Source organism: Puma concolor, chromosome D1 (assembly GCF_028749965.1).
Source record: "Puma concolor isolate L17-30 chromosome D1, mPumCon1.1.hap2, whole genome shotgun sequence".
Classification (NCBI taxonomy): domain Eukaryota; kingdom Metazoa; phylum Chordata; class Mammalia; order Carnivora; family Felidae; genus Puma; species Puma concolor.
Window position 1 is genome coordinate 77166991 of NC_141676.1, and position 103126 is coordinate 77270116.

General features: G+C 42.4%; 2 protein-coding genes across 2 annotated transcripts; both read left to right on the plus strand.

Moving 5' to 3' along the window:
- Positions 1–14673: 14673 nt before the first annotated feature.
- FUT4 (fucosyltransferase 4) lies at positions 14674–20703 on the plus strand. Its single transcript, XM_086678591.1, has one exon. The coding sequence runs from the start codon at positions 15014–15016 to the stop codon at positions 16217–16219; it is 1206 nt and encodes a 401-aa protein (XP_086534717.1). The 5' UTR covers positions 14674–15013; the 3' UTR covers positions 16220–20703.
- A 28967-nt stretch (positions 20704–49670) lies between these two features.
- PIWIL4 (piwi like RNA-mediated gene silencing 4) lies at positions 49671–95396 on the plus strand. The gene is made up of 20 exons (XM_086678592.1): positions 49671–49810; positions 51001–51079; positions 53841–53966; positions 55884–56098; positions 61154–61275; positions 62692–62772; positions 64283–64480; positions 66230–66341; positions 70718–70841; positions 73239–73356; positions 75907–76018; positions 78736–78920; positions 81093–81165; positions 85295–85495; positions 86670–86773; positions 90113–90183; positions 91591–91744; positions 93519–93644; positions 93756–93903; positions 94848–95396. Exons 1-20 carry the CDS (start codon positions 49742–49744, stop codon positions 94962–94964), a joined length of 2535 nt encoding a protein of 844 aa, XP_086534718.1. The 5' UTR covers positions 49671–49741; the 3' UTR covers positions 94965–95396.
- Positions 95397–103126: the final 7730 nt, after the last annotated feature.

A 103126-nucleotide genomic window follows, 5' to 3' on the forward strand; every position in this document is an offset into this window, starting at 1 on the left:
TTCCTACGCGTATGTTCCTTTTACATGTTTGAAATCGCTCTGTATACTACATACATTCATTATCCCTTTTAACATAACATCATACAATTTCCCATTCATTAAAATATATCTTTTTTTTTTTAGTTAAGTAGCCACACAATGTCGCATGAGTTTCAGGTGTATAACATAGTGATTCAACAGTTCCATACATTACGCTAACTTTCCACAAGTCTAGCTACCATATGTCACTGGGCAACAGTGTTGCAATATCATTGACTTGTGTGTTTCCCTAGTGTAGTGATTATCACGTTAGCCTAACAGTACCATTGGCTGTATTTTCTATGCTGTTGCTTTCGTCTCCGATCTTATTCAATCCAAAATTGGAAGCCTGGGTCTCCCACTCCCCCTTCCCGTTTTGCCCATCCCCGCACTCTCCTCCCCTCTGGCAACCACCAGTTTGTTCTCTGTATTTACGGGTTCGTTTTTGCTTTGTTTTTTAGATCCCACATACAGGTAAAATCGTACCGTATCTGTCTTTCTTTGACTTATTTTACTGAGCATAATACCCTCTAGGTTCATTCATGTTGTCGCAATGACAAGATCTCATTCTTTTTTATGGCTGAATCATATTTCACTGTGTATGTGTACCACAACTTCTTTATCCATTCGTCTGCTTTTTTTAAATTATTTTTACTTATTATTTTTGAGGGAGAGAGAGAGGGAGAGAAAGGGGGACAGAGGATCTGAAGCTGGCTCCACACTGACAGCAGAGAAGACCAATGTGGGGCTCGAACTCGCAAACTATAAGATCATGACCTGAATCGAAGTCAGACACTTAACTGACAGAGCGACCCAGGCACCCCACCATTCATCTACTTTTTAAAGTTTATTTATTTATTTTGAGAGGTGGGGAGGGGCAGAGACGGAGAGAGAAAAAAAGAGAAAATCCCAAGCAGGCTTCCCATTCAACAGGGAGCCTGAAGTGTGGCTCCATTTCATGACCTGAGCCGAAACCAAGAGTTGGATACTTAACAGACTAAGCCACCCAGGCACCCCTATTTTATTTTTATTTTACAGAGACAGCAAACACTAGTGGGGGAGAGGGACAGAGGGAAAGAGAGAATCCCAAGCAGACTCTATGCTCAGAGTTGATTCTGTGAGCCTGGAACCACAACCCAAGCTGAAATCGAGAGTCAGATGCTCAACCAACTGAGCCCCTGAGGTGTTCCTATCCATCATGTAACTTTAAATGATAATTATATTTAAAAATTATATGTAGTAAAAATTTGTATTTATCACTATTTTTTGGACATTTGGGTTTTTCAGTCTTTCATTTTATACATAACTGTCATAATACTCATTCCTGTCCCCTTAAAAAATTCTTTTTCATAGGGGCGCCTAGGTGGCTCAGTCAGGTAAGCGTCCGACTTTGGCTCAGGTCATGATCCTGGGCTTCATGGGTTCGAGCCCCGTGTCGGGCTCTGTGCTGACAGCTCGTAGCCTGGGACCTGCTTCAGATTCTGTGTCTTCCTCTCTGTCTGCCCCTCCCCTGTTGGTGCTCTGTCTTTCTGTCTCCCAAAAATAAATAAACATTAAAAAAATTTTTTTAAATTCTTTTTCATAGTATTCTGGTTACATATCTCTCGTTCTCTTTCCTTTCTAGGCTAAGCTCGTCTTAAAACTTCTTCCAGTTCTCAGTTCTCCAGTTCATTTCTCAGTTTTAATGTAATAAGTCAAGTCAACAAAGATGTGTTGACTGGGTGTGTCCCTTCCCTATTTAAAAATATTTACACAGTGAAACAGTCAATAGTCTCTTAAGATCCAAGCTTTTCCAGATTTAATATAAAAAATTCCATTTAGTAAACACACACCAGAAGAGATCCTACATGTAAGCCAATTCCAGCCACCACCATGTTTATGGAATTCTCCATTGCTGGCTGCTTCAAAAATGGTGCTGTGGGCCAGTGGCTACAATTGGAGAGATTACATTTTATTTTATTTTATTATTTTTTTTAAAATTTTTTTTCAACGTTTATTTATTTTTGGGACAGAGAGAGACAGAGCATGAACGGGGGAGGGGCAGAGAGAGAGGGAGACACAGAATTGGAAACAGGCTCCAGGCTCTGAGCCATCAGCCCAGAGCCCGACGCGGGGCTCGAACTCACGGACCGCGAGATCGTGACCTGGCTGAAGTCGGACGCTTAACCGACTGCGCCACCCAGGCGCCCCGGAGAGATTACATTTTAAATCAGTCAAGAAATATAGCCCCCAAACTACCAGGAGTTGGGTAAAGCGTTCATTATTCTTACCAATCGAAAATCTTAACCTTCTAAAAATTCTTCCCATCACCTTTTTGCACCTATGTTAGGATACCCCACAAAAAGTGCAGTGAGTGGGGGAGTGCTGACTTATTCATCCATTAGAAATGATGTCCTGTTTGCACTTGAACTCCAGGTGTGGCTTTACAAACTCACTCTCAGGGATTTCCTTCCTCACTTCCACTCTATTCCTGCCCAATAAACAAGCCCCGCTTTGTTCATTCTCAACCTCACTGCCTAGGCTGGGTCCTTGGCATCAGTCTCCCACTTCCTGATCAGCCGCTAGCTACCAGCACCAAGGACTGGTCTCAAGGCTCTGCTTCCCAGCTAAGGTTTCTGTCCTTATTCTGGTTTGAGGTCCTGGCTCCTTTTGTGGCTAAATTCTGTTCTTCATTGCCCCATAGTACACCTTCCTAACTGGATTCCTGGACAGGATTGTTCATGCAAGCATTATGTATAATAGTGAATAACTGAAACCATCGAAATGCCAAAGATAGGGGATGGTTTTAACAATTACAATATGATACATTCGGTTTTTAATTCAATAAGCATTTTCAATAAAAACTTTTTGAAAACCAGAATTACAAGGATACTCCTTTAAAGTGATAGAAATCTATAGCCATCTTAAATCAATAGCCATTTTAATACTCGATGAAATATGCAGGAAGCATTCCTTCTAAGGTCAGAAATGAAACAAAAAAAAATTTTTTTCCTAGAGCTGTTTGAAGCTTGCTCACTTTTAGTTTTCATTTTATATGCTCCCAGCCCAAGAGTCCTTGAATTTTTACAGTTCAGGCTGAAGTTGCTCTGGGGTAACTTGGTGTCATAGGGCTTGCACCACACTTCCTAATTTGGCTAAATAGTCATGGCAAGAGTATCTGTGAGCCACGCAGATGATAAGATTAGAAGTGGATTCACAGAGCTAGACCAAAGAATCCTCAAACTTCTATGGAACCACAAAAGACCCGGAATAGCCAAAGCAATTCTGAAAACGAAAAACAAAACTGGAGGCATCACAATTCCGGACTTCAAGCTGTATTACAAAGCTATAGTCATCAAGATAGTATGGTACTGGCACAAAAACAGACACATAGGTCAATGGAACAGAATAGAAAGCCCAGAAATGGAAGTACAACAATATGGGCAACTAGCCTTTGATGAAGCAGAAAAGAATATCCAATGGAAAAAAAAGACGGTCTCTTCAACAAATGGTGTGGGGAAAACTGGACAGCGACGTGCAGAAGAATGAAACTGGACCTTTTCTTACACCAAACGCAAAAATAAATTCAAAATGTTTCTCCTAAAGGAGAACATAGGCAGCAACTTCTCTGACCTTGGCTGCAGCAACTTCTTACGAGACATGACTCAGGCAAGGGAAACAAAAGCAAAAATGAACTATCGGGACCTCACCAAGATAAAAAAACTTCTGCACAGGGAAGGAAACAATCAACAAAGTTAAACACGGCCTACGGAATGGGAGAAGATATTTGCAAATGACATTTCTGATAAAGAGTTAGTATCCAAAATCTATAAAGAACTTCTCAAATTCAACACCCAAAAAACAAATAGCCCAGTTAAGAAATGGGCAGAAGACTTTTCCAAAGAAGACATCCAGTTGGCTACAGACACATGAAAAGATGCTCAACATCCCTCATCATGAGAGAAATACAAATCAAAACCATGATGAGATACCACCCCACACCTGTCAGAATGGCTAAAATTAACAACACAAAAACCAGCAGGTGTTGACAAGAATGCAGAGAAAGTGGAACCCTCTTGCACTGTTGGTGGGAATGCAAACTGGTCCAGACACTCTGGAGAACACTATGGAGGTTCCTCAAGAAACTAAAAATAGAACTATCCAGCAAGGACACTATAAGGTATTTGCCCAAAGGATACAAAAGTACAAATTTGAAGGGGTACATGCACCCCAATGTTTACAGCAGCATTATCAAAAATAACCAAACCATGGAGACAGTGCAAGTGTCCATTGACTGAAGAATGGATAAAGAACATGTGGTGTGTGTGTGTGTGCGTGTGTGTGTGTGTGTGTGTGTATGTGTGTATCACTCAGTCATCAAAAAGGATGAAATCTTGGGGCGCCTGGGTGGCGCAGTCGGTTAAGCGTCCGACTTCAGCCAGGTCACGATCTCGCGGTCCGGGAGTTCGAGCCCCGCGTCAGGCTCTGGGCTGATGGCTCAGAGCCTGGAGCCTGTTTCCGATTCTGTGTCTCCCTCTCTCTCTGCCCCCCCCCCCCCCGTTCATGCTCTGTCTCTCTCTGTCCCAAAAATAAATAAACGTTGAAAAAAAAATTAAAAAAAAAAAAGGATGAAATCTTGCCATTTGCAATTATGTGGAGGGAGCTAGAATGTATTATGCTAAGTGAAATAAGTCAATCAGAAAAAGACAGATACCATATGATTTCACTCATGTGGAATTTAACAAAACAGATGAACATATAGGGAGAGGGGAGAAGACAGGGAAACAAGCCACAAGAGACTCTTAATGGTAGAGAATAAACTATGGGTTGGCGGAGGGAGATGGGTGGGAAATGAGCTAGATGGGTAATGGGAACTAAGGAGGGCCCTTGTTACGATGAGCACCTGGTGTTGTAGGCAAGCGATGAATCACTGAATTCTACTCCTGAAACCAATATTTCATTGTATGTTAACTAAAAAAAAAAAAAAAAAAAAAAAAAAAAGAAAGAAAGAAAGAAAGAAAAAATAAAGAAAGAAAAAAAATTAGAAGTAGAAAATAAGGGGCACCTGGGTGGCTCAGTTGATTGAACACCCCACTCTTGATTTTGGCTCAGGTCATGATCACATAGTTGGTGAGATCCAGCCCCATGTCTGGCTCTGTGCTGACAGTGTGGAGTCTGCTTGGGATGCTCTCTCTGTGTCCCTCCTCTGCTTGCACACATGTGCGTGCACTCTCTCTCAAAATAAATAAATAAACTTTAAAAATACATCAGAAATAAAAAAAAAAGGGCGTTAAAAGAAGCATATGTGGGTAGTCTTTTTTTTTTAATGTTTATTTTTGAGAGAGACAGAGACAGAGACAGAGCACAAGCAGGGGAGGGGCAGAGAGAAAGGGAGACAGAATCCAAAGCAGTCCAGGCTCTGAGCTGTCAGCACAGAGCCCGATGGGGGGCTCGAACCCACAAACTGTGAGATCGTGACCTGAGCCAAAGCCAGACGCTCAATCGACTGAGCCACCCAGGTGCGCCTATGTGAGTAATCTTAGCAATTGTTGAGTCTTAAGGGGAATTTGGGACTCATCACCCTATTTTTTCTACGTGTAAAGTATTTCATAACATGTTGTTTTCAAGGATTTACTTTAGATATAAGGAAGCATTTATTCATGGAAATAATTGAAAGGCTGAGGAAGACCTCCCTTGGTCATCTTTATTTATTAAAAAACAAAACAAACACAGGAGTTAGTCACCTCTCCAGAACGGTTCAGCTCACAAAGGTGTTCCTTCCTCTGAGAATAGCTCACCACCACCGTATCCCTGACTCCCTGCCCCCACTAATCCACTGACCACACTGCCCTGGACTCTGTTCTCGGCCATGGCTAAGTTCACCAGGTAGACAAAGCCCAGGGTGGCCCAGTTGGATTCTTGCTGCCAAAGACTGAAAATTGAGAGTTAGGGCACCGGGGTGGCTCAGTTGGTTAAATGTCCGACTCTAGATTTTGGCTCAGGTCATGATCTCAGGGTTCTTGGGCTTGAGCCCCGAGTCAGGCTCTGCATTGACAGCACAAGCCTGCTTGGGATTCTCTGCCTTTCTCTCTCTTTGACCCTCACCTGCTCTCTCTCTCAGAAATAAACAAACATTTTAAAAATAGTGTTAATAAAAATTTTTAGAAGTGGGTTTCTGTGAGACTCACTTCTCACCTGTTAATACGTTTTGCCCCCCATCCTGTCTTTTTTTTCCCCCCGATCCGGAGCTGCCTCCAGTAAGTCACTATAACTGCAACTAAAAGAATCCTTACTAATAAAACTGGCTGTAGTTTTGTCTGGCTTAATTATAGCGCTTGCTTGAAGCACATGTATGTGGGCTAAACCGCTTGACTCTGGTTTATAATTCCACATATCTGTCACTAAGAGAGAGAGAGTAGAATCTACTGGGTGGAGAGACTCAGGTCTACCCTCTTTCCCCAGCAGAAACTTGCTTCCCTTTCACATGAAAAACTTCCTTGGTTGGGGCGCCTGGGTGGCTCAGTCGGTTAAGCGGCCGACTTCGGCTCAGGTCATGATCTCACGGTCCATGAGTTCGAGCCCCGCGTCGGGCTCTGTGCTGACAGCTCAGAGCCTGGAGCCTGTTTCAGATTCTGTGTCTCCCTCTCTCTGACCCTCCCCCGTTCATGCTCTGTCTCTCTCTGTCTCAAAAATAAATAAACGTTAAAAAAAAAAATTAAAAAAAAAAAAAGAAAAACTTCCTTGGCAAACTGACGAATCTTGCCTAACTAGTTGTAAGTGGAGATGAGAAAGGTGCAAAGATAGGTGGCCTAAAACAACCTTCTACTCTGAGAGTGACACTTGATCAATGCAGAGGTGACAAGGGACAAAGTGATAAGGCAATCGAGGAAGTCTTGCTTCTAGAGGCACGCTCAGCAGTTACTGAAGATCTTACACATCCCAGGTTCTGATGTCAGCCTTCGGACTCTTTAGGTCTGGAATTGCTCTAAAACTATAGTTCAACAGAGTGGATTGAGTGTAATGAATAGCTAGCATCTCCTGCCAGGGCAGAAATGTTTGTCTGTTCAGATATACCTCAAGGACTTTCACATAATTGGCCTTCAGTAAATGTTATCGCATGAAGTTACAGCTTTTGCAGTGTTCTAAGCCCAAACGAGGTCTGCCCCTAATGTAGCCCGGCAGGTGTCAATGTCAGACAATTCTCAGTACTGTGTTGTTTGGAAAACCCTTTAGAAAACAAACAAACAAAACAATAGCTCTGCAAGCTGATCATGACAAAGGTGCCGTGCCAAAATGTACCAAAGAAAAACTGAAGTATTTCACCTTTCAAAGGCACACAGCAAATCCTGTCACATCAAAATCGTCTATCAACAATCCCCATCAATCTTGCTCAAACCGTGGACTGGGAAAGGGGCCAGGAGAGCTTCAAGGGCGCTGGGAGGCAAAACAGCTGGTCAGTGGTGGGAGTGAGGAGCGGTGGGCTCCGTGAACGGGCGATCAGACAGCATCTACCACTTTCGTTCACATCTGATTTCTCTTCTCTGACTTTAACAGTTGCCGCTGTTTCCCTGCTGCCTTGGATGATCCAGGAAATGAAGTCTTTGCACAGTGAGCTCACTCGAGAAAGAAGTTGCTTTTTATGCAGAGCCCCGTGGTGCTGCCAGCACAGAAGAAGCTCTTGCCATGCAGTTAGATAGTTAGGGCAGTATTTATTCACCTGTCCTCTTTTCCCCAAGACCAAATGTTCATTGAATTGCACTAAATGTTTCTGAGGGTGAGTACAGACCGAATGTTCCTTTCGGAGCGGTTGAAAATAATCCTATTATAACCAGCCTTATTAATGTGATTTCAACTTTATGCAGCATGTAAGGTTTCTGGGCTGTGGTTTCTTTGGCCACAGTAAGCTTGGCCTGGAATCATAAATACGTGGCTGTCTTACTTCTTCAGGAATGTTTCTTCCCTTGCCATATGAGCAATCTAGACTTACCCTTTCATTTTCCATGCCTTTCCAAAATCATTTGTGTGCCACTAATTTGTTCATTGTCACCCAACAAGTATTTCTTAATATTGCAAGTGCCTCAACCCCTTTTTAGAAGTAGAGTCACAGGAACGAGAGTGATGGAGCCTGGTCTGAGCACCGTTCTATTCTGATTGGCTACTTGAGGGAAATTTACTGGTCAAGGCAGAATTACCTGACTTCCAGGGGAAAAAAAAAATGTATCTTCTCTCCATTTTCTTTCATGAAGTGTGCCCTGGGACTGTGTGAGAAGTGGGGTCAGGACAAGGGGTGGGGGACAGGTAGTCAAGATCCTTTCCTCCATCTGCAGAGGGTGGGGGGTGCCTCCCAGAGTTAAGGTCTGGTCCTGAGTTAGGATCTGGTTGCCTTGAGTGTAGCCACACACATAAGTACTAATGTGGGGCAGGTACCATAGAAAAGCCTAGTGTTGATATGTTTGAATTTCTGTGATTGTGTAGGATTTGTCCTAACTTGCTTTAGTCAAGTGAGACTTGGGACTGGGGTAGAAGGACAGTGCTGGTGAACCTGGAGGGGATTTGGGGAGGCCAGTGTGATACTTAACAAGATGTACCCTACACTTCTGTTGTATTATTTTCTTAGTAATTATTTTAGAGTTCGATCTTTTTTTTTTTTTTTTAAGATTTTTATTCTTAAGTAATCTCTATACCTAATGTGGGGCTCGAACTCACAACCATGAGATCAAGAGTCACTTGCTCCACCAACTGAACCAGCCAGGCACCCTTAGAGTCCAAAGTCTTTTGCATAACCTTTATGAATGCAGAAATGAAATTGTTTTGTAAGTGTCTCCTAAAATGTAGAATTAAGAGTGGTGTTCATTCATTCATCTATTCATGTATTTAATAAATATTTATGAAACACCTCATGTTGCCAGGCATTGCACTGTGTGATGTTAACATATTTCGATGTCAAAATAACTTTCTTTTTTTTTTTTATTCCATTAATTTATTTTTTGAGGGTGGTGTAGGGGCAGAGAGAGGGACAGAGAGAATCCCAAGCAGGCTCCTTCCTGTCAGTGCAGAGCCTGATGCAGGGCTTGATCTCACGAAGGTGAGAGCATGACCTGAGCTGAAATCAAGAGTCGGACGCTTAACCCACTGAGCCACCCTTGCGCCCCTTACTTTCTTTTGCGTAAGTCTTGTATTCCATAACTTTCACGTGTGACTACAAATAATGTCTATTCTAGGAGGAAGTAGTTTAACAAGAAAAATGCAAAGGTAAATCCTGCCAATATTTAAACAATTATATAAATATTTCTAACAGTAATTGAAATTTCACTATGTACATTTTTCGGAACACCCAACATTCTTGTATCACTCTTCAGTCAAGGAAGTGTGCAAGAGGAACTCGAGTACATAAAGAGTAACACCCTAAAGTAAATACAGTACGTTCTCATATTGTCTCTTCGCGACAACGCCTTTCAGGGGCAGTAACGTTTTGCACTTGGGTAAAAAGAGAAGACCTTATAAATTGGTATTAGGCTTGTTTTTCTACCAGTGATTTCACAGGGCAATGAATAATAAATTGGGGACTGTCGTTGAATTTAAACAATTCTTAACAATCTTTAACTAACAATCATCTCCACACTCAACTGCCCAATAACGCACAGTTAAAGAATTATGCCTGACAAAGGAAACAATCTCCACCTACTTGCATCCGGGTTAGCCTTTCCAGGCACACCTTCTCACAGACTGCTCCCCACTTCCTTGTAAGTACAGAATATGGGGAGGGGCTCTGGATTGCCCTTTTCGCTCTTCAAGGAAAAAACTGGAAAGTATACTGAGCAGGTCAATGTTGAGTCACAGGAATCTCAAATCCATCCAGAGAGAAGAACCCATCTGAGGGTGGCCTCGTGGAGCCCAGCTGACAGCTTGGTGCCGGTGGAAAGGCCTGAGGCAGTCAGAATGTGTTCTGGGGATTCCTAGGAAATATCAAATGTCTTTGGTGAGGAGTCCCAGGACGGGCTGCAAATGTACCATTTCCCGGAGGAAGAGCCAAGAGTGAGTTAGACTTGTAGCAACCAGAGTTGTCCTTGCCCTTGGTCTCAAAGAATTCTGTCCTATATCAAATTTTGGAACTGAATAGATCATCCTCGGACACGCTTGTGTGCTGATTACTCACTTGGCTTGATAAAATAGGCCTTAATTTACGGACTTCTCTTCTACACCGCGTTAGCAATCCTCAGAGTCCAGAAGCCCTTCTTTATACCTGACCTTGTTGTCTTCATACTTGCAACGGAAAGCCAGTTCTTCCTGTGTAATATTCCTTGGAAACTGAGAGGCCTTTAACTACACAAGAAATACTTTGGTTTATCGTTACCAAATTAAAGAGGATCATAGAAATCTTAAAATTCTAAAATCTTAGAATAACAATTTTAGCATTTAGAATAACAATTGCTTACTGACGGCGGGTAGCCAGGGTTGTTTTGGCCCGCCCACTACCCCGTCCTCTTCAGATAACAGCATTTCCCTTCGGGGAACTCCCTCCGCTGTTGGTCCACGAAGTTTAGGTAAACCTACCCTGTAGCTCCACAAGAGTATCTAAAGAGAGTCCACATCTCCTGATCACAGTGATTGTTTCAAGAATGACACTTGGTGCAGGTTGGGCCAATGAGAGTCAGCCTTATTTGATGGAGCTTCTGATGCTGGTCATCACGGCTCTAATTCATGGGTAGCATTTACACTTGAAAGCTTCAGGGGCTTCTTCACGTCACAGCCAATCATTCACATAGCCAATTTTTCCTGATACTTACACACTGTATAGTGGGGAACACATTTACCAACAGGTTATTTCAGCAATACATTAAGAGCCTTCATTCATTCAACAAGTGTTCAGTGAAATGATGAAGACTACTAGCTGCCTGGTTCAGTGCTAGGGATGGAGTTGTGAATGAAATATGATCCCGGCCCCATGATATTCTGAACGATGCCTATATGGGAGCACACAGGAGAGTCATGTAACCTACCCTACATTCGTGCACATGGGGGTCCAGGAAGGCTTCCTGGAGGAAGGGCCTCCTAACTATCTCTGAATTGATTCTCCTTTAATTTTAATTTAATCTCATTCTCACATCTATCCCAGTTCAGGCATTTTGTTTCATATCTGAATTATACCAACGGTTTTCCAACTGGATTCGATACTTGTGTTCTTATCCTGGTCCTTACTCCCAATTCATCTTTTACTAATGAAAGAATGATTTTTTTTTTCTTAGAAACATTTTACTGAAGTATAATATACACACATAAAAGCACATATATAAGTCTGAAGCTTAATGAATTTACTCAACAAAACATACCCAATTAACCAGTGCCTATATCAATGAACATGGCCAGCACACCAGGAGTCTATCTCATGTCAACTTCCATATACTCACCTCCCCTCGCAAATGAGTTTCTTTTTGTTTTGTTTTTTAAGTAGGCTTCTAGCCCAATGTGGGGCTTGAACTCACAACCTTGAGATCAAGACCTGAGATCAAGGGTTGAATGCTTAACCAACTGAGCCACCCAGATACCTGGCAAAAGATCTTTTAAAAATACTCATTATATTGATCCTTTGCTTTCTAAAACCTTTCGAGGACTCTCAACAGCCCTCAGGATAAACCCCCATCTCCTTAGTCAAACTAAAACCCTAGTGATTTCTTAATTTTATAACTTTTTAAATTTATTTTTGAGACAGAGAGAGACAGAGCATGAACGGGGGAGGGGCAGAGAGAGAGAGGGAGACACAGAACCGGAAGCAGGCTCCAAGCTCTGAGCCATCAGCCCAGAGCCCGACGCCGGGCTCGAACTCACGGACCGCGAGATCGTGACCTGAGCTGAAGTCGGACGCTTAACCGACTGCGCCACCCAGGCGCCCCAAACCCTAGTGATTTCTAACCTACCATCTTCACCCCGTTTGGCTGTTGCTATGCTGCTCCTTCTGTTTAGACGAACATCTCAGCCCTGTTCCCAATTTGAATCGTTCCTAATTACTCCAGGAACCACCTTCTCAAAGCCTTCTATAATTCTTTCTCTCTGCACTGTTTCAGATTCTTGAAGGTAGAAATGGTATTTTTCAGTCCAGGTTCCTAACTGGTTAAATGAATAAATGAGAACACCTGGCTTTGTTACTTTCCCTTAACACCTTTCTTCCTTTCCATCCCTCTAAAATAAGAACAAACCGTTGCTCAGGGAATAAATCAATGAGTATGATCTTCAATCAGTTGTTTGTAGAGGAGTCATGGTTGGTTTCCGTTGATCCAACTACACCCTCCTGCCAGGTATCCCTTTCCCCAACATCAAGATAAGACTAAAGTAGGAGTTGGTGATCCCTCACTCTACCAAGGTAAGAAGATACTATGGAAATTGATATTCATGAGATAGGAGCCATTCTGCCCATAAAAAGTTGGTTTAATTGGAATATCTGAAGGACTTAAGGAAAATTGGGATTGGGGGAAGGAAACAAGGAAGCAGGTTAACATTTACCAAATGCTTACCTACCATGTGCTGGATACAACGTTAGCCTCTATCTGTGATGTCTTATTTACTTCAAGTGGGGGAGGAATGTGCATAAATATACAGGTTTTTGAATTGCATAACAAGAAAAGCCAATATATCCTTCCCTTCTTTTGGTTGAAGAAGGAAACACTTGGGCATTTATAGCTTTTTTTTAGAATTAAAAATAACAGAGTGGGGCACCTGAGTGGTTCAGTCCGTTAAGCGTCTGGTCACGAGTGTCGGCTCAGGTCATGATCTCACGGTTCTTGAGTTCGAGCCCCACATCGGGCTCTGGGCTGACAGCTCAGAGCCTGGAGCCGGCTTCAGATTCTGTGTCTCCCTCTCTCTACCCCTCTGCTGCTTGCACTCTGTCTCTCGCATTGTCTCAAAAATAAATAAACATTAAAAAAAATAACAGAGTGGAACTGAAATTCATAACTCCAATGACAATTTGGTTAAGTAGCTTAAAAATTATACCATGAAATTAAAAAATAAAAAATTAAAAAAAAAACCAACAACTCCACAACATTATAACAAGTTTTAGTGTGTAGGAGAAAGTAGGTATAGCCAGAACATCTAATGCTATCCGGCTCCCAAATTGTCCCTGTGGGCCAGAAGGCAGTGCCACATGAAACCATCTTTACAGAAGCTTTCGAAATCTATACTTGATTTTTTTAAATATTTATTTTGAGAGAGAGCATGTGTACACAAACGGCCAGAGAGAGAGACAGGAAGAGGCAGAATCCCAAGCAGGCTCCACCCTGTCAGCACAGAGCCCAAGAGGGTGGGGGGCTCAATCCCATGAACTGTGAGATCATGACCTGAGCAGAAATCAAGAGTGTGATGCTCAACTGACTGAGCCACCCTGGTACCCCGTGTGTACTTGATTTTTAATGAAAAAGTTCTTCCTGGTAAATCCTAATGGCAAATCCAAGTTTGTTTGTTTGTTTGTTTGTTTTTTCTGTATGCATAATATCAAACACACCCGACAGGTTGGCCCCATTCCCAGCAAATCCATTTCTCCTCTAACATCCTGTAACTCAATATGGCACTGGGCTGGGGTGCCGGCAATGCACAGCTGTCGAATACTAAAAATTCTCCCCAAACTGCCTCATCTCCTTAGGTCAGCAGCCCACCTATGGCCTATTTGGAATTTTGCTGAAAAACAGTTAAATGACATAAATGAAGGCTTAAACCTAGAAATTCAAATACAACTTGTAGGAAAAAAAAATTTGCTCAACTGGCTGTAGAAATGGATGCCTGGATTGTTGACTCACTGATAACAGTGGAAGCAGCTGTGAGCTACTCACCTTTTATAGCCTAAACTTGGGTGCTCTAATATTTATCTTAGCCATCATTTTATTATAGTCCAGAGTGCGTAATCTTCACGAGTACATTGTTTCTTCAGTGCTTAATAAAACTTAATAGTGCCGTTCATTCATTCAACTCCCGGACCAAGCAGTAATTTCCTGGAGGACAAAGGCCCAAAGGGCCATATGTTTATCTTTGGTTTCAGAGTCCTCCTCGCCCTTGTACCAAGAACGTTCTGGGCCGGCAGTGAGGAGTATTTAGAGGTGGAGTGAGGGAAAAGAATGTTTCAGATTGCTCAGAAAACGTTTATTCTTCTGATCCTCTGCTGGGGAGGAAGGCGGAGGGGAGGGAAGGTTCTTATGGCAGTGGGATTAAACCATCCACCCTGAAAACTTGCTTTCACAAACGCACAACCCCTGTGGGTCGCGCCACTGGCCTGTCTCGGAGGGTCACGAGGTCACGGTCACCGCCGCCGTGGCCGCGCCGCAGCCCTCACGTTTCCGCGGCCTCTCGCGCTCCCTCCCTCCGGCAGGCGTCGCTGGCCACCGCAGGGCGGCGAGGAAGGAAGCGGACTCGATCTTCCGTCCCGACGCCCGGGGACTCGGCACCCCCGGCCCGCCTTCTCCACGAGTCCGCTCTAGCGCCCTCTGCACGCGCCCAGCGACGAGCCGGGTCCTCCCTCTGGAAGGCGAAGGTGCAGGCCACCGCGACTGAACACCGGGGCGCCGCTGGGAGGGAGCCGCGGGCAGGCCCGGGCTCAAGGCCAGGGAGCTGGGCGCGCGGAAAGGCCCGGGACCCCCCGAGGTGGGGTCCGGAGAGCGGGTGAGGGGCCCGGGCGGCGCGGCCGAAGGTCCGGGAGTCCTGGACGGGGCGGGGACGGGCGGAGGCGCGGCAGGAAACGCCCGGGGCCGGCAGTGCCGGTCGGGCCGGGGGCGCGGTGGAGGGGAGGGACGGGGCGGCGCCCGGCGGGGCTGCCCGGGCCGCGCACTCAGCCCTGGCGGCGCGCCCCGCGGGGACTCTTCGGGAGGAGTGCCAGGCCCGCGAGCCTTGGGATTCCGGGACCGCCCTCTCCCGCTCCAGGGCCGGCGGCGAGCGGCAACGACGGCCAGAGCCGCAGCGGCAGCATGAGAGCGGGCGCCGCGGCCCCACGCCTGCGGACGCGCGGCGAGCGGCGGCGGCCGTGCCTGCGCGCGCCATGGGGGCGCCGTGGGGCCGGGAGGCCGGCCGGCGCTTCGGGCGGCGCCGGGGCCGGGGGCTTCTGCCGAGCGCCTCCGCGCTGGCGGCGGCCGGCCTGCTGTGCACCGCTCTGGCCGCCTTCTGCTGCTGGAGGCAGCTGCCGCCGCTGCCCTGGGCATCCTCCGCCCCGCCGCGGCCGGTGGCCGTGCTGCTGTGGTGGGAACCCTTCGCGGGGCGCGACAGCGGCGCGAGGCCGCCCCCGGACTGCTGGCTGCGCTTCAACATCAGCGGCTGCCGCCTGCTCACCGACCGTGCGGCCTATGGGGAGGCCCAGGCGGTGCTTTTCCACCACCGTGACCTCGTGAAGGAACCCCGTGACTGGCCCCCGCCCTGGGGCGCCCCGGTGCGCGGGGCAGATGAGCTGGAGTTGCGGGTGTTGGACGACGAGGAGGCGGTGGCCGCCGAAGCCCTGGCCACCTCGGGCCTCAGGCCCCCGGGCCAGCGCTGGGTGTGGATGAACTTCGAGTCGCCCTCCCACTCCCCGGGCTTGCGGAACCTGGCGGGGAACCTCTTCAACTGGACCCTCTCCTACAGGGCCGACTCGGACGTCTTCGTGCCTTACGGGTACCTCTACCCCAGGACCCATCCTAGCGACCAGCCGCTAGGCCTGGCCCCGCCGCTGGCCCGGAAACGGGGGCTGGTGGCCTGGGTGGTGAGCAACTGGGATGAGCGCCAGGCCCGGGTCCGGTACTACCACCAGCTGAGCCAGCATGTGTCGGTGGACGTGTTCGGCAGGAGCGGGCCTGGCCGGCCGGTGCCCAGCATTGGCCTTCTGCACACAGTGGCCCGCTACAAGTTCTACCTGGCCTTTGAGAACTCGCAGCACCTGGATTACATCACCGAGAAGCTCTGGCGCAACGCGTTGCTGGCCGGGGCCGTGCCCGTGGTGCTGGGCCCCGACCGTGCCAATTATGAACGCTTCATGCCCCGCGGTGCCTTCATCCACGTAGACGACTTCCCTAGTGCCTCCTCCCTGGCTGCCTACCTGCTCTTCCTCGACCGAAACCCAGCAGTCTACCGTCGCTACTTCAGCTGGCGCAGGAGCTACGCCGTGCACATCACCTCCTTCTGGGACGAGCCTTGGTGCCGGGCCTGCCAGGCTGTGCAGAGCGCTGGGGACCGGCCCAAGAGCATACGCAATTTGGCTCGCTGGTTTGAGCGGTGAAACCCTGGTGTGACCCAGGGAGGTCAGATCGTCAACTTTTGACCCTCAGCTGCGCATCTCCTTGGCTGGTCGAGTTTTCCAAACACCCATTTTTACTCTACGGGGGAAAGGTGATTTACCAATTAATATGATTCAGCATAAAGACTGGGTAGGAAGGATCCCTGGTTCTCATGGTTTTGTTTTTTTTGTTTGTTTGGTTTTTTGGTTTTTTTTTTTTTTGCACAGCTAGCAGTTGGGCTCTGTCTGCTGTAGGTGGGCATCAGTGTTCACCGGTGAAGAAGGGAGCCCTCCCTCACCTTGTAACCAGGACGAGGTGAAACAGTAGCTTAACTACCAGAAGCCTTTGAGTCAGTTGCTCTTTTTTTCCTCATCGGTCACGGGCTATATAGGTGGCCTGTGCTGAATCCAAATCCATACACACTGCTCCTTGGCTCACATTGCACTGGGCAAATGTGTAGCAAGCCCCCCGTTCCAGAAGGAGCCTTGTTGCAGAATAGTGAAAGGACTGTGGCCGCAAGTGGGTCTCATGACTTCCTCAAAGTCTCATCTCCTAAAAAACGGTGAGGAGGGTGGTCCAATGATCCGTGGACTGTTCCTTAACAAGTACTGTTTGTTCCCCTGCCGTATGAGTACAAAGACGATGCTAGATTGCCCTTGGGGAAGAGTTAGGATGAATATACAGGTGTACCTCACTTTACACACACGTATTTTTGAAACACTGCTTTTAAATCAAATCCCCAATTCACTGCTTTAGGAGAGGTCAGTGTTTAATGCAATCCTCTGGAGAATCCCTTTACAATGTGAATAAGCATCTCCTAACTTATTTCCTCTGTGTCTGTTTTAATATAACCAAAATTTTTAAAAAGTGTATTAAAATTAGAGATGTGAAAAAAGCAGAAGCGACCTTCTTCTCCCCTCTGTCCAGAAAACCAGCCCGTGTTTACCAACAGAAGAGAAGGAAGCCGCAGTGCCACTTTCCACACAGTTATTTGTTTGTATCGTTTTACTGGACAGGAGAATTAAGCAGGAACGTACTGCCCGACGTACCTGTCTGCCGGACAGAGAAAGAGATCGTACCTCAATATGGAATCATGGCAAAAGGAAAAAAGTTTCATGGTGTCTATTAATGGCAGTTTTTGTTTCCGTCAGTTTTCAGTTAAATGTTTAATTGCTAGGGAATAGAACTAAATTAGTGCCTGCAATGAGCCGTGGTTTTTTGTTAAAATATAAATCTGCCATCCTCCCCGGGGCCGGCTGGTTCCCCTCCTAGTCCGCATAGTAGTACTTACGGTATGGCCTCCCATTTCTAGTGCCCTTGAGCCTGTGCCGTGGACCAACTTTGAAAATGGTATGCATTGACTTGAAAAGGTCAACGAGCAGCATATTTACTAGGAGTGACCGCGTGCCTCCTCTGTGCCAAACGCTGGGCTTGGGGTGCCAGGAGAGACACACAAATGTGTAAGGCGAGGTCCTTTTCTTGAAGGCTATTAGAATCTGCCCTTGCCAACAGGTAAAATAGAACTTTGATCAGTCAATCGGCAGAACCTACTTGTTTAAAGTGACATTCTTTAATATAGGCCATAGGTCAGTTATTAGAAAACCAGTTGATTTATAGCCTCAAATAATGGTTTATTTTTCTCTTTGACTTATTACAATGAGGACCTTCAGTGACTGATTATTGTGAGTATGGTCTAAGATTAACTAGGTTTATATAAAGTTGTGCTGTAAACTGTAATTTTGCTTTTGATTAGGGCAGTTAGCTGAATCATTAAGTTTTATCTCTACAAGTATTCATTGCAGACTCACTTAAAAAGTTCACTGAAATCCAGGTGCTTCAATTTTTTTTCCTTAAAAGGAGAAATTAAAGCCCATAGATAACATTTCCTTATTAAAATATTATAGTGTGGGCGGAATTACAAAGTATCAGTCAACCAATAAAGAAAAAGAAAAATTCTCTTCTTATAATGAGTATTTATGAAAGATTGGCAAGTGATCTTGGGGTTCCTGGGAATCTAGATGGGCAGTGGGAGAGTGGATTTTGAAGGTACTCTGGCTTGAATTCCAGCTGTGTGACCTCTGCAAGTTAGTAATCACCTTGAAGGGCACCTGGGTGGCTCAGTCAGTCAAGCCTCTGACTCTTGATTTCGGCTCAGGTCATGATCTCTTGGTAGTGAGATCAAGCCCTGTGTCTGGCCCTTACTGGGCATGGAACCGGCTTAAGATTCTCTCTCCCTGTCTCTCTGACCCTCCCCTGCTTGCCCTTGCTTTCTCTCTCTAAAATAATAATAACAACAACAACCTCGAGCCTCAGATTCCTTATCTGTAAGATGGGGAGGGAAAATACTTCATAGCTCACTGTGAGCTTTGTGGAAACTAAAATAAGTAAAGGGGCCTAACACATAGCAATCACTCAATTGGTAAGAGAGAGATTTTTTTTTCCTTTTTTGTTGTAGTGACTTCAAGGTGCCTTCATATCGATTTGTATGTCTAAATTTAAATCTCAACATGTGTTTCATGATATATCTCAAATAAAAAGGAAGGGGCCTCATATTGTATATTTCAAGTGTATTCCTAAAGCTAAACCCTATTATTTCAAGAATCATCATTGCTATTCAGATTGAGCTTGAATTTGCAGGCTAGGAGGGAACACCTATTCTTTCTTTGAAAGACAAATTGTTAAGTTATATTGTTACATGAGTATTATTTTGCTGATGTTCTTAGTTACAGTAAATCTTGTTAAAACTAACCACTATTTATTGAATATTTAGCGTAAGGAAGGTATAATTGCATTTTTATTTGTGTGCAAATTTTGGGTCTAGAACAGCCAGAATAGTTTTTGAGGCTGATTTCATCAAAGAGTAAGAGGAATATGTCCATTGCTCATTTTATGTTATTTTTCACATCATTCTAAACTGAGTAGGTTAAAATTTCATATCTGATAATATAAAAATGCATCATATATATTTAAAAATGTCTTTTCTATGATCATCATGCCCCACCCCCCCTTGAAGGCATAAACTGTACTTTCAAGTTTATTACAAATTGAATATTTTTAGCACTTGATGACTCTAATGATATGATTGTGCCTGGAATGATACTGGGATCGGGAAGACAGTGTGACTGGCTTTCAGCGTCCACACTCGTTTCCGGTGTCCAAGCCCTTCCCTGGCGGTAAGTTAGAAGAGACAGGGTGGCTTCATGGAAAGAGTTTGCAACTGGGAGTCAGAACCTGGGTGTGTTTCTGCCACTTTCTGCCCCTGCCGTCCTGATTAGGCGAGTTACTTAAACTCTCTGGGTTTTAGCTTCCTCCTTTATAATGCACAAATGCCCCTAGAGAATGAGGGTTACGTGGGACGACGTGTCCCACAGTGCTTTGTACATTGTGAAGTGCTGTACGGTTACAGTGTGCTCTAAGTTTTCAAAGTTCTAGAGCAGGATGAAAACACTTCTCTCTGTAAAGGGCCGGGGTAAATATTTCAGGCTTTGCAGGCCATACAGTTTCTGCTGCTGCTAAACTCTGCCGATGCAGCACAAAAACAGCCTTTGGCAATATGTAAACAGATGGGGTACCTGGATTTGGCCGTAGTCAGTCAACTCTGTGCTAGACATTTAGACATCTGGGGAATTTGAGAACCTACCTGATGGGTGTTTCTTAAAAGGGATTTGAGAATTGGAATTTAAGAATTTTGGAGATAGACCCTCCTCGGTTCCTAGATCAGCTTGGCAACTTTCGCTAATTGTCTCACCTTGGGTACGTTATTTAAACTTTCTGTGCTTTGGCATCGCTAATGAAAGGTAATCATCTATGGTTGACAGAGGTGTTGGGGGAATTAGATGAGACAGAAAGTACTCAATACGGTGTCTGGCACATAGGAAGCACCTGGAAGATGTTAGCTATGATTATCACCATTCCATTTTATAGAGGAAGTCGAGGTCCAGACCTCTGAAGGACCTGCTTGAGGTTACGGTAGTAGAGGCAGGACCAGCCGTGCTTGAGCAAGTCACAACCCCTTGGAGCCTCTGTCACTTGAACTGCAGAATGGGGGAGGGGGGGTTGGACATCTTCTCTTGGGACCTTCTAGTTTCACTTGCCATCGTTCTACCAACTGGCACCCCACAGTTTAAAGAACTAATTCACCTCCCCAGGTACCTTCCTTGTAGTCTGGAAATGACTTCCTACCCAGCAGCAATAAACTGGAAGAAAACCAGGCACCAGAGAGGGAGACTCTGATTTAGCATTATATATATGTGTGTGTGTGTGTGTATGTGTGTGTGTGTTTTAAAGTGTCACATGCCTTAGATAGGAGGGAAGGGAGCCAAGTTCTTGGTAATTAGTATGGTGAATAATCGCATTACGTTTCAAGTCCTTATTGGATGTATCTCAGGGACTTTTATGCTACCCATTCTTGAAGCAAATCAAGTATTTATGTACGCGTGTTCAGATTGTTTTGACAAAGTGATTAAAGTGTTACCATGGAAAATGACTCCTTGTTTATGATGTGTCTCCTCCAGGCACTAATGTGTCCCACCATGACACGTGGGAGTGTTTCTTGGTTGAGGGGTTCCTGTTAAGTTCGTCAGTCCTAGATTGGTAACTAAAATGTGATGCGTTTGTCTCTTCCGAGTGGCGCGAGGTCTGATTCCAGCTCATCCTCTTACCTTTCTTGCCTGGCTTCTTTACTTGAACCCGGTGACTTGTCTCCAAGGGCAGAAGTAGTGTATTCCTTGCTCTCCTTCCAATTTATTTTATTAACTGCTCCAACACACTCTCTGTACCGTCTTTACTTCCTGTCCAGTAGACCAAATAATGCCATTTTATTTTATTTTTTATTTATTTTTATTTTTTTTAATTTTTTTTTTCAACGTTTATTTACTTTTGGGACAGAGAGAGACAGAGCATGAACGGGGGAGGGGCAGAGAGAGAGGGAGACACAGAATCGGAAACAGGCTCCAGGCTCTGAGCCATCAGCCCAGAGCCCGACGCGGGGCTTGAACTCACGGACCGCGAGATTGTGACCTGAGCCGAAGTCGGACGCTCAACCGACTGAGCCACCCAGGCGCCCCAATAATGCCATTTTAAAAGAGGCAGAACAAAGACTGGGAACATGATGGTGGGCAGACGCATCCTTCTTCAACTAACATTCAAATTATTGAAAAGGGGAAAAACAGTGAGTATTTTCTCTCCTTCCCTTTCCCCAGCACACACACACACACACACACACACACACACACACACACACTGACATGCTCATTTCAGTACAGATTGTTGAAACCGATGATGGCCAGCTGAGGGTAGGAGCAGACGGGACGAGAAAAGAAGATTCCATAGTGAGTACTCCATCACGAATCGTGAATGAGTGAAAGGCGTGCACTATAGGACAGCTGGTGAATATGTGTGGGGAGGGAAGAGGAAACAGAGAAGCAAAGACGTTGGGGTAAACAGGTAGGACGTGTTTGAAGAGAAAGTGAGAAGAGCAGATAGGAAGGAGAGGGAAGATCAGGGTTAAATGACCTGGAAAGAGGCAGGATCAGGGAGGAGCATGTGCACAGAGGATGAGGGAGTAGTGAAGAACCTGCCATTTTGTGGACTGTTCTGAAAAGGAACCTTTGTTCCAACTTGAAATGCAGCATCTGTTGGCGCTGATGGGAAGTGAAATCAAGAAGTCTGAACTCACGGACAGGGAAAGTCAGGACCTTAACAAGGAATACACTAACATTTCAGCAGATCTATAAAACTGTCCCCTGATGACAAGAGATTCTTGAACTCTTATGAATGCTTCTTTTTTATCTTGGAGAACTTAGTCATTGCTGTTTTTTTTTTTTGTTTGTTTTTTTGTTTTCTTAATTCCCAGTTGGCGTACTTCAACTGTACTCAGCATCGACTTTTAGAGAAATTTATAATTTTTTTTTATGGAGCCACAATAACCAATAGACTCCTTTGAAGAAGAGTCAGAGGAAAATAAAAGACTTAATACATTTGATAGACTTACTAGTTTCATACAGAATAATTTTAAATATAAAACTATTTAACTTGTGAAGGATTGGATTTTGGAGATCTTCAAATTCACGTTTTCAAAAATTACTGAATTTTGGGATACCTGGATGGCTCGGTCGGTTGAGTGTCTAACTTCAGCTCAGATCATGATCTCACAGTTCAGTTCATGGGTTTGAGCCCTGTGCAGACAGCGAGGAGCCTGCTTGGGATTTTCTGTCTCGCTTTCTCTCTGTCCCTCTCCCAGCCCCCAATCTCTCCCTCAAAGATAAATAAACATTAAAAATTTTTTTCTGTGTGTGTCTCTCTCTGTCCCTTCCCCACTCATGCTCTCTCTCTCAAAAATAAATAAACGTTAAAAAATGAAAAAGGGGGCACCTGGGTGGCTCAGTCGGTTGAGCATCCAACTTCGGCTCAGGTTGTGATCTCACAGTTCGTGGGTTCGAGCCCCGCATCGGGCTCTGCTGACAGCTCAGAGCCTGTAGCCTGCTTCGGATTCTGTGTGTCTCTCTCTGCCCCCTTCCTGCTCGTGCTCTCTGTCTCTCAAAAATAAATAAACGTTAAAAAAAATTTTTTAATTTTTTAATTACTGAATTTTATCTAAATATACTAAAAAACATTGCCCTGTTAGATCATGAGTGTTAACAATTTTAATCTGAATTATTTTAAGAGGGGGGAGAAATGGACTATTCAACAACAATTAACGAACATTTCTTTTTTTAAAAAAATGTTTATTTTTGAGAAACAGCACAAGCAGGGGAGGGGCAGAGAGAGAGGGAGACAGAGGATTGGAAGCAGGGTCAGCACTGATAGCACAGAGCCCGATGTGGGGCTCGAACTCCCAAACCTCGAGATCATGACCTAAGCTGAAGTCGGACGCTTAACTGACTAAGCCACCCAGGTGCCCCCAAATTCAGAACTTTTAGAAATCTCTGTTCCACTATCTGAAACTTACTCTGAGATGCAATTAAGTACAATTATCTTAGTGATCAAGTCTTTAGATAAAAACGAGTCAAGGCTCCTTCTTCGGGAGGCACAAATTTGTGGCGTTTAAAAACCAGAATTGTTTGCCAGAAGTTCACTAATATTTATAGGCTCCTAAATACAGGGTGCTTTCCATGTATATATATATATATATATATATATATATATATATATATATATATATATATATATGTATGGAAATATATATATATATATATATTTTTTTTTTTTTCCCCTTTACATTAAAGGCATTGTGGTAGGCAGTTTCTAAGATGATTACCATTGGTCTCTGCCCCCTGGTATCCATGCCATTGTGTAACTTTCTCCCTTTGAGCGTGGTCTGGATTTAGGGATTCTTTCCTAAAGAATATGGCGAAGAGAGGGGCTGAAACCTTGAGATTAGGCTATTAAAAGTTTGGTTTTCTGTCTAGCTTGCTAGCTCTGACAGAAGTCAACGGACATGATGGGAGCTGCTGTGTGGCAAGACACTGAGGAAGGCCTTCCGGGCAACTCCAGTGAGTGACCTTCAGTCCAACAGCTCAAGAGGAACTGAGTCCTGCCAACCACACGAGTGAGATTGGGACCAATTCTCCCCAAGATAAGACGCCAGGCCTGGCAACCATCTTCACTGCAACCTCATGAGAGACCTTAAATCAGAGGCCCCCAGGTGAACCACGCCTGCATTCCTGACCCACAAAATCTGAGATAATACATGTTTGTCGTCTTAGGGTTTGGAGGTATTCGTTATGCAACAAAAGATAACGTATACAGTCATTATCTCTACTTTAGAGATAAGAAATCTGGGTATCAAACAGGTTAATCATGCACAATTATGCAGATAATACCTGAGCCAGGATTCTACTACATGTCCATTTGGTTCCAAATCTTTGTTCCATTATAGTATTGTGCTTTTCATTAAGTCTGAGTTTTGCAGTAACTGTGATGAATGTCCCTGTGTCCTAGTTTACCTAAGTTTCACTAGTCTTCGGCTACCGATATGGGCAATCTTCTTAACTACTCTCCGTTTGCGTTTGCTCATTTGTAAAATATGGGGACACATATTTAGCACTGGCTTACCAAGAATCTTGCTGGGACTTGAATGCCTGGACATCAGAAAGAAGTAGCAGCCACGACTGGGAAGGGGTTAGGTGAGGTCAGCCAACTCACTGGAGGCAATGCCTTTGGATGGTTGCCAGCACCCCTTGCCATGGATTCTACAAGAGCCTGAAGACCTCATGGTAAGGGCTGGTGTCACGCTGACAGCAGCTGTGATCTTCTGGACCAAGCACAAGAGTCTCTAGGTGGACGTGACTAGGGGCCAAACGGGTAGCAGCAACCTTGCCATTTCAGATGGTCAGTCCATGTGGTTTAAAGCAGGATCACCTGGTAGGAGGACAGGAAATGGGGTCCAGTCCCTAGAGGGATGAGGTTGGTAAGAGGTAGAGAAGATTCCACGTCTTCTGAGCAGGGCTGGGGCAGGAGAGGCTGGAAAACACAACTGCTCTTCTCGTGGTCCCTCTGGTGCCACGTTCCTCATCATGACCCTAGGTTTCTAAGTTCTCTGCATTCTCAACGATGGAATGACAGCAAATACTGGCCACAGGAAGAAATAATGCTGACTCATGAGCAGTGTGTAGCTGAATGTAGCTTGATTTCAGCTCCTGACTTATCGTAGCCATGGCTCCGGATTTTCTCAGGCCCCCCAATTTACAATATTTTGTAATGCATGACTATTTATCCCTGTTTCCTAATTTTGGATTTTAAAAATGTGGTACCGTAACTTTGGAGGACAGCCTCCCTGCTCATGTGTTGTTGACTGAAGGTTTATGCCATCTGTGGTGGATTCCCCAATTCAAGCTAGGACAAAATCCTTTTGGCTGTAATTGAATGGAAAGAAGAGGGGTGTGTGTGTTGGGGGGCCAGGGAGATGTTGCTGAGCTGCCCACTGGAGGCTTTGACTATTTCTTTGATTTTAGAGAACAAGAAGTTTAGGGATTGAGAGTTCACCATATTCTGGAGATGCTCTCTTGGATTGACTCTGGAAAATTGAATAAAGCTAAAAAAAAAAAAAAAAAAAAAGCTTTGCAAAAGGATTTGGCAACTACCTACAGCATTTTGATCTCAAGTGTCATTGATGTAGTATGGATTTATGGATTTCTTTCATGGCTTCTCTACACCGGAGCACTAGAATGTTATCTATCTTCTCTTAAATATCAGCTGTTTGTTATAGTGCCACAACTCTGGAATTATGTTCATATCTAAGGGCATCTTTCTTCCAGAATTACATTTCTATTATTAATGGGTTCACATTATTTAAACTATAGATAAAATGCAATAACTGGAAGCTATGATCAAATTTGGACAATAGCTGTTCCAATTAACAGACCTCAAAGTTATGACACTGACCTTCAATGCTATTTTAATACCAACAGTCTGACAGTCAGTTGCTTTTCTTTTGTTACCTTATTATATGTATGTTTGTAGTTACCATTTATATTATTTGAATTGTATATTGTACCAACTTACTAAGTTCAAGAGATATCTGGAAGAAAGCATTGTTATGCCAAAAGTGCATTTTTTTTTTAATTTTTTTTCAACGTTTTTTATTTATTTTTGGGACAGAGAGAGACAGAGCATGAACGGGGGAGGGGCAGAGAGAGAGGGAGACACAGAATCGGAAACAGGCTCCAGGCTCTGGGCCATCAGCCCAGAGCCCGACGCGGGGCTCGAACTCACGGAGCGCGAGATCGTGACCTGGCTGAAGTCGGACGCTTAACCGACTGCGCCACCCAGGCGCCCCCAAAAGTGCATTTTTAAAGTACTTTTTAATTTTTAGGTTGCTCCCTCATGCATAGTTAATTATTTAATTTATTCATTTTGTTTCATTCATCTTAAACCTAGTGCTCTGTCCCCAGTAATTATCTAAGTAAAGCATAGCGTCCTCATCTGCCCATTCCTGCCACTTCTCCATTTCCTCAATGCAGAGGAGGAAGATTTACAATTCCATTTCAGTTACTTGATGTTATATTTGAGATTTATCTGGGCCTGTAGAACCATGATCAAATTAGAGCAGTACATAGTAACTTTGATTTGCCTGGTCATGTTGATAGACTAGTATTTCCTGAGTGGTGCTGCCATGTAGATGACCACAGCCAAGCGAAGCTAAAATATGCGAGTCCCCTCCAACCTGGGATGTATTATTTCCTACAGCTATTATACTCTGACTTAATTTGCATGCATCTCATATCTGAAAACCGGGAGTGGTGGTGAGATAACTAGAAATCCAAAATCAGTGAATCAGATTTATTGATGAACAAGAAATACAGAAACGTATGTTTACAGTTCCCAGAATGATTTTTACATATTTATTTTATAGCCTTTATCTATGTATCCAGTCATTATTCATCCATCCAGGAATCCACTCAGCCATTCATTTAATCGATACGTTGATTCACATAATAGCTATCATGCCAGACTCTAGACACAGAAGTGAAAAATGTGGTCCCTGTCCTCAAGGAGATCACAGTCTAGAAACAGACACAGACAAATGAAGCAACAATTTTCCAGTGGCTTGATTAGAGTCAGGGCACAGGAATGTATGGAGCAAAATGGGAGTACAGATGAGACATGTCTCATTCAGTTTGGGTGTCGAGAGGATGAGCGGAGAACAGGGAAAGTGTCCCTGAATTTGGAGATGTCTGAGGGAGTCTTTAAGTTTGAAGAAGTTAGCAGTATGCATTTAGGAGAAATTAGCATAGGCAAAAGCCCATAAGTATGGGAGAATATGGTAGGTTAAAGAAACTGCATGTAATTCTGGACAGAAGACGGGGTGTGCTGGGGCAGGAGTGAGGTGAGTGGGGCAAGAGATCATTCTGGAGAGCAAATCAGGATCTGATCGTGAAAAGCCTTGTCAATGAAGCTAAAAATTTTGGATTGTTTCCAAAAAGTGAGGGGAACCATCAAAGACTTTGGTTTAGTTTGCCCAGAATAAATCCCGAAGAGGAGATATGGCCTTGGCAATTGCTTGCTCATTTTATATATTTCTGAGCAGAGAGCAGTCTTAGGTGTTCATTTCCCCATATTCATTTGCATGTTTGAAGCCTAAATGAAATGTAGTGAGTTTAAGTAATTCACTCCAGTGATTCTGATGGTGCAGCACTGCTGATGCCCGTCCAGCATCTAGGAACCAACTCTTGTGGTCAATTTCCATCGTTCCCCAAATTTGCCTCAAGGGCTCTTTGGATACAGTTTCTCCCACCACCCCCAGGCCTCGACAACCACTGGTCTGTTTTCTATTGCTGTCTTTTGCTTTTTCTAAAATGTTATAAATGAAACTGAGCACTATGTAGCCTTTCAATCTGGCTTCTTTTGCTTAACATAATGCATTTGAGACACTTCAATATTATTGCATGTGTCAGTACTTCCTTTTTATTGCTGAAATGCATTCCATTAAATCTTTGTATATTCTCTATACAAGTTCTGTGTGTGTGTGTGTGTGTGTGTGTGTGTGTGTGTTGAAGAAACTTTATATTTTAGAGCAGTTTTAGAGTCACAGCAAAATTGAGAAGAAGGCACAGAGATTTCCCATATGTCCCCTACCCTACACATGCATGGCCTCCCTCATTATCAACATCCCCTACCAGAGTGATACGTTTGCTACAACTGATGAACCTACACTGATACATCATAATCACCCAAAGTCTGTAGTTTACATTGGGGTTCACTTTTGGTGTACATTTTATGGGTTTGGACAAACGTATAATGACATGGATCCACCATCATAAGTTTCATAGAGTAATTTCACTGTCTTAGAAATCCTCTGTGTTTCCCCTATTCATCCCTCCCACCCCTCTGACCCCTAGCCACCATTGATCTTTTTACTGTCTCCATAGTTTTGCCTTCTACGATATCATATGGTCAGAATCATACATATTAGCCTTTTGAGATTGGCTTTTTTCACTTTATAATGTGCATTTAAGATTCTTCCATGTCTTTTCATGGCTTGATAGCCCATTTCTTTTTCAAACTGAATAATATTCCATTGCCTACATACACCATGGTTTCTCTATCCGTTCACCTACCAAAGGACGTCTTGGTTGCTTCCAAGTTTTGGCAGTTATGAATATGAGTAAAGATAAGATAAATCTGCGTGCAGGTTTCTGTGTGGATATGTTTTCAACTTCTGTGGGTAAATACTAAGGAGCTCAATTTCTGGATCATATGGTAAGAGGCTGGTTATTTAAGTTTGTCCCTTGAAATGTGCCACTTAACCATCATCTCTCAGGTTTTTATGTCCTAAAGAATAAGAAGAAATTATTTTGTTGTTGACTTAGTTACTACCACTACATTCTTCTTCTTCTTCTTGTTTAAATGTCTGATGATACTGTTCTTTTACTTAAGGTACTGGAAAGAAAATGATTCTGATGATACTGTTCTTTTACTTAAGGTACTGGAAAGAAAATGATTCAAGATATTCTTACACAGGAGACTAACATGGCTGATGTGCCAACTTTGATTGGCACCATTCTTGGCTTTAAATCAATACTGTTTGGGGCAGGACACTTAGTAGACAATCGCACACAAATAATCAGGCAAATCTTGTTATTCATTTACTGAGAAGGACATATTGATATGATATTAAGGTCATGAATTCCTAGCAGTACAGGCAGCTTTGCTCTCTAATTCTCAATCTGTAAAGCAAATCAGTGAGACTGACTACAGAGTTCCACCTTATTTCTACTTAGCCACGTATCTATTTGAGTTTTCAGGGCATAAACATTTTGCCTGCACTATTTTCTGAGTTCCACTTTTAAATGAGCCTCTATTTATCATGCTCCATATAGAATTGAACAAAGCATCCTTAACAATTCAGATACGATTTAAAAAAAAAGGTTTATTTATTTTGAGAGAGAGAGAGACAGCGTGTGTGCGTGAGTATGGGAGGAGCAGAGAGAGAGAGAGAGAGAGAGAGAGAGAGAATCTCAAGCAGACTCCACACTCATTGCAGAGCTCGATCTGGGGCTCAATCCCATGACCCTAGGATCATGACCTGAGCCAAAATCAAGAGTTGGATGCTTAACTGCCTGAGCTACCCAGGAACCCCTTAGATGCCATTTTAAAAATTTTCAATAAAAAATCCATTTGCTTCTTTCTTTTTATACTTTTCCGTATTACATTTATTCTTTCCACCAGTCTTAACAGATAAGCTCGCCTTAAAAAATGAAATGAATGTCTTTACTTATGACGTCAGCCTCATTCAATTTGAAAGCACTTTATTTACTAACAGTTCTTTAGGATGACTAATAATGTTCAACCTTTTTTTCCTTATTTCACAGTAAAATAATTGAAACTATTATATATCACGTTTGGAAATTAGTCATCCTCTATTTCTTCTTTAAAGATTTAAGGGGCGCCTGGGTGGCGCAGTCAGTTAAGCCTCCGACTTCAGCCAGGTCACGATCTCGCGGTCTGTGGGTTCGAGCCCCGCGTCAGGCTCTGGGCGGATGGCTCAGAGCCTGGAGCCTGTTTCTGATTCTGTGTCTCCCTCCCTCTCTGCCCCTCCCCCGTTCATGCTCTGTCTCTCTGTCCCACAAATAAATAAACATTGAAAAAAAAAATTAAAAAAAAAAAAAAGATTTACCAAGGTCGTTTATGGCCTAGTAATTATAGAAGCATGTAGCACATACAATAAACCACAATTATTTAGACATCAGCTTTGGCAACCCTGCCATTCCTTTTGAAATTCCACTTTCATTCTCTTGGGATCGTGGATATAAAATCTTGCTTTATTTATGAAGTATACTAGGACAGGATGTAGACGCTAGGCGGTGAGCAAGGTGAACTAAGTAAGCAAGATGCAAGTTTCTGTGTGTCATAATGTATGAGAGTTAAATGATTTTCTTACTTTAGTATTCTGCTATCATAATTGCCAGAACTGCTGAACCATTTGGGAAACATGATTAAAGAGTTGGAATAAAAGTTCTTTATGGAAACATGTGAAGCAATGGGACAATATTAACCAGAGAACAAAAAGTTAAGGGGCATGTTCTCATGGTCTTCAAGCATCTCCAATCATCCAACAAATAATTTTCCCAAACACTGGGACCAGATTAGTTCCTGGGGATAAAGTATCAAGCATACAAAGTTTAAGTTCTCCTGGTGGAACCACATGGAGGGAACAGAAAGTATACAAGTAAGGAGATAAATAAAATGGTTTACTGTAACACATGAGGGCTCATTGTTCAGAATGATATCCAGCATCTTTTATCTTTGCTGGGGCCCAAAGAGAAAACAGGTTTTGCACCATAGAATAGGAAAGAAGTTCCTTTCACAAGGAGAGTACGTAGGGTTGCCCTGAGGAGGAAAAGAAGCAAAGAGAAGGTGAACTTTCCTGAACCTGCTATGTGGCCATCTAAGCTGGATGCTTTCTCACATATGTTACCCCATTTTAGAAATCACAACACTCCCTGTGAGTTAACTTTTAGGATCCCCATTTTATAGATAGCCAGGAGCTGACTTAGTTGCTTAAGGGCACAGATCTCATCATACAGAGCCTGGGTTGATTCTCTGGGACTCCAAGGTCACTTATTTTCACCGTGCACTGCAGGGAGATGGAATATTGCCATTCTAAATCTTTAAGCTTCTTTATAGGATTCTTTAGGTAGTTTCTTGCCCAAATTAAGGGAAAAGACTATCTGAAAGGCTTTCACACCTGTTTTTCTAAGGAGGAGAATCTAGTTTTTAAAGCTTTATGTGGGACCCCAATATGTGAAACAGATTAGAGCAGAGCAGCCCTGTTGGAACTGGGGTGCATTGTCAGAGGCTCAGCCACCCTTCTGCTGAGTCCCCTTCAATGACTAAGCTCCACTGTGACCCAGGCACTCTCTCCTTGCCTAGTGGGTGGACATTTTAAAAAAGCTATTAAGAAATAAGGTGACTGGGGAGCCTGGGTGACTCAGTCAGTTATACGTCCGACTCTTGTTTTTGGCTCAGGTCATGATCCCAGGGTTGTGGGATCCGTCCCTGAGGCGGGCTCCATGCTAACAATGAGGGACCTGCTTGGGATTCCCGCTCTCTCTTCTCTCTCTGATGCTCCCCCACCCTCTCTTTCTCTCTCAAAATAATAAGTAAACTTGAAAAAAAAAAAGAAAGAAAGGTGAATAAAGTGAGTATTGATAGTAGTGAAACAAAGAGGAAACTGAAAGGGGTAGATCATGAGATTCATCTCCTCTCCCCAGGGTGAAAATCTTAGATGTTTATTTAAAAATGGGATGAGCGGGGCGCCTGGGTGGCGCAGTCGGTTAAGCGTCTGACTTCAGCCAGGTCACGATCTCGCGGTCCGTGAGTTCGAGCCCCGCGTCGGGCTCTGGGCTGATGGCTCGGAGCCTGGAGCCTGTTTCCGATGCTGTGTCTCCCTCTCTCTCTGCCCCTCCCCCGTTCATGCTCTGTCTCTGTCTGTCCCAAAAATAAATAAACGTTGAAAAAAAAAATTTAAAAAAAAAAAAAAAAAAAATAAATAAATAAAAATGGGATGAGGGGCACCTGGGTGGCGCAGTCGGTTAAGCGTCCGACTTCAGCCAGGTCACGATCTCGCGGTCCGTGAGTTCGAGCCCCGCGTCGGGCTCTGGGCTGATGGCTCGGAGCCTGGAGCCTGTTTCCGATGCTGTGTCTCCCTCTCTCTCTGCCCCTCCCCCGTTCATGCTCTGTCTCTGTCTGTCCCAAAAATAAATAAACGTTGAAAAAAAAAATTTAAAAAAAAAAAAAAATAAATAAATAAATAAAAATGGGATGAGGGGCACCTGGGTGGCGCAGTCGGTTAAGCGTCCGACTTCAGCCAGGTCACGATCTCGCGGTCCGTGAGTTCGAGCCCCGCGTCGGGCTCTGTGCTGATGGCTCGGAGCCTGGAGCCTGTTTCCGATGCTGTGTCTCCCTCTCTCTCTGCCCCTCCCCCGTTCATGCTCTGTCTCTCTCTCTGTCCCAAAAATAAATAAAAATGTTGAAAAAAAAATTAAAAAAAAAAATGGGATGAATAAAATGGATGTTGATGGGGTTAAAATAGTTTAATACAGCACTACCTAATGTTGGGTGAGCCATCGGGACTCCCTACTGCTCTCCCAACATTAAAGGACCCCAGATAAGTCCACTCTATTCACCCTTTGGGGAAACTCAGGAAGTTAGAAGGCAGGGATTACAATGAGAAACCTGACCAGCAATCCCCCCACGGGCAATAGTTAGGTGTGTTAATCAAGTTAAAGAGTCACCAAAGGGCCTGCCTTGGCTCAACTCCTTCCTGGGAGACCCACAGCCTTTTGCACAAGAGTGGATAAAATGGCGGGGGTGGCGCCTGGGTGGCCCAGTCAGTTAAGCTTCTGATTCTTGGTTTCAGCTCAGGTCATGATCTCACGGTTCATTGAGCCCCACGTCAGGCTCTGCACTGACAGAATGGAGCCTGCTTGGGATTCTCTCTCTCCCTCTCTCTCTCTGCCCCTCCCCTGCATGTGCACTCCCTCTCTCAAAATAAATTAAAAAAAAAAAAGATTAAAAGAAAAAAAGTAGGTAAAATGGTAGGAGTCTCAGGACTCTTTCATTCAGAAGTCCCATAGACGGTGGTACCAAAACCCGCTGGTGAGGCCGTGACTCTGGCTACGATTAGTTTGAGAGAATATAAAAATGTAAGGACCAATAAGATTATGAAAATTAGAATGTTTAACCAGGCTTTATATGAAGTGACTATGTCTTATTGCTGATCTTAGGAATAATTCTTTTTATATGTTGCTGGATTGAATTTGCTATTTTTTGTTGAGAATTTCTGTATCCTTATTCATAAGAGATATTGACTTGCAGTCTTATAATTGTGATATCTTTGTCTGGTTTTGGTGTCTGAATAACACTGACCTTCTAGAATGAGTTGAGTAGCATACCCTCCTCTCCTTTTCAGAATAATTTGTAAATAATCATTATTAATTCTTCTTTAACAATTTGGTAGAGTCCATCAGTGAAGCGTTTTGCTCCTAGGACTTTTTTTTGGGTGGGGGTAGGTTGATTACTGATTGATTGTATCTTTAAACTTGTTATAGACATATTCATATTGTCTATGTCTTCTTGAGTCAGCTTTAGTAGTTTGTCTTTCTATGAACTTGTCTATTTTATCTAAGTGATCTAATTTCTTGGCATATAATTGTTCATAGTATTCTTTTATAAATCTCTTTATTTCTATGTGGTCAGTCATAATATCCCTTCTTTCATTGCTGATCCTGGTAATTTAAGTTCTTTTATTTTCTTTCTTTCTTTCTTTCTCTTTCTTTCTTTCTTTCTTTCTTTCTTTCTTTCTTTCTTTCTCTTTCTTTTTTTCTTTCTTTCCTTCTTTCTTTTCTTTCCCTTCCCTCCTTCCTTCCTTCCTTCCTTCCTTCCTTCCTTCCTTCCTTCCTTCCCTCCTCTCACCACCCCCCTCTTTATTTTTGTGAGTCTAGGTGAAGATCTGTCAGGTGTATTGATCTTTCAGAGGACCAAATTTGATTTAGTTGACTTTACATATTGTTTCTCTATTCTCTTCCCTTTATTTCATTAATTTCCCTTCTATTCTTTGCTTTTTCCTTCATTCTGCTTACTTTTGGTTTAGTTTGATTCTCTTTTTCCTTTGATGTAAGGTAGAAGTTTAGGTCATTGTTTTGAGATTTTTTTTAATGCATGCATTTACAGCTATAAATTTCCTTCTAAGCACTGCTTTAGCAGCATCTCATAAATTTTGATATATTGTGTTTTCATTTTCATGTATCTCAAAGTATCTTCTAATTTTCTTTTGGTATCTGCTTTGATCCTGGTTACGTAGAAGTGCATTGTTTAATTTCCACATATTTGTGATTTTTCTCAAATTTCTCTCAGTTACTGATAAATTTCTTTTTTTTAATTAAAAAAATTTCTCTTAATGTTTATTTATTTTTGAGAGAGAGAGACAGAGTGTGCGTTGGGGGAGGAGCAGAGAGAGAGAGGGAGACATAGAATCCAAAGCAGGGTCCAGGCTCTGAGCTGTCAGCACAGAGCCTGATGCGGGGCTCAAACCCACGAACCATGAGATCATGACCTGAACCAAAGTCAGACGCTTAACCAACTGAGCCACCCAGGTGCCCCAGTTACTGATAAATTTCTAATTCTATGCCACTGTGATAAGAGAACATATTTTGTATTATTTGCACACTTTTAAATGTATAGAGGTTTGTGGCCTGACAATGGTTTATCCTGAAGATCGTTCCATGGGCATTTGAGAAGGATGTATATGTTGCTATTATTGGGAGAAGTGTTCCATAAATGTCTGTTGGTTTGTCCTGTTGGTTCACAATATTGTTCCAGTCTTCTCTTTTTGTTGTTGTTCTTGGGCATAGTTGTCTTATCCGTTATTGAAAATGGTATGTTGCAGTCTCCAACTATTATTGTTGTACTGTCAATTTCTCTCTTAGGTTCTGTCAGTTTGCTTGGTTATTAGGTGCATACATGTTTATAACTGTTTTATTTTTCTGAGGGATTAACCCTTTTATCATTGTAAAACGTCCCTGTTATCTCTACTCGTATTTTTTTTTAAGTCTCCTTTGTTCAATGTTAGCATAGCCTCTCCAGCTTTCTTTACAGTTGCTGTTTGCCTGGGATATCTTTTCCCATCCCTTTAAATTTTTTAATGTCTATTCATTTTTGAGAGACAGAGAGAGACAGAGTGCAAGTAGGGGCGGTGCAGAGAGAGAGAGGGAGACACAGAACTGAAACAGGCTCCAGGCTCTGAGCTGTCAGCACAGAGCCCAATGTGGGGCTCGAACCCACAGATCGCGAGATCACGACCTGAGCTGAAGTCGGCTGCTTAACTGACTGAGCCACCCAGGAGCCCCTCCCATCCCTTTAATGTTAATCTATTTGTAATTAAATCTCAAGTGTGCTCTGCTATAGACACATAGTTGGTTCCTTTTTGGCTTTCATCCGAACAATCTGCACTTTGATTGACTTGTTTAATCCATTTACATTTAATGTGAATACTGAGATGTCGGATTTATGAGGCATTTTACTTTTTGTGTTCTATGTCTCTCAGGTCTCTCATGTACTTTTCTTCCTCTTTTACTGATTCCTTTTTATTAAGTGGATGTTTTCTACTATAATTTTTTAATTACTTAGTGATTTTTCACTAGGTTTTTGAGTTCTTTTGTCATTTTTTTCTACAGGCATTTTTAATTTTTAATTTTTTTCTTTTTATCATATATCATGTATGTTTATATTATATATTTATATAAAAGTTTGGTTATGTTCTATGCCTCATCATTTCAATGTGGAATTTTTAAGAGCTTCTTTTTACTATGTATTCTTTCTACTGATTTTCAATCATATTTTGTTTTCAATTGTACTTATTCATTTCTTGCTGTAAGCTGCTCTTTTTCATTGTGCAATTATTTGTGTAAATTCTCTGACACCTAGGTTAAATATAGATTTCTTTGGAGATTTTTGTTTTGCTTTTTCAATGTTTGGGTCATCACAAATTCAGGGCCACTGTAAAGAGAAATCATGGCTTGAGGTTATTTTGGCCCCAAATGGTAAAGCAAATTTAGACTGCAAATGACAGAAGGGTTAGCTCACGATTGCAAATTCCCCAAAACAGCTGTTTGATCCTTTTTTTGCTGTGTCCAATGCAAATTTCCTCAGAATACTCTTGTATTAAAGGATAGAGCAGATTTTGTTTTGTTTCACCCTGACTCTGAGGATATGAATCTTGGTTTCCCAGATTTTCAGGGAGGGGATATCTCATATGCTCCCCACATGAATAAGCTCTTGGCATCATTTCCTATTATTACAACTCATGAGGCTGAGAAAGCCAAAACTAAGATTTTTCCAGATTTGGCAAATGCCCTAAGGATAACACCAACTTTTTTCTCTGGATTATTTCCTACATTTATATTGTTGGGGTAAATGATTATTCTCTTGATTATTCTACTATACTTTTAGATTTTTTAAATATTTTATCAATTATTTTTAGTGGAAGAGGGAACTTCTGCTTCTAAAGAGATGTCGCACCAGGTCTGTCTTCTGTTCAAAACCATCTTGTAACTCCACGTCTCACAGAAAAGCCAAAGCCTTTGCAATATCGCTGAGACCTACGTGAGCTAGCCAGACACGTGACCTCATTTCAATTACACTCTGCTCCAGCCACACCGGCCTCCTCGCTCTTCCTTGAACACAGACACGCTCCTGCCCATGCATTTGCACCGGAGGCTCTCCCTGCCTGGAAAGAACTTGCCTAGATCTCCTCTTGGACAATTCACGGCTTTTAAATCTTTACTCAAAGTCACCTTCTCAATGAAGCCCGTACTGAAGATCCTAGTAAAACAGCCGTCTTCCTCCCCAGCCCACCCTCATTTCTACTCTGGATCACCTTCCTCAAAGCAATGACCAACTGCTAACGTATACCCTTTCCTTACTTACTATGCTTATAGTATATAGTTTGCCCCTCAGTGATAGAACATCTGCTCCACAAGGCTGGTGATGTCTACCTGGTTTTTTTCACTGGGATTTCCTAGATGCAAAAATAGTGTATCATATATCTGCCATGCAACAAAAATACCGGTTGAATGAATAGTGTAGAGCACCTCCCTATTCTAGAGATGGTATCTTTATTAATGCGACCTTAGGCCAAATGCTGCTTTGTGGCAGCTACAGTTCACATCTGCTCACCTTGCCATCAATGCCACCTGTGCTTTTCTCACAGTGCTGCTCCCCCTCCGTCTGTTCAACTCCTCCCTCCACACCAACTTCCTGCCCCGCACACAATTATATCTCTCTCTTCAGATAAGATGATCCTCGTCTTATGAGTCCTGTTTTTTACCCAACTGTGGATCTAAAGTAGACTCTATTTTATGAATCCATGAGTTTCCATCAGAGCCACCACTTGGATTCCTGGAGCTAAGGTGCAGAGGAAGGGGGCAAGCTGAAGAGAAGGCGGAAAGCCAACAGGAATTTAATTAAGAGGAACAACTATCGGATCCCTCCTCTCTACTAATTCCAGAATCGGGCTCTTTCAAAAAGATTGGCAAAGATGGAAAGAATAATCCAGGAAACAGGCCTAGAAAGGAAGGGCAAGAGCTGGATGAGTTTGAAAATTAATCTCTCAATGCTATAGGTGCCTGTGACTGGGACTGGTAGGGACAATGACAGGCAGAATTGACTCCTTCTGCTGTCACAGATCGGGGAAGCCCGGAGGAAAATGAGACCAGAGAAGAACAGGCATCATCTAGAAGAACCCACAGAAGCAAAATATAAACATGCAAAAGATGGGGGTTGAGGGCTGCACCCAGGTCCGAACCTAGGCTGATCCAGCTACACGAAGCCCTTGCTGCTGATGGTCCTGGAAACAGGACAAGGTCCCCATGATATCCAAGTCTCTGTGATCAAAGGTCCTAGTGAGACAATGTTCTACTAAAGGGACAAAGACAAAGGAGCAGAGAAGATGACCCCGCTGAGGAGTGACCATGTGAAAGCCCACACTGCACTGAGCACTGCCCAGGCACAGGCCTCATCCATACTAGGCTCCTCACAGCCCTCTCCTCTACTCCCCTGCACCCCACCGCCCCGCAACAGACTCAGCACAGCAAACCTACAGATTCTGGAAGGTTCTCAGTGCCTCTACCTATTTCCTGTCTCAAACTTTAGGAATCTTCTCCTTTATTAACCCATCAACCCCACATGACAAGAAGTAGAAAAAAGAAATTCATATCCAGATTTTTATTTTTAATAGGGAAGAAAGATGTTACTACTCAGAGCAACATGAAGTACAGACAGGGATAGAGACAGCTCAGCCCCGCCTCTGCTGGAACCGGAAACTTGATCAGGGAAGAAACACGGAGATCGTGGTGGGGAGGGAGTCCTAGCGGGCAGAGGTGGGCCAGTCTCCCCACCTCCTCACATCATGCTAATAGGAACATAGGCATGTTCAGATGCCAGTTGCAGAAAGAGAAGTCAGGGGATCTCGAAGTCACATAGTGGGAGTATGAACAAATTTTTTTTGTCACCAGTCCAACGCAAGGCAGCTGTCTCACATTGTAGAAAATAATCATGAACAAATTCAGGTCAGTCAAATAAGCGCTGACCTTCTCAACAGTCCATTACGTGCTTAAAATGTCCTACTGAAAGAATCTCCATAACCCCTTTGTGTCCCCCCGACCCACCCCGTCCCAACCACTCCCCCACTCCAGGCCCTCCAAGCCGTAGGCGCTGTCACCGCCCGCCCGGAACAGAACAACATCAAGGTGTGGCCAAAGCCCAGAGCTGTAACTAAAGGAGGAATCATGGGGTGGGCCAGCTGCCCCCATGGGACCAGGGGTCTCAGGGATCAACCTCCCGTAACTCACTTGTAGCCCAAGAACAGCTCCCGTCTTTTTCTCCTGTAGGAAGAAAACATCCTGTGGGAGGGCAGGGAGGAGACTGGGCAATGAGAGCCTAGACATCCCCCAGCCCAGGACCAGAGGCTCTTGGCTACACACTTGGGACCTTAGTTTTGCACTTTTAGTAGCCCATCTTTTTCCATGAAGGGTAGCCTGTGTTAGCAGGTGCAGAACTTTCTTTTCAAAGGTCTACAGTGGTTATCCTACGTCCATCCCATAACCGTATTCACGTTCCCTACCCTGCCCTGAGTCTCCAGTCACAAAAGAACTTTAGGGGCACCTGGGGGGGGGGGGGCTCAGTCAGTTAAGCCTCTGACTCTTGATTTTGGCTCAGGTCATGATCTCACAGTCATGGGATCGAGCCCCACATCAGACTCTGCACTGAGAGTAAAGCCTTCTTGAGATTTTCTCTCTCCCCCTGTCTCTGCCCCCACCTCAAAATAAATAAATAAAATAAATTAAAAAAAAAAAAAAGAATTTTAGGACTCTATAGACTCCTTTCATTCAAAATTATTTTATTTTATTTTTTTAATGTTTATTTTTGAGAGAGAAAGAGTGTAAGCAATGGAGGGGCAGAGAGAGAGGGAGACACAGAATTTGAAGCAGACTCCAGGCTCTGAGCTGTCAGCACAGAGCCTGATGTGGGGCTCGAAGCCACAAACTGTGAGATCATGACCTGAGCTGAAGTCAGGCGCTCAACCGACTGAGCCACCCAGGCGCCCCTCAGACTCCTTTCATTTTATACTGTCTTTGCACCTTTTATGAAAATTTGGAATATTTACGTAAATCTATGCTTTTAAAAACTCATTTCAAAGTCCAGCTTCTACCCACCGCCTGACTCCAAAACTAACACCTCATTTAAGATTTTTGTTATGATAGCACCCTATTTCCAGATACCAGATCCTGTAATCGTTATTATTGCTGTGTAACAGCATTATTTTTAAAAATGCAGCTTAAAACAGCAAACATTTATTATCTCAATACTTTTCTGAGAGTCCAAATTGTCAGAGCAGGCTAGCTGGGCAGTTCTGGCTAAAGGTTTCTCATTAGGTTACTATTAATATGTTGGCTGGACCGGTAATAATGTGAAGGCTTGACTGGGATTGGAGGATGTACGTTCAAGTTCATGCAAGGGACCTTTGGCCAAAGGATTTGGTTTGTTGTTGGCCCTGATTGGAAGCCCCTGCCATCTACTATATGGGCATCAACACATGTGAGCATCTTTAGGATGTGGCACCTGCTTCTTCCAAAACAAATAATCAAAGAGAAGGAGAGGACAAGAAAGGAAGAGACAGCAAAAGACCACAGACCCCTTTATGGCCTAATCTCTAAAGTCACACAACAACACATCCACTTTATTCTCTTCGTTAGAAGTGAGTCACTGGGGCACCTGGGTGGATCAGTCGGTTGAGCATCTGACTTCAGCTCAGGTCATGATCTCGCAGTTCGTGAGTTCGAACCCCACATCGGGCTCTGTTCTGACAGCTCAGAGCCTGGAGCCTGATTCAGATTCTGGGTCTCCCTCTCTCTATGCTCCTCCCCTGCTCACATCCTGTCTCTCTCTCTCTTTCAAGAATAAAGAAAAAAAATTAAAAAAAAAAAAAGTGAGTCACTGAGTCCAGTCCACTCTCAAGAGAAGAGGAATTAGTTTTATCCCTCAAGAGGAGGAGAATTAAAGAGTTTGTGAACCACCACACCCTATATGTGAGCCGTCATTATCTCCTGCTGCTTTCCAGATTTTTTTCCCTATCTTTGGCGTCCACCAGTTTATACATTGATGAGCCTGGGGCAACCTTCTTTGGTTGTCTTTTTTGCTATATTGAGCATCTTGGATCTATATGCTAAGTTGGGGGCCTTTCAGACATGATTTCTTCAAATCTTTTTTCCTGCTCTTTTTCCTCCTTCTCATTTTTGAGCTCCAATCATCTGTTGCCTCTTAGGTATTCTTCCATGGGTTTCCAAGGTCTTGTTAATTTTTCATTCCTTTTTGTCTGTGTGTTTTTGGATTGGGTAATTTCTATGGACTTTTATTCAACTTCACTGCCTTCCCAGGACCTTCTTTTGAGCACATCCCCTGAATTTTATTTCAGTTCGAGAATTTTGTTTGGTCCTTTTTATACTTTTCATTTCTTCGTTCAGATTTCCTGCCTATTCACTCTTGAATACCAAGATTTCCTTTAATTCCTTCAACATATTTTCATTCAATTCTTTGAATTTCTTAGAGCTGTGTGGGAGTCTTTGAATACTGAATCCAATATTGGGACATTCTGGGAATACATTTCTGTTGACTTTCTCATTATAGGCACATGCTTCTGTTTCTTTGCATGTGGTAATATTTAATTTAAAAGTGGCTATCGGATATGTGTTTTAGGAAATCTGGAACCATTTTATTTTTCTAAGGATTGATTGCCTTTTTTCCACCCTAGAAGGTGGTTAACATGCCTGGACCACACTGTGAAATGTGAACCCCTGCAGTGTGCAACAACTGGTACGTTGGCTCCATTTACCAGCATCTACTTGTTGCATTTTTTTAAAATTTTTTTTAACATTTATTTATTTTTGAGACAGAGAGAGACAGAGCATGAACGGGGGAGGGTCAGAGAGAGGGAGACACAGAATCTGAAACAGGCTCCAGGCTCTGAGCTGTCAGCACAGAGCCCGACGCGGGGCTCGAACTCACGGACCGCGGGATCATGACCTGAGCCGAAGTCGGACGCTTAACCGACCGAGCCACCCAGGCGCCCCTCCTTGTTGCATTTTTATCCCGAATGTTGAGTGATCTCTCTGGCATCTGTATAATTTACTGATGAGCCAAGGATTTGGGCGGTTTCTACTCACATGTTGGCATTCACTGTCTCTGTGGTTGCCTTGTTCTTGGTATTTCCCCTAAATTTCCAAATGCACTGCCGGCCACAAATTCTGACCTTCGATACCGCAAACCAGTAAGGTTTTTGCTTTCTGCTGCCTAAGCTTTGTGCTAACTGAAGAATTCATCAAAGTATAGACGCAGAATTCACCAGGATCAGTCTGGTTCTTGCTGCTTTTTCAAGCAGTGTCTCTTGAGTGTCCCACCACCATGCACACTTTAGTGGCCAAGCAGGGATTTTGTTGCAGCTTGCATTCAGATTTGGGATCTCAACACTCCTGCTGCTCTCTTACTTTCGTAGTTTTCACTCTACACTTCCAACTACTCTGCACCATGGACCCTATCACCCACCTTCTTGAGCCACTGGGGCGTCGTTATCTTCTTGGGTTAGGAGAACCCGTAGGTAAGAAGGCTACAGCCTGCAGTTCCTACCCATTTTGTTCAGGATCCAAGTAATTCAAGAGCAAAGTTCTTCTCGTGTTTTTCCCTGCCTGTATTTATTTTTCAGTGCCTTCAAATGTTTGGTTTTCATACTTTTGTCAAGTTTTCGTAACTGCCTTCTGGGGAAGACTTGCTCTGCCATGGTAATTGCCATTACCAGGAGTTCTACCCTGTGAAGATGGCCATAGGCCATCTTTTGATCTCGTGAGACTAATATGGGTCTAGGCACCAGAGATTGGCCATTTTCAGCTTTCTCAAACAGAAATAAGATTAGGCCTGGGGTCTGGGTGCACAAACTCCTCAGGGGTATCACTGACTTTACACAACCCACAATGACAAAGGATGCCCCCATCTGATTGCTTTTTTAGACTTGGAGACAACAAATTATATACCTGAGAATTTTCACACATTTTCTTCTCTTCTCTTTTCCTTTCTTTCTTTCTTTTCTTTCTTTCTTTCTTTCTTTCTTTCTTTCTTTCTTTCTTTCTTTCTTTCTTTCTTTCTTTCTTTCTTTCTCTTTCTTTCTTTCTTTCTTTCTTTCTTTCTTTCTTTCTTTCTTTCTTTCTTTCTTTCTTTCTTTCTTTCTTTTTGTGTGTGTGGGGGACCAAAGTGCAGGACTTTACATTTATTCTTTTTTTGTAAATTTATATTTATTTATTTATTTATTTATTTATTTATTTATTTATTTATTTTAAATTTACATCCAAATTAGTTAGCATATAGTGAAACAATGATTTCAGGAGTAGATTCCTTACTGCCCCTTACCCATTTAGCCCATCCCCCCACCACAACCCCTCCAGTAACCCTCTGTTTGTTCTCCATATTTATGAGTCTCTTCTGTTTTGTCCCCCTCCCTGTTTTCATATTAGTTTTGTTTCCCTTCCCTTATGTTCATCTGTTTTGTCTCTTAAAGTCCTCATATGAGTGAAGTCATATGATTTTTGTCTTTCTCTGACTAATTTCACTTAGCATAATACCCTCCAGTTCCATCCATGTAGTTGCAAATGGCAAGAGTTCATTTTCTTTGCCGAGTAATATTCCATTGTATGTATATATATACCACATCTTCTTTATCCATTCATCCATCAATGGACATTTGGGCTCTTTCCATACTTTGGCTATTGTTGATAATGCTACTATAAACATGGAGATGCATGTGTCCCTTCGAAAAGACATACCTGTATCCCATGGATAAATGCCTAGAAGTGCAATTGTTGGGTCATAGGGTAGTTCTATTTTGAGTTTTTTGAGGAACCTCCACCCTGTTCTCCAGAGTGGCTGCACCAGCTTGCGTTTCCATTTCACACGTTTTCTGAATGAAGTCACCAGAAATGCAGCTACATTTGAATGGTGGCCTTGGAAGTGGTTCAGTTAAATCTGAAACAAGCTTGTTTTTGTCCTCCATCCTCCTCAGGCCATGAAATTACAGTCATCTCTCATCAATCCTACAGCTGTTTGTAGCCTTTGTCAGTTAAGAGTTCCCTTTAGCGGACTCTGCACTTTCTAACTTAACGTTTTTCTCCACCTATGAGGACTGTAAGTGACATGTTACTGCGTTGGTGTGATCAAATCCTAGTGAATAACAATTATCAATGCCCGAGGAAAAGTTATGCCTTCTCATCCCCTTTGGGGCCTTCCCTGAATCAAAATCCTAATAGGTACAAAAAGCTCCCACATAAAATGCAAATGGCACCTCTACTTGAAGGCTAAGCCTGGACCCAGAGGCCTGAGCAAACTGCACACATTGATGGTCGGTAGCACATGTATGTTTCTGCTGCTTTCCCGAACCACCGACCACCAAGGGACCTGACAACAGAAGGGCCACCTGACATTGAAGCATGGTTCACTGGTGGAACAGCTCACCTGTTCCACTGTGGCACCCCCAGAGGAGTGCTGTGGCCATCCGCTGTTTGGAGGTAAACTGCCAATGGCCCAAAGCATTGGAGACTCTTTGCAGTTAAGCTAAACATCAGTTGGCCAGAGAGCACACAATCTGACATTGACTGAAGTCCATGGACTCTTGGGCCTTCATTAGCAGACCTGCTGAACAGTCAGGTCATTGGGCTTCTGAATACTTAATTTTGAAGGGCACATCATAAGGCAAACCCTTTTATAGATGCAGGTTAGACCCCAGACACAAATTAGAACTTTATATTATATCTTTCATGCCCATGAGAATGGATTTCTCTGTTTATATAGTTAGAGGCTAAATTATTGGGGGAATATAAAATGGTCACACCTTCCTCTTGAACTGACATTATCCTTATTATGAAAATCAATCATGTATTATGATATGCCATAATTCTTTTTTCCTTAAGTCTACCTTCTCAGACACTAATACAGCTACTCCAGCTCTTTTCTGGTTAGCTTTTTATTATATCCTTTTTTTTAAAAAAATTTTTTTAATGTTTATTTATTTTTGAGACAGAGAGAGACAGAGCATGAATGGGGGAGGGGCAGAGAGAGAGGGAGACACAGAATCGGAAGCAGGCTCCAGGCTCTGAGCGATCAGCCCAGAGCCTGAAGCGGGGCTTGAACTCACGAACTGTGAGATCGTGACTTGAGCTGAAGTCGGACGCTCAACTGACTGAGCCAGCCAGGCGCCCCTATTATATCCTTTTTAACACCTTCCTTCTTAACCCATTGCTTCCCAGTATTTAAAGTGAATCACTTAAACAGCTTGCATTGGGAGGGGGTTTCTTTATCTAGTCAGGCAATATTTGTCATTACACTGGTAGTGTTAGCCTACTTACTTTCTTTGTTGTTTACATAGAGAAAAAATTAATCTTCATGGGTCCATGGGTTTTCATAAAAGCCTAGAGTGTATGTCCATCACCATAGTCATGATATGGAAGACTTTCATCTTCCATAAAATTTCACCATGTTATACCCAACCTTGGCAGTAATCTGTCCTATAACCTTACAGTTTGCCTTGTCTAAAATGTCACGGAAGTAGAATTCTACAAAGTGTCACCTTTTGTGTTTGACTACTTCTACTTAGCAAAATGCATTTGAGATTCATTCATGTTGTTGTGACATTCAGTATTTCATTCCTTCTATCACTAAGTAGTATTCAGTGGTAGCAATGTAACAGAGTTTGTTTATCCATTCATCTGTTGAAAGACATCTGGACTATTCTGTTTTGGACGATTGTTAATGCAGCTGCAAAAACAGCCAACTATACAGGTTTCTGTGTGAACGTAAGTGTTCATTTCTCTTAGATCAGTAAGAGTGGGATTGCTAGATTGTATTGTAAGTTTATATATGTTTAACTTTAGGTGACATTGCCAAACTGTTTTCTAAGGTGGCTTTACATTTTTACACGCACACCAACATGTATGAGAGTTCCAGTTGCTCCACGCTATTGCTAGCATTGGGCACTGTCACACTTCGGGGTGTTTTTTTTTTGTTTTAGATACTGTACTAGGTGTGTAAAAGGGTCATACCATGGTTTTAATTTGCACTTCCCTTATGGCTAGTAATGTTGAGTATCTTTTCATATGTTTAGTTGCCGCCCACATATTTTTTTGGTGCTGTTGGTTTTTAAAAGTTTATTTTGGGTGGGGGAGAGTGTGCACACATGTGTGAGTGAGAGAGAAGCAGAGAGAGAGAGAGAGAGAGAGGGAGAGAGAGAGAGAGAGAGAGAGAGAGAGAGAGAGAGAGAATTCCAAGCAGGCTCCACACTATTAGTGCATATCCTGATGTGGGGCTTGATCCCACAAACCGCAAGGTCATGATTGTAAGGTCATGACCAAGAGTTGGACACTTAACTCACCGAGCCACCCACGTGCTGTTTTTTTTGGTGCTGCTTTTACTGCTTTGGTGAAGTGTCTGTTCAAGTCTTTCGCCCATTTTTAAAATTGTGTTTTTCTTAATTTTCAATTTTGAGAATTTTATATATATCCTGGGGAAAAGTCCTTATAAGAATGTGCTTGGCAAATATTTCCTCCCATTTTCTTTGTGGCCTTTTCATCGTCCTTACAGCATCTTACACAGAACAAGGGTACACTTTTGGTAAAGCCCAATTTATCATTTTGTTCTTAGATAGACTGTGCTTTCTATGGTGTATATAAGAACTCTGCCTAATCAAAGGTCATAAATATTTTCTTCTATATCTAATTTCTAGAACATTCCTAGTTTTGCATTTTACATTTAAATCTATATGCATTTTGAATGAATTTTGTATAAAGTGTGAGGGATAGGTAAATTTTCCTTTTCTTGCAGATGGCGAATTGTTTCAGCACTGTTTGGTGAAAAAAATTATCCTTTCTCCACTGACTTGCGTTTAAAATTTGACAAATATCCATTTCTTGTTTTCGTGTTGTGTCTATTTCTGCTTTCGTCCTCATTATTTCCTTTCTTCTTGCATTCAGTGTACTTTGCTCTTTTTCTAGATTCTTAAGATGGAAGTTGTTAGATTACTGTTAAAAAAAAAGTGTTTAATGCTACAAATTTTTGTTGAAGCACTCCTTTAGCTGCATCCCCAAATTTTTCATATGTTTTAATTGGTCCTAATTAAAAAAAAATTTCTTTGAAACTTCCTTCTTGACCCATAGATTATTTACCAGTATGTTATAAAGTTTCTAAATATTTGGATGTCTTCTGGAAGTAACTCCATTTGTTTTCTAGTTGAATCTTACACTGGTCACAGAATATACTTTGTATGATCTCTATTTTTAACAATCCTTTAAAGTTTGTTTTCTAGCCCAGCATCCAGTTTCTCTTGGTTAATATTCCAGATGCACTTGAAAAGAACATATATTCTGCTGCTGTTGAGTGTCCTATAATGTCATTTTAAGTTTTCCCTTTTTTATCCCTGATAATATTTCTTGTTTTGAAGTCTACTCCGTCTGATGGTATAAGTTTGCTAAGTTTGCCAAGGCTGTGCCACAGCTCTAGAGGATAGAAGTCCAAAGTCAAGGTGTGAGTTCCTTCTGAAGGCCACGAGGAAAGGATCTGCTCCAGGATCTCTCGTTGGCTTGTAGACCCAGGTATTCCCTGTGTTTCTCCACATCATCTTTCTCTTTATGTATCTCTGTGTACATTTTCCCTTTTTACAAGGACACCAGTCATACTGTAGTCGGGCCTACGGTAATGACTTTAACATGATTACCTCCGTAAAGACCTGCTCCTTGGGGCGCCTGGGTGGCACAGTCGGTTAAGCGTCCGGCTTCAGCCAGGTCACGATCTCGCGGTCCGTGAGTTCGAGCCCCACGTCAGGCTCTGGGCTGATGGCTCAGAGCCTGGAGCCTGTTTCTGATTCTGTGTCTCCCTCTCTCTCTGCCCCTCCCCCGTTCATGCTCTGTCTCTCTCTGTCCCAAAAATAAATAAACATTGAAAAAAAAAAAAAAAAAAGACCTGCTCCTTAAATCAGATCACATTCTAAGGTACTTAGGGCTAGGATTTCAATGTACAAATGTGGGGGCTCGATTCACCCCAACAGATCGTAGTACAGTTACTCCATTTTTCTTTCAGTTAGGGTTTACATGGTATACCATTTTCCATTTTTTTTAGCCTATCTATATGCAATATTTAAATCAGGTTCTTTTTATAGACATTTTAATTGTCACATTTAGGCCATTTATATTTAGTATGATTATTGATATGTTTGGATCAAAATCTACCCTCTGGCTAGGTGTTTTCTATTTGTTCCATCTTTTTTTTTGTTTTTTGTTTTTTTTGCTTTCTCGAGTTAATGGAGCATTTTTTATGATTCTATTTTATCTCCATAATTGACTTATTATTTATTTATAACTGTTCTTATAATTTTTTATTGATTGCCATAAGGCTTACTAATATATCAATAACTAGATTCCACCATTAAATCCCGTTATAGTGGTTCCTGCTGCATAGTGTTACCTTACCTTATAATAGTGTATTCCCAATTCCTCCCATTTCTTGGCTATTGTTGGCATGCATTTTATTTTATGTATGCTATATAAAACAATACATATATGCAACAACACATTGCTACTATTTTTGCTTAGGATTGCTATCTTAGAAAATAAAAATGCAAAAATACGCACTTTATTTTACATTTATTTATTGCTAGACTCTTCATTTCTCTATATAGAGTCAATTTTCTGTACAGTCTCATATTTCTTTTACTTAAAGACTTCCTTTTTATATTTCTTAGAGTACAGATTTGCTGGCTTTGAATTCTCCGTTTTTGTTTCTCTGAGAAAGCGTTAATTTCACCCTCCTTTTGAAGATATATTTTCTGGCTTTAGAATTCTAGGTTTACTCTTTTTTTTTTTTTTTTCCTTTGGACACTTTAGAAATGGGACTCCTTTGTCTTCTAGCTTGCTTGGTTTCTGATGAGAAGTTTGATAAGACTCTTACCTTCTGGCAAGTCGTGGCTGGTTGGAGGCCTCAGTCTCTCACCACATAAATCTTGTTTTGAGGTTGCTTGAATGTCCTTTTGATATGGCCGCTGATATTCCCCAGAACAAGTGATTTAAGAGAGACATTAAGGAGGAAGCTATAGTGTCTTCTGTGACCTACTCACAGAAGTCACATAGCATCACCTCTGCCACGTTCTCACATAGAAGAGAGTCACTAAGAGAAGCCCGTGCTTCAAGGGAGGGAATTGTACTCAGCCTTCGGAGAGGAAGAGAATCAGAGAATTTGTAGATGTACTGAAAAACCACCACACAGTTTAAAGAGTCTCACTCTATAGGGGCTTGTGAAGTCAATTTCCTGCCCTTTCCCTTACCTGTGAAGGTGCTAATTTGATTTGAATGGCTCAGTCATCACTGTTCTTCTGTTCACTGTTCTTACCAGTGGCCCTTTCCATGTGTTAACAGTTACCAGAGTTCCTAACTATCCTTTCCTGAGAGGGTAAAGTATTATATATATATATATATATATATACACATATATATATATATGTATGTATATATATATATATATGTATGTATATATATATGAACATATACGTATGTACATATATACGTATGTATGTATATATGTATGTATGTATATATATATGAACATATATGAACATATATATGAACATATATATGAATATATATGAACATATATATATGAATATATATGAACATATATATGTATATGTATATATGAACTATACAATGATACACGATTTTTAATGTGAACAGTACACTCTATAAAGTCAAGAAAAGAAAATATCATATAATGTCCTCGCAAACTTAGGGCAGGGAAACTTTTCCTTTGGAAAGACTCCCAAAGCACAAACCGTGGAGCTTTGACTCCATCAAAATCAAGGATCTGGGTTAGATGAAGGGCTTCCTAGTTCAAATTAACACGGAATAGATCGGGGGTAGTTATTTGCAATGTTAAAAAAATAAATAAATAAATAAAATTTCTTCCGGATCGCAAAGAAAAACACGAGAAACCCGATTTTCAAAAAAGGGCAACAGATGAAACAAAAAATGGCAGCAGAGGTAAACAGACAACTCACGGAATGGAAAACGCTGTGGCTGTCACACCTAGGTGTTAACACACACTAGTGAGCAGAGAGGACGAAAGGAGACCAGAAGTTCGATGCAACCTTACACACGCAAGACGGGCAAAACCCAGACGGGTGGACGATGCCAAATTTGAGGGGGGTGGTGGAGAGCAAACGGAAGTCCGGGCCTCCCCCTCCCCCCACCCCAGCCACGGGCCACGGGCCACGGGATCCCGGTGGGCGGTGCACGCCCCTCCACCCACGCGCGCCTGCGTTGCGTCTCTCACCACGGTGGCCCCCCCCCCCCCCTCCGGCGTCACAGCCTCGCCCTCTGGCCGCCGTGGGACGAATCTCCTGAGACCTCGCTGCCTTTGAAGTCGCTGTGCTCTTGGTGGCGAACATGAGTGGTCGCGCCCGCGTGAAGGCACGAGGCAGGGCCCGCAGCCCCAGCCCCGCGGACGCGCCGTCGGTGTGTAGAACGCGTGGCCGACGCGGTCTCGCTCTCGCCTCTTCTGCCTTCTTCGTGGACAACGCGTCCTTCTGCGCTGACCTCTCCCTGTCTGCTGGGAAGGCGTGGCGTATCTTCCCTTTCCGCTTTGAGCCTTCCCGGGCTTTCTCGCATTTTTCCCTTCTGCGGGGGTGGGGGGGGGTCTCATCCGAGGAAGATATTCATGGAGATATTTTGCTTAGCGAAGGGTACTGGGAGCTGGAGGCTGGTGTGTCAGTCTTTCCTACTTTCTGAGTGTTGCTTAATTACTTGACTCGGTTCTAAGTCTCCTGGTAAAAAATTCCTGCACCTTCGATAGTACTCTTATAGGGCATATAGCCTGATATGATTCGTCTCCCCAATTCATGCATAAAAATGAGTAATTTCAAGCACAGATGTGGTTTAGGTTCGATTGCTATTTCTCGACACACAAGGCAGCGAGGTTAAATTGGCTGGCAAATCAGCAACTTTTGAGCGATGTGACTTACTCCTTGTCAGTCCTTCGAGCAGTCTCGTGTACCAAAAGTACTCAAAAGTGGGTAGTCTGTGGTCATTGTGCCTTTACTTTCATGGCATTGCTTTCTCTTGACTTCATGCATTTTTTTTTTTTTTTTTGGCAGTCCAAGATACTTTTCGTCTTGAACAACAAGAAATAGTTACTGCGAGAAGAGAAAATATTAAGGGTTCTCTCCGTCTGTTTTATGAACTAATTTGGGACCCATTTATTCAGGAGAGCCCTCACCCGAGCTAGTGAGCCAGGTCGCCTGGGCCCAGTTTATTTTCTTGCTACTAACGTGTTCATACTGGAGGCCCCGCGTGTGGAGGCTGTGAAGGCAGCAGCTGTGTGTGTTCGTGGGTACCACCTTCCGTGTGATGAATTTCCCCGGGCAGGAGAGTCACAGCTGCCTCTCTACACCTCCAGGGTGTGACAGCAGCGTCTGGCTCACAGTCAAGATTAAGGTCTGATAAATGGGGAAAACTATAGCTTGTCCTTGTCCTTTTTTTCTAGAATGGGCAGTCTCTTAGCATCTCTCAAGCGTTTTCCCTGTTAGCATTGGCTCATGGTAATCTGATGACTTAAAACATGATACAGTTCTTATTTTGTGTTAACCTTTGGGTTTATGATTTAACATCTTAAATGTAACCAAGGTGTTTTTTTCCTCCTATTTTAGCCTACATCTGTTGATATTAGTGCCAGTGAAGCATCCTCTACTGGTGACTTTGCGGGAACAAGCAGGATTTCCCAGACACGTAAGTGCAACCCCGTCTGTCCCATCCGGCTCCTCTCCATCTGAAGGGAACAGGAGTGACCACTCAGCGTTACAGCAGCAGGCTCACTTCTCAAACATTCCATTTACCTTTTCTTGGAGGATCCCGTGTTTGTGTGTTAGGTTTCTTTGGGACTCCCCAAACACAGTCTGCTGCTGAATTTCCTGAGACTGCTTGGTAGTTGGGCGTCCACAGGCACCAGGAATCCAGTTTTCTGATCTTTTCCGTTCACTGAATAATTAAAAAACATTTTTTAAAAATTCTTTATGAGGGGCACCTGGGTGGCTCAGTTGGTTGAGCGTCCAACTTCGGCTCAGGTCATGGTCTCGCAGTTTGTGAGTTTGAGCCCCGTGTCGGGCTCTGTGCTGATGGCTCAGAGCCTGGAACCTGCTTCGGATTCTGTGTGTGTGTGTCTCTCTCTCTGTCCCTCCCCCACTCACGCTCTGTCTGTCTGTCTCTCTCTCTCTCTGCCCCTCCTCCACTCACGCTGTCTCTCTCTCCTTCGGGAATAAATACACATTAAAAAAAATTAAAAAAAAATTCTTTATGATATATGGATGCCCCTGCCACCACCCTGCGGGGATGGAAGAAACCTGGCTTACCTACGGCCACGGCTTTCTTCTTTTTTCCCCACCCACGGTAGACATCACCATTTGATGGCAGCTCTCTTCACTGCAAACCCAGATTTGGCCTCAGGGTCTTGTCAACATGCTACTGCAAGTGGCCGCTATCACAGTGTGGGGTGGCGTGCCCCTACGCTGGTTTGCGAGGGCCGCCGTGACAAAGTACCACAGACTGGGTAGTTTGAACAATAGAAGAGTGTCATCTCATAATTCTGAATGCTGGAAGTCCAAACCCACGGCGTCCACGGAATTGGTTTCTTCTGAGGCCTCTCTCCTTGGCTTGTAGATGGCTGTCTTCTCCCTGTGTCTTCACATGGTCTTCCCTCTGTATTTGTCTGTGTCTTGATCTCTTCTTATGAGGACACCAGTCATATTGGATTAGGGCTCATGCTAATGACATCATTTTAGCTTAATTACCTCATCAAAGACTCCGTCTCCAAATACAGTCACATTCTGAGATATTAGGGGTTAGATCTTCAACATATGAATTTTGGGCCACCCAATTCACCCCATTCGACCACTGCCAAAACCTGTTAGCCTTCTCCCTTGTTCTGACTATGAAGTGATTGATTGATTGCTAACAACCATGTAAGCTCGAAGCACTGAGGTGCTCCCAGACTCTGTGAATCAGCAGTCTGTCCACCATCATGTGCCTGGCTCTCTTGTTCACCAGGGTTTTTCCAACTCTACTGAAGGACCCTCTGTGATCTGAGCTCACAGAAGTGAACTGGTCCCTCAGAAGACCTGTTCTGAGAGGCTGCACCTCAGGTCCAGCACTCCTGCCACCATTCAGAGGCTAGTCCAGCTTCTCTTGGGAATTTCTTTCCACGCCTGCTGCCCATCACTTGCGACTAGCAAGTGCTGGAGAGGGATATTTATTTATTTATTTATTTATTTATTTATTTATTTATCTATTTATTTATTTATTTTTAAAAATTGTGGCAAAATATACACAATGTAAAATGTACCATTTTAACCATTTTTAATTGTATGACTCCATTGGCATTAAGGACATTCACATTGCTGTGAATCACATCACCAGCACCAACTCTGAGTGACTTTTTATTTTTTAACCTTACAAAACTGAAACCCGACACTCATAAGGAATAACTCCCCATTTCCCCCTCCCTCTAGCCCCTGGAACCTACCACCTTATGGTAGATTGATTTTTTAGAAACTACCCAACACCTTTTGAAACCAAGAGCAGTGAAAGATATGGATAATATAGCAAGAATAATTTTTATAAACACCTTTTTAAATTAAATAAGTTTTGTGATTTTCCTGGGAGACTCAGACTCCACTGAGAAGGGGATGAACAGCGGTCTTGAGCAAGTGATGGTGTCATTGGGGGCAGTTGCAGTGACTTTGTCAAAAGACAGTAGTCAACTCAGAGCCCTGGAGATTGGTGATACTATTACTTCCTAGTAATACTACTACACTTAACTTTGTGACGATATTCTATATTTTTCTATTTTCATATTGTCTTTGAAGTACCAATGTTGTATCCAAAAAACCAGCATCTCTTCGTACCTGTTTAAACAGAAAATGTTCATTTGGAAACAGATTTGACTTTCATACTTTCCAGAACCTACGAGTAAATAACATGCCCCAAGTGGAAATGCTGGCTTTCATTTCCAAGGGAATGATCTAGAATAAAAACTGATGGCAGTGTTCTGGGCATTTCAAAATAAGAGATTCAGCTCCAGTCTGGGAAGAGGTTGGTGTAGACAGTCTTAGTCTGTGACTCTTAAGGGTGTTTGTTACACAGGAGTTGAGGGAGGGAGAGCTACCCTCCATAAGTGAGTGTGGAGAGGGGCCTAGGGGATGGAGCTTTTTCTCCATAGCCAAGAGGAGGAGCAGACTAGACCAAAATGTTGTAAGGTAGAATTAACTCATCACTTTGTTATTTCTAGCAAAACGTACCATGCTTCCTTTACAATTGTCAGTTTTTAGGCTGATGACTCCTGTATAGTCATGATTGTTTTCAGCAGTGTGGGCCAGTTTTAATTAAAGCCACAAAAATCTGAGCTTTGGTTATCAACGCACTTTTGATACAGTAGTTGTAAACAATATCACTGGAAAGAAATAGGAGACATTATGGCATTCTCTTCATATTTTAGATGGTGTATCTCCTGGTGATGCAAGATGTCCTTTCATCCAAAGAAGCGGGAAAAGCAGACGGGACTTCACGGATCTGGATGTCTGTACCAGAGAGAAATTGGCCCATGTGAGAGATTGCAAAACAGGTACCCTCTCTACACGGTACTTACTTTGTTACCAAAGCTTGCTTAAGGAATTTGAATTTCTAGATCTAAAGTAAACAAGTTTATGTAGTGACTTAAAAGATACTTATTGAACATCTGTTATGTTCAAGGCATTATCGAGACACTAATTGTTTTAGCCTCAATTCTCTCCTTTGTTAGTAGAAATAGTAATATTTCCCCGAAACATTTCACTTGTTCAAAAGATTTTCTACTTCCACCTGGGATAGGGGTTAAAAGAGATGCACTGTCTCTTTTCCAGCACTTTTCCTAGATGGGAAATAATAACCTCCCTGGACTTAAGCCGTGAAAAGAAAGATCTAGCCTATTTTTGGAATTCCTAACCCAGTTTCCAGACTCACCCTTGAAATTGCACCCAGAGTTGTGCGCACATGCATTTTGAGGAAAGTAGGTCTGTTGTCTTCATTAGATTGTTGAGAGGCTTTGTGATACTGTCCCAAAAGGTAAGAGAGACTCCCTGAGGCAGATCAGTTTTCTTCAAACTCCTTAAAACCATGCAAAAAAAATTAAGGGATAGATATATTGTTATCTATATTATATTGTATGTCTAACATACACACGCTAACACAAAAAAATTGAAACTAAGTCTCATGAGACAATGCTTGCCCTTACTCCGGTCCACTCTGTTGCATTCCTGTCATTTCATAAAACATAATTGGTCATCTCATATATTTCCATAACTTCAGCACTAATGGGTCATGATTACAGTTTGCAAACACTGGTATAGATGATTTCCAAGCGTCTTGCCAGCTCTGATATTCTAGGATGACTCCTCTTTGTCCACGAATATGAGCAGCTAAACTATGTTGCCATTTACCAGGATACAGGAAAAGAAAAGAAAGCTTTTCTTTAATTAAAAGAGCACAATTAGTTAATTCCTTGCTCCTAACAGATATCTACCGTATGTAGAAGCTGAGGAAATAGACATACATGATGTTTTTTCTTTCTTACCACCTTGGGGGCTCATGTTTCCACTTCCTCCATGAAAGAAAGCAAAATAGTGCCCATTTGGTATAATTTTTTTTTTTTTTTTTTTTTTTTTTGTAACATGAACACTGGATGATTCCCTATAAGGAGAAGTTGGAAGTAACTCCGCATTTGTGCCCTCCTAGATTCTGTCCTAGAGGGAATTCATGCCATCTTGAGCACAGAACAGCTATATTGAAGCCAGCTCTGAATTTGTCCTCTAGGTTTTGAAGAAGTGAATAAAAACTTCTGTAAGGGATGTAGTTTCTGGAAGCACACGTGGCCTCCCTGTGTGCAGAAAACAGAAACCCAGAGGCCTTGTCTGTTTTTACACATAAAAGATGTGTGATTTCTTTTTCTCTCCCCTGTCCTGCCCCTCAGTCTCTTCCCTGGGACTTGTAGAGTGGTGTAACCACTGATTGAACTGTTCCAGAATTTTCACAAGCATGGGGGTTAACTTTTGATTATCTGGATTTCCGAGGGGCTGGGAGCTGTGTTCACGGAAGAACCGGACATTTCTTTATAATCCAAGAGCAGCATAATTTCAGAGCAGCATCTGAAAATATTACCTGAGCCAGTTTGAATTTCAGACGCAGAGCTGGAAGGCAAGTTTTGGAAGGAGTCCTGGGGTAGTTGAATTCTGACGCTTCTCTTTTCCCAAGGAGAAGAATGTCCGTGTCTTCTCTTATGTACTTATGAGGTCTGCTTTACACATGATCCCTTTTAAATTCCTAAATGTGTGTTTGTAGGACTCTATAAGGTTACCAGGCTATAGGTTGTTAGAGCTTGTCTTGTGTCACTGACACGAGCAACAACTATGCAGGAGCAAATAAAATTGTTAAATGATGCGATCATTATTAGCATGGTGTGATTTTATTTTGGTTTAAAAAAATGTTTTTTATTTGTCTTCTTCAGGTTCCAGTGGAGTGCCTGTGAAGCTGGTCACAAACCTCTTCAATTTAGATTTGCCCCAGGACTGGCAACTATACCAGTATCATGTGACATATGTTCCGGATTTAGAGTCTAGAAGGCTGAGAATTGCTTTGCTTTATAATCATAGGGAACTTTCTAACAAAGCAAAAGCATTTGATGGTGTCATCCTTTTTCTGACACAGAAACTGGAAGAAAAGGTACGGTGTGGTTAATGTTTATACTTGCACACACATGCGTATACTTACACTCATCCATGTATATTTTTTTTTTTAATTTTTTTTTTTAACGTTTATTTTTTATTTTTGGGACAGAGAGAGACAGAGCATGAACGGGGGAGGGGCAGAGAGAGAGGGAGACACAGAATCAGAAACAGGCTCCAGGCTCTGAGCCATCAGCCCAGAGCCTGACGCGGGGCTCGAACTCACGGACCGCGAGATCGTGACCTGGCTGAAGTCGGATGCTTAACCGACTGCGCCACCCAGGCGCCCCTCATCCATGTATATTTAAGAGGTTAGCTGATTGTCTTAACAGTTGGAATGAGTGTTTCACTCTCTCCTTTCCTCTTTCCTGTTCCCATGCCTGAGAGCAAAAAGATTTCCTAATTAAGACCTCATCAGTAATTGATTTCTTAATTAAGAAGCTGATGATCTGGCATTTAAAAAAATAAGAGCTGTAATACAAACACTGATTTTTTAACTACTACTTTTTTTTTTTTAAGGCAAAGTGTCCTTGAAATAGGCATCCTTTTTAAACTTTTCCCCAAATAGATAAGACTTTAAGAAACACCGTATAGCCTATGGATGGCTTCAGAGCTTTAAATCTACTCTACATTTTTTTGCTCCTACACACTTGTATCTGTGAGTCCAAATAACTTTATATCTGTTTCTGATTCAAAAACTGTCATTTCTTTTATCATATGAAATGAGTTATTGGTACCAGTTTTAAGGATTTGTTTTAATGGTGTGATCATTGAAAATGGCAATTGCATGATTCATATTCCTTTATCCATGTTTTTATACCTTCAACATTTTCACTCCTAAAATATATTGTTATTGACGTTTTTATCATATGCTTTGTTCGGAGGCAGTATTAAAATCACTACAACGAAAACAAACCTCATCAGTAATTGATTTCTTAATTAAGAAGCTGACGACCTGGCATTTAAAAAAAATAAGAGCTGTAATACAAACACTGACTTTTGAACTACTACTTTTTTTTTAAAGGCAACGTGTCCTTGAAATAGGCATCCTTTTTAAACTTTTCCCCAAGTAGACAAGATACAAACCAAAAAGAACCAGTTTTTTTATAAAAAATTAAAATGGAGCATTGGATTAAAACTTTATGCTTCTATTCCTGAGAAAGCTTAGTCTTTTAGTTCAACATTTTGGACAGGATAATACCAAGGCATAAATTTAAATTTCTGGACTCCACATAAATCTCTGTGCATGTCCTCAAGAAATGCATTCTTTTCGGGACGCCTGGGTGGCGCAGTCGGTTAAGCGTCTGACTTCAGCCAGGTCACGATCTCGCGGTCCGTGAGTTCAAACCCCACGTCAGGCTCTGGGCTGATGGCTCAGATCCTGGAGCCTGTTTCCGATTCTGTGTCTCCCTCTCTCTCTGCCCCTCCCCCGTTCATGCTCTGTCTCTCTCTGTCCCAAAAATAAATAAAAAACGTTGAAAAAAAAAAAAAGAAATGCATTCTTTTCATTTTTAAGAGAGTGAGAGCGCATGCACACAGTAGGGGAGAGGTAAAGAGGGAGAGAGAGAGAGACTCTTAAGCAGGCTCCATGCTAAGTGTGGAGCCTGACACAGGGCTTGATCCTACAATTCTGGGATTGTGACTTGTGCCAAAATCAAGAGTCGGTCGCGTAACTGATGGAGCCCCCCAGGTACCTGAACAAATGCAATTAATGAGCACTTTGGGGGCCTATATGTTTTTACAAGAGCCTAACATTTATAGGAGCTACTTGAGTGATTATTTTCTCTGGATATGGAATTTGAAAGTTGTACCATAGGTTTAAATTTGGTGGCTTGGAAAATCCAGATGTGTAAATTTAGAAACACTTGAATTCATCCTAAGTCCTTACTGATTTAATATTTTGTTCTATGACCAGATGTTGATAGCACGCTAATATGCGGCGCCTCTCATACTTGAACGATATATATTTCAGGTGTATTGTTATAATTAAAAATCATCTTGTTCTTGTACATACATCTGTAGTAACAGTAAATTAGATTTGTTAGTATTATATACCCACCTCGAGTAGTCCAGCTTACTTCAATTGTAACCAAAATGGAGAAATTTTACTCTACAGATGCTTGGAATAAGTTAATATTACTTGTTTCCCATTCAAAATGAGCATGTGGTTTGTACCTTATTGTTGGGGGTGGAATCTAATGAAGAGGCAGCTGAGTAAACACCTAGTGAGACAAGCCAGGCCTATCGATTTTATTTCCCAGACACAGGTGATACGGGATTTAGACAAAAGAGTGTTGTCTTGTACCTTATCGACATATGACCTGCTACCCAGTGACAGTGAACTAGAAGTAGTAAAAAGAAATAGTGTCCCAACAAACATGTTACTATGTTCACCTTTGTATTCTGGTCTTCATTTGTCTCAGGCTTGTCCGGCACTCCCATCCATCCTCTACACACTTTGCAGGGTGCTCATTTTTGTTCAAGGAGCCCCTTCCACTAATCATTCATTGTACTCCCACACAGTGCAGTTCTAGAAGTCCTGTTCTGCTGCTCCCTGGCCTTCCGCTGTCTTGCAGACCCCATTTGTGTATCTGTGGCCATGACCTGGATGGCTGTCACTAGTCACATCTATTTGCCATTCTTATGCATTCATTCCGCACTTCGAAGGGGCCTGGTGTGTGACTGCCATCATAGAGGAAACCAGGAAACCGGGACAGATAGAACAAGGTGCTTGTCAAAACACTTCAACTTAGCGCTAAGGTCATTTCCAACTAAATACAGCACAAGGTTATTTATAAATGAATACAGGACAAGGTGACATTATTGAGTGCATGCTCTGCCAGGCTCTTTATATGTGTGATCTCGTTTAATCCTCTCATCACTCCTGGAGTCTCAGAAAGTTTAAGTATCTTGTCCAAGGTCTTTATAGAGAGGTCGATGAAAGATCGTTCCCAGCAGGATACTTGAAGGGAAGCAATACTGGCTCCTAGGATTTGGATCAATGCAGGGGATGAAGGCGGTTAGAGGGAATTCCGAGACAGAAGGACAGGAAGGAGCAAAGGCACAATGATAGAAGGGGAGGGGCATGTTTTAGAAACTTCTGATCATTCAGGTTTAGCCAGGAAGGAATGGAAGTTGTGCCTCTAACGTAGGGAGAATCTTAAATGTCCTGGTGAGGGATAGGGACTGCCCTCCATGGACCACTGAAGCCTTTGAGAGAGGGTTTCCATGAGAGCTGTGTTACATTGCAGTTGCTCTCATCATATCCCATTGAATGGTTGGCAGGAGAAAGGGGGAAGATTGATAAAGTGCCCCTGGAAAACTCTGGGCAGGGTGTCAGAGGGGCTTGAAGAAAAGTACAAAGTGCTGCCATCTATTTAACCTTCCTGAGTGCATGGATAAGGATAAGGATAAGATCAGTGAATTATCTCATGTGATTTTCACAACCTGTGACTTCGGTGAGACTTCCTCCCATTTTAGAGATGGGAAAAGGTCTTAAGGAACTATAGTAGCTTGCTGTATATCACAGGCTGTAAGAGGCCGAGGACCAAGGTTTGTTCAATTCCCAGTCATGTGCTCTTAAGCCCTGTGGTAAATAACTGGAACAGCTAAACTAGATAAAGGTATTGTCAGTGTAGAAGTGCTAAGACTTGCAAGCCGATTAGCTGGTGGATTGACAAATGAAAGCCCACTCTGGCACCAGCAGCCCCGGCACTGGATGTGTGGGGATGGACGTTAACAGACACAGGAGCCAAGGAGTTGGCATTTGGTAGGGAGGGTATAGGCAGCATTGATGAGTTTGCTTGGAGGGCTGTTAGGAATGCAGATCCCAGATGGAAGTCTGAGTGGGGACCACTGCTGTCACCCCCACACCAGCCCCTCAGCCAATATCCTTGGTTGTCTGAAGCCTTTGTCCTGAAGTCCCTACGGCAGTTTGAGAGCATCATGCCTGCTAGACTTCTCTCGGATGTTGATGAGCTCTTCCTGCATCCACCCACTTCTGATTTCTCTCAATTTTATTTGAGGAAGAAATCATTTCATGCCCTGTGAAGGGACCTGTTTCTCTTTGTTTCCATACAGTAAACCATTCCTGCCCTATATTTCTGGTTGGACCTGAAAGTGATTGAAATTACACTTTAACTATAGGAAGTAGGGATAAAATACATAAATACCTGTTAATGAGCTGACCTCTTCTGATTCCTTACCCTTCTGAAAGATCCTTGGTCATTGATTTTTATTGACTGATTTGATCATTCTTTTATTCCAAAACCCTGTACCAAGTCCTATCTGGTCTAAAAAGTTTTACATTTCTTGGGGAGCTGGTATAGAAATTTTCATGCATTCATTCTTTTGTTAGAAGATTGTTCCAAATAATGAGAAGCATACGAATTTCTCTAGATGTTTCAAAAAGTAATAAAATCAGATTCTCTATCTGTTTTCATGTCTACTGATTACTCCCCTTTCTCCTCACATTTACTTCCACTCTTGCAAATCTCCTCTCCTTATGTTTCTTCCTCTATTCTTCTCTGTTCTTCTGTTTTATGAAAAACAGTTGAGAGACTGTCTTTTGGAATCCACAAACCCAGAATGGGCAGGACGGTCCACATATAGACTTCTGGGTGTCTGTGAACACCCTGAAAATAGGTGTATCATTGTGGCATACAGGTATGTAAAGTTTTCTTGGGACAATGCCTGCAACTTTAATCAGACTCTGGAAGTGATTTGTGACCGGCCCCCCCAAGTTGCCTCTGCTCCCCCCACCAAATAAGATGAAGAAACCTTGCTCTGGATTTCTCTTTGGATCAAGTCTCTGTACCCTAAGCCTGATTTTGATTCTCCATTAAGATCTTCCATTAAGAGGAGAGAAACGTGTTGCTTTTCTAGGATTGGCAAGATAGAAAAATCCTCCAAGTGTAATGTGATTAGATTATTACATTACTAACACCTGCAGTTTTGTTTTGTTAATGCATATTAAATTGTGATGGCTGTATCATATCTAATTTTTCACACCCGGGAACAATCTGGAGTGCCTATTAAGTGCGTCTTTTCCCAGGTCACGGAGTTGTCAAGTGAAACTCACAGAGGCGGGACTGTGAAGATGACTATCACTCTGACAAGGGAGCTGCCGGCAAGTTCCTCCGTGTGCATCCAGGTCTTCAATATCATCTTCAAAAAGTGAGGCACCCCACGTGTTCATTTAATTGAGGCTAGAGACACCTTTCATCACGGAGCCAGGGTGTGACGGCTGTCAGCCATCTCGCGGGCCACCTGTGAGCAGCGGTGTCGTCCGCGGGGCACTTCCCCATGGACTTTCACGTACGCGTGCAGTACTATGCCCGCAGTCCCTCACAGCCTCTCACTGGCTCCCATCTTGTCATCCAGTGCTCCTTGAGTGGGGACAAAGAGCTTAAGGGTTGTGATGTCTCAGAGATAGCAGCTGTGGGTGGGGGAGGGTTGCCTTTTCCTTACCCTCTCTCACCCTCCACCCCAGGCTTAAATATTCTCTGTTACTTGTTACCAGCTGCTTTCTGCTCTCGCCCCACCCTCAGCCCCCTGCCCTTCCCCCCATGAACCCCTGCGGCAGAAGGAAGGGTGTGATTACACCACTCAGTGTCCTTGAAATTGATGCAAGGGTTACTTGCTTCAGTGTTATCTGGGATGGGGGGTGAAACTCCATAAAATGCAGATTTCCTCGACCCTCCCTGGACCTAGTAAACAGAACATTAAGAATGGGGCCTGAAAAATCCGTATTTTGAGTACACTTTCTAGATGACACACGGCAACACAAAGGCTTGTGAACCACAATTTTCCACACTGCTGGTGTGGACCAGCAAGATGATATGTCCAGAAACCTTTGACACCAGCCCTTTGCTCAATAATGGCCTCTGGACAGGAGGAGGACGGAGGAGTTTGGTTGTTGGGTTGGGCACGTAAAGGAATCCACCCCACCCCCAGATGTATTATTTCCTAATTCTAGTCAGACATCTTGCTGAGCAGCCTTAGGTCATGTGTTCAGTATGGTCAGATATGCAGGCTGAGGCTCAGTGTCATATGGCAGCCAAAATCATGGAGTTATAACCCATGTTTTCTGACCTGAAATGTGTATACTTCCCTCATGCGGTGGGCAGCCTCAGATCAGTGATGTGTCCAGTTCCACAGGTGACCAGGATGTTAGTTGCTGAAGAGGCAGCCATGCCATGTGGGGAGCTTGAGTAGCCTCACGAGAAGCCGCTTCCCCACCTCAAACAGAGAAGACATCAGAAGAGCCTTCAAACATGGCTTGCCTCGCTCCATCCATGCTAACCAGTATGTGACAACCACAGTCCTATTGGTGACCACGTATTTATCATTGCAGTTAAGCGCGGAGGACAAAAGCAATTTCAGTGATACCATTCTCAAATATGAGGAAGTGATAGTTCTCATATACACATGCGTGCTTATATTTAGCATCCAAACCTTCCAGCGCTAGAAGAATGAGAGTTCTATACTTTCTACATACTTTTATCGGGATGTTCAGCATGGGTACAAACTTAGAATTATACTGCTATTAACTGATGTTTACCAAATATTTAAAAATATATATACTTGCAGGATCTTTAAAAAGTTGGCCATGTACCAAATAGGACGGAACTTCTATAAGCCTTCTGAACCAGTGGAAATTCCCCAACACAAGTAGGTTTATTTATATTTTCTGTTACTCTGAAATTGTGGTAACGTGAAGAACATAATTTACGATGCAATATTATGCGACGTTATGCCATTATGCCTTCTCTGAGAGACTGTGTATTATGAAAAGTAATGGATTTTTTTAATTTTCAAGGTTTTTTTTATAGAATGGTGAATGTCAGTGTGAAGCTAGCAGCCTGTTTTCTTATATTAGTGTGCTAGATCATTATCATAAGTCGTGGAAGGAATTCAGAAACTGAGTTTTTTGTGCATGACAAGTAGTAATGAAAGCAGAATAAGCTATATTATGTAATACCACATATTGATACTCTGCTTTCTTGCTGACAGGAAGTTTGGTTGATGTTGGGTCAGCAGAGGTCAGACGAACCAGTCGACTAAACGGGGAAGACTTTTCACTCTGAACTGGGGAGTGGTTGCTTTCGGGAAGGTGGTCGGCTATGTCTGCAACGGGTTGTCAGCTCTCCCAAATATGTGGTCAAGCTAAAGACAGAGAGGCAGTGGGTAACCCAAAGACAGATGGGTAAACAAAGGAAGGAGTGCATAAAAGAAAACGAGGGGCACAGTGTTTAGCCTGCTGGCAGGTAGGGAGAACATGGCGGGGTTTCCATATGTTAGTTCACTGTGACAGAGTAGTCCATGGCAAGCACCCTGTTGGTGCTCTCACTTATCTCCCAACCTGGATTAGAAATTCTTGTAGGTCCAGTGTTGTGCTGGGCTGGAGTGGGTGCCCAGCGCACATGCTTGTCCTAAAGGCTGGCTGTGAATCGAGTCCGCAAAGGAAACTGAAACAATTAAAAAAAACATATTTGCCTGTTCTTTCATGTCTTTTCCATAAATTTTTCTTTTCCAAGACTTCAATCCATGATATCCATGAATGTAGAAAGGAGTTGTAGCCTCTGCTGTGGTGTCCCTTTGTGTGTTTGCATGTGATGTCGTTTAGATTATTTCTTGCTCTCGTGAAATCTGTACACTGTCTTCACCGTTGAGTCTGCGTGCTTTTCTGAACCTTGAAGTTTTTGCGCTGGGACGCACAACTCCATAAATGTAGTAATCCTACAGCTGTGGCTCCCAACCAAGGGCAGGTTTGTCCCCCAGGGGTCATTTGGCAACGTCCGGAAGTATTTTCGGTTGTCACGGTGTGGAGGCTATGCCTGCCTTCTGGTGGGTAGAGGTCAGGGGATATTGCCAAACATCCTGCGGGGCTCCGGACGGCTCCTGACACAGAATGATCCAGTCCCAAATGTCGGTAGTGCCAAGGAGGGGGGATGCTGTTCTCTGGGATGCATTTATCATAAATATATGCTTAAAGACACTCCCCAGCTAGAAATAACTAAAGATTCTAGTCAGCAACTGGAAGAAATCAGACTGAAGAAAGAGTGTTCTATAAAATTAGGAAAATTGGAATGTAAAATCAAATCATCACTAAACATGTTTATTGTTTTATGATAGGACATTTCAAATTTATCTATCTATCTATCTATCTATCTATTTGAAGGTTGTCCCTTTGGCCTGGGTTTGCTATTTCTGTGTCACAGTTTGAGAGCAGGCTCCTATTTACTGCTGATGTGAGTTATAAAATACTCCGGAATGAGACTGTTCTGGAATTCATGACTGATCTCCGCCAGGAAACTACTATGTCCTGCTTTACCCAGACGTGTGAAAAACGGCTGCTGGGTCTCATTGTCCTTACAAGGTAAGAGCCTGCATTTAAGAAAACTTCCTGAGGGAATGAATTCTTTTTTTTTTTTTTTTTAATTTTTTTAATGTTTATTTTTTGAGAGAGAGAGAGAGAGAGAGAGACAAAGTGTGAGCAGTGGGGAGGGGCAGAGAGAGAGGGAGACACAGAATCCAAAGCAGGCTCCGGGGTCTGAGCTGTCAGCACAAGAGCCCATCACGAGGCTTGGCTTGAACCCACGAACTATGGATAATTAACCGAACACTGTACCCAACTGTGAGATCTTGACCTCAGCCGAAGTCGGACACTTAACTGACTGAGCCAACCAGGCGCCCCGAGGGAATGAATTCTTTATGCTGTTTGGGAACAGGAATAGCCACAGGGCATTGTCCTGAGCACAGATCTGATCAGTTTACTGGCCTGTTTAGACCTGGCCATTCTCAGTTGACTAGAGTTCAGACTTCCTGGAGTGGCCTTCAGGGACCGTCCACTCCTCACACGGCCCTACAGCATCTCTTGCTGCACCCCTCTCCCCACTCCCGAGAGTCTGCACTTTGCTGCTTCAGTGCCCTTGCCTGGATTTTCCACCCTTAATTCTGCCTTTTTAAAGTTCTATTTCCACAAAGTCCTGCTCATACCTCACTGCTTTTCTGAAGCCATCACCTGTCCACTCAGCTGGAAGTACTCAGTTACCTCCCCTGTGCTGTTCCCGTAGCACATTGCTCATAACCCTTTTATTTCATTTTATTCCGTCACAGGAGAGAACATCAGGTCCATGTCTCTTCTTCTCTGTAAGATTAGAGGGGCTTTAAGACCAAGATCTTTCAAATCCCGAGGTTTATCTGCATATAATTTTCCCTGCATGCACATTGAACTGAGTTAAACACGGATAGATTAGGTTGCTTCCTGAGTACCAACCACAAAGCTTACCATGTCCTTCTTCAGTCCACAGACAGTTCTTCTAGAGGACGTGTTAATCCTCTTTCTAATCTGGCTTGGAATTTACACTTCAAGTTGTTTTTTCTGGGTTATATAGCAGGGCCATAGGCCTGGTTGTCTTCCATACCACCTAAGGAGAGAAGGCCACCCCTTGATCCTCTTGTCATGATTGCCAAGAATTAGCTTATCACACTATTCCAGAGTAACCTTGCAAAGAACCAAGAGCCTAGGAGACAGCGCTGACAAGGAGGTTCCTGTCTTGAGGCTGGGGCAGCATGCAAGAATATTCCAGGCCACACAGTGCTACAGGGGGAAATAGACTTTAGAATGATCTTAGCCGGCCTGCTTTGCAGTTTGGCTGAGGGCCAGCCCTCGATGGGAGATCACATGGGATACCCAGCTGGCATGGTTGATCAACCTTCTTCAGGTGCTTTTTAGCAGAAGAACTATCTGGGAGCTCAAAAACTCTGAGTGATACCAGAAGCTGATGGGAAAGCTTTGAAAATGGGAAAGCTTTGAGCAATGCTTCACCCTTTGAACATACAGGAATAATTTATCTGAAGTTAGAGTGTCTCTCATTGACAAAGATTATGGTCTAATGACTTTCTTACCAGTTTTGTTGGAGAATGGAGGTCTTCCTGTATCCTGAAGAGTTAATTCTCAGATAAGAGCCAATCCTTAAAAAAAAAAAAAAAAAAAAAAAGACTATTCTTGTATTACTATTGTAATTTCTGAAATTCTGGAGTCTAATACTTTGAATTAAAGCTGTAGTGAAATAGCCGCTTGTATGATTTGGAAACATTTGTGAAGATTTCTTGCATTTCCCAGATACAATAACAAAACCTACCGCATCGATGACATTGACTGGTCGGTGAAGCCCACGCACACCTTTCAGAAGCAGGATGGCACTGAGATCACCTATGTGGATTACTATAAGCAGGTTGGACTTTTGTACTTTATTCTCGTCTCTCTTCCTCTTAGTTTAGAGAAGTCTCTCTGTTCCTTTCCAGAGCTAACAAGTCCCCCAAATTGTCAGGCTGAGACAGCTTCTGACATAATTCTTCGACTTGTCTCTTCCCCTCCAAGCCTTCCTTCCCTGGCTTGCCTCAGACCTGATCCTGTCTCCTGTTGTCCTTCTTCCTGTAGTCTGAGTAATTTCCCTTAAAAGCGTATCTGATAACGTCATTTCCTTGCTTAAAGTATTTCCATGACTTTGTAGTACCTTAGAAGCCAGTCCTAAGCTCCTGGGCAAAGCCCCTTTATGATCTGGCCACTTCCTGCCACTGGAGCCTCATCTGTTACCACTTTCGTTTCCTTTGTTCTGCTGTGCTTATGTTTGTGGTTCCTTTAGTCAGTTACTCCTACCCACCCCCACCCCCTTGCATCCTCATGCATGTTACTTCCTCTTCCTGGACTCCCCTTCACAGCCAGCCAGTCAGTCATCGACACCCTTCAATACTCAGCTCAGCCGTCAACTCTCAGGCAAGCCCCATGGCACTCTCCCCAGGGGCCCCTTCCTGCATTTAGCCCCATCACATTATCATGGGCAGGATGTGAAGGGTCTGACTTCCCTCCTGAACTTTGGGCTCTTTATTTCTGGATACCCAGGGGAACACGGTGCCTTGCCTTGCACGTAGCAGATACTCAGACATTTGTTGATGGAATCTCCCGCTGCCTCCAGGAGCGTGATTCACAATTATCACCATCACTGTTACCTCTACCCCCACCTTCCCCTCTGAGTTCCTTACAGAGGCTCCTTCTCTTTCATGTACAATCGTATTTCAGTCTCCAGAATCTCAACAGATATTTCAGAAAATGAACACATAGCAAAAACTCTTCCTTTCTATACTTTCAAGAATATATATGTATAATTTTTTTTTTCCTTAGCTGATTTCTTTGGAAGGTCATCTTCACTGGCTCCAAGCACCTCTTCTGTTCTTCCTCCCTGAAACCTCCGTAGTCTGGCATCCAGTCTGCTGCTATGGAAATAGCTCCCTTTAAAGTCAAATGCAGCTACTGAACTTATCGTAAGGGGCTTTTTGTGGCACGTGACACCAGTGACCACTCCCACCCGACTGAGTGGCTCTCCTCTTTGACTCCTGGGCACAGCCCTGATGGCTCCCCCCCAGATTTTGTTGTTGAGTTTCAGCCTCCTTTGATGCTTTCCCCTTCCTTTCCCTTCAGGTCTTAAATGCGATTATTCACCGTGGTTCCCTCATATAGGATCTCCTCTTCATATCTCCAGACCTCTCAAATACAGTATTTTTGCCCTTATTCGTGAATTATACTCATTTCCATTTTCGGACCATATTTTCATGAATGTCCTGCAGGCATTTCAGACTAACATCATTCATTCTGAATTCGTTGTCTTTCACACTCCCGTTTCTCCTTGGAAATTCAACCTCTTGCTTCCGTCCTCTTCTTTACCCTCACCTGCTCATTCAGTTGTCACCAACATCGGTCCTGCCTTCTTTACCTGTGGATTCTCCCAGGACCCCATCTCCCTTCCCCAGCCCTATAACCGCTGCATGAATGCAAGACGACTCACGGATCCCCACCTGGAAGATTTGGGTCACCCCCTTATGGCGCCCTTGCCCCAGCTTTGTCTTCGCTGTGCCCTGTTATCCTCACTGCCACCAAACACATCTTCCTGAAATGCTACCCAGAAAGGTGGTTAAGAGCATAGGCTATAGAATAAGGTACTCCTGGCACTGGCTGTGTGACCTTGAGCAAATCACTAAACCTGGAGGGTCATCTGTGAAGGGGAATCATTGATCTGCCTTCATGGGGCCTGTAGCGCAAGCATAGAATGCGGTAGCCATGCCTACAGAGCCTTTAGCCCAGTACCTGCGCATGGTGAACGCTGGATAAATTCTGGAGACCTGGCCCCTCTTTTCCCAGCCTCCCCTTTCTTCATCTCTGGCATCACACACTTTGGTCCCATCTCACCTTTCAGCCTCATCTGTCACCGCATTGCCACCAGGCACCCCATGCTGCTGTCACCCCATCCACTCGCTGTCACTAAATGTTTCTCAGCCTTTGCTCGTGTCCACTAGACACATAAATCCACACCACACCTTTCCCCTTCACCACCAGCTAAACCCTTAACTTGCAAGTCACATGTCACCGCATTTGCAAAGTCCTCTCTGACCTTGCTTCCTGTCACATTCACAGAAGAGCTAGTGATTCTCTTCTCTGAGCACTTGTATCACGCATCATGTTGCTTCTAGAATGTCTTCCTTGTAGAACAGGGATGGCATTTGGCTAACCCGTGATGAATAGTGCCTAGCAGAGCATCTTGTGCATGATGCGCTCCATAAGTGTTTGTTTATTAACCACCAAGTTTGTTGAACATTTGGGTTTCTTTCCTGCATGATTAAATTTGTTCTTCCTTGAACAGAGGTATTTTTAGGACCTGTGACATTCTGAAAAGAGAATCATGGTAAAATCCCACTCACTTTCTTTGTAATGAGTTGCGGTTCACTGCATGTATGTTGTAATTAGGGAGAAAAAGAAGGAAATTGTGCCAATTCTAGAATGTCTTCCTCTCTGTCCCAGGAAAAGGAACACTAAATTACAATGTAGTCAACTCTCAAAGTGGACATCTTGATTCTGACTTTTATATTTCTCCATTTTATTTTATCATGAAAAATATTTTCAAATGCTAAGAAAACTGGGCAAGGGAGAAAGTAAAGATTACCTTATGACACAGTTTAGGGGAGACAATTCTTGGCCACGTGCCAGGTAAATGCAATACCCTCTTCCTGGAACATGCCCCGGCGAATCTTTATACTCCCGTATTCTCTTCAAGGTGCTCTTTTGGGCTCTGCTTCCTTCGTGAAGCCCTCCCTGATTTACCATCCACGTATTGTTTTCCTCCCACCACCTTTCTCCCCAGGGACCCAGTACTGAATGGTGTAATAAGCAGAAGTTCCCAAGTCTTACAGGATAAATCCTGGCTGTGCTGATTCCCAGTTCTGGGACCTTGGGAGGGTTGTTTCACTTCTCATGATATTTCCTCGTCTGTGGAGGGGATGAACTAGTATCTGTCTCATAGGTTTGTTGTTAAGATTAAGTGAGGAAAAGTAGAGGTGCTTAGTATGTCATCCTTGTACTTCTCATACCTTGTTTGTAGAGGGTGTAGTTGTATCAGGGATTGTGCCTCTTCCATCTCTGTGTCCACTGTGGTCCCTGGAACGTAGTAAGCGTGAGATGTTTACTTACGAAGTCACGTACCAAACTCTCCTTCTACGAAGACTTCGCCAAGCTTTTTAGCTATAGCATTCATTGCAATCAGCGCTTCAAACTGCAATTTCCTGAATTGTTTTATTTTAATGACTAGGAGTCCTTACTGAATAGAGAAACTCTCACTTCTTGCCTCCTTAATTATGATTATTGATGTCGGCATCACATAGTGCCCAGGCATTTTGTAGATTATAATTCCAGTTGTTCTGTCATTAGTGTTGAGCAAATTACACCGGAAATGAGTGGTAATTGGAACCTCTGCTGTTGGAAGGTAAATGAACTTTTGGCAAGGTGAGAATGTTGAAACTCAAGGTTAGGAAGGGAAAGGGGGTGGGATAGGAGTGAACAGTTGCCAAGGACTCATTAGAAACCAGACACCATGCCAGTGGTTTATGTCAGATGCCTCTGAGCTACTGTTCACCTCATTTCATAGATGAGGAAAGGTAAGTAACTTCCCCAGTGTCACAGTCCAATTAAACAGAAGAGCCAAGGATCAGGTTCACATTTGCCAGACTTCAAAGCTGCTTCCCTATAACATCAGGCTGTCCTGGAAATTAAGGAGACAGTCATGCTTTTTTGGGAAATCTGAGGTTCATTCAATATAACCCACACCCCCAATTTGTGTTTGGATATTTTCAGAATGACTATAGATGCTCAGAGCCAGTTAGTTACACATGGAGTTGCAGGCCTCAGTCATCAATAGTGGAAAGGCTGGCACTGAGTCCCCTCCACTGGGGCCACTGAACTGTGTACACAGCCAGCTAGAGGCTGTTCTGACTCTGGATGAGGCAAGGAAATAACTTCTTTTCTGTTTTAATCTACAAAATGCCTGGGCATCGCGTTGTAAAAGATAATCATTAAAATCATAACACTGACTCTGAGAAGTAAAAGATGAGTCCTAGGAGGGAAGTAGAAATGAGTGGGTAATCATAGGGATTCCTAGGGATTTTTTTTCTTTATTGGAAAGATTTATCTATTCACTTTAGGATTATCTTGTGGCTTATAAGCAACGATGCTTATTTTACAGTGTTTCCATATTAATTTTTCCCTCATTAATCTTGCATTCTATAGCAATATGATATTACTTTATCTGACCTAAACCAGCCAGTGCTTGTTAGTCTGCTGAAAACCAAGAGAAATGACAACACTGAGCCTCGGGTGGCCCACCTGATACCCGAGCTCTGCTTTCTAACAGGTAACGTTTATGCTTTATACTCTATCAGTCAGGCTCTTGATCCCAGGCTCAAGGCATACGCTCAAAGCATATCAAGGCTCAAGGATCCAGGCAGTGGGCAGCTAGTGGAGTGCCAGGGCATTCATTTAACCCATGGACGGTGGGCCTGCTAAGTGATGTGTTTTATAGAGGAAAGTGGGAGGGTAGAGTGCCCTTTGGAAATTGCTTGGCACAGTAAGAGTTATATAGCTTTTTTAATCTCATGCGTTCTGTTTGTTACTTTGACATAAAAGAGGCCACCAGATATTTTCTGAAAACCAAGCTTCTCTTTTTTTTACGTGCATTATTCAGTCTTTTATGTATGTATCTTGAACCACTTCATTGAGGTCGTGATTGACATGTCAAAAGCTCTGCATATTTAACTAATACCATTGAATGAGTTTGGGGTAAGTGTACACTTAGAAAGCCGTCAGCACCCTGAAGGTCGTAGGCCTGTCCTTCACCTACCAAAGTTTCTTGCTGCTCCAATTATTATTATTATTATTACTGTTATTATTATTTTGACGCACACTGTTCTATTTGACTTCTGTGTGATTGAAGTATAATTATAATTATTTCCATTGTATAAGTGAGGGAACCAAACCTTGCAGATTGCTTTAAGTCCCATGCCTTTTAATAGGCAGGATTAGGATTTAAACTTTTACCTGTCTGATTTCAGATCTTAATTTCTTTCTTATGGTACCTCTCACCCCAGAATAAGAAAGGGGATTCTAGGGAGTCAGTTAAGCTTAGAAGTAGAAACCTTTACTATGATGTTATCCAGTTAGAGAGCTAAAAGGGAGTAGCCAAAAAACCAGTGTGAGTTAACTTTATTTGTGAGAGACTCTAGAGGTGCTAGTAATTAATAAGAAATAAGCTCTCAAGGTTAAACTCTTCTAATACAGGAATAGTTTACAAATGGTAACACCATGTATACTGTTACCTCAGGGCCTTTGCATTAACTGTTACCTGTGCCTGAGTATTTAAAAAAAATTTTGTATTTATCTTTTTAATTCTAGTGTAATTAACATACAGTGTTACATTAGTTTCAGGTGTACAATATAGCGATTCAACAATTCTGTACATCACCCGGTGCTCATTTGGATAAGTGTACCCTTCCTCCCCTTCATCTCTTTCACTTATCCCCTCACCCACCTCCCCTCTTGCAACCGCCAGTTTGTTCTTTATATTTAGGTGTCTTTCCTTTTGTTTGTTTCTTTTTTTTTCTTTGTTTGTTTTTTGTTTCTTTCTTAAATTCTATGTATGAGTGAAGTCATATGGTATTTGTCTTTCCCAGTCTGACTTATTTGACTTAGCATTCTATCCTCTAGATCCATCTATGTTGTTGCAAATGGCAATGTTTCATTCTTTTTTATGGCTGAAAAATACTCCGTTGTGTATGTATGTGTATGTGTGTGTATGTCTGTGTATACACACATACACACACACCAGATCTTCTTTATCCATTCTTCTATTGATGGACACTGGGTTGCTTCCATATCTTGGTTATTACAAAGAATGCTTCAATAAACGTAGGATGTATATATATTTTCAAATTAGCATTTTCATTTTCTTTGGGTAAATACCTAGTAGTGGAATTGCTGGATCATATAAAACCAAGCTTGTTTTTAACATTTTTGAGCTTCCCTAGCATAGGAAGCAATATGACTTTGATTTTCTTCAGGTACATTGTTTGCATGGTACCAAAGTGATCCTTGTTTCCCTTTTGCATGAGTTCTAGAAAGTAATCCTCACTCTACAGTAGAATCTGAGTAACTGTCCCGAGTACTTTTGATCATGTTCATTTGATTAATAGGGCAGGACTAAGCAAGGAGGACTTTCTGCCTTTTGCATTTTGGGAATCAGTTACGATCTGTATATATTTATTTCACAATTAGAAAAATTAATAAGGATATAATATTTGAAGGAAGGGATTATCCTTCTTCGTGGTATTCTAGATCTGCACAGTCCCATATGGTGGCCACTGGCCACATGTGTTTAGTGAGCCCTGGAAATGTGACTGAAGGGCCAGCTGGAGACATGCTGTGAGTGTAGAATACAGACTGGATTTCTAAGACTTAGTATGAAAAAGAGAAAAGAGCTCCTTAGTTTTTATGTAGTGATTGCATGTTGAAATGATAACATTTTGGATATATTGAGTTGAGTAACATATACTATTCAAGTAACTTCATCTGTTCTTTTTGGCTTTTTTCCAGTATGGCTGCTAGAAGATTTAAAATGACATGTGTGGCTTGCGTTTCTTTTGCATCCAGATGCTAGGTCTGAGTCCATTTAAGTGGAAAGCTTACAGTCTGCCTGAGCTGGGCTGGGTTACATTGCGTGTTCATTTTTCCACTTTGTTTTCATTTACATTCATAGGGCTGACCTGCCAGGCAACCTCTGACTTCCGGCTGATGAAGGCTGTGGCTGAAGAAACACGCCTCAGTCCTTTGGGAAGGCAGCAGCGCCTGGCCAGGCTTGCTGACGACATCCAGAGGTACTGGGCCGCTTTGTGGGGTCAGAGGATGTCCTTCCTAAGGCCTAGTTTATGGAACTGGATGGTCTACGAAACGTTTCATTCCTTGATGAACATGTCTCTTTCCTACTGACTCAGAGCAAGGCACTTTTGAATTGCGTTTGCCGGAACCAGAGGTTCACCCCAGATGCTCAGGACTACAGCCTGCGGGAGGGTGGCGGGGAGGTGGTTGGGGTCCGTGCTGACAGAACTACCACCCGGCTTCAACTAGATGACTCTTGCTTTCTTCTTTGTAAAACATGCAGGTTTGGGTAAAAAATTGAATGAAGAAAAATGTTGTAATTAAAAAAACAAAAAACCACAGCCACCTCAGCCCCCCAGTATTCAGGGTCAAAAATGTTCCGTCTCAATATAGTGGCCTCAGCACAGTGACCATTAGAAGATTTCTACTGTGTGTTCTTTAAGCTTAGGAATGCTGTGTGCCCTTTGGGTTAGCCCATCTGGCCCTCAGACTGCACTCCTGTCCTCTTTCTGACAGTTGGCTGTCTCTTGGGATCCCAGCTGCTCCTGTTTTCCCTTCTGACCTAGTAGAACTTCACTGCCCCCTGCTATAGCCTCATGTAACGGTAGGACATATGTGGCTAGTGCCCACATCTTGAAATGATCACATTTTCAACTTACTGAGTTAACGGCGTATATTTTAAAAATAATTTTATTTGACAGTTTTTACTTTTGTAATGCAGCTATTTAGAAAATTTAAAAGTACATATGTGGGTTGCTTTATATTTCTACTGGACAACATTGTAGAATGGCCTTTTTTTTCTTTAAAGATACATAACTTGGAGGACAAATTTGGAAATTTATGTAGACCGAAAACGTGTGTGTGTGTACTCAGTGAATGTTTGTTTAATGCGTGAACGAATCCTGATTGGTGTATATCATTTCAAATATTTTTAAATGCATGTGATAACGTTCATTTTAGGAAAATGGCATAGCACTGTGCATTGTGTTTTTTAAAAATTTTTTTTAATGTTTATTTATTTCTGAGACAGAGAGAGAGAGAGAGAGAGAGTGGGGGAGGGGCAGAGAGAGAGGGGGACACAGAATTCAAAGCAGGCTGCAGGCTCTGAGCTGTCAGCACAGAGCCCCACGCGGGGCTCGAACTCACAGACTGCGAGATCATGACCTGAGCCGGAGCCGGACGCTCAACCAACTGAGCCACCCAGGCGCCCCTGTGCATTGTTTTTGTAACTTTTTCTTGAACATTTCCATAGGATAAATGTGAATCTCTAATATCATGCTCGTGATTTCATAGTTTTCCATTTTGTGGCTATGCTTTATGTCGTTCATCCTGGGTACCCCCCAGGCTTATGCCTACTTGAGAAGTTTCCTGGTTCTCTCCCCTTATTCTGGGCTCTGGATTACTCTTCCTGCCACCTCTCCCTGCCACCTTTCAGGAATCCCATTGACTTCAACCCAGTTTCCTGACTGGAGATCACCCTACCCATCTCATCTTGGGCAGATAGCATCTGCCGGAAAATAATTAATTCCAAGTATTCAATGTGACCGGACCGCACATAGCATTAACAGATGGAAATAATGAACTGTTGCACAGAGTCACTGTAAAGGGGTTTGAGCTCCTTTAAGGAGAGAGGGGAGGCTTTACTAGGCAATGCATGGGTCTCATCAGTGTCTTCGGTGAGTGCCCGGCTTATCATGTGCCGGCTACCGTGGAGGCCAGGAGGTGAAGTCGGTACGGTACCTCTCCTGAAGGAATTTACAGCTTAATAGAGATGACCGTGTATCATAATCCGATGAGGTTATACATCAGCTGTGGTTAAGGTTTACTAAGTTATAACCTTGAAGTACTATACAAATATAAAGCGGTTAATATTGCTAATACTAATATTCTCCCCATGATCTTCCTGCTGCCGTGTCTATCCAATGAGTCTTCTGAAGCCTAAGTCCATATGCTCCCTCCTTTGTCATCATTCATCCACTCCTAAGCCAACTAATTCACATATTCCCAGAAGACATCTCCACCGGCAGAAGCTCCATAATATCTCTTTGTTAGCAAGTTTATTATCAGGAAAAATAGCTCACATTTATTGAGCACATTAGCATGTGCCCGGTCCTGTGGTAGCAGTTTCCAAGTGTTGTCAGTTTAATCATTACATCACCCGTTTGAAGGAGTTAACTTTATTATGCCTACATTTTGGCAATAAGGAAACCATAACTTTAGAAGATTTGAGTCTTACTCGAGGTCACATATTAGGAAGTGTCAGCACTAGGAGTTAAACCCTGGTCCGTCTGGCTCAAAGGCCCGTTTTCCCAGCCAGTGTGCCACATTGCAAGCCTTCTCCATCCCTGCGTGTCCCAAATGGGTTCAAGTTGTCCCATAATTCTTTTGAGCAGGGGAAAACAATGGTGAGTAGAAATGAAAGTCAGGAATCCTAAAAAATAAAAAAAAAAAATTAGTCTTTGACTAATTCAGTAAGTTATAATTCTATCTCTAATAATTAAAATTCCTTAGAAGATAAGCGCTTTAATGATTTAAAACTCTATCAACAGAAACAAGGATGCTCGTTTTGAGCTGGAGACCTGGGGGCTGCATTTTGGATGCCAGGTGTCTCTGACCGGGCGGGTTTTGCCTTCGGAAAAAATACTAATGCAAGACCACGTAGTAAGTGCTGTGATTTTATTTTCATTTAAAAGTATTTGCTTGAGTATGTGTAAGTTTGATCATATGCCAGAGTGACTAGTGGGCTTGTAATAATCATTTAGTTTCTCTAGGGACATGTCCATGCCTTCCCTTTGTCCTAAACCTTGACGTCCCCTGTTTTCAATCTGAGTGTACTTCTGAGGCTTAGCACCCACCGGACACGATTTAGGTCAGTGTGGTGTGGTTTCACACTTAAAAACACATTAGAAAATGGTATTTCAAGCTGTGGCAATTAAAATGTTCCCACCTATTATTAATTGTTGCAGTACTTTTGTGTCACTACATAAAAGAAAAAAAAAAAATCTATAGTACCCGAAAACTTTTTCGGAGCTGGCGAAGGTTAATTCCAATAGACTATGTTTCTTGATGCCAGGTTTCTTCGCCCCCCAGTCCCCATGTGAAATGCTGCTTGGTTGCTATCAATGTGAAGAAACGCAGGGAGTCCGTCCCCAGCCGTAGCATTTAGGGAGAGAGGCACTCTGAAACCCAAGGAAACACATCTCAGTTGAAAAAATGAACCCATTTTATGCAAAAATGGTAAATTATCTTTGCACTTTCCCCTCTGTTTTTGCCCATTTTAAAAGCTAATTACAGGTGCACCTGGGTGGCTCAGTGGGTTAAACGTCTGACTTCGGCTCAGGTCATGATCCCGTGGCTCGTGGGTTCAAGCCCTGCATCCGGTTCTCTGCTGAGCCTGGAGCCTGCTTCAGATTCTGTGCCTCCCTCTCTGTCTGCCCCTCCCCTGCTCATGCTCTGTCTCTTTCTCACTCAAAAAAAAAAAAAGACACAAAAAACAAAAAACAAAAAAACCCAAACATTAAGAAAATTTTTTAAAAACTTAAAAAAAGAAGGATTTTGGCTAGAAGTCAGTAAAAAGAAGCTCAGTTTCAGTTCCACACATGAAACAGGATTTAAATATTTAATGATCCATCTCATCATCTCTGTAAGTAAAATCATATTTCTCGGAGCTTTTTTGTTGCATTTTTTTTTTTTTTTTTAGCATGGAAACAGGTCTCCATAGGAGAAGAGGCATTAAAATAGGAGACCTGCCCGCTGGTGGTGGTGGTGACTGGGCTAGAGTTGACTGTGTCATGGGCTTCCAGACCATTTCTGCTTTTCTGAAATTGGGTTCTAGGAACTGAGTAGAAGAGAGGCTCCCAGGCCTCAGAGTGAGCCTTGGACATTTGTCCTCGGTCTCTGCCAGCCCATAGCAGGTAGGGGTGTAGGTGAGAGTGCTGTGGCTCTCCTCATACTGGTGGCAATGGAAAGAATGAACGATGACTCCAGATGAAACTGCTGATGGAGAGCTAACCTTTCCCCTTCATTCTTTAAGGTCGCCTCCTGGACCTGGCTGAGTCTCTTCCTGGCCACCTAATGCCACCTAATGGCAAGGCATTATGAGGGTGCCTGTGGTTGGATTTCAGACTGCTTGGTGGAAGGTGCCCTGATTGCAACATCAAGAAGACTGATCTAAGTCTGTCACTAACACCAGCTGGCTCCATAATCTCTCTCAGCCATAGCTTTGAAGTCTGTAAAATAAGGAGATTATAATGCTTCTTAAACATTCATATGCTGATGAATGAGTGCAGATTCTGGTGCAGTGGGTCCAGAATGGGACCCAGGACTCTGCATTTCTTTCTTTCCTTTTTTTTTATATTATACCATTCTTTAAAAAAAATTTTTTTTTAACATTTATCTATTATTGAGAGAGAGAGAGAGAGAGACAGAGCGTGAGCATGGGAGGGGCAGAGAGACGGGGAGACACAGAATCCGAAGCAGGCTCCAGGCTCTGAGCTGTCAGCGCAGAGCCTGACATGGGGCTTGAACCCATGAACTGTGAGATCATGACCTGAGCCTAAGTCAGATGCTTAACTGATTGAGCCACCCAGGTCTCCCAAGAGCTCTGCATTTCTAACAAGCTCTCAGGAAATAGCCATGTTGTTACAAGGCAATACTGAATAGCAAGGGATTTGATTCAGGGTGGTCCTTTTAAATTCTGGCTCTTCCTAGCTCACTATACCAAAGACATTTCCATTCATTTCCGGTCTACGGATATAAGCAGAAGGCTAGTGACCAGTCCAAAGTCTCCCCTCTTCAGTGCCGGGAGCTGAGTTTTCCAGTCACCTGGGGAACCATCCAAGAGTGAGAAAGGAGCCTGTGCCCTGGCCTCATCTTTCCTCCTAGACATAGTTACTTCTAGCATAAAATACACTCTTAGCTACCCTGTAGCATGTGTGAGTTATAGTGTAGTGACCCGGAGTAGCATTTGTCAGCGTTTCTATTTGAGGTAGCATTATGCCTAAAGAGACTGAATCAGACAGCCCGTTTGCTTAGGGATTCCCATTAAAGGGCACCCATCCTAGAGCTGGAAGGGAGCCCAGAGATCCTTGAACCACACACCTTTCTTTGCACACAGCGGAAGTCCGTGAGGTAAAGGGCCTTGCCTTCTGATCTGCAGCCGGGGAGTGGCCGACCCGGTGGGGGGTATGAGGGGATGATCAGATGCCTCCACTTCCAGGAAGTCTGTGTAATCTGTCCAGATGTGCAGTCTGTGAATAGCAAGTGGTACTAAATAGGTCTCCTAGGACAAACTTGGAACAACCATCTTCGTGCTGTCTTTATTCAATCGCTTTCCGAATAAATGAGTTCAACCCTCTCATGATTATTATTTTTCTCAGTGTCAACCTGCGTCTGCAGCTGATTGGTCCAAGGATATGCGAAATTGCAAGATTTTAAGTGCACAGTCTTTGAATAAATGGTTGATTCTGTGTAGCAACAGAGCTGAATATGTGACTGAGAACTTTCTGCACTGCTTGAGAAGAGTTGGAAGTTCCATGGGATTTAATGTGGACTACCCCAAAATGTGAGAATACACAGAAAATCATGCCAACTTTTTTTGGTATATTAATTGGCTTTGGTTAGAAGATCAGAAATAATGGCTCATGTAGCTACAAAAGCTTTATCTCAGTAATGTTTCCTAATACAAATTACCAGAAAAAATAGTTCTAAGTAGATAGATTTTGCAGTGATTAAGTTTTTATAGTTAAAATATATTTTATATTGGTCTTTGTAAAACTGTTTTCATAGTTCTTAGGCAATAGTCTCATTATCTCCAAATCTTTTCAGTACTGGTTGGGGCATAAATCCGTTAACTTTTTCTCCCTAATTCTTTCATATCAGTTATTTATAAACCTTAACGGCAAACAGGGTATTGAAAAATGAAAGTTGCATTTCCTGACTTATGTGATAGACTTTATGCTTTAAAATTTAATGTAAAAATAGATCTAAAACAACCTTTCCTGATTCTGTTAACCGTAGTATAAGATTATTTAGATAGTGTTCTGATAAAACCAAGGGCAGTTAGCCTTTGAACATTTATTGAGTATCTGCTATTAGATACTATGCCAGTTGCTGGGGATGACAAAGATAAATAAATTGCTTCCAGTTTAGTAAGGGATCCCCATATACACAATCACACTCAAAATTGGATACTCTTTGCTTTAGAAAAGCAATTAAATTGCTCCTGCCTCATTTTATTGAGCTTGATATGCTTCAGAAGGAGGAATGCATACTTCATTTTGTTGTTGTTATAGTGGAGGCGCAGTGTCCTAATTGGCAAGGTGGGAAGTTATTCTTTAAACACATGGTTACTAGTTAATTACATCAACTGTACAAGCATTGTTGAAAGCCATGCTCATTTTACGACCAAGTCTCACTTTACACTGTAGTTTAGAATTCTCGTCTTATCACATCTGTTAACAAATCGCCTGGTTTGAGTTTCACCTGCTCTAATTTCTCTTAACCCATGAGCTAATGAAGCAGGAAAAGATTAATGAAAGAAGCCACAGTCACAGACCCGGGGATGACATCACAGTCTTCTTTCTTACCTGAATTCCACGAACAAGCCCTTGCCACGTTCTGTTCTTAGCCTGTTTTATCTGAAAGCCCGTATTTTATTCCATCCTTCTTCTTTCCCATGAAGTATCCATTTACCTGTTAGATTTTTTATATGCATGCTTTCTCCCATCTGAAACATTTGCCTGATGAGTTTAGAAAGAATGGACAGTAGGGTAGTCGCAGAGTCTGCATGCAAGAGATCGAACTGGAAAAGTCAGAAACATTTAGTTGTTTTTACAGAGCTGCAGGCCATTCCTGTAGCTCAGTTAGAATCAGTGATCAGGAAACAGCCGTCCCGCCACCTGCTGGGCAAGTCTGAAAAGGCCACTGGGCATTAGGACACTCCAATTGTTTATACGTATCAGAAGCGGATTCTACATAAAGAAACCAAAGCTGTGAAGTCGTCTGTGTGGGAATTATTTCTGTAGCGTCTGGCCCCTAAGGTAAACACAGAACAGTTAAGTACTTGCTGACTAATTGGTTGAGGCAGGCTAAATATTCCAGGCTCCAAGCAAGCTGTCACTGAAAGAAAAATATTTCAATCTGAATCATTTTGATTAGCTGAATATCTTGGTCTCATTAATCTGATGATTTTTGAGACTTTTATTTTAAAGTTCTCATGGGGATTTTGTATTAGAGAATTTTTTTTTTTAAGTTTATTTATTTAGAGGGGGTGGCAGAGAGAGAGGGAGAGAGAATCCCAAGCAGGTTCTGCACTGTCAGCGCGTAGCCCAACTCGGGGCTTGAACTCAGGAACCTTGCGATCATGACCTGAGCCTAAACCAAGAGTCAGACACTTAACTGACTGAGCTACCCACGCACCCCAGTGTTAGAGAAATCTTAATCCCAATTCAACTCAAACCAGCTTCAGATGCTTGGTATTGAGACTTGTGATGTCAAAAGCTCACTTTCAACCTCATTTTGGAAAAACAGAATTCTTAATTGTAGGGGTTACATATAATTGAGGAAATTGCATTTTCCACCAAACTATTTTTAGGCTAATAAAAATGATTATCACATATTTCTGGTGTATCTTGTAGTGGGATTATAAAATTCTGTTTGGAGTAGTTTTGACTGTGCATGTTATGTGCTTCTGAAAAGGGAATTACGTATTCTCAAAATGAATCTTTTCATGTAGCATAAAAGCACAAGAAGATCCAGCTGCATTCTTTAGTGCTGTACAGAAACATGTTAATCCTGATGTTCAGTTGGTAAGTATAGGATAATTTTGGTTTTGATGTATAATTTTTATTTTTTCCTTATATCTAACAGTCTTCTTTCCTTGAAAGAATGAATGTGAGCATATTCTCCCATGGTATGTTTGCAAATTGCTGTGCATTTCCCCAAGAACCCAAGAAAGGATTAATCTTAGCATTTTAATCAATATTTTATTTCCTTTTCACATTTCTAATATTAATTTTTAAATACTCGTTTTTACCCCTATCTCAGTCTCTTGGACGTCTACATATTTTTAACTTGTTGGGGGCCATCTTTTATTTAAGATTTAAGATAAAGTGACTCCCATCTTACCCCATAAATGCTGGGTACCCAGTGCTGTCTCCAGTTTTTTGGCAGACTCTTGGAGGGCTTAGGTTTTTCCACGTCACCCACGGCTGCTTCCTCTGAATTCTTGCCCCCTTTCCTGAGTGCCGTCTCCCCCTGCACTGCATCCGTTTCCACAGCTCTCTCATTTCCCAAAGTGTCCTGTGTGTGTGCCCCTGTGCAGCTGACTTTGCAGAGGGTTTGCGTCCGAGGCAAGGTTACGGCACACCCCAACGTCCCAGATGAGTTACAATTGACATCCTTGCTCTTAAGGCTCTCTCAACCATTTCTCTTCTCCCAGGCCTCAGCCTCCCACCGCACGGCAGTGTCTCTTACTTACCTCGCTCACGCCTCTGGGCCCCAGCATGCCAGTCCCCATCTCCTGCAGAGCAACGTAGCCGTCTCTGTTCCTCTTTTAGTCAGACACAAAAAAGGCCCATAAGGATGTTATATTAAACAAAGGGAATTCTAACCCTGAGCATCTTTTTTTTTCTTAAAAATAAAATAAAACTTAACAGAAACATTGCAAGAAGAGTACAAAGAACTCCCAGATACCCTTCATCCAGATTCCCCAGTTGCTGACATTTTATATTTGCTTCATTGTTTCGTTCGTTCCTTCCCTCCTGCCTGCCATCCTCTATCTGTCTATCTATCTATCTATCTATCTATCTATCTATCATCTATCTTATCTACCTACCTATCTACTTACCTACCTACCTACCTATCTACCTACCATCTTTTTTCCTGAACCATTTGAGAGTAGGTTACAGACTTGATGCCCCATTGCCCTTCAGTGAGTATTCTCTACAAACAAGGTCACTCTCCTACAGAACCATAGGACAACCATCCAAATCAAGAAACAGTAAGACCAGCTAATCCACAGACTCCCATTCACATTTCTCCATTAGTCCCCAAAATGTCTTCTCCAGTGGAAGGATCTAATGCATTGCATTTAGTTGTCCTGTCTCTTTAAGACTCTCCTTCAGTCTGGAACAGTTCCCTAGTTTTCGATGACTTTCCAATTTTGAAGGGTATAGATGAATCACTTTATATAATATCCCTCAATTTGGGTTTGTCTGATGTTTCCTTATAATTAAATTCTGATTATGTACTTTTGGCGGGATTATCACAGCAATGATTCTGTGTTCTTAATGCATCCTACCAGGAGGTACTCCGTTAATTAAGGTATCTGCCAGGTTTCTCCACTGTACATTTACTCCTTTCTTTGTGAAGCAGGTGTTTTTGGTCTGGTGTTTTGCAGGGAGATACTTTGAGACTATGGAAATACCTGTTTCTCATCAAACTTTTACTTCTAGTTTTAGAATCCATTGATAATTCTTGTCTTTTTTTATTATTACTATTTTATTTATGTATGTGTTTATTAATTTAATTATTCATTTTATTTTATTATTATTATTACTCTGATGATTGCCAAATGGTGGCTTTCTGATTTCCTACATTTAGTATGCAGCTTTGTATGCCTTCTACATTTAGTGGGTAGCCTTATGTTATAAGGAAGAACTTTCTCTTCTCCCCATTTCTTTGTTCATTTATTTTTATCAGTTATGGATTCATGGTTTCCTCTTTTATTTACCAGCTGATAGTCGATTACCAATATTATTTATTTTGATGCCCAAATTGTTCGCGATTTTGTTGATTGGAGACTCATTCAGGTTGGCTTCCGTGACTTTTTGACATGTCCCCATTGTTTGGGGGACACTTCCTTACCATCTGGCACAATAAGGTATTTCAGGTTAATTTTGAAATTTTGCTGCCTGGCTCTGGAATTAGGTATTTCTCCAATGAGCCATGATTACTTTTGGTAGAGAACAGTATTTAGAAATCAAAATCTGGGGGGTGCCTGGGTGGCTCAGTTGGTTAAGTATCTGACTATAGCTTAGGTCATGATCTCTCAGTTTGTGAGTTTGAGCCCTGCTTTGACCTCTGTGCTAACATCATGGAGGCTGAAGCCTGCTTCGAGTTCTGTGTGTCCTTCTCTCTGTTCCTCCCCCACTCAACACTCTCTCTCTCTCAAAAATAAACATTTAAAAAAATCAAAATCTGGGCAGCTGGGTGTGCTTATTTGTTAGTGGGGTGTCACTGCCCCCAGACTTTCTCAATGGGCAAAGTTAGGAATATTGTGTACGCGTGTGTCTACATACGTATACTCAAACACTGCTGATCCTTGAACAATGTGGGGTTTAGGGGTGCAGACTCCCTGCACAGTCCAAAATCCCCATGTGACTTTTGACTCCCACAAAACTTAACTCCTAATAACCTATTGTTGATTGGAAGCCTTATAACATAGTCAATTAACACATATTTTTGTATTTTATGTACTATATACTGTACTCTCACACAAAAGTAAGCTAGAGAAAACACAATGTTATTAAGAAAATCATAAGGAAGAGGAAATACATTTACAGTACTGTATTATGTTTATTAAAAAATCTGCATATAAGTGGACTTGCATAGTTTAAACCTGTGTTGCTCAAAAGGTTATGCATACACCCTTACATCTATGTTACTACCATGTCTGTCTATGTATATATTGAAAATGTGTTCACACTTCCAGTTCCAGTCTCAACACCACAGGAAAACATTCTCCATTGCCATATTTGTACCTCCCTTCTCTGATAAGGGGAGTGTGGACCCTGTTACCTTCCACTTATCACTTCACATCCTTGTCCCCTTGTAAGCAACCAGTCTCACTTGTCTCCCGCCTTCTTTCGGCCCCCATCCCTGTTCAACCACTGCCTTGGTCTGATGCCTACCTCGCTTGGCTCCAAATTCATAGGATGGAAAGCAGGAAGACCCCCTAAGATACATTTCCCTATTTTACGTGCTTAAGTGTAAGTAATTTTGGCCCTTCACAGTATGATTTTGAACAGATCTATAGGTGAAAAATCTTTTTGTTCTCTGCTGATGATGACAGTGCCTGTTTTTTGTATAAATTTGGTGGGTGTTGAAGGTAGAGAATAAAGGGTGGAAAGGAGATGGAAACAGGCCAGGAGAAGCCCTTCCGAGGGAAATACCTGCTAAGAAACAGAGGTGCTGGCAGAGATGGGTGGAATTTAAAAATACCTGAGGACCTGAAGCTTCCTTCTCCTTATTTTCCCTCCCCCCCCCCCCCATGGCCTTATTCTCAGGTCACAGTAAACAAAACAATTGTGGTTGGTTTCTTTTATTTTGGTTGTCTAGTACCTGCTGGGAAGGAGGCCACCCTGTAAGCTAATCCTGCACTTGGCCTATCTGTGGGCAAGGATGGGAGAGGGATGGTGGGATGAGGGCTGGAGAGCCACAGGAAAAGCCAACAGGGGGCGGGAGGGAGCTGGAGTAAGACCTAGGTTAGGAGGGAATTTGAGGAGCCTAACAATCAAATCAGAAGAGATAGGAGGAAGGGAAAGCCAGCGGGTGGGGGGTTGGGGGGCTTTGGAGCGGGACTGCAGAGCCGATGGCTGATAAAAAGGCATTTCAAATGGGATTGTCAGTGGTTAAAGGCCATTTAACACAACTGTAGGCATTTTAATATTTGTTTCTTGGGAACTTGGAGGCAAGATGTTTAGAGAACCCATGTGTTCATTTTTTTTAAAATTCTTGTTTGCTTATTTATTTATTTATTTATTTATTTAGAGAGAGTTGGGGAGGGGCAGAGAGAGAGAGACAGAGAGAATCCCAAATAAGCTCCATGCTGATCATTTTTTTTTAAAGCTACTTAAAAGCTACTTTACTTTAAAGTTACTTCTAAACATAAGTAAATTGACTTTTTTCTCTTTTTATTTTTTTTTTTCCTTTTAGGTAATGTGTATCCTACCTTCTAATCAGAAGAACTACTATGATACCATTAAAAACTATTTGAACTCCTTCTGCCCAGTACCCAGCCAGTGTGTGCTCACTCGGACCTTGAATAAACAGGGGATGATGATGAGTGTCGCCACCAAGATTGCCATGCAAATGGCCTGTAAACTCGGAGGCGAACTGTGGGCTGTGGAGATCCCTGTGAGCAGTCTGTCAGTCTTTCAGTAATCAGTCCATTTATTAATTGAAAAATGAAATCAGAGCACGAGACCTTTTCACATGATTCCAGAGGTATTTGTTTTGTGTGGTGGGTTTCTTATTTGTCCGCTCTGGGTTGTGGCATGACACAAGACACCGTCCAGAAGGTGAGGTGAGGCTCCTGTTTTCCAGGAGCTTTGAGTAAGCTGATAACAGAATGTTTCATGAAAGAGAATCTAGGCTGGCACAGGCTTGCGGGGTGGCTTGATCTGGAGCTTCCCGCTGCCACGTAAAATCTGTGCCCTCTGGCCTCTACTTCTACCTACTCTTTGCAGCGCACTAGCTCTCAGAGTAGCCCTGCACCCTGGAGGGGGGCCTCCCCACAGCTTGGGGGAACCGGTAGAGCTATGATTTTGAACTGTGGTGGGAACTAAAAATCCTCGTCCACTGGGGGAGGAAGTGAGGGGGTGAGAAATGAGGGGATGTCGTCCATTCCCTTCCATTTCCATAACCAGGATGTGTGCGCTGAGCCCCAGCTGCCTCCCTGGAGGCTCATGGCCAGTGGCAACTAGGATCCCTTAGACATCTGAACAATAAGGAGTGGACTTCCTCTTCAGATCCCACCAGCCCAGAAGCCAGGGATAAATGACTGATCACTTTCCCAGAATCTCTTGAGCCACATTAATGGCACTTGTCCACCTCCACAAAGGATGGTAGCTATTTTGCACTCCAGTGAGTCTCTTAAGCAAATTAGATACCATATTCATCCCTCCATCTTTTTTTTTTTTTTAAGTAGATTTCTTTATTTTGAGAGAGCTAGAGGGGGAGGGACAGAGAGAGAGGGAGACAGAGAATCCCATGCAGGCTCTGTACTGTCAGCACTGAGCCCAACAGGAGGCTCAGACCTATGAATTATGAGATCGTGACCTGAGCCGAAACCAAGAGTTGGATGCTCAACCAACTGAGCCATCAAGCCCCCCACCCCACCCCATCCCTCCATCTTCAAGTCTCTTTGGTTTCTGTTTTAATGATCTGCTTCATCTGGACCTTGATCTCCCTGGCATATAGCTTAACTTAATTTAATAACCAGGGACAGTTTTTTTCAAAACTTCATATGAAGTCATCATTTGGGGAAATGATGTCCCATTTTTTTAAATCATGAAAAATGTATTTACAGTTAAAGTCCCTGATGGTGGTCGGTATCGATGCCTGTAAAGACGAAGTCAGCAAGGGAATGGTGGTGGTTGGATTTGTGGCCAGCATTAACCCCGGAATCACCAGGTACTTTTACAATTACCCAACATATTCCATAATTATAGTTTGCGGTTTAACTGAAAACCATGCAGCAGGAAACAGTTTGTATTCTTCCCTCACTTGAAAAATATGAACATTTTAGTCATAAATTATACTTACATATAAAGTGTGATTGGTAATATTAAGATAATATGTAGCCTTATGAAAAAACTATGTTTATACACACATTAGGACAAGCTAATACTCGTATGCCAGGCAGCTTCCTCAAACGATGGATGATAGAAATTTTCATGTTATGTGCACTGTATTAGGTACTGTACTAGGAACTTATATCCAGCAGCAAGCTTTGGAATCTGATTGCTTGCTTCTGTGTCCTGATCTGCCACTTATTCTGTGTATGACATCTGGCTATTTAATGTTGCCGTGACTTAGCTGTGGTCTCATGTAAGATGGGCATGAAGATGATGCCTATTTCTTTTTTTTTTTTTTTAATTTTTAAAAATTTACATCCAAATTATTTAGAATACAGCACAACAATGATTTTTCAGGAGTAGATTCCTTAGTGCCCCTTTCCCATTTAGCCCATCCCCCCTCCCACAACCCCTCCAGTAACCCTCTGTTTGTTCTCCATATTAATGAGTCTCTTTTTTGTTCCCCTCCCTGTTTTTATATTATTTTTGTTTCTCTTCCCTTATGTCCATCTGTTTTGTCTCTTAAAGTCCCATATGAGTGAAGTCATATGATTTTTGTCTTTCTCTGACTGACTAATTTCACTTAGCATAATACCCTCCAGTTCCATCCACGTAGTTGCAAATGGCAAGATTGCATCCTTTCTGATTGCCGAGTAATACTCCATTGTATAGATATACCACATCTTCTTTGTCCGTTCGTCCATCGATGGACATTTGGGCCCTTTTCATACTTTGGCTGTTGTTGATAGTGCTGCTATAAACATGGGGGTGCGTGTGGCCCTTGGAAACAGCACACCTGTATCCCGTGGATAAATGCCTAGTAGTGTAATTGCTGGGTCTTAGGGTAGTTCTATTTTTAATTTTTTGAGGAACTTCCATACTGTTTTCCAGAGTGGCTGCACCAGCTTGCGTTCCCAGATGATGCCTATTTCATAGGGTATTTATGGAAGTTACATAAGATAAAATGCTTAAAACATAGCCTCCCATAGCAGACGCTCAATACATGCTTGTTGTTATTAACACTTGAAGGCAGTTGATGTAGTTGTTTACACAGCTGCTGAAAACATAAGCAGGTTTGGGGATAATTCATTAAATGCTGACTCAGTATCTATTTAATTGTAGTTCCTAGAATTGTTTCATTATATGTAACTAAGCAATGTGTTTTGAGGCTATAGGAACTGTTTGCACCATATTTTATTCCTGGACTTAGGCTATTTGATTTACTCCATTAAGCCTGTGGTCAGGTATATATTTGGGCTGGTGAGAAATAGGATAAGTAGCAGTGTGCCTGTGACTTCATTCCAGGTTGTGTGAGATCCCTGTTCCATGTGTCACTTAATGTGACACATTAATGTGTTAATCAAGCAGGAAAAGGACTTCCAGTTTGTTAGCCACATTCCTAATTGTGTCATTATTGGCATATATAATAATGTTGATGCGTACTTCAACAAAGTCATGATCTTCATTTTGCAAGTACTTTTGTTTACTTAATGTCTTTAACAATAGAACTTCTTCTGAAATTTAAAGAAGTTAATCATGTTCAGATTTCAAGTCCAAAAGCCTCTCCTATGGAAGTGGAACTTTATGCTTGAGAAATCTTTGAATATTTTTTTTGTTTATTTGTTGTTGTTTTTTGTTTTTTTACTATGTGATTCCATTTATTTATTTAATTTTAATCAATTTAAATTTTGGTTAAAATACAGTGTGGCATTTGTTTCAGGGCTAGAGCCCAGTGATTCAAGACTCACATATACCGCCCAGTGCTCATCCCAGCAAGTGCCCTCCTTAATGGCCCATCACCCACTTAGCCCATCCCCCTCCCATCTCCCCTCCAGCAACCCTCAGTTTGTTCTCTGTATTTGTCCCTTATGGTTTGCCTTCCTCTCTGTTTCTTATTTTATTTTTTCTTCCCTTCCCCTATGCTGTTTTGTTTCTTAAATTCCACGTATGAGTGAAATTATATGATACCTGTCTTTCTTTGACTTATTTTGCTTAGCGTAATACACTCTAGTTTTGAATATTTTGAAAGTAAATTTGGTAAACTAATAAATTCCTTTATAATAATAACATAGTGTTCCTATTTATGATTGCTTATCTTGTGCTAAGTACTTTCTATATATTATCTAATTTAATTTTTATAACAACCTTGTGAGGTAGTAACTACCTTACCATCTTGTGTGTTTCCTTGGTACGGATGAGGAAACTGAGACTTAGGTTGACGTAGCAAAGTCACATGGCTGATGAGTATGCCAACCAGGATTTGAACTCAAGCGTGTCTGATGTCAGCACTATGCTTTAGTTTCTCTTATCGATAGATTTCTTTTGAGGAGGGGAGGTTTTTAATATAGTTATGATCGTATAACATATATAGGCTCATGAACATTAAATTTGCTCATAATGTCTAGTTCTTTTTATTTTGATTGAGGTGTAATGGCATACAACATTGTATGTCCATTTGTTGTGTTTCTCAGATTCCACATAAGAGTGAAATCATATGATACCTGTCTTTTTCTGACTTATTTTGTGTAGCATAATACACTCTAGTTCCATCCACATTGTTGCAAATGGCAAGATTTCATTCTTTTTCATCACTGAATAGTATTCCATTGTATATATATGCTACATCTTCTTTATCCATTCGTCAGTTGATGGGCATTTGGGCTCTTTCCATACTTTGGCTATTGTCGATAGCACTGCTATAAACATTGGGGTGCTTGTGCCCCTTTGAATCAACATTTTTGCATCCTTTGAACAAATACCCAGTAGTGCAATTGCTGGGTCGTAGGGTAATTCTATTTTTAATTTTTTGTGGAACCTCCACACTGTTTTCCAGAGTGGCTGCACTGGTTTGCATTCCCACCAAAAGTGGAAAAGTGTTTCCCTTTCTCCGCATCCTTGCCAACATCTGTGTTTCCTGAGTTGTTAATGTTAGCCATTCTGACAGGTGTGAGGTAACATCTCAGTGTGGTTTTGATTTGTATTTCCCTGCTGATGAGTGATGTTGAGCATCCCTTCATGTGTCTAACAGCCATCTGAAGCATCACATTTTCTTCACCCATTCTTCCGCTGATGGACACTTAGGTTGTTTTCTGTTTCTTCATTTAATGCTAATGCGTTTACGGTAGACATTTTGAAGTTGGACATTCTTTTCTTTTCTTTTCTTTTCTTGCTTTAGGTGGTTCTCTCGGTGTATCCTTCAGAGAACGGCGACCGATGTTGCAGATTGCTTAAAAGTTTTCATGACCGGTACTAAAAGTATAGCAGTGGCGGTGGGCCCCAAGCGCTATTCCTTCAGGCCCCAGAGTCCACGTGCCTATAGCAGACCAGATGGTGGAAGCAGACTCCCCAAAGCCTGCCTGAGTCAACCATCACCCAGATGGAGATTCCCAAAGCTGTATCCTGATCCACGCTAACAGATGCTGTAGAATTTACATTTGTCATCTGTGTATGATAAACAGAAAGCCTCTAAGAGGCAGGGGAGTTTGTAGCTGCTGGTGGCTCTGGCAAGCAGTGTGAAGGCCAAAGGAATCTACCTGGAGAGACAGGGATTATGACAGAGTGCTGTGAGGTCTAGAAATAGGAAAGAAGCCTGTGGGGTGGGGATAGGAATGCTGGCAGATGAGGGCTGGCATCGCAGGAGAAGATGGGGAAGAAGGCAGACAAGGAGGGGAGCCTATTCACAGTGGGGTACGGTGGGAACAGATATCTGGGGCTCCCGTGCCCTGCCTAGCCCTGGCCAGGATGTGGCTTTGCCACTCCCTGTAGTATTTCTTGTGTGATTCACTCCGTCTCCTGATCCTCATTTTCCCATCTATAAGTTTGGGAAAGCGGTGTAAGTATTTTTTCCTAAAAAATTGAATTTGCTGATGGACATGCTGTTTGCTGATGGACATGATGTAAGGCCATTGGTTACGGCCTTACAGATATGATCATCTTCTATTGAACGCAAATGGATTTCCTGGACAATGAAGTCTTCTAAAACAGTTGCACAGTATATACATGAAAATAATTATTACGTTACTTTGCCCTCACTTCAAAACTTGGTTCTTTTTTTTTAAGTAGTTGTGAAAAGTTTCTGTTGAGTAGGAGTTACTGTCTGGTCTCTGCTCTTTAGGCAATTTCTAGTTGGAGTGGGTGGAAATGTTTTCAGAGTTCATATTGTCAGTGCAACTTAGAATCAAATTGGGTGAGTCCATGGTAAGAGATGCTTCCAGAAGATCAGCCACGACCTCTCCTTATGTTTTCATAATTATGCTTATCGGAGACGAAAATGACATGAAATTATCCAGTCTGTATCCATTGATAGCATGTGAAGAGTTGAAGAAACTAAATTAGTATTAATTTGGTTTTGGGAATTAATCTATTGCACGACTTAATTTATTGATTAAATATTAAAATTTTACTAAAGGGATATGTTAAGTTTAAGAATATGTTTTGTCACAGAAACCAGTATGATTCCTCAAATAGCAGATGCCGGATGTTAGCCCTAAAGTTATCCATTTTTATATTAGTGCAGTCATGACTCAAATTAGGTAGTACCGTATATTACAGTGGTCGGAAATAATGAACTTAAAATATTGAACTACATGGGAATTTTGTTCTTTGTTGGCATTGGACAAGTCATTCTTTTCTTCCTGACAACAAATTCTGCAGGAGCACTCAACAAATGGTACAAGCACAACCATGGCTTGCCGGCACGGATAATTGTGTACCGGAATGGGGTAGGGGACGGTCAGCTAAAAACACTGATTGAATACGAAGTTCCACAGCTGCTGAGCAGTGTGACAGAAGCGAGTGCAAACACCAGGTAATTGAGTTACGTTTTTTTCCCCACACTTGCAACCAGGGCACGTTTTATCGTAGCTATTCAGATTACTGCACGCCAGCACCTTGTTTTCATGCGGGCGAGCTTCGCTCTCGTCTGCATCATGTGAGTACAGCTGGACGGACGGACAGGTTTCCCCTAGACTGGAGGGTGGTTGAGATGGTCCTCTGTGAATAGGGTGACATGAGCCTGGGTGGGGGCCCCCGGAGGAAGGCAAGTGTCCCCCAGAGCAGCTGACACTGAGACTCCGCACGAGGGTGAAGACACTTCATACATATTGCTATGCCGCGGGATTAAACAAGCGCTGGTTTGCAATTCGAGGCCCAAATCCCCACCAGGGGCTCAAGTCCCTGCCGTGCAGGCCCTGCTGTGCAGGTGGAGGTCGATGGAGGTGCTGAAAGGAGTGTGAGGGCAGTGCAGGCTGCGCTGCAGATGGAAGTCAGACCGCCCTCATCTCCCTGGCCCCATTTCTTGATTCAGTGTTGCAGTACATTTTCCTCGGTGAGTACGTCAGGTGGCGGGAGCAAGAAGAATATTAGAAGTGGCAATTCGGGGAGGATGATAATCTTAAATGGGCTTCCTAAAATATTCGGAAGGCATCCTATTCCAAGCAGGGCACAGCATTCATCCATCAGGTGTGACTGTCATCACCACCATCAACCGAAGTTGCAGCCACAGGCCACAGGGGGACTGAGCCTTGACCTCACCGGTGACTGTCAGAGTGGAGGGAGAGCACGGTGGCTTGGGGGACAGTGTCATCTTCCCCTGAGTCCAAACCCTAACAGCCAACCCTGTCTCCCTCCCACTGACCTCAGGTGACTGTGCAGAATCACAAGTACGCAATTTTGGGCTAGCAGGAGTGAATTTAGCAGCTGACAGTGCTAAGGAGTTTTGTTGCAGTATAACATCAGCTTTTGAAAGTTTCAATACTGAAAACCAATAATATATTTTTAAGATAATTAAACTGCTTGAAAGTGAGATTTCCCTGCAATCTTTGCCTCCCAAAAGTTCCTTTGGGAATTATGGCCAGTAAATGGATTTGACCCTGGCTTTACTAAATCCTGACTTTAATATTTGATCATTCAACATTTGGCACAAATGTACATTTGGTCTGTCCATCCATCCCCCCAGGTGTGTGTCTTGCAAGATTCAGAAGTGATGATCTGAGGAATGAGAGAACTTGCGGGTCTCTTTGCTATTCAGAAATTGAGAGGAAGAGTGAAAGTGAAATAGGGACACTATTGCTAATGGAAAAAGAAATCTTGTCTCTATGGAATATTCTGGAAAGCCCTCCTTTAGAAATGTGAATTGAAGTTCGTTGCCCTATTAACTGTTCCTCCCTGTCCCCTTCAAATGATATAAACCAGCCAAGTGACTGGACACACCACACTTTTGCAACAAAGAAGGACAATCTCTAATTTTAAAAACTGTATGGGGGGCACCTGGGTGTCTCAGTCGGTTAAGAGTCTGACTCTTGATTTCAGCCCAGGTCATAATCTCACGGTTTGTGGGTTCTCTCTCTCTCTCCTTCTCCCCCTGCCCCCCAAAATAAATAAACTTTTAAAAAATAAAAAAAACTGTGTACGCAGCTCTGAGAGAGGGGATAATTTTTATTTTCTTCATTTTTGCAGTGTTCTTCTAATGAATGAATTTATTTATTTATTCCATTTAGAAATTACCAAAAAAAGGTCATTAGGTAAGCTGTAAGCTTGGTTTTAGTTCTCTGCATCTTTCCTTTTGCCTTTCTGGTTCCAAGCTCCAAACTGTCCGTGATTGTGGTCAGGAAGAAGTGTACGCTGCGATTCTGCATGGAAATGAGCCGATCCCTGCAGAACCCGCCACTTGGCACCGTGGTGGACTCAGAAGCGACGCGTCCTGACTGGCAAGTGCCGTTAGCAAATCTGTTCTTAATGAAACGTTTGCCTTGTGTTCTTCAAGTGAGGCCTTATTCTGTTTGCCTTGTTTCTCATGTTCATTCCGTTTTCCCCCTCAGGTATGACTTTTACCTGATTAGTCAGGCTGCCTGTCGGGGAACTGTTAATCCCACCTACTATAATGTCATCTATGATGACAATGGCTTGAAGCCCGACCACATGCAGAGACTTACGTTCAAACTGTGTCACCTGTACTACAACTGGCCGGTGAGTGACAGCTGTGTACTTGTGTGGGTACTGACTCTCAGGGTTCCCACCCAGGAACTGTCAGCCAATTCACGTTTGTATCCCTATGTCCTGACTTCACAAAGGAGGAAAGAGTGAATGAATGAATGAGTCCTTGAGAGAAACACAGTCTGTCATAGAAATCAAGTAGCAATAACTGTTAACATCATCATTATCATCGTTATTATTTGTAACATTAGTATTTACAATTTCTGGAGGACTTCATTCTATGCATTATCTTTTTTTAATTAAAAAAATTTTTAACATTTATTTTTGAGAGAGAGAGAGAGAAAGAGAGTGTAAGCAGGGGGAGGGGCAGAAAGAGGGAGACACACAATCTGAAGCAGGCTCTGGGCTCTGAGCTGTCAGAACAGAGCCCGATGTGGGGCTCGAACTCTTGAACCATGAGATCATAACTTGAGCCAAAGTCGGACGCTCAACTGACCGAGCCACCCAGCGGCCCCATATTCTATGCATTGTCTTATGCAAGCCTGGGAGGAAATCAGGGTATTGTTATTTCCAAGTTACAGTTGAGGAAGTTAAAGCCAACTCAGATGCTGTCTCATGGGAAGGTAACGGGCTCGTCTGTCCTATGTTCCTGTGCGCGAAGCCAGGAGCTGCTCTCGAAGTCCAAGGCCAAGATTTGCTCTGAGCCCCTTGGAGCATCAAGTCACGGGAAACTTAGATTAGCGCTAGGTGTGATGGCACCCAGTGCTCAGCTTCATGAAGGCAGACTGGGCCTCCATCCCCTCTTGCCCAGCGAGCTTGTGTTCCCCATGGATGAGGTTGCCCTTGGTTGAGTTTAGTCACTGTGTACTCACAAATGCGTTCTATCATATGTAACTAGTAGGGGATAAAACTCAGGAAAATGTATTACTTTGGAGAAAGTTATCCTCTTAACTGCTATCAGTATGTTTTCTCCTCAGGGCTTAATCAGTATCCCAGCGCCTTGTCAGTATGCGCACAAGCTGACCTTTCTGGTGGCACAGAGCATTCATAAAGAACCCAGTTTGGAACTAGCCAACTCTCTCTTCTACCTGTGATGATGTGAACTGTGGGCACCCGAGATGAGCAATCTGAGAAGTCGTTGGTGTATTTTGTGCAAATCTGCCGTAAGTGCAAGGCTGTGCCTCAGGAAAGGAGATTGAGCTTAGTTTCAACTTCCTGAAAAAGCACCCAACACAGCTTCATCTGAAATGGTTCAAAAGAAATGTATATTGTTTTAAAGAGTTTTATGCTTCGTGGAAATTCTCATTATGGTACATGGAATTAAAATGTACCATCGTCTGTAAGTAATTCCACGAAGCTAAACATCCTCTGAGAAAAGAAGTGTTTGCATGATGTTTTGATGATAGGGAAATGGGGTCTGATTCCCACCCTAAGTTTTGCACAAGTTTCCTTAAATAATGTTATAGAACGTTTTATAGAGTGGTTTAAACGGTTATTTGAAAATAAAGGAAATTCAGAGCATCGCATATATGTTTATTGTTATTTGCATTTCAATTGAAATTACATGCAAACCTCGTCATTTCCGGAAAAGGCTCTTACATGCTAAACTACATTGCCGTCACTCTTTGAATGATTATTTCTTTTTTTTTAATTTTATTTTTTATTTTTTAAAATTTACATCCAAATTAGTTAGCATATAGTGAAACAGTGATTTCCGGAGCAGATTCCTTAGTGCCCCTTACCCATTTAGCCCATACCCCCTCCCACAACCCCTCCAGTAACCCTCAGTTTGTTCTCCATATTTATGAGTCTCTTCTGTTCTGTCCCCCTCCCTGTTTTTATATTATTTTTGTTTCCCTTCCCTTATGTTCATCTGTTTTGTCTCTTAAAGTCCTCATATAAGTGAAGTCGTATGATATTTGTCTTTCTCTGATTGACTGATTTCATTTAGCATAATACCCTCCAGTTCCATCCACGTAGTTGCAAATGGCAAGATTTCATTCTTTTTGATTGCTGAGTAATACTCCATTGTATATATATATATATATATATATATATATATATATATATACCACTTTTTCTTTATCCATTCGTCCATCAATGGACATTTGGGCTCTTTCCATACTTTGGCTACTGTTGATAGTGCTGCTATAAACATGGGGGTGCATGTGGTCCTTGGAAACAGCACACCTATATCCCCTGGATAAATGCCTAGTTTATTGCTGGGTCATAGGGTAGTTCTATTTTGAGTTTTTTGAGGAAGCTCCATACTGTTTTCCAGAGTGGCTGCACCAGCTTTCATTCCCATGAATGATTATTTCTAAATCTTAACATGTCCCTTGCTCTCTTGATGGTACTTTGTTTCACTTAAAAGCAGCTACTCCCATTGATGACCTTGCTTCATACCTTACTGAGAAAGCAGAGTCCACAAGAAGAGAGCTTGCACAGGCTCCCAGTCCATCTGCCCGCCTGAGGGCGGTGTGCGTAGATGCCTATATGCATAGACGCTGCCCCTGGCCTTGTTACCGGAAACGAACCATGTCTGTGCTCCTGTGTGTACCAGATCCCCTCGCGCTGACCTAGGAGGAGAGCTGCTCTCCCAATTCTTCCCTCTGTCCTCTGAAGCACCAGTCTGCCCTCACCCCAGATCATTCCCAGCATCCCTACTAACATGCTGTGATTTCTCCCATCTTAAAAACGAAAATATTTCCTCCCCCAGCGGCCACCCCATCTCTTTGCTCCTCTTTATAGAAAAACCTCTCCGAAGAGTAATGTATGCTTGTATCAAATTCCTTCCTCCAATCAGAATTCCACATCAAAATTGCTTTTGTCCAGGTCACCAATGACCTCCCTCTACTGAATTGGATTGTCAGCTCCTGGCGGTGCGTACTGACCTATCACAGCATTTACCCGGCCAGTCATTTCCTCCTCCAGAGACGCTGAGGTGGCCTCGAGGGCAACACACTCTCCTGGTTTCTCTTCTGCATCAGATGCTTCATTCTTGGTCTCCTTTGCTGGCTGCTGCTCATCTTCTCATCCCTTCCAGGTGAGACTGCCCCAGGAATGAGAACAGGACTACATGCAGAAAACACGTTTAAGGGGAAAGATGACCTGAGGGGGAGTGCGGAGTGCTGCAGGTTCTGTCACACGTGTGAGATCCCAGAAGATGGCACTGAAAACATTTTTTCCTATTTGGCAGTGTTTCCCAGGCCTGGTAAAAATGCACCTGACACGGGTCAATTTCAGTAATAGTAATCATCATCATCTGTGGGGCTTGAGGGTGGAGGAGGTTAACACAGTCCAGGCACAGTGCACTTTACAGGCGCACTCGGTCTCCACAACACTTGTAGGAATTGGGCACTATAATGACCATTTTACAGGTGATAAAACTGAGGGTGAAAGATGCCACGTGGCTCACTGAAGTGTGTAAGATTAATAAGTGTAGAGCTAGAATTCATCCTCAGGAATGTTTGACTCCAAAAGCTGTAAGATGAACCATAGGGCTGCCTTAGGTACAGTTACTATAAGATTTAAAAAAATTTCTCCCTTGAGCGCTTAGATGAGGAAGTGTCTCACGCGATTTAAAATCGGCTTTGTATGTGGCGTCTTTGGAGGCAAGGCACTGTACCAATCCAGTGTGGTTTTTGTGTAGAAGTTGGTTTGTTCCTTCCAAGGGCGGGGATGCTGTAAAGTGCCACCAAGCGAGAAGCCGGCTTGTATAAATCAACATGCAGCATTGGGATCAGGCAATACAGAGACCCTTAGAGCTCTTCACTCTTTTACCGGTTGAGTACCTATTAAGGCAGTGGCTCCTTACCACTTTAGCCCACCAGGGGGCACACAAGAACTGTCATGTGGGCCGAGACTGGCGCCCGCCCCCCACTCCCGCCTTTGCCCAGGGGGTGCAAGAGATCGCGGAAGAACTGTCAAGTAAGCTCCCAGAGGGCAACATGGGATTAGGGAAATCTTTTTGCACTCTGGTTCCAACACTTTCAGCTGTGGAATGCAATAATCTCCCCTCTCTGAGACTCCGTTATCCAATCCGTGAAAAGAGAAGGGGTTGTTATAGATCAATGGTGCTCAACCTTGGAAACAATAGAACATTCCACATTTAAAATCTTTTTAAAAAAAGAAGTGCAAATGTCTGGGCCCACCTCCAGAAACAGTGATTTAATCACTCTGAAATGAGGCCTGATTATCTGAATATCTTAAATTTCTGGAGGTGATTCCAATGGTTAGCCAGAATTGAAGATTACTGGTCTGGAGCAGTATTGGGTTGGAATCCCAGAACCACCACTTATTAGCTGTATGACCCGGATCAAGTTACTTAACCTCTCTGAGCCTCAGTGTATCTACTTTAAAGACACCTAACAATGTCCGCATCATAGGGTTGTTATTACAAGAATTAGAAATATCAAATCTAAAGTATCTGGGTTTAGGGGCACCTGTGTGACTCAGTCGGTTAAGGATCTAACTTTGGCTCAGGTCATGATCTCACAGTTTGTGAGTTTGAGCCTGCGTTGGGCTCTGTGCTCTCAGTTCAATTTTTTTTTTTTTAATGTTGTATTTATTTTTGAGAGAGAGAGAGAGAGAGAGAGCACATGCTGGGGAGGGGCACAGAGAGAGGGAGACACAGAATCCGAAGCAGGCTCCAGGCTCTGAGCTGTCAGCACAGAGCCCGACATGGGGTTCGAACTCATGACCTGAGCCGAAGTTAGATGCTTAACTGACTGAGCCACCCAGGCGCCCCTCTCAGTTCAGAGCCTGGAGCTTGCTTCAGATTCTGTGTCTCCCTTTCTTTCTGCCCCTCCCCCACTCACACTCTGTCTCTCAAAAAATGAATAAGTGTTAAAAAATTTTTTTAAAAAGTATCTGTCTTTAATGAAAAATGGCATATTATTATGCTTCACGAGAGGAAAAGAATCATAGAAATACCATGTGATCCAGTAATTCCACTATTGGATATTTCCTCAGGGAAAACAAAAACACGAACTCAAAATATATGCACTCCTGTTTGTTGCAGCATTGTCTACAATAACCATGACATGAGAACAATCTAAGTGTCCATCAGTAGATGAATGGATAAGGAAAATGTGGTATATATACATAATGGAATATTATACAGTCATAAAAAAGATGAGATCATGCCATTTGAGGCAACAAGGATTGATCTAGAGGGTATTCCACTAAATGAAATAAGTCAGATTGAGAAAGACAAATACTATATGACTGCACTCATAAATAGAATTTAAAAATGAATAAACAAAAAGCAGAATGAGAACTACAAATACGGAGAACAAACTGGTGATTTCTGGGGGGGGCAGTGGGTAGGCCAAAATGGGTGAAGTGAAGAGGGAGACACAGGCCTCCAGTTATGGAAAGAGTATAAGAAATGCAGTCAGTGATATCGTAATAGCGATAACCTATCAGCGCCTACTGGAAAGATAAGGTGAGGGCTCATGTCAAAGGGGGAGAAGCCAAGCACAACTGAAGAATTTATGGCTCGAATCAAGTTCCTTCCAATTTATTGAGAAAGTTTTCCGTGAAAATAATAGAGGTACATTATGGAATATTTGGACAGTACAAAAAAGTATAATGAGGTAGGAAAAACACCCCATTAGGCCAACTACTACCCATGTATATATGCTGTCAACACTTTGATATATACTTTTCATTTAATCCTTTATCTATACCATATGTGTAGTTTTCTACGCTTGATTTTTCACATAAGATATGGCTTGGGTATTTTCATATTTTATTAAAATATTTTTGTAAGCCTAAGCCTTTTTTAAATTTCATGCCAGTGTAGTTAGTGTTCTATTAGTTTCAGATATACAACGTAGTGATTCGACAATTCTATACATCACTCAGTGCTCATCGCCATAAGTGTCCTCTTAATCCCCTTCACCTGTTTCACCCATCCCCCCCACTTACCTCCCCTCTGGCAATCATGTATTTGTTCTCTATAGTTAAGAGTCTGTTTTTGATTTCTCTGGTCTCTCTCTCTTTTTTTTTTTTTTTTTCCCTTCGTCACTATTTTATTTCTTAAATTCCACATGTGAATGAAATTACATGGTATTTGTCTTTCCTTGACTGGCTTATTTCACTTAGCATTATACTCAGCTCCATCTGTGTTGTTGCAAATGGCAAGATTTCATTCATCTTTTATGGCTGAATAATATTCTATTATATATATAATACATAATATCAAAACGTATCAATATATCACATCTTCACATCTTCTTTATCCATTCGTCTACTTATGGAAACTTAGGTTGCTTCCACAGGTTGGCTATCGTAAGTAATGCTACAAGGAACATGGGGGTGTATGTATCCCTTGGAATTACTGTTTTCGTAATCTTTGGATAAATACCCAGTAGTGCGGTTACTGGGCCATAGGGAGTTCTATTTGTAATATTTTGAGGACCCTTCATACTGTCTCCATAGTGGCTGCACCACTTTGCATTCCCACCAACACTGCACAGTGTTCCCTTTTCTCTACATCCTTGCCAACTCTTGTTGTTGCTTGAATTTTTGATTTTAGCCATTTTGACAGGTGTGGGTGATATCTCATGTGGTTTTGATTTGCATTTCCCTGATGATGAGTGATGTTGAGCATCTTTTCATGTGCCTGTTGGCCACCTGTACGTGTTCTTTGCAGAAATGTCTGTCCATGGCTTCTCCCCATTTTTTAATAGGATTATTTGTGTTATTTGGTGTTGAGTTTTGTACGTTCTTTATATATTTTGGATACTAAGCCTTTATCAGATATGTCATTTGTAAATATCTCCTCCCATTCAGTAGGTTGCCTTTTAGTTTTGTTGTTGCTTCCTTTGCTATGCAGGAGCTTTCTGTTTTGATGTAGGCCCAATAGTTTATTTTTGCTTCTGTTGCAGTAAAGATATCTAGAAATGTTGCTATGGCCCATGTGAGAGAAATTACTACCTATGTTCTCTTCTGGGATTTTTAGGCCCTTAATCCATTTTGATTTCTTTTTTGTGTATGGTCTAAGGAAGTGGTCCAGTTTCATTCTTTTGCACGTAGCTGTCCAGTTTTGCCAACACCATTTGTTGAAGAAGCTTTTTTACACATTGCATCTTCTTGCCTCCTTTAGCAAAGATTAATTGATTGCATAACTGTGGGTTTGTTTCTGGACTTTCTATTTTGTTCCATTCACCATGTGTCTGTTTTTGTGCCAGTGCCATACTATTTTGATCACTACAGGGTAAGCATAAATCTCAAAGACTGAGTAGTAGTATTTTCTTGTACAGATGTAACAGGTACTTTTCCCCCTCTTTATTGTACCTCTAGATTGTTTCCAATTTCTCTTTCCCTCAGAAGATGGCATAAAGTTTTTTCTCCCCAGTATTTGGGATTGATGCCTTGGGTTAGATTCCTAAAAGTGAAATTAGTATATCAAAAAGGTAGCATACTTAAAAAAATATAGACAATACTTGTAAGTTGCTTCGTATATATTGCAGAATGTTTTCAAAACTATTGTATTTTATGCTCTCATAGCAAGCTTTGTATATTCTTATTAAAAGCAAAATATTTTAATATGGTAGGTGTCAGAGAATTTGTTTTATTACTATTTATTTAATTATTAGTAAAGGAAGACAATTTGAATGTTTATTAGCCATTTATATTTTTATGTTTTTCTTATCAATTTCTAGGAGTCCTTTATATGTTAAAGGTAGTAATACTTTGCCATACTTTTGTAGCTATGCCTTCAATTTACTATCTGATTTTAAATTTTGCTTATGCTGCATCTTTAGCTGTAGACACTTAAAGTCTATATATTCAAATTATCACTATTGTTTTTTAAGATTACAAAAGTAGATCTGGGATTTTTAAAACCTAGAAAATCTATCCTCATCTAGAGATCTGCAAAATATTTTTTTCCTTTAATTTCCATTCATTTAACTCTATAAATCCATCTAGATTTTATTTTATTTAAAAACATTTTTTTTTCATGTTTATTTTTGAGAGACAGAGACAGAGCATGAGCAGAGGAGGGATAGAGAGAGAGAGGGAGACACAGTCCGAAGCAGGCTCCAGGCTCCGAGCTGTCAGCACAGAGCCTGACGCAGGGCTCAGACTCACAAGCCGTGAGATCATGACCTGAGCCGAAGTCAGACGCTTAACCAACTGAGCCACTCAGGCACCCCTAGGTTTTATTTTAATGTAAAGTAAGAACTAAACAAATTTTTTTCCAAATAATTCTGGAAAATAACTGATGGATTTAAGAAATAATGAAATGGGAATCCTATAAATGAAAACAGAATCACTGAAATAGGGACGCCTGGGTGGTTCAGTCAGTTAAGCATCCGACTTGGGCTCAGGTCATATCTCACAGTTCGTGGGATCAAGCCCCATGTTAGGGTCTGTGCTGACAGTTCAGAGCATGGAGCCCCCTTCGGATTGTGTGTCTCCCTCTCTCTGCCCCTCCCCGCTCACGCTTTGTCTTTCTCTTTCTCAAAAATAAACATTTTTGAAAAGTTAAAAAAAAATTATCACTGAAATTAAAATCTGAATAGATTTGTTAAGACTAAAAACAGGTGAACACAGAATTAACAAATTGGAAAACAGCCTTTGGGAAATCACTTAGAATGCAGAATGAAGAGACAGACACAGGGTGTAACAGGAGATATCCCACCACACATTTCGTGGAAGTTCTGGACTTGGGCAATACAGAGAATGAGGTAGAAGGCAGAATCAACTTTGAAAGAGCGAATGCCTAAGAGTGTTCCGAATTGAAACATACATTCTTACAGTGGAATGAAAAACCACAAGTAGGATAAATAAGAGATTTCACACTTAACACATGGAACATCAGCAGTGAAGGGAAAATCCTAGAGGATTCAAGAAGGAAATGCAGACTTGCAGACAACCTGCAAAGAAGCAAGTGCACTCTGTAGACTTCACATTGTAAGAACAGGTGAGAAAGAATGGAATATCTTTCAGTTCGTGAGAGAAAAGAAAAATGAAGTTAGAACTCTGTGCACAGATCAATGGTTTTTGGAGAAGGAGTGATAAATGAAAAAAATGTACAGACAGCGAGTGTTTACTGCCCACAGCCCCTTGTTGGAAGAACCGCTGAAGAATGTGCTTCATGAAGGAAGACAGAAAGCAAACCCACTGAACAAAGCAAGAAGGAGAAAAGAAAACAGTAAAATATGTTGGAAATCTAAATTAGTATTGGGCGTTTTAGAAAAGCAAACCACACCAAACACGTTCCTTGTTCCTGTTAATAGAA

What these genes read in the sequence shown, in the direction of transcription:
- FUT4 (XM_086678591.1), top strand. Translation starts at nt 15,014, where the DNA reads ATGGGGGCGCCGTGGGGCCGGGAGGCCGGCCGGCGCTTCGGGCGGCGC.
- PIWIL4 (XM_086678592.1), top strand. Translation starts at nt 49,742, where the DNA reads ATGAGTGGTCGCGCCCGCGTGAAGGCACGAGGCAGGGCCCGCAGCCCC. An exon ending in GGTCTCATTGTCCTTACAAG is followed by an intron (nt 64,481 to 66,229) that starts GTAAGAGCCTGC and finishes TGCATTTCCCAG; the next exon opens with ATACAATAACAAAACCTACC. An exon ending in AATGTGGACTACCCCAAAAT is followed by an intron (nt 78,921 to 81,092) that starts GTGAGAATACAC and finishes CTTTTCATGTAG; the next exon opens with CATAAAAGCACAAGAAGATC.